The sequence below is a fragment of the Pinus tabuliformis genome, chromosome 3_2 (assembly GCF_031772625.1).
Source record: "Pinus tabuliformis cultivar Carrire ecotype Pingquan chromosome 3_2, CPIR1, whole genome shotgun sequence".
NCBI classification, from domain to species: domain Eukaryota; kingdom Viridiplantae; phylum Streptophyta; class Pinopsida; order Pinales; family Pinaceae; genus Pinus; species Pinus tabuliformis.
In genome coordinates, this window is record NC_142302.1 from 16,719,227 (window position 1) to 16,863,405 (window position 144,179).

The window sequence follows — 144,179 nt, forward strand, 5'->3', positions numbered from 1 at the left end:
TCTTTTTAATTAAGCTCAGAGCTAAGCTGCATGCATAAGTCATTGTGAGTGCAGCAAGAAGGCTCCATCCACATGCACAAACATCTTTCTGTCTGGTTGAAGCCGAAATTTCCTAGTTCCATGCATGCAACTACGAAACCCGTGCCACATTTTTAGGGCTAGCCTACAGGCCACTACCCATAACAACCTAAAAGTTTCTAGAATCAAGTTCAAGGTAATGACAAGTCTATATGATAAGTACTATGGCTAGAAATTGCTCAAAAATTTCCAAATCCATGAGAAAATTTCGTCAAACACATGGTAAACATAGCAAATATAGGTCATGAATGCATATTTGTTCAATGTCCCCGTAAATTCATCAAAGAATCATTAAGCAAGCATAATGCCTTCTCAAACTACCTGCAATAACACTTGTTAGCCCATGTATTCATATAACCATTCATTAACTGATCAAATCATAAGAAAGATCCATGGAAAGAGCATATCATTTAACCATGCATATAACAAGCATATAACCAGAATGAGTCCATGACAAACCAGTCATAAAACCAACACATGTGCTCATCAATCACAATAAGAAATTAGCTCATATTAACATATCCAAATTCCAACCAAGTTAGGGACTTGTACCACCCAACCATAGATTGGGCTGAACCCAAATCTCTCTTTCAGTCAATCATCCCCATGCCATATTCCAAGCATGAATTTGGGATCATATGAGTTAAACGAAAATAGAACCAACCAAGGCTTCTAGAGGCCAAACCTCCTCAACCCTCAACCACAATGATTTCACCTAACTACTCCAGAAATCACTAACACCAAACACGCTTGGATTTATCCAACTTTCTTCACCATAACCAGAGGAATTTTCCTATCTCCACCGATTTGTCAAGATTTCCAAGCGAAATCCCATCTCCACCCTTGACCCTTGGGAATTTCTTTAGATCACTTCACCGGGATCTAAAGTCTACTAGCCATCGAAATCTTAAACCAAAACAAGGAAGCCACAACACCATGACTATCCAAGAAATGGCAAGGCAAGGCTAAAACCAATTTCAATATAGGAAAATCCAATGCCATTGACAACAAATTAACCAAACAACCAAATGAATGTACCATGCATTCAAATCTCAACAATGAAATCACACATGCAACTTGTTACCTACAATGTATACCTGTTGCAATTGTTGTTCCAAGCTTCTCTTTGTGCTCCCTTGATTTCTTCTACTTCCTATCTTTTCCAAGTGCTTCGTCTCCCTTATCTTAGAGCTCTTTCTTTGAAAGTGATCAAAACTAGAACTTACAAAAGTTGGGAACTATTTCTTTGGTGCTTTTTTATCATTAATGTCTAGTCTCTTCCTTCCTTTTTTCTTTCATTTTCCCTTAATTTCTCTCTAATGTCCCTTGCATGTATATTTGTGTCTCTTTATCTCTCTTTTCTTCTATTTTCCTTTATTTCTCATATTAAATTTCCATTTATTTCCTTTTTCCTTTATTAATTCCTTTTCCAATTTCCATATCCATTAATTAACCATAAATGATGCCCATTATAATGTATTTTCCTCCATTCAGCTTGGAATATGTGTCCCATGACCTTGGTCTTACTTTATTTACATATAAAATCAACTCCGGGTTGTTACAACCCCCTCCTCCTTAGGGGAACACTGTCCTCGATGTTCGTTGACACTTATGATCAGCAAAATATATTTCTTATGGAGATTTATAACATAGATCGATGTATTATTTACAATGAAAACACACACACATACATACATACATACATAGATATAGATATATATCTATATATATATATATATATATATATATATATATATATATATATATATATATATATATATATATATATATATATATATATATATATATATATATATATATGAAAAAATCATTTTATTCAACTTGGAAATAAAGAAGGATATAATGCCCGTATTTGATTAACCATCTCCCATGTAGCTTCATCAGGTCCAAAGTGCTTCCACGACACTTTAACCTACTCTATTACTCTATTCTAGAGCATGAGTTGTTTCCACTGCAATATGAATTGTGGCTTTCGTGATAACTGTCCCTTTGGTTCCACCTCCAATAAAAACCAATCAATCACATGAAAACATCCTAAACATATCTCTTAAGTAATGAAACATAGAAAACATCATGGAATTTCATTATTGGCAACAATGCAAGTTTTTAGGCCATCGGTCCAATCCTCTCCAAGATTTCAAAAGGCCTACAATACTGAGGTGTTAACTTGGCGAATGACCCAATCCTCAAGGAGATCCTCTTAGGCTTGATGTTCAAGTACACATGCTCCCCACCTTGAAACTCCTTGAATACTCTATGATGATTTGCATAACTATTCTTCTTGTCTTGTTCTACCTTCAAATTCTTTCTAATAACCAACATCTCATGCTCCATCTCTTCCAACATATCAAGTCCAATCAGTACCATGTTCACTGGATCATTCCAACTGATAAGAGTATTAAACATTTTCCTATAGAGAGCCTCAAATGGACTCATCTTCAAGGATTCTTAATACCCATTATTTTAAACAAACTCCACCAATGGAAGATACTCTTCCCACTACCTGTGTCAATGCATAACATGCATCCTCAACATATCCTCAAGAATCTTATTAACCCTCTATGTCTAACCATCTTTCTGTGGACAATAAGTTCTACTAAAGGCTAAATCTATCGCCAATCCTACAAATAACTCCTTCTGAAACCTAGAAGTAAACTTGGCATCTCTGTGTGATATGATCTTCTTGGGAATTCCATGCAACCTCACTATCTCCCTAATGAAGATCTGGGCTACCTAACTATCTAAATTAGTAGAATTCACTTCAAAGAAGTGAGTTTCCATGCTCAACTTGTCAACCACAACCATGATGGAATTATGCTTCCACAATGTCTTAGAAAATCATGTAATGAAGTCCATGTAATTGATCTCACATTTCCATTCTGGAAGCATAATAGGTTGCAATAAACTAGCTAGATGCTTGCATTCAACTTTCACCTACTAATAGTTTGAGCACCTTGCAATGAACTCAACCACCTATTTCTTCAAATTCATCTAATAACAGAACTTCTTGATAGTTATCAAAGTCTTCTTGTACCCTAGGTGGTCTGAATATGGATTGACATGAAACTCTCTCAAGATAAGATTCTTCAATTTGCTGCTATCCAACACGTAAATCCTACTTTTGAACCTGATCAAGATATGTGTTGTGATGTGATACTCCTCATCCTAATCACCTTCACCCTATTGCTGAAATCTCTACTTTAGCTATTGGTACCTCTCATCATGTTTCCCTCCCTAAAAGTTTCATCCCTACAAATTTGTCCCATAAGAGCTCACAACTAAGATATGATTCTCCTACATCCTCCTACAAAGAACATTTACAACCCTCTTCTCCTTTCCCTTGATGTACCTGATCTCAAAATAAACATCACTAAGAGTAACAAACCATCTATATTTCCTTGCATTCAGACTAGGTCGTTCAACCAACTACCTCAGTCTACCATGATCACTCATCAAGATGAACCTCCTGCCAAGTAGATAATGTCTCTACATATTCAATGCATGAATGACAGATGCAAACTCAAGATCTTTAGTCACATAGTTCTACTTGTGCTCCTTCAAATTCCTTGATTCATAGAAAACCCCCTGTCCTTCCTACATCAAGACTCCACCAAGTCCTTCATTGCAAGCATTTGTACAAACCACAAACTCCTAATCAAGATCCACAATCTTTAGAACCAAAGCATTTGTAAGCAATTTATTCAACTACTCAAAACTAGATGCACACTCTTCAATCCATTCAAACTTCTTCCATTTCCTCTAGAAAGATGTAATATGATAGCCAATCTTAGATAAGTTAGTAATGAACATAATGTAATAACCTACTAGTCCCATGAATCATCTGAACTCATCCACATTCCTTGAAACTGACAACTCCATGATAGCTCTAATCTTTTCCAGGCCTACTCTTATCCCTTCCTTGGAAACAACATGTCTCAAGTAATGGATTTGAGTCTCAAAGAAATTGCACTTGCTGAGCTTGGCATACAATTGATTCTCTCTCAACAATCTCAACACCATTGCTAGGTGCTCTACATGCTTCTCCTCATTCTTTCAATATACAAATATGTCATCAAAAAATACTATCACAAACTTATCCAGGTAAGGGCACAACACACTCTTGATCAAACACATGAAGGTGGCTAGAGCACTGGTAAGACCAAAAGGAACCCCCACAAACCCATAGTGCCCATGCCTTGTACAAAATTTGGTCTTGTAGATGTCCTCTTCTTTGATGCACACCTGATGATATCCTCATCTCAAACCAATCTACAAAAGTATTGCAACGCCGTTTAGATGATAAAATAAATTATCAGTCTTAGGCAATGGGTACTTGTTCTTGATAGTCACCTTTTTAGCTGCCTGTAATCAATGCACAATCTGAGAGTGCCATCCTTCTTGTTTACGAAAAAAATTGATGCGCCCCAAGGAGTTACACTTGGCCTAATCTACTCCTTATCAAGAATTTCCTTAAGCTGCAACTTTAGTTCCACCAACTCTAAATTACTTATCTTCCACAGTGCCGTAGATGTTGGTGTTGCTCCTAGCATCAACTCAATAGAAAATTCCACCTCACTATGAGGTGAACACTTTGGAATATCTTAAGAAAACACATCTTGAAACTAATGCAAGATAAGATACTTCCTTAGGACTTCATTATCCTCAACATCCTTCCCTTTATCAATGTAAATAAGAACTACAAACAATACACATCCATTCATGTTGTTGCACTTGGTGTGCATAGCTGTAATCATTCCTACTGATGTATGATATTAGTTTCCTTGCAAGATTCCCTTTTCCTCATCATCATCCATACACTCAATGGCCTTGTCATAGTAGTATACCTTACTCCTGTGAATGAACAAGAAATCCATGCCCAAAAGCATGCTATATGATCCCAAAGTAAGGACATTTAGATGTGCTGATGTAAGCATGTCGTTAAGCTAAAATGAACAAACTCTCACACAATGGTGATCTCTTCTCTTGGTTCCTGCAGCCAACTGCACCAACCAAGATTTTGCATGCACTTATTTATTCAATCAGTATTGATCCACAAGTTCAGGGATAATATGTCTATAATTAGATCCAGGATCAATCAAAATAGAAACAACTTTATCAAAAAACTAACCTTCCATATCAATAATAGATTCTTAATGATCTGCATGCCTATTATCCATTGCTTCATAGATTCAGAGAATACTTTGGCCTACATCTCCAACTTTCTGCACCTCTAAAGCACTATAAATTTGATGCTTTCCAGCTTGATGTGGTGTAAAATCCCTCCTACAATGCTCTCCACCACATGTCCAACACCTCAAAGGTTTCATGCCATCACCTGTATTCTATTTCTCCTCAGAATAAGACCCTTGTAGTCTCTTAGTGACATTAAACTTCTTATGAGGTCTCACATTCTCCTTGTCACCTGCATCCTGAGAGTCAATTCTTAGGCCATTTTACTTTAGTCTTCTCATTACCTTTGGAGTCCCTCTCAAACTTAGACTTGCACTTTGACTGCTCATAACAATGCTTCATCTTCCCGATTTCTTGCTCGAGTGACCAATGCTCATCATGATCTTTGAATGCTAAGGGAAATCCATTGATGAACCTTTTTACCTTTATTTTTTCATCCTTGAAGTAGGGCACATACCTCAATACCTCTAGAAACTTAGTCTTATATTCCCTATCTATCATGGAACCCATCTTAAGCTCATATAATTCCTTAGCCTTCCTGTCATAACTAAAGAATTATTTCATCCCAAGTAGCCATGCTTCTTCATCTTTTGATTTCTTCATTTTTGTATAAAAGGTAGGAGGTTTGGCTTTATTGAACTATTCTCACAAGTACCCCCTCTCACTCCTCCTATAAGGATGTTGGTGCTAATGACGATGATGTCTCTAAGAACTAGAGCTATAATAAAATCCATGGGTGCTAGCCCTCTTATCAGGTGTATTCAAGGATCTACCACCTCTCACTGTATCATCCTTGTCCATCCTATAACCCTTTCGAGACTTTCTTCCATCTGCAGCATTTGTCTTTTCTTCCTGTCCATGATTGATCCCCAACTATCCCTGATTTTGCAAATCTATAAGGCTCTGAAGAATCACTGCATTAACCTCAACTTTATTTTCTTGAGCTTTGACAAGCATTTCCTACGCCCCAATCGACCTCTCATTGTTTTCCTTGCAATTCTCAATGTGTCTGCAAAACCAGGAGAATGTCCTTCTCCTTATTGCTCAAATAATCTCTCCCATCCTACCAATGTCTCATCTGGAATATACAGAGAGTCATATGAACTATAGTCAACTATTTTTCTCTTCATCTCTTGTGCTTCTATTTTTTGGAATATGTTATTATTAGCTATGTAAATCATAATAAAAAAACATACCTCAAGGTATCTTGGAGGAGGTTATTGCATCTACACAAGCCAATCTAGATTAACACGATACAACATCACAAGATTACTAGCTTATATATGGATATAATAACCATAACAATAAATAATTGGCATGCATGCATGATAAACACATAGACAACTAGCATGCATGCATAACAATCTACCTTTGCCCCGAGGTCCAATGTTTCAACCTCGCTTTGATACCACCCTGTAACCACCCCATCCCACATTTACCTACTTTTACAAGCTCTCCAAGTAAACATGAGCCAAGAGTTACTATGAAATGACCCATAATGAAAGCTCTAGCTATGGAAGTGGGGTCTAATAACCCGAAACATATTGAAACCTCTCAGGGACATCAGATCACCTAGGTGTTAGAGCACAACCCCTAATGCTCAGACCCTAGGTTGAAACTTGTTTTTAATTGAGCTCACAACCTAGCCACACGCATAAGCAGTTGTGAGTGGGGCTTGAAGGATCTAACCACATGGAAAAGCCTCTATCTATGTGGGTGTAGTCGTAATTTCCGAGTTCCATGCATGCAACTACAAAATCAATGCCACATTTTTAGGGCTAGCCTACAGGCCACTACCTTGAAAAACCTATAAATTTCTATAATCAAGTTCAAGGTAATGACAAGTATATATGATAAGTACTAAGGCGAGATGTTTCTCACAAAATTTTGAACACATGAGAACATTTAGTAAAACACATTGTAAATAGAGTAACTACAATTCATGAATGCATATCTATTCAATGTCTCCTTAACTTCATCAAAGAATCATCAAGAAGGCTCAATGCCCTCCCAAACTAGCTGCAGTAACATTTGTTAGCCCATGCATTCATATAACCATTCATTAACTAATCAAATCATAAGTAAGATCCATAGCAAGAGCATATCATTTAACCATGGATATAACCATTTTCATCATTTGGCTATTGGCGGATGGGTCCTAGAGTTAAGAGAGAGAGCCGTGGGTCATGTAAAGCATGTATTGAAGTGAGTCATGTTTGAGTGATGAGAGTTGTTAAAACCATTTTTGGGCTAGTATACGCCATGTGTTTCATCCATGTGTGAGCTTGGAGTCATTATTTTATCCATGTACTATCATGTTTTTCTTATGGGTCATTCCTTGAGACATATCAGTGATGTTCATGCATGAGATAAGAGTCATTTTTTGGCCATATATCAGCTTTTTATAGGCATTTTTCACCCATGATATATCATTCTAGTAGCCATGTAGTATTCTTATAAATCCCTGTACTTTCATTGTATATCATTGGGTCATTTTGGTTAAATTATTGGTCCATGAGGAGTAGTCTCTTGCAAGTGGAAAGGAGGCTTATTGCAACATGACATAAGTGTTTCTACAATATCATGGAGAGATGTTTGAAGCCTCATTACATGTTTAGGGGGAGCATGTTCAAACTAGTAGCAAAAGGAAGTAGATGATGTTGATATAGAGGCATGGTGTTGATTTGTTGGATTGTTGGCTTGTTGGCGAGAGTTGATCAAATTTTAATCCACATATCAATTGATATCAATAGTGTTCAACATGTGTTTCATCCATACTTTTTTTCCCTTTGTCATTGATTTGAAAGGCGGATTGTGACACAATCACTTGAATGAGATTGAGACCAGTGAGTTGGATATGTATTGAGACTAGCTTAGTGTTTTTGCTATAGCTTGAAATCAATGCTTAAGGGGGAGCATGTTGGCCTCATGGTGTTGGCATTGATGTCAACCTAGGATGTCCAACTAAGGAGTCAATTGTTGAGTCAATTGTTTTAAAATTGGTGTCAACTAGGTTGGAGGAATTGTCACGATCACAGAAAATTTTAGGGGCTAATATTCGGAGGTGGGATAATTTTCCATGCTTTTTCCAAAAAAAAAGATTCGTCAAAGTACATTTTCTTCTAAAATGTTTCGCCCAAATTTTATAGTACACCATTAATTTACCTTAAAAATCACCAAAATATTATATCTACTAATATAAAATAATTGGAAATCTAAATATTTCTACAAAAATATCACCAAATATTTTACAATTTGCATATTAGGGATTAGTAAGATTCACCAAGGTTTATAAAATTTTAGATAAACTTCCATACCTAAAATTTTCCCTCGTCATGATGATCAAAGGCTTGATTACATGTATATGATGTGTTTCTAGTATCTACAGATCCTCTACAGGTTTTGTAGATGCTTGCGGAGGAAGATGGACAAGTTTTGGAAGTGCTGGAGTAGGTTGACAAATATATTGGTAAAGCAAAAAAGTAACATGGGTGAATAAGAGGATAAACTATGTTATAACACAATATATATGACCAATCACCTAAGTTATAACACAATTTATGAGTCTGGAAGGTGCATTATAGCTCACAGAGTGGATTTTTTGAATTGTGTGCACATTCTAGTCAATTCCAAGGACATTTCCTATGGTTTTATTACATGGTATTTGGTGGTTAGATTCCACTTGAGTTGATCTTCATTATAGATGGTGATCAAGTCAAATATGATGAGGATTAGTAATGTGTATTCATTGCATCTTTCGTGATTGATAAAAATGTCGGAGTGTGCAATAGAAGGGTTTAGATAGAATGAGAGAGTAAGCTACCAGAATGTAGAGATAGAGTGTATAGTAGAGATTAGATTTGGAGCATATGTTAGAGGGTGATTGTTTTTTTGTGTATATTTATGTCTAATTTTATTCTCTTGTAGATTGTATTGATGCCAACTTCTAATGATATAGAGAACATAGTATTGTTTTAGCTATTGGAGTTGCATATCAAAGATCATATTGTTGATTATTTGTGTTGCAAGGGTTTTATTGGAGAGTTTAGTTTTATAACATCATTGTATGTGTTTTGTATGGATGGAAGAGTATGTTAGTGATGGTTGAGTATGATGTATATATTGTTGTTTTATGATGTTGTTTGGTTTGAGTTTTATGAGTAAATTGGTTGTGTGAGTTGGTGTATTGTTTGACTTTATATTGCAGATATTGTGTTGGAGGGAACTTATTCATAGTTTCATATATGAGAATACTGCTTATTTTAATTCTAGTATGAAAATGGATGAAATGTGGCTCACAAGTGTTTGATTGTAGAGAGTAATGGATCTGGTATGAAACATTATGAAACGAGGTCCACAAGAGGAGCTTGAATGTTGGGGCCTTCAATGAGGCAAGTGGTGGTTTGTGTGTTCAAGGCATAGAGACATCCTTCAAGTAGTGGCCTAAGAAATTTGGGATGGTGACTTCTATCCAATGAGGTATGGGTAGTCTAGAGGTGTCCAACAGTCCAAGCGAGACTTATTGGGAGTGGTGGCTTCTCGCGGGTGGTGGCTTGCAAAGTCGAGGGAGTGGTGGCCTCCATTAGATGGTGGGCTGCAAATTTCGTATAGGTAGTGGCTTGGAGAGAGTACCGGTTTATGTGATTGGAAATTTTTGGTTTTCACACTAGTGGTGGCTAGTGATCACATGTAATAGAATATTTGAAGATTAATATAAATATGAAGACAAAGACTACCTGCCAACAATGGTTTTTATCCTTTGGATTTCCATGTTATATCTTGTTCCCCCTTTTGTGATGATGTTCCTTTTTGTGTTGCTTCTCATGGTTATTTTCGTATGTTATAGTTTCTCATGTGATTTACTTGCTTATGTTTAGATCTTCTCATACACTATACTTCTAATGAATTAATAAATGAGGGTTTTAAGAAAGACAAAATTTGACAAAAATTAGTATAAGGATAAATAATGATTCACCCCTCTCAATATTTTCTAATGCTAGTGTATTAGAGTGTTAGACTTAATGTTAAATGTTACTTTAACATTGAAAATTAATTTATCTATAACAAATAAAGGCCATTTAAGTCTAAAGCATTGAAAAATAATAAAAATTAACTATTTTTCTGTTTTTTTTTTTTAAATAAGTTGATGGTGTTTTCTTTAATTTATTTTAAGATTTTACATAATCATTACATATAATACACATGGTCTCAATTTACCCAGTAAGAAATTAAGTCTGTTGACCATCCACATCCATTATATCAAGTCCAAAACTTGTAGATCTGTAATAATTTCAAAAATACTAAAATATTACTACAACATGAAAACTACCCTCACTACTTCTACTATATATTAAAGCTCTCGCCATAAAATTAAATGGATTATTCATCTCACAAATCCACTGGGGATGAGTTTCTAGCACTCCAGCCTAGTTGAGATGAAAACTAAATGCTTGGAATATGTGTTTCAATTTGCACCATTTGGTCGTCCAACTCGACCCTGAAAAATTCCCCTGTTGTGTTTTTTGCCTAGCTTTCAGTGATCCTTCTAGCAAACTTTTGAGTCACCAGTAGGGAAAGAGATTACGAGTATATAATGCTCTCTTCCCTATGGTATCTCGCGGGTCCATGAATAGATCCCCTAATTCACTGATAAGGCTTGCTTCCGTGGGACCCTTTTCATTACCTGTTATATCTTCCATCCATGTCCTCAGCCGATGTGGAATCATGGTAGTGGTGAGCTTCACAACCTTGGGTGGCAATTATGCGTTGGCCACTACCCTTGGGTCCATGGCTAAAACTAGCACCATGGCCTCTATGTGAGGGGGGACGAACCATGCTCTAGTACTAGGGGCTTGTAGACTGAGATAAGCTAACCACAAGGTTCAAGCAAGATGTTTGTAAGGAACTGTAACCCAAGCCAAGTTGATATTGTTGGGGCTGGAATATCTTGATAAAAGTCCATTTCCAAGAACCAAACTATGACCTGCATGCACTTTAATGCCAGAACCGATAATAAAAAATTTAGAATGGAATCTATTAATTTCCAATTGAACCACGGGATGAAATCTGACAAGGGTTTACTTTCATCCTGCTTGGAAATGAAATGGGTGTTTAAATCTATAGTGTCGGGAGATGGTTTGGTGCAACACACCATACCGAAAAGGTTGACCCCTTAATTCTTCCCAAATTTGACAAACCACTCTAGAATTAAACTCAGGAAATTAGCAGTTAAAACAAAGAATGCCCTCCCCTCCTAGTTATCCACGAGTAGAAGCACTCCATGGGTTCCACAAACAAAGATCATATAACTCACTTCTAGGAAGCATAAACTGATGCTACAAAATATAACCCTCTGCGTAATGGTTTTGATACCAACATGAAATATCACTGCGCCATATCATTTTAATTTATAACAACATTTTATTGTTTATAATATTGTATTACTTTCAAGCCTGAGAAAAGGTCTTGCATTCTATCCATCCACAGTTACTACTTTGCTACTCAAAATAACTTCATAGTTCAAATCTCCACAAAATTAAAACAATAAAAATTGATGGAATACAAATTACAATCAAAACATATATTATTATTACTTACAATCAAAACTGGTGAGATAATTATCTACATTGTTTTATAATTTTGAATGTTCAATTAATTCGATTTTGCATACTTCCGGGAACACTGAGGTTTGTTCCACAAAAAGGAGGTTTACACTCCTAGGTTTTCTCAGAAGATTTGTTGCCAGAAATCATTCAATAATTCTTTATATTTAGGGTTATTTGTAGAAATATTTTTACTATTCTTTACCCGGTACAAATTATTCATTAATTCTTTATATTTGGGATTGTTTGTAGAAATATTTTTACTATTCTTTACTTGCAGTTATACATATTACATTATGATATTCACATTTATTTTTTTCAATTATGTTTTTTATTTTTTATTTTGCAGAAATCCCTCAATGCAACCTTGAATGGTTCATGCAGGTGGATTCCGTTTATTAGATAAATGTATTTTATTTGAATTTATACAAAGAGAGATGCAGTTTTATGTGTGATTTTATATATATATATATATATATATATATATATATATATAAAACATATATGCATATTTGCATAATTATATATGTTTTTATATTAATTATGTATGTTGTTATATACATTAAAATGTATATATTATTTTATTTTTATGTAATTATATATGTGTTATTATGTTCTTATATAAATGCACAATTTCAATCAAAACTAGTGGGATATGTCTCTCAAAACTATAGTAGAAAAGCCTCATATGGTAAAATTCACATTAACAATTATAGTTGAATTTTAATGTAATATTATAGATTCAAATATATTATATATTCTAGCAAATTTAAAAGAGAGCAAAACTCCTCTAAAAATCAAGCCTTAAGGAGTATAGCAAACCCAAACACAATGAACCCAACTAATCCAACCAACACAAATCTTTTATGTGGCAGGTGTGTTGTATTTGTTCTATTAATTAATTTTTAGTTTTTTGTTTATATGATTATATTAATTAATTTTTAGTTTTTTTGTTTATATGATTATTTTCATTTTTGTTTGGGTCAACATTAATTTCTATTTAGTATTCTTTTTTCTTTTATAAGACACATGTGAACTCCATCTTGAACACTGACAAAATCATGGTTCACCTTTATACTAGGTTATAAAATGTCTCTTTGGGTGCAACAAATCAATTATAACTAAAAAAATAAATAGATATTAAATAATTAATGTTATTATAAAACAATAAAATAAACTTATAATATTTTGTTCCTTTTAATATTATTTTTTAAACAATGGATTAAATAATGATTTAGATATTTATTTGTAATTTTTTTCTAACTATTCATATATTTTATAAGAAAATTATTATATTCCCATAATTTTTAAAAGATATAATAAAATTAATATTCCAATTCAAGTTATTCATTTAAATTCTTCATATTTATTAAAATTTTATGCTTATAATGGGAAAAATTATATTTAGATGAATTGATAAATAAATGCAATCATCAATTTAGTTTATTATGCAATTTTTCAACATGATAATTATTAACTATTCCATATTTTTTTGTATTATTGTGTTATATTCAAATATTTTTGTGATTCACATTTATTATTTCTATAGTATGATTAGTAAATGAAATTGTTTTTTTCAAGTATGTCTTCTAGTTAATTTTAACTAAAATCCACTAGAATTCTTTTAAAACTTTAGTTTAAATTATTTAATGTATACAATTTGAGTGTCCCAAAATCTGTTCATGCATTCAAAAATGTATTTTAAAAAACAAAAAAACACAATCTTACTTGAAATTGTATAGTCATATTCGAACGAAAAATGGTCATATTCCTTTATTATCACTTATATTTATTATAGGAGATTCTCATTTTTTAATATTAATATTCTTTTCATATTTTTTTCCTTACCTTAACTAATCTATAGTGAATTTGGATTACTGACCTTTTCACATGGCATACATTAATAATACACATATTTACCATCCATCCAAAACTTGATAAACTATATTTTTTTAACTTGCTATATCTAATTGTGTAGTTCTTTTGAATTTAAATTATTCTCTAAATTTCTTTTACATTTCTTTCATATTATAATTTAGATAATTAATTGTTATTTTTTTTAATATAGTTTTTATATTTTTATATACTACTATTACCCAAACCCAATTATAAATTTCACATGGATTTCCTATATTTTAAACTTATCACCATTTTAAGTAATTTTAAAACAAAATTCACAATTTTTTTATTAAATTTCCTTTTTCTTTATAATCTCATTTTACATACACATGTATCATATATATCATGATCACATAAACTCAAATATAAATTTCACCTTTTCTTCTATTAATTTTTCTTTGAAATTCATTATTCTACATTTTTAATTTACTTAATATATATATATATATATATATATATATATATATATATATATATATATATATATATAATTTTTTCCTTATTTAAGATTTTTTCTTCTTTAATGCAATGTTGGAAAGAATCATCTAATTTCAAGCTAGGCTCTGAGATACCATATTTTGATTTAGGGATATTTCCTAAAAAATATTAGGCATAACCATTGACAGGGAGGGGGAATAACCCCCTCCTCTAGTGAGATTGTTTCAGAGTTCATAAGAATATTGGATTGGGTAGAAATATCCCTAAAACTCCTCATTATTAGTGTGATTTGAAATCTTAGCTCTAGGAAATGGATATTCTAGTCACTCAAAGAAATCATTATTTGGATTATTTTGGTAAAATAACATTTATGGATGTTGCCTACCAAATGTAGTGCAAGATCTAAAGTATGGGGTTAAGTCTAACAAGATTACAAAATACATCCAATATATGCAAGATCATGTTGTGATTTGCAAGTTCATTGGATTATGGCCCTTAAAAACCTCTTATTTTTTGGATACAAAATAAATGGAACCTCAAGGGATGATTCATAAAGTTTGGATATTCCACATGACAGTTTGTCACAACATATGAGATAAAAATTTATTTAAAAATCCAAAATATACACTATTAGGATTTTATTTCACTTTAGATTTAAGGGCATCTAGCATATTATTAGTTGCATATGCATGAAAGTTAAAACTATGTAGAAAATAGAGAAAAATGAAATAAAAACTCACAAACCATGGTTTAACACAAAACATGATGTGAGGAACCCTTTCCCGAGAAGATGTAACTAGAGGGTGAACCATGGTTTAACACAAAATATGACGTTTATGAGAGTTTTTTCGGCGTAAATCACAAGATATTTCATTTGTCGACGTGTTTCAAACCAACCAGTGTGGTTCATGGGTAGGACAATTTGAAAGAACAGATCATGCTTTGCATGTTAAATAAATATACCAGAACCTCCAACGGCTATATTCCTTGACCAGGTAACAGCTATATTGACAAAGACTAGATTTCACTAGTTAGTTAGGATAGGATTATGGGTATATTAATTAAATGAGTTACCCTAGTTAGTTAAATTCTTATTAAAGTAAATGGACCCTTTTTATCCACTTACAACTATAAATATATATTAAAAATAAATTATAACCTAAAATTAATAGTTAGTTATCAAAGTTATTATATCTAACTATTAGAGTAATTAATAGTTAGTTATAAAATTATTAAAAATATAAAATATTAGAGTAATATATAAATAGCTAGATATATTTTTATTAAAATAAAAGTCAAAGGGACTATTTCATACACTAATAAAGTTAATTATAAACTAAATTAATTTTAAATTAATAGTTATTTATAAAAGTTAAATATATAAATATTAGAGTGATTTAAGGATATGATAATAGCGTAATTTAAATTATAATTATGATATTATAAATATATATCTAAATAAATTTAAAAATAAATTAATATAAATTAATAGTATGTTATCAATAAATTAATATAAATTAATAGATCTATCTTATATTAGAGTAGTTAGTTATAAAAGTTATAAATATTAGAGTAATATATAAATAGTAAGTTATAATTTTATTAAAATGTAAGTTAAAGGGAATTATATAATAAAATAAATTAAATTAAAAATAAAGTAATTTTAATTCAAAAATTATTTATAAAAGTTAAATAAATATATAAATATTAGAGTAATGTAAGGGTTAGAAAGAATATTTTAATATTTAAAATTAATGGTTTATTTAAGTGTTAAACTTATCATAGATTAATTTCAAGATTATTTCCTTTATGTTATTAGCCTAAATAAGTGCTATTACAATACCTCCAACAAAATCAACCTCAAAGAACAAAGGCCACAAGAAACATGAAACCAGGGGAAAAATTTGTTAAAATACAACAAGAAGAAACAATAAATAGGGAGCGGAAGGCACTAAGACAACGCCTAGGAGGAGAGGGCTCGGACCCAACAACTACTAATCTTTGAGCCATCCTCTCTATTGAGATTGTTCGGCCTTTTTTCAATCTCAAGCGCTTCCCTAAAATTCTGGTGATGGAATTGGGAGGGGAAGGCAGGAAGACAACGCCTAGGAGGAGAGGCCTGGGACCCAGCAACTACTGATCTTCCAGCCATCGTCTCTATTGAGATTGTTCGGTCTTTTTCAATCTCAAGCCCTTCCCTAAATTTCCGGTGATGGAATTGGGACACTCTATTTATTGTTTTTTCTTGTTGTCTTTTAAGAAATTTTTCCCATGGTTTCATGTTTCTTGTGGCCTTTGTTCTTTGAGGTTGATTTTGTTGGAGGTATTGTAATAGCACTTATTTAGGCTAATAACATAAAGGAAATAATCTTGAAATTAATCTATGATAAGTTTAACACTTAAATAAACCATTATTTTAAATATTAAAATATTCTTTCTAACCATTAAATTACTCTAATATTTATATATTTATTTAACTTTTATAAATAACTTTTGAAGTAAAATTACTTTATTTTTAATTTATTTTATTATATAAGTCCCTTTAACTTACATTTTAATAAAACTATAACTTACTATTTATATATTACTCTAATATTTATAACTTTTATAACTAACTACTCTAATACAATATCTTGATAACTTACTATTAATTTATTATTTTATTTATTTACATATATATTTATAATATCATAATTATAATTTAAATTACTCTATTATCATACCCTTAAATCACTCTAATATTTATATATTTAACTTTTATAAATAACTATTAATTTAAAATTAATTTAGTTTATAATTAATTTTATTAATGTATGAAACAGTCCCTTTGACTTTTATTTTAATAAAAATTTATCTAGCTATTTATATATTACTCTAATATTTTATATTTTTAATAATTTTATAATTAACTATTAATTACTCTAATAGTTAGATATAATAACTTTGATAACTAACTATTAATTTTATGTTATAATTTATTTTTAATCTATATTTATAGTTGTAAGTGGATAAAAAGGGTCGGCTTACTTTAATAAGAATTTAACTAACCGGGTAACTCATTTAATTAATATACCCCTAATCCTGTCCTAACTAACCAGTCAAATCTAGCCGTTGTCAATATAGCCATTACGTGGTCAAGGAATATAGCCGTTGGAGGTTATGCCTATCTATTTAACATGCAAAGCATGATCTGTTCTTTCAACTTGTATTGACGATGAACCACACTAGTTGGTTGGAAACTCATCAACAAATGAAAAATCTCTCATAAGCTTAATATGGATAATAGAAGCCTCAATTCAACAACAAAATATGACTTGAGAAACCCTTTCTTGAGAAGACCCACCTCGATGGAGAAGACCCATCTAGAAGGTGAGTGTCACCATCTTCACTATTATTTTTTTTAAATCTATATTCGTCATCATTTTTTATCTCATTAGGTGATGATGCATATCTACTTGAAAATGCAATTTACTTATGAATGTGGAATAAACAATCGTCTTTGTTTTTCTCTAGATTTAGAGATCCAAAGGTATCCCACCCAAACTATCAAACTATAATTCATATATATATTACCCTATATACCCTTGGTTATATATTTGTAGGTGTTCATGTGATTTTCACAATGATCTTTTCTTCTACCAATACACCATAAGGTTGCACCGACATCATTTCAAACTTGTTCTTGTATCTCCTTGTGGACATGGTGCATATTATCATGTATAGGCCTCAATTATATTTTCCGCCTCCTGTGTGATAATTATAATGTAGAGTATAATAATTAACCACTCTCTCTATTACATTTTGAATACCACAACTAATTTCTAAAGATTTTATTCCATTGTCTCCAAATGACTATTGTCTTCCAACTTGGAGATGTATTATTAACGTACTTACATCAATATCAGTTCCATCGCTCCTTAGGAAAGCTTTAGGAGGATTATATAATCCCTTGTATTTTACACATGACAATCACTAGGTTAACATACTAACAAGGGATACACTTATGCCTAGGTGTTTTGTGACCTGTGTTGAATTCACTCTCGTTGCAGATTTGTTACAATGTACCGATTTGTACCACATGGTCATTTTATGTATTAATAAGAACACTTTAAGATTGCGCTCCATACCAACCCTCTATCATTTATAGGCTTACTTAAATGTTCAAGTGCGCATGGCAGCCATCCTAGAGAAATTCTCACGCAATCAGAACTTTCCACGACCTCCAGTTTCACATGGGTAGCATGTGAACACTGTTATAAGGTGGGGAAGGTGAGGATGGAGGTGGTGGAGATCAATAGACGAAATCGTTCATGAAACCCTAACCCTCTTTTAAACTCAAACTATTCAATCGTCCCAATTCCTTTGCCATCGTTTCATTTTCTTCCTCGAGCATCACCGCATTGTGTCCTGTCTTATTCCTAGCATTTGGCCTTGGTGTGCTTCCTGTGCTTAGGATATTAATAAAGCTTTGCAAGCTTGGACTCTTTGGCTCGCACGAAATTCCGTAGGTAACATCTCCATTTTTCACCAGTAATTGGAATTTTTTTATTATTTGATTTTGTTTCTTCTGTACTTTACGCGGTAAGATTTTCTCGCATTGGCATTTTTGGAGATGCAGGCGAGTGAGTGGATGCGTTTGTTTCTTCATGGTTACGCCTACAAATAATATGGTTAGGATTATTAGCTTAGTCCTTACAACAATAATTGTCTGGAACCCAATGTCTCACCGAATGCGCGTAGTCGGCCTCCGGCTTTTACTGAGGGCGTGAAGGTTACGACTCAGACAAAAACTGAGAATGGGTTCAACGTGCAACTGGCTTCTATTTCCAACAGTTTACTGAGAATTTCATTCATTTTCGCTCTTTCAGGTTTCCTTGAAGCGATTATAGGTAAAAATTGTGTTTTTATTTCTTAACTTCTTTTTATTTGGTCCATTGTGATTTATCAGTTATGTTCTTCATATTACAATTGATGACAAGACCTCTGTACATATTGTTTTAAGCAGTTAACATGGAGACTCCTCCCCCGGGTCAGGTATCCATTCCTTATAATTTTCCCCCTTCCAGGTGAGGGGTTATACATTTAGTTTACTCTTTGATTAACCTTAGCCAGTCCCTTGAGGGGTTATACCTTTAGTTTACTCCTTGATTAACCTTAGCCAGTCCCTTAATGGCACTGGTTTGTAATGGAAAGATATGGGAATCGACTTCTACTTCTAGCCACTTAGTGACTAGTTGGCCCCTAAATGGAATTCTTGGTATCGGGTATGCTCTAGATTTTTTTTTCCATAGAGGTAACAAAGACGCGTGATTTCGGCGGTGTGAAGGTTCCAGTCAACCCACTAGGTACTTATACTGTAGCTTGTTATATAACTTCGTAGCGCTGTGCCTATGTTTCAAGGGTTCTTTTTCCAGGACCTTATTGTGTGGCCACTCTCTAGGAGATTTTCCTACCTATTGTTTTACTCTGATTGTACATTCTTCGGTAATAGTATATATATTATGCACATATTTTATAGTTCGTATAGCATATTCCAATACCTATACTCCATTACTGACTATTTTTTCTTTTCCCAGGTTTGCATCACTAGCGAGAATAGGTCAGCACCTAAATCCCATGGGGCATATGTGTCGGGCATGATTGAAGGGAGTAGGATTTAATTGTTCAGGTAAGGTATATTCTACCTTTCCCTTGGTACTCTTTGCACGATTCTACACACTTTAGATTAATGTCTAAAGTATCTCATGCTTTAAATAATAACATAATCCTCTGGAAATTCCTTCCCTTCGCCAGCTTAATTCTAGAATCGTGTGCCCTTCTTTCGGCACAGCCTTCATAACCCGGTACCAATCAAATTTATCCACCTAGTTTGTTTTAAATTCTTCTATTTCGTTTCTATGCTAGAACAGTAATGTTCATTCTTGTGTGTTGTTTACAGATATGTCCTACTTCCCTACTATACTGTGCATTTCACCAAAACGTGTTTATTGATGTTAAGATGCTACCACATAGTTCCAAGTTGGTTCTGATTCATGCATTCTGGTTAAGTGGTCACAAATATACAGTTAGGTCACTTGACAGGTTCATTCAGGAGCATTCCTGGTAGTTATGAGGGCAGACCATATCTATGGTACTCTTCCATCGTCCCTTTGGAATATTGAAATCATTCATCATAAATTTTATGATCGAACTGTAATATTAACAGTTATGTAAATGTAATTACTACCATTTGCAATATGTTGTGGATTTTATAATGATACTAATCGTCTTATTCTATTATCTGAAGCATATGTATTTACAATACTTGTATATATGAATGTTGGGCTATTAATTGCTATGATATCAAAGTGAGTTGTCCCTTTAAGGGCCGAGTTGATGCCAATCACATGAATTTGTATCTTTCCTTTATTCATTATGTTGTCGCTACACATATTTGAGTAACTCCTTTTATTAATTTCTCTAATTTCTATACATTTGGGTATTAGTAATTAACCATAGAGAAAAGGGTTACTCCTTCCCTAACTCTGTTCCCTTTGTAGGGAAGAATAATAATATGGTTTTTCTCTGTGCATGTCGAATTATCAGATTGAAGGAATATATATTGTTAATATTTTTTTTCCTAGTAGATCCTTTTACTAGTGCTCTATTTAATTTAATATCTTTTGAAACATAGCTACTAAAGACACTTATCATCGGTAACATTCCACTTCCCACTACGAATATTTTTTTTTCAGAAAGAAAAAGCTTTATATTATATTGAGGGAATATATACAAAATGGATATGATAGATCTGAAAAGATCGATGGATGATCATCTGAAAGAGAGACAGACATAGAAGATCTGATGATCTGATGGATTTGTAGCATGGATCGCCTGAGAGAAAACTGATAATCAAAATATATAGCATCTGAGGATGAAGAAAGAGAACCAAAAGGGGCTGAGAGCAGAGCCAGCCATGATATAAACAAAAAATCCACAACGGATCAGCATCAGCGGTCATGGAGAAAAGAGAGCGAAGAAAAGAGACAGGACATATATGGAGGAGAAAGATGAGTCTTCAAAAAAATTTGTATTCCTCCATTTCCAGAGGCTCCATAAAGCGATGGGAAGGATAGGACGAAGGGAGGCAATTTGTCTTCCCCACCATGCAAAAGCTGCCTCAACTGAAATGAAACAAAGGTGCCGGAAAGAGAAGAGCTGAGCAAGTTCGGACTAGATTTGTTGGGAAACAGGACATTTGAAAAACAGGTGAAAATTGGTTTCCTCCTCCAGTTTGCAGAGGGCGCATCTACTAGGCTCATGCCGAGAGCACTTTCGCAAGGACTCCCAAGTCAGATTTTTGTTTGAGAACACCAACCACGTGAATAAGGTCACTTTGAGGGGGCAGCCTAGATTCCACCAGAGTGCTGGAAAACGCTTGCTGATCATTCTGTTTGAGAGTGCTATAAGATCCATGTAAATATCCTTGACAATTGCATGAGAGGAGGAAGGAGATAATGACCAGACCAAATGGTCATCATCCGCAGAACGCGCAAAACCGCCCTGGAGGAGAGAGGTTTTGAGAAAGTCCCATTGAGGGGATAGATCCAGAGGAATACCAACGTCGGGAGCATCCATGAGCACTGGAGAGGAGCCACTCCATTCTTTGATAACTCTGTCCCATGAAAACAGGCCAGCCCTGTGAAGATGGAAAAGGATAAAAGAAGGAACAGATGAAGAACCCCTGAAACCTGCAAAAGAATCTATGCCCAACAGAACCTTTCGGCCTGAGTGGATTTGCCATTTGAGGTTGCTGAGGAAGTAATGCTGGACCCTTCTGAAACTAAGCCATATGGCAGACCCGTGCTGCAATCCAATTGAGTGAAGCCTGAACCAGAACTCAATGCCGCGACCAAGTTGGTATTTCTGGCGGATGATATCGCTCCAGGGGGAGGTGCCGAAGATGCCTCTCCAGAGGGTCTTGCAAAGAAGAGCAGTCCCAAAGAGTTTTATATCTAACAGGCCCCAACCGCCTTGATTTTTTGGCCGAGTTAAGAGATCCAACCTTACGAGATGCATTTTACGCCTTTCAGCATTTGCTCCCCATATGAAGTTTGCTGTGATACTGTTAATGGCTTGGATGATGCGGGCCGGAAGGAGATAGAGGTGACCCCAGAAAACCGAAAGCTGTGATAACACTGATTTAACAAGCACAACCCTGCCGCCCAGAGAAAGTGATCTGAATTCCCACAGTGCAATCTTGCCGAAAAAATGGTCAATAAGCCAGCGCCAGTCGGAAGTCCTGTAGGCCTTTGCTTTGAGGCGAAAACCAAGGTACTTGAACCCATCAGACAGAAGTCTGGATGCGATTCCAAGGAGCAATCCACGATACCAATGCGTCATCCAAGCCGTTATGGAAGAGAAACGTTTTTGCTTTATTGATGGCCAGGCCCGAGGCTTTTTGAAAACGATCCAAGATTGACTTAATGCACAGCCATGTAGTCCTGGACAGCATAGCGAACAAGAGGATGTTGTCTACAAAGAGATTATGGGAGATATGGATATGTTTGCATACCATGACCTGAGAAAAGTCTTTTACGTCCACAGCATGGTTGATATGGAGACTTAAAGCATCGATGGCCAAGATAAAAAGGAGGGGCGATAGCGGGCAAACCTGCCGGAGGCCCCTTTCGGCCTGAAAGAACTGAGAAGGCCGTCGTTGATCAAAATGGCATAATTTACTGTTTGTACACAGCCCATAATCCATCGGATGGCAGCTGGATTCATCCCGATTTTAGCTAGAAGACAGTGTAGGTATCCCCAGTCTAAGACATCAAAGGCCCTCTGCAGGTCGATTTTCAGAATGGCCGCCCTGGAGTTGCGCATAGACATTGAGTGCAGACATTCTTGCGCACAGGCCACTGCATCGTGGATATTTCGGCCCTTTAAAAAGGCGTGTTGATTTGAAGAGAGATGAGTAGCCAGAGTGCTTTTAATCCTAGCCGCGATGATTTTAGTGATGATCTTGAAGAAGATATTGCAGAGGGAGATCGGGCGGAAATCCTGGAAGGATTCAGGCTCGTCCTGCTTGGGGATAAGGGTGATCAAAGTGGACGAAAGGTGGCTGTGAATCCAAAATTTCAATAGCCCATTAATTAGTGAGGCATATTTTAGCAGAAAGTTCCCAATATTTGTGGCTCTCTTAATTTAATTGTAGAACGTATTTACTACTGTTGATCCCCTTACCCATTAATGATCGATGTTAACACCTCATAGTACTCTAACAACCAATACTTTCAAGACTCGGTAATTTCAATTACAACGTGACTATTATCACTAAAAATTCTCCTACTCTTTCGATAATTCTTTTTGTACAGGTTTCTGCTCGTTGTTCGATACAATGTCCACCCTATGAGTTTTATATTAATCCGTGTCTGACAAAATAATGCTGACCCCAGTAACAAGAACCCGACACACCACACTTGGTAACCACATTCTACCTATGAATTTGTTTTGTTTTTCCCATTTCCAGTGAGCTAATTCACTAATTCTACCCATAAATGATAATTAGATGCATTTCGGTCAAACTTTAATGCGGTTAAAATACTACGTATATATGGTTACTACGATAACGAGGGGTACTCCCAATACAATTTACATGTAGTTAGTTCTTATATTAACCATATATACCCATTTATATGTGGGAGATAAATAAAAACATCCTAAGCATTACAAATAACAGTAAAGCTAATGTACATCACAATAATTTCATTGACCATCCATAATCAAACATGTTCTAATATTTGCATGCATCAAAGAAAATAATCTCACTTAACTTTCTAAAGTATAGATTTCCTCACCATAGTTCATTATGGGAATTGGTACTTATTGAGCACACCTACCATGAAATGCACTTCCACTTTTCCTTGAGCCTAGAGTACTTACCAAGGAGAAGATAAATCCCTCATTGATCCCTTTAATAATTATTTAATATCTTCTTTTCATGATAAAGTTTCTTTTACTAGAGCCCATCTTTTGTGGATCTAGGATTTTCCATAAAATCTCACCTTTCTCTCTGAGGATGCCTTGATGCGTATCCGAGCTTAGCATCTTTCTCCAGCTAAGAAACCTAATTTATTTTTCTCTCCCATCTAATAATTTTATCTATAATTTCTTCTAGAATTCTTCTCATGAAAGAATATTCCAGTCTCGTTTTCTATTGAGATTTTTGTTTATCCTTCTTTGGTAAGAATCTTTTTTTCGAAGTGTCTCATTCCCAATACTTAAGTTCCATTTATTAATTTAATGAAATATATATTCCAATATTTTTCATGGCTTTTCTCCCAATATTTCCATTGTCATACAATTGAGCCATAATCCCAATACTTAAGTTCCATTTTTCAATTTAATGAAATATATATTCAGATATTTTTCATGGCTTTTCTCCCAATATTTCCATCTTCATACAATCTAGCCATAACAAAGTTACCATAATGGAGGGATATTACATTCTCCTTCCCCTCTATACATAACCTCATGGGTGTTCGCTGTTAATTTGTTTTTTCCTAAATTATGGCTCGATACTCTTTTCTTCTTTGCATATTCTTGCTTCCATGTATTCTTGTACTTTTATCGTGAGTAATAGCTAGATTCCACAACTAGATCTCTTTATGGTTGAAGATACAACATAGTGTCCCTTGACTATACATGCATCATTTTCATTCAATCACATTCAAATTATCATGTACTTATCTCTTGAGTACAAGACATGAAACACTAATTCTTTTAATATGACTGAGAAACACTAATTGATTACTATGGTTCTCATTCTTTTGATTGTGTACGGTTTTAGAACTAAGTGAAACTCTGTGTTGTTTGAGAGATTTCATCTTTTCGAAAGGAAAATACTTCTCGTCTTTCATGTTTACAATCTGAACGTTATTTCATCTCGTGAGATGACTCATCTTTGAAGAAGGAAAATTCTTCCATTTATATTTTGTTCCTCTTCTAGCATCTTTGTATACATACTGAATAGGTGCTCCTTAATTTTCACATGCACTAATGAGAAGTTTTATCCACCCACATTCATCCAACATGATTAGTGCATTAGTATAGTATTGTAGCAATACAAGGGTTCTTTGATGTATTTATTCATAACTACTCCTACTTATTTTAAACTGTAAGATATTGATTCCATAGTATAATTTGGAACCATTAGCTGCCCAATTATTTTTGTATCCATTACACAAGGGTAATATCAATTAATGTAGCATTTGCAACATTCAATTTAATGTTGTTATTTTTATATCATTGTATCAATTATGCATTTATTATGTATACATAAATGTAGGAAAATCTGTTGTCTCTGCCACTCTCATGATGGTTATATGATTCTTAATCCTTCTCCTAAGTGAATTAGTCAAGCCTACTCTGATTTGTTTCACTCTAGTTCACAAGTATGAGGAAATTGAGAGGAAATTGTTTACAATATCAACATAGATTGTTAGGGCTATCATAACATATCTAAATTCTTATCCAAAAAAATTATTCTACACAATCTACAACCTTGTTTTCCCGTGACCATCTCATCCACTATTTTCTTTAGGTTTACACATTAAGTTTTTCAATATGAACAATATCACATGTTCTTTGGGGAATATTATGAACAACTTAATCTTGTGTATAATTGATCAATCTTCTTCCTTTACATTTTTAGGTGCGTTGTTTGTTTGAACACACCCATGTGTTTATATATCTTGAAATCATCAATAGAATTTCATATGAATTGTTTGCTTCTATTCTTGGTGATGAACCCTACCTGGTTGGTCAATTATATAAAGTTAATATCTAATAATTAGGTTCTACATTTTACTCTACATAACCATCTTCAACTTCACTAGGTTTGTTCAAAACCCAGCATTCATCCTTCATTAAATGTTTTCCTGAACTTAGACATTGTTTAACGAATCTCTGAAAATATGTGGTCATAATAAAATTGGAGGGAATTGTATTGAATGAAATTTATATCCTCCATTTAATTCTTATCTCTCAATGTATATTTTTAGTATCTCATGAGTACATTCTTGGTAGGGTATATCAATGGATGTTGGTAGGTTCACATTACTTTTCATTGAACCATACCCTATAGGGAACATGATTCTGATGCCTCTATGTATATATATTTAATATTTTATTTTGGTATGACAAAAATTTAGATTATTTCTTATCTATCTTTAGATACATTATAATGACTTATATTTTATAGACAATTACACGCTTCTTCCTTCCTAACCACAATACTTTTCTCAATTGTTTATAACAATACTTGGTACTTTCAACTTCTAATTCTAGTTCTTACCTTTCTACTTTATTCCTCTCGGAAAACCTATAGTGATCTCCATGTATTACCCTTAATCATAATTGTGAAGGGTTACTAATTTTCTTTACCACTTATTATCCTAACTCAGGTTCTTGGTGTTGATTACCATTATTCTTTTCCTCCTCTATCCTTAATGAATGATAATTCATATCTTTGATAGAATTGTTTATGCATCCAAGGCATATCCAAACCTTCTTTCCTCTTGTAGAAGCATTTCTGGAACCCTTTACCCTTTAAGGTGCATATTTTCTGCAAAACATCACTAATTTAAGTGAATTTCTATGCTTTTCAGCTTTATATATCTTACTTTACTTGTCCCAAATGATCACCTCAACAACATTCAGAATTGTAGGCATTAATAACTTGGTATGGGGAATACACCTTTAATCAATTTAGATTAAAATATAGTAATTTATGTGTACATATAAATATTTAAAATAGTAATACATCACTCCCTTAACCCTAGTACAACTATAATGCTATCTAAACCATTGCTCAAATCCACTCTTACTCTCATAAAAGGTAATTAGACACAATCCTTAGTCTAAAAAATAATAGTAGTTATCACCTTCAGATTTTTATAGAAGAAGACGAAGAGTGCTATGTTCAACATGCCCACTTATGTTATAATTTGTCACTTGTTTGATTCTGATTTTTGTTAAATCCAACTTGTATTTCTCTTTTTGATTGTAAGTAATTTCATATAATTTTAAATTTATCTCTCTGATCCTCCGATAAAAGATTACATCTATATGTCTCCATTAAACTATTGAGCTAACATCCAACTCATTACCCCTAATATTTCTTGGATCTTAGTTGCCCTTTTTCTTCTAATATTTTCATGCAACGTCCAATTGATAGAGAGGAGATCAATACTCTTATACATTCTCAGATAATTACCCTAAACTAAGCTTTGCTCAAAGGAATTTCCACGATATATTTTTGCCAAATTCCTTTAATTTTTCCCAAAGTGTTCGTCAAAGGTTATTAAAGAAGATTAGTTATAGTTCTTCATATGTGCATGTTTTATCAATTTAAGGAGCTAAGTTGATTGTTATTTTTAGCATTCCCAATGAAAAACATTATTTCCTCAGCTCCTCATTACACATATATTTCAAATAAGTTACTTATGTCATAATTGACTCCACATGATTACTTTCCACTAATTTGATCTAATATATTGGTGCAATTTTTGTGATATAGATTTCTACTCCAACTGACTTTCTATTTACATTTACTAGTGACAATAAGAAATAATTCTCAGAAACAACATCCATAAACCTAGTTTACTGAAAGTATAATAGATCCGTATCTTATTCTAAAATATCTATTCGCTGAATAATATTGAATATCCTTTTTGTTAACCATATAGAGTATTTAACCGTTCATTCTAAATAAGAATCACTTTGTGCACAATTTAATTTACACACAAGTTAGCGTTGTTGTAGACCGTTTTATGTACTATCATAGTACTTCATCTTTACCTTGGGCCTGTTAGGTCCAAGAGTTGAGCTTATGCTCTGATACCATTTGTCACACGCCTCGTCAATCCTCACTATTTTTTTTTAAATCTATATCCATCATAAACTATTATCTCTTTAGGTGATGATGCATATTTAGCTGAAATTGGAATTTACTTATGAAGGTGGAATAAATAATAGTCTTTTCTTTTCGTTGGATTTACAAATCTAAAGGTATCCCACCCAAACTATCCAACCATAATTCCAATATATATATGGACTACCATATATACCCTTGGTTGTATAGTTGTATGTGTTTGTGCGATATTCATTATGATCTTTTCTGCTACCAATACACCATAAGGTTGCACGATAACATTTTAAAATTGTTTTTGCATCTCCTAGTGCCCTTGGAGCATATTATCATGTAAAGGCATCAATTATATTTTCCACCTCTTGTTCAATAGTTATAATGTAAAGTATAATAATAATAAACCACTCTATGTATTACATTTTGAATACCACAACTAATTTCTAAGGATTTTAATCCTATGTCTCCAAATGTCTATTTTCTTCCAACCTAGAGATGTATTATTAACGTACTTACAACAATATCACTTCCATGTCTCCTTAGGAAACCTTTGGGAGGATTTTGTAATCCTTTATATTTTACACATGGCAATCACTAGGGTCACATACTACCGAGGAAGACACTTATGCCTAGTTGTTTTGTGACATGTGTTGAATGCACTCTCTTTGCAGATTCGTGACATGTACCAATTTGTACCACATGGTCAGTTTATGTGTTAATAACACCATTTTAATATTGCATTCCTTCTCAACCATCTGTCATTTATAGACTTACTTAAATGTTTAAGTGTGTATGGCAGCCATCCTAAAGAAATGCTCATGTAATCAGAACTTACCATGACCTGTGGTTTCACATGGTTAGGATGTGAACACTGTTGCAAGGTTGGGATGGCCAGGATGAAAGTGGCGAAGATCAACAAATGAAATCATTCATGAAACCCTAACCCTCCTTTAATCTCGAACATTTCAATCAGCCCAATTCCTTCACCATCGTTTCATCTTCCTCTTGGAGCATCACCGAACTATGTCCTCGCTTATTTTTAGCATCTGGCCTTGGGGTGATTACTATTCTTGGGCTATTAATTGAGCTTGGCCCTTTTGGCTTGCATGACATTCCATAGGTAACATCTCCATTTTTCTCTAGTAACCAGATTTTATTTTATTTTTAATTTGTTTCTTGTGTCCTTTAATCGATAAGATTTTATTGCATTGGCATTTTTTGAGACGCGGGGGTGTTAGTGGATGTGTTTGTTTCTTCGTGGTGACACCTAAAAATCATATCCTTATGATAATGTGTTGGGATTACTAGCTTAGTCCTTACAACAATAATTGTCTGGAATCCAATGCCTCAACGACTCCTCGTCGTCAGCCTCTCGCTTTTACTGAGCATATGAAGGCTACCACTTAGACAAAATTTGTGAATGGGTTCAACCTACAATTAGCTTCTATTTCTAACAGTTCACTCAGAATTTTATTCATGTTTTCTATTTTAGGGTTTCTTGTAGTGATTAAAGATAAAAATTGTGATTTTATTTGTTGACTTCTTTTTATTTGGTCCATTGTGATTTATTAGTGATGTTTTTCATATTACAATTGATGAAAATAGATTTGTACATCTTGTTTTAAGTAGTTAACATGGAGACTCCTCCTCTAGGTCAGGTATTCGTTCCTTATAAGTTTACCCCTTCCAAGTGAGGGTTTATACCTTTGGTTTACTCCTTGATTAACCCTAGTCAGTCCCTTAATGACACTCGTTTGTAATGGACATATATGGGAATTGACTTCTACTTCTAGTCACTTAGTGGCTAGTTGATCCGAACTTAAACATGAATGCAACAAATTACATATATAACCATAAATATAGAAATGAAGTAGAAATAACACTTCATTTCATTAATATAGAATAGTGAAATAAGCTTACAAACATAATGGAAATAAACTAGCTCGCGTGATGGTAGTTTATATCTGAGAAGAGATGTGGTGGCTAAATGCCTCTGAACTATGTTTCAATGAAGCTCCAAGGCCTATTTATTATTGAGAAATAATGGAAAACCCTAAACATGCAAAAATCTAACCCTAGGAGATGAAGTGCTAAAATTGTGGGCCCCATTTGGGTAAATTGGTATGTCAATTTCCTGGGGTCATAAATTTGGCATACGATCTCCATTTGGCTATCATAACACCTCGTTTTGAAGATATCAAAGAGGAGGCTAAAAAAAATAGGAAAAACCATTTGGGACTTTTTTGGTCTCATCGAGCAGATACTCTTAAGGCAAAATCCTTTTAAGGTAAAAGTTAATTTCAATATTCCCATATTTGAGGGCCAAATAGACACAGATGCTATAGATAAATGGTTGAATCTATTGGAAATATATTTTTTAGTTCATGACCTTTCCAATTGGGAAAATATTACTTTTTCGCTTCTCAAAGCCACCCCACACATCAACGACTAGTGGGAAACCTACTCTAAAAAAAAGGACGAGAAGGATTCCTCATTGTTTTCAACTGCACCCACTTGGGATTATTTATGAAATGCCATTAAGGAACAATATTACCCTGTCAAGACCTAAGAAGATAAATACATAATGTAGACCACATGGCAGTAGGGAAGGGACCAAGTTTAGTAAAAGTTTTCCCATGTCATGGAGGCAGTCAACAGAATGGGGACCACTGCTTATTAATGGGGGAGGACTGCTCAAGGTGGATATTGGAGGCCACCCTCCTATTCCACTTGGATCATTAGTTGGCGCCAAAATGGAATTCCTGGTATGAGATAGTCCTCTATGTTGGAAATAATACTGAGGGGGGGGGGGGGTGAATCAGTGTTATCAAATCAATAAAACTTTTCCATTTCCATATTAAGATTCATATACGCTACTTCAGTTAATGGAACCCATGTGTATACGCAACTATGTCTAATGCAACTAGTGTATATCCAGAATACTTATGATTCAGTTAATCCATTAAATGTTGATCTTTAGTTAGTGCATCAGAACTTCATTATCCATATGAACAGTAAGCAAGTGCAGTAAAACAGAACAGATCATCACACACAAGAAGCACACATGAACACCATGATATAAGGTGGAAACCCAATGTGGGTGAAAACCACCTGCTGCAATATGTCTCTATCTTCTTTCAATTAGAAACTTCCTTTTACAATGATTATGTACTAGTGCAGTCCTTTACCAGTACACAGGCTACAACCTGTAGAAGGCTACAACCTTCTCTCATTCTCCAGACTCTCCTGGAAGGGAGCTACAACCCCCTTAGCTCTTGTACTAGCCGATCCATTTACTAGTACGTAGGTGCCGACCTACTGAAATGCTCCAACCTTTACTCGTTTTCCAGCTGCTACTGGAAGGGAGCTACCACCCCCTTAGCTCTTGTACTAGCTGATGTACTAGTATGTAGGTGCCGACCTACAGAAGGCTACAACCTTCTCTTTCTTCCTCCAGGTACCATGTTTCATAAATTTTCAGATTGGACACTCCTGAAGCACAGCACAATAATCTGAAGGCCACGTTTCATCCAATTTTCATATTGGACCCATCAATATCATTGGAGCACAAAATCAATCAATACTAGCATCACCAATCTCTGAATCAGTGAAACACTGAAACCTTGTCAACAACACAATCACCAGAACATAGAGCGGACAACAAACTTTGCAATAACAATCAGACCCAACTGCAACTTCAAAATCATACTTCATAATGTATACACTACTACGATGAAACAAACCCGCGTACATACACACTTTTACCAAAGCTAACCCACGTACACATCTGCAAATATTAACTCAGAGCTTTGCAGCTGTTCCAGACATCAGTCATACCCAAAACATAACATTTATAGACCATTACATGCATCAGTATACAGATCTAGACTGAACAAGATCAAACCGAATAGAGATGATTCATTCCAAGCCATTAGATATTGATCTATCCTTAGATCTTGTTCTCCATCAAACGGTGAGATTCCTCCTTAGCTCAAATCAAGCAATGCATCATAAACCCATAACCTGCATACTGGATCTCATACTTCATCAGATATTCAAGACTTTCTCAATGCATTTGCCTAATGATCTTCTTCTCCTTTTATAGTCTTAGGCCTTACTCAATACCATGGTCCAAAACCATTGAGAACCAATACTAGGGACCCAATACCTAGGTTCAACACTTCAGACACAATACCAAGTACCAAAACCATAGGTCTAAATACCACGGACCCAAAAATAAGCTTTCCCACATGTACACGTTTTTCTGTGCATGAAAGTGCGTGCATACGCATACGCGACTTTTGATGAACAATCCCATGTGTATACGCATCTTTGTATATAGAGAACCTGCGTGTATACCCTACTTGGTATATAGCGAACCTGTGTATATACGTGACTTGGTACATAGTGAACCTGTGTATAATCTGCCTATCTACACAACTTGGTATATAGTGAACCTACGTATATACTCATCTTTCTTCATTCTTTGTAGTCTGATCATCAATTCTTTGCTACTGACCTGCTACACTATAATCTGTCATCTTGCCATCAAGGACAACACTTGTATCATAATGCCAACAATCTCCCCCTTTGGATTTGATGGCAACAACACCAAATCACTCTCCCCCTTTGACATCAAGGGCAAAGGGCGGACCAAGATATTCTCTTTCCTTGATAAACATTCTACTGTCCATACTCCCCTTGAGTACCTGCTGAAATCTCTGAATGTGCTTCCCCTTTGTATATGCCAAAGTGTACGAATCTGACCATGCTCCCTCTGAGTACATGCTGAAAGCTCTGCTCTTGTTGAAGTGTGTTGTTCATGCTCCCCCTGACTGTAAGCAAGGTCTGCAAAAAGATGTTCTACAAGAAGAACATGACTCTATACATCATAAATGACCTACCTATCACCAAAGACTCATACACACATCCATCTCTCAACCAAGTGGGGATATACCAGAATTTTACATATGAAAAATAAGTACATTACATTATTCATCCCAGGCATGGTGGGGAAACCAACATAGGCCGTTACATGACCTTGATAAGAAAAGATATACATGAAATAGAGACGAAATATTTAAAACAATTCTATGAGAGTCATCAGTAGCATCTGTCAGTCATCATTCAGATCAACAACCATGTTCTCCTTCTGCACCTGTTCCTCCTGAAATCAAACCAACATATACGCGACTGTATCCACAGAAACAGGCGTATATACACGGATGTTCTTCATAAAACTCGCGTACAAGCACTTCCAGATCAGCAACCTGTAAATGTCCTGTAATAAGGTATGTCTGCATATCAACTTATCATAACACCATAGTCATCTCATCAAGATCTACAAAAATGCAACTCCATGTATCCAACATATTGTATATAGCACTATGTATCTAGAGCTCAAGATCTTTTGATATCAACAACAACAATCCTCATCCATGTGAGTGCCAAGAACTATAGGAATCATGCATCATAAATATATTATATGATTTTTATGCATATGACGACAACAACATATGAGTGACTCATCATCAATTGTATTCAAGCTTTGCACTTCTCCGCACCATCAAAGAATCAATCCACAAATATGATCTGAACATCAACTACATAACCCCAAGAATCATATGAGATTTTGTCATGGACAAGTCATAACCATATCATAGCAAGATGTATCATTTAGCCATATAATCATTATCATCAAGGACTACTAACCATAATGCCAACAATGCATTATTAGGTCATATGCTCCCCGTGAACCTGTGCCATCTTGATTAATGACAGATATGATCATGCATATATCAGCGAGAAGTATCAAGGCATCATCATCATTAATTTAGGATCAAAACACTTTAAGACATCTTACAAGTGTCAAGGCATTTCCACACATCATCAGCAGATTGTAACCATTATCAAACAGAGCAAATGATGGACTGAATCATATCAGAGCCTTTTTCTTAACCTATCCCACTGCTTTTCTTCAAACTGACATATACGTGACTGTGCACTGACTAACTTGCGTATATACGCGACTTCCCTTTATGAAACTTGCGTATGAGATTTAGGACACTGAAGTTTTATACTTTCAGCTCCCTCTGAGTCTGTTATGTCTGTATATTGTGTTGTGCCACATCTTTCTGACTGTACTTCCTTCTTCTTCCATATCTTCAAGTGTGATGATGTTTTCTCCTTTCGGTATGGTGCCCGTACTTTGTTCCTGCATTCCTTAGCTATATGTCCAAGCTTGTTACATGCATAACATCTCACATGTTTCATATTTCTTCTGTAGCAATCAACAGCTCTGTGACCAAACATATTGCAAGCAAAGCAATATCCCTTAAAGTACCTGGAACGTGATGTTCTTTCTGTGTGATGGTCTTGAACCATTCTACTTCAGCATATGGCTTCAACATGTCCAAGATTATGACATACATAACATTCAACATTATTCATCGGAGGAGTAAAAGATTTTCTTTAAGGAATTTCTTTCCTTGGTTGTTGATGGGGTTTTCCTCTCATCTCCTTGTTGATTATTTTAGATTTTACATTAGAGTTCCTTACCTCTCCTTGTGAGATAGATTCATCTTCAACAGATTCATAAAAACCAAGACTAGCTTTGATAGCAGGAGATCTTTGACTACTAAGAATATCATCCAAGATCTTAGTACTATCTTGAAATCATAAGAGCTTATATTTTTCTTCTAATTTATCTTTTAGAATATTTACCTCAACCTGATGTTGCTCTTCCTTTTCAAGATACTGCTTCCTCATGTTTTCTTCAACATTTCTTCCTTCTTCCAACTGATGTCTTAGATCAAGAACTTCATTTTCTTGCTTTTCATGAGCTTGGAGTAGTTCTTTATTCTGCTTCTTTGATTCTTCAAGATCTTCCTTTAGCGAGAGGACTGTAGCTTCAAGCCTTTCATAGTAACTGGATCTATCTCCGAGTTTCTTTATTGTTGTGCTTCTTTCATTTCTTAATGATGTCACTACATCCTGCAACTTTTGATATTTTTCCTTGAATAGCTTCCTCACCTTGTTACCTTCCTCTAGTTAAGCTTTTATTTTGGTAGCTACTTCCTTGAAGGCACATTCCCTTTTGTTCAATAGATCTTGTTGATCTCTAATTTTGTCTGTTAGCCTTTTAAATTCTGCCTCTATTTGATATCTTTCTTGCTCACCCATAAGAGTAAATTCAGTTGCTTTGCTATCACTTTCAATATCTTCACATGGATGGATACCAGAGGATAACAAATTCATACATGATAGATCTTGTTCATCTTCATTCTGAAGTGATTCTGAATTTGAAGTGCTTCTTCCACATATTCCCCAATCAATGCTCCCACTGTCATAGTTCTTCTGAGATGTATTCTTCTTCTTAGGTGCTTTCTTCTTAAGCTTCTTTCCAATTGTTCTACGGATCTCCTTCAAGCGATCAAGCTTCTACAAAAAGACCTGCTCTGAAACCAATTGTTAGGAATAACACTAAGAGGGGGGGGGGGGGTGAATCCGTATTATCAAATCAATAAAACTTTTCCATTTCCATATTAAGATTCATATACGCTACTTCAGTTAATGGGACCTGCGTGTATACGCAACTGTGTCTAATGCAACTAGCATATATCCAAAAAACTTATGATTCAGTTAATCCATTAAATGTTGATCTTTAGTTAGTGCATCAGAACTTCATTATCCATATGAATAGTAAGAAATTGTAGTAAAACATAACAGATCATCAAACACAAGAAGCACACATGAACACCATGATATAAGGTGGAAACCCAATGAGGGTGAAAACCACCTGCTGCAATATGTCTCTATCTTCTTTCAATTAGAAACTTCTTTTTACAATGATTCTGTACTGGTGTAGTCCTTTACCAGTACACAGGCTACAACTTGCAGAAGGCTACAACCTTCTCTCATTCTCCAGACTCTCCTGGAAGGGAGCTACAACCCCCTTAGCTCTTGTAGTAGCTGACCCATTTACTAGTACGTAGGTGCCGGCCTACTGAAATGCTCCAATCTTTACTCGTTTTCCAGCTGCTACTAGAAGGGAGCTACCACCCCCTTAGCTCTTGTACTAGCTGATGTACTATTACGTAGGTGCCGACCTATAGAAGGATACAACCTTCTCTTTCTTCCTCCAGGTACCAAGTTTCATAAATTTTCAGACTGGATACTCCTGAAGCACAACACAATAATCTGAAGGCCACGTTTCATCCAATTTTCATACTGGACCCATCAATATCATTGGAGCACAAAATCAATCAATACTAGAATCATTAATCTCTGAATCACTGAAACACTGAAACCTTGTCAACAACACAGTCACCAGAACATAGAGCAGACAACAGACTCTGCAATAACAATCAGACCCAACTGCAACTTCAAATATCATACTTCATAATGTATGCGCTACTATGATGAAAAAACCCGCGTACATACGCGCTTTTACCAAAGCTAACCCGCATACACATCTGCAAATATTAACTCAGAGCTTTGCAGCTATTCCAGACATCAGTCATACCCAAAACATAACATTCACAGAACATTACATGCATCAGTATACAGATCTAGACTAAACAAGATCAAACCGAATAGAGATGATTCATTCCAAGCCATTAGATCCTGATCTATCCTTAGATCTTGTTCTCCATCAAACGGTGAGATTCCTCCTTAGCTCAGATCAAGCAATGCATCATAAACTCATAACTTTCATACTGGATTTCATACTTCATCAGATATTCAAGACTTTCTCAATGCATTTGCCTAATGATCTTCTTCTCCTTTTATAGTCTTAGGCCTTACTCAATACCATGGTCCAAAACCATTGAGAACCAATACTAGGGACCCAATACCTGGGTTCAACACTTTGGACGCAATACCAAGGACCAAAACCATAGGTCTAAATACCACAGACCAAAAAATAAGCTTTCCCACATGTATGCGCTTTTCCGTGCATGAAAGTGCATGCATACGCATACGCGACTTTTGATCAGCAATCCCGCGTGTATATGCATCTTTGTATATATAGAACCTGCGTGTATAACCTGCGTGTATACCCTACTTGGTATATAGCAAACCTGCGTATATACGCGACTTGGTACATAGTGAACTTGCGTATAACCTGCCTATGTACACGACTTGGTATATAGTGAACCTGCGTATATACTCATCTTTCTTCATTCTTTGTAGTCTGATCATCAATTCTTTGCTACTGACCTGTTGCACTATAATCTGTCATCTTGCCATCAAGGACAACACTTGTATCATAATGCCAACACTCTAGGTTTTTTTTCTCATAGAGGTAATGAAGACATGACATTTTAGCTGTGTTAAGGTTTGAGTTAACACACTGGCCACTTATACCGTGCAAACCATGTAATGCATTGGGCTGACCTTGTTAGATAACTTCGTAGCACTGTGACAATGTTTCATGGGTGTCCTTTTCCAAGAACTTATTGTGTGGCCACTCCTTAGGATATTTTCCTACCCATTGTTTTACTCTAGTTGTACATTCTTCAATAATAGTATATTTGTTACATGCACATATTTTATAGTTCGTATGGCATATTCAACTACCCATACTCCATTATTGACTATTTTACTTTGCCCGAGTTTGTGTCACTCCGAGAAGTTACCGAGTAGAGGTCAGCACCTAAATACCTTGGTGTGTATGTGTCGGGCATGATCTAAGGGAGTAGGATTTAATCGTTCAGGTAAGCTATAGTCTAACTTGTCCTTGGTACTCTTTGCACGATTTTACATAGTTTCAAGTAAGGTCCAAAGTACCTCATGGTGTAAATAATAACATAATCACAATTCCATTTTCACAATGAATTTATTTTGTTCGCCCATTTAATTCTGGAATCGTGCGCCCTCCTTTCCGCACTTCCTTCATAACCAATTACTAATTAAATTTATCTACCTAGTTCTTTTTTTTTTGAAATTCCTCCTGTTTCTTTTCTATGCTAGCACATTGATGTTCATTCTCGTGTGTTGTTTGCAGATATGTCCTAGTTCCCTACTATACTGTGGATTTCACCAAAATGATTTTATTGATGTTTAGATGTTGCCACATAGTTTCACGTTGGTTCTAATTCATGCATTATGGTTATGTGGTCACAAATCTATAGTTACGTCACTTTCCAAGTTCATTCACGAGTGTTCTTGGTAGTTATGAGGGAAAACCATAATTATGGCACTCTTCCATCATTGGTCTCGAATATCAAGATCGTTCATCATAAATTTTTTGATCGAACTGTAATATGAACAGTTATGTAAATATAATTACTACCATTTGCAACATATTGTGGATTTTATAATGATAGTAATCGTCTTATTCTACGATCTGAAGAATATGCATTTACAATACTTGTATATATGAATGTTGGGGAATTAGTTCCTATGATATCAAAGTGAGGTTGTCCCTTTAAGGGCCAAGTCGATGCTAGTCATAGGAATTGGTATCTTTATTCTATTGTTTATTTTGTTGCTACACATATTTGAGTAACTCCTTGTATTAATTTTTGTAATATATATACATTTGGGTCTTAGTAGCTAACCATATATAAAATGGTTATTCCTTTTCTCACTCCCTTCCCTTTGTAGGGATGAATAATAATATGGTTTTCCTCTATGCATGTTGAATTATTAGATTAAAGGAATATATACTATTAATATATTATTTTTCTATTAGATCCTTTTACTAGTGCTCTATTTAATTTTATATTTTTTCAAACATAGCTTCTAAAGAGACTTATCACCGATAACATTCCACTTTCGACTACCAATGTACTCAGTCCCAAATTTCAATAGCCCTACAATTAGTAAGGGAGATTTTGGTGGAATATTCCCAATATCCACATCTCTATTAGTTTAATTACAAAACATATTTACTACTCTTGATGCCCTTACCTGTTAACGATCGATGTCAACCATACCTCACAGTACTATGACAACCAATACTTTCAAGACTTGATAATTTCAATTTCAACATGATTGTTATCACTAAAAATTCTCCCGCTTTTTTGATAATTCACTTCGCACAAGTTTCCCCTCCTTGCTAGACAAAATGTCCACCCTAAGAGGCATGTTTTATATTGATTTGTATCTAAAGAAATAATTCTAACTTGAGCTAACCCCAGTAACAAGACCCCAACACACCATGTTTGGTAACAACACTCTACCTATAATTTTGTTTTGTTTTTCCCATTTCCACTCAGCTAATTCACCGAATCTACCCATAAATTATAATTATACACATTTTGGTCAAACTTTAATGTGGTTAAAATACTATGTATATATGGTTACTGCGATAACTAGGGGTACTCCCAATACCATTTATGTGTATATAGTTCTTATATTGACCATATATACCCATTTATATTTGCTAGATAAATAAAAACATCCTAAGCATTGGAAATAACAATAAATCTTATGTACATCACAAAAATTTCGTAGACCATCCACAAACAAACCAGTTCCAATATTTGTACACATCAAACAAAATTATATCAGACTTAACTTTCGAAAGAATTATATACAAATTTCCTCACGAGAGTTCGTTGTACGAACTGATTCTTATTGAGCACACCTACCAACCAACCATGAACTACACTTCTAGTTTCCTCCAAGCTGAGAGGAATTTCCATGGAGAAGATCAATCCTCCATTGATCCCTTCAATAGGTATTAATACCTTTCTCTCATGATAAAGTTTCTTTTAGTGATGTCCTTCTTTTGTGGATGTTTTTATCCCCTTGCCTAGGCATTTCCATAAAAGCTCGTATTTCTCTCATGCGACACTTTTATGCTTATCCAAGATTAACATCTTTCTCTAGCTAAGAAACTTAATGTATTTTTCTCTCCCATCCAATAATTTTATCTCTAATTTCTTCTAGAATTCTTCCTATGAAAAATATCCGAATCTCATTTTCTAATGAGATTTTTGTTTATCCTTCTTTGGCAAGAATCTCACTTTCCAGGTGTCTCAATCCCAGTACTTACGTTCCATTTATTAATTTAATAAAATACATATTCTTATATTTTTGATGGATTTTCTGACAATATTTCCATCGACACTCAATCTAGCCATAACAAGGTTACAAGAATGGAGGGATATTACATTCTCCTCCCCTTTTATCAACACTATCCTCGGTGTTCGTTTTTGAGATTTTTTCCCCTCATTCTGTCGATTATGTACAATTTTATTACTTCACAAAACTCTTCGTATTGTCTGAGAGATTTCATCTTTTTGAAAGGATAATGCTTCCTATCTTTCACATTTACAATCCGCACTTTATTTCATCTTGTGAGATGACTCATCTCTGAAGCAAGCACATTATTGCATTTATATCTTGTTCCTCTTGTAGCACCTTTGTATAAATATTGAATAGGTGCTTCTTAATTTTCACATGCATACAATAGACATTTTATCCACCCACATGCATCCAATATGATCAATACATTAGTATAGTATTATAGAAATAAAAGGGTTTTTTGATATATTTATTCATAACTATGCCACTGGTATGGACTCTTACTTATTTTAAATTGTAATATATTGGTTCCCCAACATAATTTGGAATAGCTAGCTACCCAATTCTTTTTATATCCCTTACACAAGGGTAATAAAAATTAATGTAACATTTGCAACATTCAATTTGATGTCGTTATTTTGATATCATTGTATCAATTATGCATTTATTATGTATACATAAATGCAAGAAAATCTACTGTCTCTATCACTCTCATGATGGTTATATGATTATTAATCCTTCTTGTAAGTGAATTAGTCAATCGTACTTTGACTTTTTTCACATGATTCCACAAGTATGAGGAAACCCAGATGAAATAGTTTACAATACCAAAATAGATTGTTAGGGTTATCCTAACATATCTAAATTCTTATCCAACAAAATGTTTCTACACAATATACAACCTCATTTTCCTGAGACCCTCTTGTCCACAGTTTTCTTTAGGTTTACTCGTTAAGTTTTTCAATATTAAGAGTATTGTATGCTATTTTGAGAAGGTTATGAACAACTTAATCTTGTATATAAATGAGAAATCTTATTCCTTTGCATTTCTATGTTCATTGTTTGTTTGAACACACACATGTGTTTATATATCTTGAAAACATCCATAAAAGTTGTTATAAATTGTTTTTTTCTATTTTGGCCGATGAATGCTACGTGGTTGCTTAATTATATAAAGTTAATATCTAATCATTTGATTCTACATTTTACTCTATAGAACCATCTTCAACTTCACCAAGTTTGTTCAACCCCTAGAATTCACCCTTCATCATATCACACTTGACCCATATGTTTGGACAATATCATTTTTATAGTTTTCTAGAATACTGAAATGTCAATATCTCTGCATCTATATCACCCTCTTTGTAGATCCTTCGCCTATGTGATTGTTCATACCTTTCCAAGTTGCTTTCTTTCCCATATATATATATATATATATATGAAGAGGATGCTAGCGATAATGTTTTATCCTGTAGGTGTGAATAGATTTTCCTTATAGAATGATGGCTATTTACTTAAGTAATGTTTTCTTATGTGACCAATTGAGATACTATACCCTTGATATTTATTGTCTTATCCTCAATTTTTCATCTTTTATATGCTTTTAGTCTAAAGTTTTAATATTTTATATGCTCACCTTGAAGCATATTATTGGTGCCAAAGTTCAATTATCTTTAACTGTTTTCATGAGCTTAGAGATTGTTCAATGAATCACCGAAACTATGTGGTCATAATCAAATTGGAGGCACTTGTATTGAATGACACTTATATCATCCATTTAATTCTTATCTCTCATTGTGTATTTTTAATATCTCATGAGTATATTCTTGGTAGGGTATCTCAATTGATGTTGGTAGGTTCACATTACTTTCCATTGAACCATGGATTATAGAGAAAATGATTCTGATGTCAATATCTATATCTATACTATATCTATATATATATATATATATATATATATAATTGTTATTTTGGTGTGACAAAATTTATATTATTTCTTATCTATCTCTAGATACATTATAATGACTTATATTTTGTAGAAAATTGCACAATTCTTCCTTCCTAACCACAATAAATTTCTCAGTTGTTTATAACAATACTTGATACTTTTTTACTTCTAATTCCAGTTCTTACCTTTGTACTTTATTCCACTGGGAAAACCTATAGTGAGCTTCACATATTACCCTTAATCATAATTGTAAACGGTTACTAATTTCCTTTACCACTTATTATCTTACCTCACATTCTTGGTATTGATTACCATTGTTCTTAACCACCTCTATCATTAATGAATGATAATTGATATCTTTGATAAAATTTATTATGCATCCAAGGCGTATTCCCACCTTATTTCCTCTTGTAGAAGTGTTTTTGGCACCCTTTCCCCTTTAAGGTGCATATTTTCTGTATAACGCATTGATTTAAGTGTCTTTCTCTGCTTTTTAGTTTTATATATCTCACTTTACTTGTCCCAACTGATCATATCAACACCGCTCACAGCTGTAGGTATTAATAACTTGGCATAGCACATACACTTTTTATCAATTTAGATTGAAATTTAGAAATTTATAGATAATTATATATATTTAAAATAGTAATACACCACTCGCTTAGACCTAGTACAATTGCAATATTGTCTCAGCCATTTCCCAAATCCACTCTTACTCTCATAAAAGGTAATCAAACAGAATCCTTAGTCTCAGAAATAATAGTGGTTATCACCTTAAGATTTGTATAGAAGAAGACCAGAAGTGGTATGTGCAACATTCCCACTTATGTTATAATTTGTCACCTATTTGATTCTGCTTTTGTTTGAATCCAACTTATATTTCTCTTTTTGATTGTAAGTAATTTCATATAATTTTAAATTTATCTCTGTGATCCTCCAACAAAAACTTCCATCTATAGGCCTTCATTAAACTATTGAGCTAATATCCAACTGATTACCCCTAATATTTTTTAGATCTTAGTTGCCCTCTTTTCTTCTAATATTGTCGTGCAACATTCAATTGATAGGGAGGAGATCAAAACTCTTATACATTCTAGGACGAGAACCCTAAATTGAGCTTTCTTGTAAGGAATTTCCTTGATATATTTCTTCCAAATTCCTTCAATTTTTTATACATTGTGCTTCAAATAATATTAAAGAAGATTAGTTACAGTCCTTCATATGTGCATCTTTTATCAATTTAAGGAGCTAAGTTGATTGTTATTTTTAGCATTCCCAACGAAAAACATTGTAGGATGTAAATTTTGTTAATTGTCATCATTATTTCCCAAACTCCTCTTTACACACATAATTCAAATAAGTTACTTATGTTATCATTGTTTCCCAATGATTACTTTCCACTGAATCGGTCTAATATATTGGTACAATTGTTGTGATATAACTTTCTACTGTCACCTACTTCCTAGTGACATTTCCTACTGACAATAAGCAATAATTCTCAGAAACAATGTCCATAAACTTACTTTTTTGAAAGTATAATAGATCACTATCTAATTCTGAAATCTTTGTTACCTTGGTAATACTGAACATCCTTTTGATTAACTGTATAAAGTACTTAATTGTTTGTTCTAAATAAGAATAACTTTGTACACAATTTGATTTACACATAAGTAAGCTTTCTTGCAGACCCATTTATGTACTATCATAGCACTTCATATTTTCCCTGGGCCCCTTAGGTCCAAGAGTTGAGCTTATGCTCTGATACCATTTTTCACGAACCTTGTCAGTCCTGACTTATTTTTTTTTTAAATTTATATCCGTCAAAAACTGTTATCTCCTTAGGTGATGATGCATATTTACCTGAAACTACAATTTAATCATGAAGCTGGAATAAACAATCGTCTTTATTTTGGTTTGGATTTACAAATCCAAAGGTATCCCACCCAAAATATCCTACCGTAATTCCAATATATATATATGGACTACCCTATATACCCTTTGTTATATAGTTTTTTATGTTTGTGTGATCTTCACTATGATGTTTTCCGCTACCAATACACCATAAGGTTACATGATAGCATTTTAAACTTGTTCTTGTATCTCCTTGTCGTCTTAGATCATATTGTCATGTACAGGTATCAATTATATTTTCCACCTCCCATGTGATAATTATCATGTAAAGTATAATAATAAACCACTCTCCCTATTGCATTTTAAATACCACAAATAATTTATAAGGATATTAATCCTATGTCTCAAAATGACTATTGTCTTCCAACTTAGAGATGTATTATTAACATACATGCAGAAATATCACTTTCGGTACTCCTTAGGAAACCTTTCGAATGAATTTATAGTCCTTTATGTTTTACACATGTCAGTCACTAGGCTAACATACTACTGAGCGAGACACTTATGCCTAGGTGTTTTGTGACCTGTGTTGAATGTGCTCTCTTTGCATATTTGTGACATGTACCACTTTGTACCACATGGTCAGTTTATGTGTTAATAAAACCACTTTAATCTTGTGCTTCGTAGCAACCATCTATCATTTATAGTGTTACATAAATGTTCATGGAATCATAACTTCCCACAGCCTCCATTTTCACATGGGTAGCATGTGAACATTGTTGCAATGTTGGGATGGTCAAGATGGAAGTGATGGAGATCAATAGATGAAATCGTTCATGAAACCATAACCCTATTTTAATCTATTTCTGGCTGCGTAGGGCCTAACCCAGGTTCAACATTAGTTAGCCAAACAAATTCCTACACTACTGGCCCTTTCAGCATCATCCCACAGAGTGTGGACCGAAGTCTCACATGAAGGAATATCGGGCGATGCCGGAACCAAGTTTTCACACCTTGAGATGGTCATGATGTCGGTTTATTCCTTTTATTCTTGCTTTCGCACAGGTTGTTAAGTTATAGGGCTCTGTCAGTCTAGCCCTTTATTCTTCCCTTCAGTACCTTCCCGAAGGAGCACAATTGACATTTACAAAGCCCTAACCTATGGTTCAAGTACTTCTGCGCTACTGTGATGACATATTGAATAGGTTTCCAAGTTATCTTTAAGTGTTTTACTTATCTTACTAAACAATAAAAGTTAGCACCACGTAATCTAATATTCTTACTTGCATTCAATTAACCAGCATAATTACATACATTCATGCCCCGCATAAGCATTGTAAATGAAATACACACAATATAACCAAATTCATTAACACGAAATAGGGACATAGAATTTGTAGAATGCTTCTCTTTATTGATATCTCCAGATTATTAAAGACTCTTTCCACCCTACACACACAGTTGTAGGGGTCCACGCACCCAGCTGTGGACTTCTATCCTAGCCCTCTGCACACTCAGCTATAAAGCCTCTACCTACGCTAACACCCGAAACACTTAGACTTTGCTATGAAGACCCTTCACTCCATTCTTTTCTAAAAAATTTGTAACTACTTAGAGCTTACTTACTTAAATCTTTTTATACAATCCCATGGCCCGCAGACCATGGGTGGATCTTTACAACCGACTTTTCAGTTTACAAAATAAGGGTGGAAAACCCTTTATGACTCATGACACCTTTGCGCACCGCGACCATAAAATGCGGAGACTTTAAAACTTTATTACAAAACTTGACTCAAAACATGGGCTTTTAACCCCAAAACTGTTCTTGGGGGATCCCGTTCCCAACAGGCCCCCAACACAAACATCGTGACTCGCCCTTGAGTCACTCAGTGGACGCGGAGATCTTAGCGTGAACATCTCCCAGCTCAACCTGTATCACCGCAACCTTGGTAGTGCAATGTGTGGCTACTTGCTTTGCTTCTTCAACCATTTGCTCGGTCATTGCTTTTGAACTGTCGGCCTGAAACTTTTGTTGAGTTTCCTGTAGAGTCGCAAATTTTCCTTCAATAGAGGTTGTAACCGCATAAGCCTCATCTAGCCAGGGCTTCAGTCGCACCTTCAACACTGCTTCCTTGTGCTGCACTGCATCCACCTGTTCTTTCAACTACTTGGTCTCCTACAGCTTTTCCAGTCTCTGTGTGAGCATGATGGTTCACGCTGTGCCTTTGACCTCATCATAGCATTGTTGCAGTTCTTGCGCTTTTGTCTCCAGTTGTTGTACATTAGGGTCCTCCTGCAATCTTGTCAGGACCTCGAATGACTGCTCAAAAAGTTATGTGAAGTCTGCTACTGCACTACTGACCGTCACTATCGCTTATGTGACAGTGGTTGCACGCTGCTCCTTTACTTCTGGTAGGGTTGAAGGCTGGGACTTCAACTACAATTCGGTAATCTGAAGATTCAACTCCAACTGAACCCGAGCCATCTCTGTGCGAGCGTCGTGCACCCCTGTATCCAGCTTGCAGATGCGCACCTTGACTAGTTCTTCCTTAGGAATGGCCAACTTTGGGACCATTCATCATGCCTCCTCTACAACCTAAATTATTCATTCATTTTGTGTGGTTACCTCAGTCATGGTGGGAATGACAGAGCCTCATTGTAGTGCCATCTGCTCATTTTTAATCTGCCGCTCGTTGATCACCTATAGGGTGCGGTGCTCATGGGCCCTTAACTCCGCAATCACTCCATCCTACAATAGGTGGAGTGTCTCGCCAGGCAGTACTACCAGATTCCACCCTACTCCCTTGAGGGTGCTGACAGTGGGCCTATTAGCTTCATCCTCTGTGGTCAATGCTCCATCAAGTAGCACTATCGCGCTGGAGACCTTTGCGTGCATCATCTCGGTAGCTTCTGAAGTGCCAATAGCAAGGCTAGTGGAAATCGTGCCAGCCTGTGACGCCCAGGTATGTAGCTCCTGCAGACCTGTTCGGATAGCCCCTAATATTAATTGATGCTACTGCTAAAACTATTGTAAGACGTCTGCGGTGACATCCTGCACCGTGTTGCCGATGTCTTGCAAATCGCCCTCTATGAGGGTGATTGGGTCTAGCAATGTCTTAGTGGCCTTGGATTTCTTCCTAGACCCTCCTTTCTCCTGATCCCTTGGATGCTTGATGTGGGTGGACATCGCCTATGGGTCTTGTGGTGAAGTAAAATTATAAGTGTAGACACAAATGAATTCCTCTAGCCTGATAATGGGTCTAGCCACAACAAATAGATTCTATGGGAGATTTCCTTAGGTTATAATCAATCAAGAGGGCCTACCTCTTGGTTACTTATCCTGCTTGATGATGTCCTTGCTGACTCACTCCAACAATCACTCGCTTCCTTCTTCAAACTCATGAAACAAGTAAACAACAACAACACACAAACATAATAATAGACAAATTGCAATTCAACCTATGTAATGAGTCAAGAAGCATTAATACATGAATATGTAGTATTACAAAACATGTAGGAAATCAATCGATAGTTGCATATATTACTGTTCAAAGAGAGATTACAACCATTCGTCCTGACATCGTAGACTTCCTCTGACAAGACCAAGTTCCCACACACTTCTGCTAGTAGTTCATGATGGCTTCAAACAACAATAGTTTAAAGACTCTTTGTAAGGTCCCACCTTACCAACCATCAGTATTATACTAACGCTAACTCAAAATGCGCTTTAAGTTTAAAAAGTTAATGCAAGGTTATATATCTATATTTTATTTTTATTTTTTTTATTGGTATTCTTTACACTACATACTAATTTCTACTAACTAACTAACCCATGGTAATATTAAACTTCTCCTTAAGGCTACTGGGCCATGGTTCTTCAAGATCCAAAACATACAAACATAAGTCTTAAAAGCACATTTAAATGATAGAGTCTCTAGTGGGATAAATAATATCAATATTTACAAACCACAATTTCCAATAAGCTAATTGTTCATTTTATTGCAATTAAGAGTGTTTAAGGGTGACTAATTTGATTTTGTTCTAGATAATATTCCTATGAATTCTTTGGTAAAACAAGGGAAGAAAAACAAGATAATTCAACTTCTAAAGGAGTGGTTTCCAATTATTATGAATTCATATGTGAGCTAACAATTACAACATTTCACCTAACCAATTTGACTTCCATGAATTTCTAATTCAATGGAATCATCATGCTTACTCTTTGAGATATTTCCAGAAACACCTTCATTGCAAATCCTAAATTTACTTAGTCATTTTTATAGACAATTCATAGATGTAATTAGCTACAACCATTGAAGCATTATGTCAAACAGTTTGCAAGAATTAAATGTACAACCATTGAGGTATTTTTTCAAACACTTACAACCATAACCCTTAAGGTGATTTCACCAAAATTAACTAACATGAATCTAATATTACATAATCTATTTTTTGTTGTCACTAATTCCAAGAAGTGATCCTAATACATAAGTAGAACTGTCATCCATCTAGATTGCTGCATATACAAAAATTAGGCACATAATGACTATAAATATTTAAGAATTTTTACAAATAGCTCGCAACAATGTAGCTATAGCCATTGGGAAATTTGAACAATGATTAGCAGTCACAAAACAAACTGCTAGCTGTTAAACTATCAAACAAGCGGTCACAAGTTTATTAAACTATCAATGTATTAACCATTAATACTTTAAAATAATAATTCCAAGTTTATATAACAGACTGGTTTCATAAAAAGAGATAGGTAAATTACAGCTACAGAAAAAAGCAGCAAGACAAACCATGAGGCAGCAACAACAAATTTGTAAAATATAGAAGTTTACAGAACCGGGTTCTGAAACTCTGTTTTTTGAAATCAAAGTTGGGCTGGCATGGCCATTTGGTACCGATACCCCTAGAAGTTGAAATAAATCGAAACAGAAATTCCCAGAAATGTGATTATTTGAAACCACAACCCAAAACAAATTCATACTATCTCATTTATCCCTTTTGTCAAACATATACCGTGCAAACTTATCTATAGCTGTAAAAAGAGAAGGAAATACCAAATTTATGCTATTAACATGTTTTCATAAAAATCATGGTAGCCTGAATGCTTCAGCCATTAAGACATGATGTAAATCAACTTGCAATGAAATTGTACAAAAAAAACTTACATAAAATAAACTACAGTTATTGCAAAATTCCTTCAACATTTAGTGTGCAGCATTTGATATACATCTAAGTTTCAGTCAACAATCAAATAAGAAAAACCATGTAATGAACTACAAAAAGAAACACAATATAATGTTGTCAACATACCTGGCAGTGAATTTATACAACTCAAAAAAATGGGAGTATGCTCCAGCTCCAATATCCTTACCAACTCATTGTGAACCACCCGGTTTTCCTCCCAACCATATCCATGAAGAACTTCTCCCCCTAGAACCCCCGAGCTGCAAAAGCTCACAAACAGTACCAAAAGACAACAGTAGAGAGATTTGCAAGGCAAACTAAGGAAGAAAATTTTCACTTCCTCTCAATAGCACTCATGTCCAACCTCAATAGCTAGAGATCTTAGGATTTTAACAATAATTTCAATTTTATTATGGAAGTAAATGGCTACTCTCCATATCTATCCCTCTCACTATTTTTCTCAAGTCTCTTCCACTCTTGGCCTCCTCATCCCCCAAGTGAGAATATATGAGACTCATATATAGGAGGAGCAACCAATTCTTTCCATAAAGGAGGAGTAATGTGAATGCATTGGATTCCATATAGAGGAGTGTAACTTATGCCATTAAGGAGAGGTATGCATTAAAGAGAGCATAAGAGGAATATTTTATGACATATTTTTAATGAGTGAAAAGGAATATGCCATTCTTAGATGAGTTCATAAAATAGAGTGTAATGAATTATTTAAGAGAGAGAGAGAGAGAGAGAGAGAGAGAGAGAGAGAGCCATGAGAGTCATGAAGAAGATGTGTGAATTAATTGAGGAGATAAAATTGACTTATAATTCATTTTTAATAATAAGATAATAATAATATTAATAATATTGAGGATTCAATCAAGATTGAACTATTAGGATTGATTAATGATAAGTTAATTCGTTTTTCTTCAACTCCGCTTGATAACCAATTTATGTAAAGTGATTTACTATATTTGGAAAGTCGTGCTTGACATGCTCAACATGACTTTCTATTTTTAGAAAGTCATTCCAACATTGTGAGAATGAAATTTTATTTAAGGAAGTTCAGCCATGAGTGGTATTTTCATTTTGGAGAATACGGATTCCGCACCCCTATTTCATGTGTCTCCCTACCTTAGTAGATTGAGGACTCTGCGCCCTCATCTACTCGAAAGATCTAAGATTCCATAACTTGTTATTTTTAAATATTCAGGACTCCACACCCTAAATATAGACGACTCCACGTCTTTATCTTTCTTGGATTTAGGACTCCATGTCCTAATTTCGACACCCTCTCATCTACTGTGCTTTGAAACTTTTTGTTTCTCCTTATGGTACTGATTGTGAGATTTTACCCATCTGATGGTTCCCTAGTAAGGCCTTGTTCAAAGACTTGCACACATTACAATCTCATAGATCAAAGGAATCAAATGAATTTGATAATGAGATTAACTTAATCACATTTTACCGAGAATGATGCATGACTTCCATAGTCATTCATAATTGAACATCCTTGATGGAAAATGACTAGGTACTCTACCACATCCTGCTTAGTACAATATTAGACATATATAATCACACAAATCATGTACCATCCATAAATCATAATTAACAGTCTATTTCGCATAACCATGAGAATCCATGGGTATATGTGTCTCAATCTTGGATCACCATCCATGTCATACACCTGCTTCATAAATCAGATACAGACAGAAAAACATATGCATAACATTTTACTTAATCAAAACCATATAATACAGATAATCAATGATGCCACATATAAGAGGAAATATAACTACATAAAACATTATTCCCCAATCTAGTGATTAATCTGTCATACATAAACATAAAAGGAAATATAACTATGTATGTAAAACATTATTCCTCAATCAAGTGATCAACCTATCATATCTATATATAACCCTTGATAGGAGTGACAAAACTATACTAGAAAAATAGGACACTACATACTCCCCCTCTTGGAGTAAACTTGGCCCGACGTTTAACTAAACAAAAAAGGAAACTCAAGATGCATAGAAGATGCATCTTCAAAAGTGGTGGAACTAGGACTGTATGGGTCCCATTGGACCTTTACTTGGTCCACCATGTGATGCCTGAGCTATTGAGTGCAATGGTACAAAATGCAAACTGGCTCTGCCTTAAGATTCCCTTCATCCGTCACCTGTAATTGATGCCAATCTAAAATGTGAGAAGCATCATGAACATACTTATGTAGTACCGAAATATGAAATACATCATGCATACGATGAAAAACTAGTGGTAAAGCAAGACGATGTGCCACAGGTCCAACCGTTTCAGTGATCTCAAAAGGCCCAACAAATTGAGGAGAGAGCTTAGATCCTTTCCCAAACCTAATAGAGCTTTTCTGAGGTTTTACTCGAAGAAAAACAAAGTCACCTTCTTTAAAACTACGATCCACCCTATGCATATCAGCATAGGTCTTCTATTTATCATTTGCCTCCTTTCATCTTTGCCTTATACGACACACTTGTTCTTCCATTTCTTGAAGCATTTCAGGACCTATCAAGATTCTATCCTCTAATCGATCCCAACTTAAAGGTGTTCTGCATGGTCTTCCATGCAATAACTCATAAGGTTCCATACCAAGGGAGTGGTGATAACTGTTATTGTAAGCAAACTCCACTAGAGGAAGATAATATTCCCACTTATATTGTTGATCCATTATGTACATTCTAAGCATGTCCTCTAACACTTGATTTACTCTTTCAATTTGGCCATTAGTCTCCAGATGGTAAGTTGTACTGAAATTTAATTGTGGCTGAAGGGCTCCCTGGAAACTAGTCCAAAATCTTCTTGTAAATATAGAGGCCCTATCTCATATGATTTTCTTAGGAAAACCATGAAGTCTAACCACCTCCTTGATAAATACTTGTGCTATTTCAGATGCTTTGTAAGTATCCCTAACAGGTATAAAATGGGCACTCTTAGTAAGTTTATTTGCCACCACCAAAATGGAGTTATGCCTTTTGGTTGTTTCAGGTAATTCAACAATAAAGTCCATGGATATTTCTTCCCATTTGGACTCAGGAATGTTATGCGGCTACAATAATCCTGGTGGATGACCATGTTCTGATTTAAGTCACTGACATTCTAAACATTTTGCCACAAAATTTGCTACATCCTTCTTCTTGCCTGTCCAAAAGAAAATTTTCTTTAAATCAGCATACATCTTCTGGACTCCTAGGTGAGCCATATATGTTGCACGGTGAGCTTCTTTCAAATGAACTTAGAAAGCCCATCTTGATCTGGAGCTACAATATTTTGCATGAATCTCAACATACCGTCATCATCACAAGAATACCCTTCTACTTTGTTTCTCTTAGCCCCCTCCCCAGAAAGAGAAACTTTAACTTCCATACACCATTCATCTACATCTTGTGCCCTCAAGATGTGCTCCCATAAATCAATATTCATTGGAATAACCAAAAATATTTGTGGTCTTCGATTGAGTGCATCAGCTACTTTGTTCAATGTACCCTTGATGCAAGTTATGTCAAAATCATATTCACTTAAGAGTTCTGACCACCTTCTTTGCCTAGCATTTAGATCACTTTGAGTAAATATATGTTGCAAACCTCTATGATTTGTTTTCAATTCAAATTTCTTTCCTACCAGATAATGTCGTCAAAGTCGTAAGGCATGAACTATAGCTGCTAGTTCTAGATCATGGGTTGCATGGTTTTATTCATGTGTCCTTAACTTCCTAGAGGCATATGCAATCACCCTACCATCTTGTGATAATATTGCACCCAATCCATCTTTTGATGCATCGGTACATACTATGAATGGTCCATCCATATCTAGAACCTTAAGTATCAGAGCTGTAGTCAAACATTGTCTGAGTTTGGAAAATGCTTGCTCACACTCATTTGTCCAATTAAATCATACTCCCTTCCTAAGAAATGAAGTGATAGGGCTGGCTATTTTTGAAAACCCCTCCACAAATCTCCGATAGTATCCTGCCATACCCATGAAGCTATGCACTTCATGCACATTAGAGGGTGTTGGCCATTCTAAAATTGCATCGATCTTTGCTGAGTCAACAACAATGCCTTCACTGGAGATAATGTGTCCAAGATAATGGATTTTTGATTGGAAAAAAAGAACATTTGGACATTTTTGCATAAATTTTATTTTCTCTTAAGCATTGTAACACCAATCTCAAGTGTTTCTCATGCTCTTCTGGGGACTTTGAATAGATTAGGATGTCATCGAGGAACACTTGTACAAATTTGTCTAAGTAATTCCTAAATACACCATTCATCAGACTCATAAACACTCCTGGGGCATTAGATAACCCAAAAGGAACAACCATGAACTCATAATGACCAAAACAAGTTTGAAAAGCAGTTTTGGAAATATCCTCTTCTTTAACTTTGAGCTGATGATATCCAGATCGAAGATCGATCTTGGAGAATATGGTGGCTCCCTTCATTTGATCAAATAGATCATCAATGCGAGGAAAAGGTTAATGATTTCTAATAGTTACTCGATTCAATTGCCTGTAGTCAACACAGAGCTGAAGGGATCCATCCTTCTTCTTTACAAATATCACTGGAGCTCCCCAAGGTGAAACACTAGGTCTAGTCATATCCTTGTCCAATAACTCTTGAAGTTTCACTTGCAACTCATGAAGCTCAAAAATAGACATCTGGTAGGGAGCTTTGGATATATGTTCGGTACTAGGCTTTAGCTCTATGGAGAAGTCAATCTCCCCCTTTAGAGGAAAACCAGGCAACTCCTCTGGAAAGACATCAAATAATTCTGAAAGGAAAGGATATTGTTCAAAGGATGAAATATCTCCCTCATTTAAAGTCATTACAGCATACATTTAACATCATTTCCTAAGACTTCTCTTCATTTGAAAGAATGCGATAAGTCTTAAAGAAATAAGTCTCCTTTCCCCATGGATAACCATAGATTGGCCCTCATCACTCAAAAAGAGAAGAGTTTTGCTTCGACAACTAAGCACAGCCCAATGGGCTTCAAGCCATTCCATCCCAATTATCATATCATAGTGGCCAAGTGGAGTCACATAAAGATTCAAATTTGTGACACAAATTCCCAAGTCTAAAGGGCACTCTTTCACTAAGCATTCAACCTTTTGAGATCACCCTAAGGCCATCTGAACCTGATCAAAATCATTTTTATCTATCGCCACCAATTTACATTTCAATAAAGCATTAGGATAAATAAAACTTTTAGTTGCGTGAGTATCAATCAAAATAGTAACAACCATACCATTTAGCTTACTTGATGCTTCAAGCACTATAGATTGATGCTCGTCCTAGAGATTTTGCACACTTGCATGAACCCTATGGGCTCTACCAACATCTCTAATAGTGGCTTGTTCCTGTTGTGATTGTGCTTCAGTATTCTTTTCAGGGCAATCTCACTCACAATGAGGTCCTCCACAAGTCCAACATCCATTAGTTGGAGCAGTTTTCATAAATTTGACCCTTTTATTAGGTGATTCTTGAGTGCGAGCATTACTTTGTTGAAGATGTTGCCTTGGGTTATTTCTTTGGTTCTTAAGAGTATGATTCTTTTGAAATCCCTGATGATGTGAACCACCTGACTTATGTCTTACATATTGTCCTCCCCTTCGAGGAGGTTTCCCATGAAATGATAGATTTGGGGTTTTATCCGCCCTTTGTTGCCCAATAATTCTTTGTCGGCTATAATTTCTTGGTGCACTACCTCATGCAACGTAGTAGGCCTCAAAATGCACACCTTTTCCTTAATAATAGGATTCAATCCATACAAAAACTTGTTTACCTTGAGGGATTCAGTATTTAGATGAGTAGCATATCTAAGCCACTCCATGAATCATGCTTCATATTCAAGGATTGTCTTAGTTCCTTGCTTAATATCATGGAACTCATTCAATTTCCTCTCCAAGTATTCAGCAGAAAGGTACTTTGCTTGAAATTCCTCTTCAAAGTATTCCCATGTCAAGGTAGACATGGAGTATCCCAATTGGGATTCAAAGTTCCTCCACCATAATAGTGCACTCTCCTTAAGTTGGTATATAGCCAACTTTTCCTTTTGGTTGCTAGAATAATTCCACAACTCAAAACATAGGCACACGTTTTCCAACCAAGCTTCTGCTACCTCCCCTTTTGTGGTACCCTTAAAGATAGGAAGCTTAACTTTTTCCAACTCTCTATGTACATCTCCATCAGATGGTATTTCTTGCCTCTCTAATTGAGATGAAGAACCAGACATTGAAGGATTTCCCCAAACCCTACTAATCAAGACTTCAGTCATCTTTTGGAAAGATAACATCATATCCCTTACTTCCATGATGGATATTTTCTTAGATTCTCTATCTTGGGGAGGTGGAGATGAGACTTCCTTCCTCCTCCTTGATGTTCTCTCCATGATTACTTAACCTGGCCAAGGAAAAATTTAGGTAAGTAAATAAATATTAGTAGGCAAGCCCTAGGTCCTAGAGTTTTAACTTGGCTTTGATACCATATGTAAGGTCGCACCTTACCAACCATCAATATTATAATAAGGCTGACTCAAAATGCACTTTAAGTTTAAAAAGTTAATGCAAGGTTATATATCTATATTTTTATTTTTATTTTTTTGTTGGTATTATTTACACTAGATACTAATTTCTACTAACCAACTAACCCATGGTAATATTAAACTTCTTATTAAGGCTACCGGGTCATGGTTCCTCAAGATCCAAAACTTACAACCATAAGTCTTAAAATCACATTTAAATGATAGAGTCTCTAGTGGGATAAATAATATCAATATTTACAAACCACAATTTCCAATAAGCTAATTGTTCATTTTATTACAATTAAGAGTGTTTAAGAGTGATTAATTTGATTTTGTTCTAGATAATATCCCTATGAATTCTTTGGTAAAACAAGGGAAGAAAGACAAGATAATTCAACTTCTAAAGGAGTGGTTTCCAATTATTATGAATTCATATGTGAGCTAACAATTACAAAATTTCACCTAACCAATTTGCCTTCCATTGATTTTTAATTCAATGGAATCATCATGCTTATTCTTTGAGATATTTCCATAAACACCTTGGTTGCAAATCCTAAATTTACTTAGTAATTTTTATAGACAATTCATAGATGTAATTAGCTACAACCATTGAAGCATTATGCCAAACAATTTGCAAGAATGAAATGCACAACCATTGAGGCATTCTGTCAAACACTTACAACCATAACCCTTAAGGCGATTTCATCAAAATTAACTAACATGAATCTAATATTACATAATTTATTTTTCTTTTTCACTAATGCCAAGAAGTGAGCCTAATACATAAGTAGAACTATTATCCATCTAGATTGCTGCATATACAAAAATTAGGCACATAATGACTATAAATATTTAAGAGTTTTTACAAATAGCTCGCAGCGTTGTAGCTTTAGCCATTGGGAAATTTGAACAATGGTTAGCAGTCATAAAAAAAACTGCTAGCTATTAAACTATCAAACAAGCAGTCACAAGTTTATTAAGCTATCAATGTATTAACTATTGATACTTTAAAATAATAATTCCAAGTTTATATAACAGACTGGTTTCATAAAAACAGATTACCAGGTAAATTACAGCTAGAAAAAAATCATGAAGACAAACCACGAGGCAATAGTATCAAATCTATAAAATATAGAAGTTTATAGAACCGAGTATTAAACTCTATTTTTTGAAATCAAAGTTGGGCCGACATGGCCATAAGGTACTGATACCCCATGAAGTTGAAATGAATCGAAACAGAAATGCCCATAAATGCGATTATTTAAAACCACAACCCAAAACAAATTCATACTATCTCATTTATCCCTTTTGTCAAACATATAGTGTGCAAACTTATCTATAGCTGTAAAAAGAGAAGGAAAGACCAAATTTATGCTATTAACATGATTTCATAAAAATCATGGTAGCCTGAATGCTTCATCCATTAATATATGATGTAAATCCACTTGCAATGAAACTGTACAAAAAAACTTACATAAAATAAACTACAGTTATTGCAAAATTCCTTCAACATTTATTGTGTAGCATTTGATATACATCTAAGTTTCAATCAACAATCAAATAAGCAAAACCATGTAATGAACTACAAAAAGAAACACAATATAATGTTGTCAACATACCTGGTAGTGAATTTATATAACTCAATAAAATGGGAGTATGCTCTAGCTCCAATGAGAGTATGCTCCAGCTCCAATATCCTTACCAACTCATTGTGAACCACCTGGTTTTCCTCTGAACCATATCTAGGAAGAACTTCTCCCCCTAGAATCCCGGAGCTGCGAAAGCTCACAAACAATACCAAAAGACTATAGTAGAGAGATTTGCAAGGCAAATTAATGAAGAAAATTTTCACTTCCTCTCAATGCCACCCATGGCCAACCTCACTAGCTAGAGATCTTAGGATTTTAACAATAATTTCATATTTATTATGGAAGCAAATGGCTACTCTCCATATCTCTCCCTCTCACTATTTTCCTCAAGTCTCTTCCACTCTTGGCCTCCTCATCCCCCAAGTGAGAATACATGAGACTCATATATAGGAGGAGCAACAAATTCTTGCCATAAAGGAGGAGTAATGTGAATGCATTGGATTCCATTTAGAGGAGTGTAACTTATTCCATTAAGGAGAGGTATGCATTAAAGAGAGCGTAAGAGGAATATTTTATGACATATTTTTAATGAGTAAAAAGGAATGTGTCATTCTTTGATGAGTGCATAAAATAGAGTATAATGAATTATTTAAAAGAGAGAGAGAGAGAGAGAGAGTTACATAGAGCCATGACAGTCATGAAGGAGATGTGTGAATTAATTGAGGAGATAAAACTGACTTGTAATTCCTTTTTAATAATAAGATAATAATAATATTAATAAGATTAAGGATACAATCAAGATTGAACTATTAGGATTGATTAATGATAATTTAATTCGTTTTTCTTCAACTCCGCTTGATTACCAATTTATGTAAAGTGATTTACTATTTTGGAAAGTCGTGCTTGAGATGCTCGACATGACTTTTTATTTTTAGAAATTCATTCCAGAATTGTGAGAATGAAATTTTATTTAAGGAAATTCATCCATGAGTAGTATTTTCATTTTGGATAATATGGATTCCACACCCCTTTCATGCATCTCCCTGTCTTAGTAGATTGAGGACTCTATGCCCTCATCTACTCCAAAGATCTAAGATTCCACAACATGATATTTTTAGATATTCAGGACTCTGCACCCTAAATATACAAGACTCCATGTCTTTATCTTTCTTGGATTTAGGACTCCACACTCTAATTTCCATGCCCTCTCATCTACTGTGCTTTGAAACTTTGTGTTTCTCCTTATGGTACTGATTGTGAGCTTTTACCCATCTGATGGTTCCCTGGTAAGGCCTTGTTCAAAGACCTGCACACATTACAATCTCATAGATCAAAGGAATCAAATGAATTTCATAATGAAATTAACTTAATCACATTTTACTGAGAATGATGCATGACTTCCATAGTCATTCATAATTGAACATCCTTGTTGGAAAATGACCATGTACTCTACCACATCCTACTTAGTACAATATTAGACATATATAATCACACAAATCATGTATCATCCATAAATCATAATTAACCATCTATTCCACATAACCATGAGAATCCATGTGTACATGTGTCTCAATCTTGGATCACCATCCATGTCATACACCTACTTCATAAATCAGACACAAACAGAAAAACATATGTATAACATTTTACTTAATCAAAACCATCTAATACAGATAATCAATGATGCCACATATAAGAGGAAATATAACTATATAAAACATTGTTCCCCAATCAAGTGATCAATCTGTCATACATAAACATAAAAGTAAATATAACTATGTATGTAAGACATTATTCCTCAATCAAGTGATCAACCTATCATATATATATATATATATATATATATATATATAACCCTTGATAGGAGTGAAAAAACTATACTAGAAAAATAGGACACTACACTCTTCCCTTTAGGCTTCACTCCAAACCAAACACACTTCTCCCTCACACAACTAGATGGCTACAACTAGTAATAGCTTGCTTGTCTAGTATATTTACACTCAGCCAAAACTCTAACTCTGATTTTCACACTAGTCACTAGTTTGTGCTTGGGAAGAAGGAAGGTTTATATAGGAAAGATGGATGGGAGATGGATCCTCTTCTCATGGGAGAAGGACTTATCCCTTGAGGTAGTTTCATCATTATACGTGAAAGGAGCCCAAATTTTCATCCTCGACCCCATCCGCCCAAACCATTTACCAGACTTCTGTTACAGAGCTTCTAGAGATGGAAGCTTCAACTCTAATTTAATAAACTTTCCATATGCGACTGGAACACAACTCAGTGACATCGATCAGCACAAGGAATAGTGCTAATATTTGCACATTGGTGTGGGGAAGACAAAGGTCATTATTGTCGGTCTTGTAAATTTGGAAAAACAGAAGTTTCAAGGGAAATGGTTCAAAAGGGAAATGATTTGCTCATGAAGAGGGACAAAATGGGAGTTTCTCCATGAAGGAAAAGAATGCGAGGTTCACTGTAGAGTTTCTCCAGGATCAAGGAACGGGGAGCACAAGGATAGTGACAAAATGTTGTATAATAGATGCCCCCTAAAGCATGAAGGCCAAGTTGGAGTGAAGGATGAAATGCTTTATAAATCAGTGCGGGGAATCGGTCTACCGTCAAAAAACCTACAAGCAAGTACAGATACATATACATAAACTGAGATCTCTATCAAACGATACATCAATCGTGGCACGGGCGCAACCATCCAGAGAATGATCATGTAAATGGATCCAGGTATGGGTGTAGCCATCTATCAAAGAGGATCATAATGGGACCAAGATATGGTCGCAACCATCCGATGACGAGAAGGTTCACATATGATAACTCATGGTCTAGTCACAGCCAACCATCTAAAAGAGACATGCATATCATCATAACCATGTCACACCACTTCGCAACTTGGAATTTTTGTAGTCTGAGTTCAGGGTCTTACACTCCAACACAACCTCATCAAAGTACATATTCTAACATACGAATAGATGTGTTGACATTGAACATGCTAGAAAGTTGCTTGATTACCAGTCAATGATGTAAATTGTTAACAAGCGCAAGAGAAACCACCAATAATGACAATGGACCTTGAGGTACTATCATAACAATTCATGGAATGTGAATACAAGAACTGAAGCTGACGCCCGTTAAATCACTCGATCGAAATCCAATGATGTGAACTTGTTGTCGAGTGTGAAGAACTTGCCATTAAGGCAGGCAAGCTCTAAGGTACTGGAAGGGAGTCTCTTGATCAACTTCCCAGATAATGAGTTGATGTCGATGGAAAGGGACCATGTCGAAGGAGGGCCATAATGAATCCCACATCATTGACGTGAGATGAGAGGATGCAAAATGATTTTTTATGATACAGAGAAACATAGGTTAGTGTAACTGTAGAAGGACAACTCTTGAATATATCAGCAACACAACTAGAAGTTTGGCAGCTTTGGATCCACGAGATTGGTGGTCATCATGACGTAGTAGAGTTCAGATGGAAGTAAAAAATGAACGGCCCAAACCCATGATGTTCAATGATACAAAGGAGGATATTTCAACCCCACATGAAGAAAAGAGTGTCATGTTCAAGAGTGAGCTGCCGACATGACTCGATAGATTTCCAATTTTTCCCTTGCCATCTCTAGAGAGTACCCCAATTATTTTTTGATCACAAGCTTGAAGGGATAACATATGCTTGCACTGTAAGTTCATCCTTCGAATGAATCCAACCTAGTAAGTTGAAAGAGCCCTAGGAAGGAGAAGCTCGTGTTCGTGGTGACGAATCCAATGTTGTTTAATAGTTTAACGAGTCTGAAAAAGACACATAAAAGAAAATTCCACATGGTCCCTTTTTGTAAATTTGTGTCTCTCGAGCCTGAAAAGGTAGAAAACAACACTCGAGAGAACCGATTGACCATTTTAGTCAAGGAGTTCCTTTCTCATAAACAGTGCCTCCCAGCCCGAAAAATGGGTAAACTTATACGGGGTGCACGACGTTTCGCATCCATTAATGAGTTTGAAATGACAAGGGCTTGGCCATATTTTCATTTTTAAAGGGTCAGAAGAGAGCTAAAAGTGGACCCCCCATTTTTATTTTCTTTAATGAGTCAAAAAGGAAAAATACTTGTCAATATTTTCACATGAGTTTAACAAGCTGAGAAAAGAGCTGAAATGTGACTCATCGGCATCGTCGAACATCCATCACCTGTTGCTGCACAAGCAAGGCAAAGTCTATTAACGAGTCCTTGAGGAAAAATAGGTCAAAAATATTTACAAAACCTGATATTTTCATGAAAAAATGAATAAAAGGGGGAAAAGTAGATATATTTATACCATTTACCATTTTACCTTTGCAGTGAAGACTTTTTACGCACTTTTGCCCTAGTTTTTTCGGAGCAGATTACGGGAGAGCCGGGAGGTTAATCGACGAGCCGTCAGTTTCAGGTAACAGTCGAAGCCCTGAGCTCCATTTTCATGCCATTTGTTTATGCTTTTATCCATTTTTTAGGAATTTTAGGGAGGTTTTTGAAAAACAAATTCACCCTCAGTCGGTGCGATTTCAGGCATGGGATCGCGTTGGCCAAGGGTTATTTGCATGATCATCCATGCTGACCGATGTGAATGTTTCTAAAACAGGTGCACCCACATTGACCAGTGAAAATGTTTCTAAAATAGGTGCACCCATGTTGTGTATAGGGAAAAAACATTTTTTTTTCAAGAATTGACCATTAAAACTTGATTTTTTGTGTCAAAATTGATGATTGACTCAAATAAATGGCTTTTGCAGGAGAGAAATCGCCGAAAATGGTGGATTGGAAGGAAAGAGAACATGAAGATGTGGACACCCAGGCAATGAATGATCCAAATTTCCTATATGCTTTGAGGTCTTGTAGGCTCTTCGAATTTTTCCTTATACCAGGGATGTGGGCCTAGCTCGAATTACTTCGGTACTTGATAAGCCTTTGGGACATCAATCATGAGATTTTTGTCATTGGGGGCCAGGAGCTGGAGTTTACAACTTCAAACATCTACTTCATCACTAGGCTATCTCATAGAGGTGAGCCAATGAAATTGTATGGGTCACGTCCAATCGAGGTAAGGATGTCTTCCCTGCTTGCCACACATTGTCCTCGGCCCTGAAACATTGTCCTCGGCCCTGAAATCCAAAAGTGGGAAGATCAAGATTTCTGGTGTGTGGGATTAGACACCGAGGGTGCTTCTTTTGACCATCAATAGAGTGGTGGGGTCCCAGGAAGAACATGAGACTAATAAGTTGAAGTTCCTTTACGCTATTGACTGCATAGCTCCTATGATATTCAATTTGGCAGAGGCCATGAAGATGAACATCAAGCAACAGTTTTCTAAGGCCAAGGTAGGAAATCTGAAGAAATTTGGCTTCAGATCAGTACTTGTGAATTTTTTTCCTGGAACAAGTGCCATTTTTCCAGTATCAATTGACTGAGGTTGATCCTCCCATGCCACGCGCTTCGCGGATGGCCCGTTGGAGTCATTTGATGCCCATGATCACTGGGGGTCAACAGATGTCCTACCAACCAACATTATTTTTGTGGCTACGATGACAAAAAATCATCATGGAGGATTGGCCGTACAGCGACACTAGTTTCCGTGGAGACCCAGATATGCCATTGCCAGATAGGGAGGACTTTGATGATGAAGGTAAAAACCAAACCAAAATTTTGATTTTGATGTTTTTTAATTGTTTTTAGTATATGCATGCTTATAACATTTCTCTTGTGTATGTAGATGTTGGACTAGAGCAGCCAGCCAAGATGTCCCTGATAGCTAGGCACTATCCCTGTCTTAGTGATTTTGTCGCCCCCTTATCAGGAATGGAGCAATAACGAGGAGGAAATTGCGAGGAACCTCGAGGGGTTGACTCATGGCATCCTTTAGTATGCTTGAATAGGAGACATGCCTCGGTGGTACTAGAGGCATATAGTGGGAGTCTCAGATTGGATCAACTGATTTTTGATTCACGTAGTATGAGCCATCTCGTGCTATCATGACCACCATGCTGAGTAGTTCCTAGGTCCAGTACTTACATATTTTTTGAGGCCTATGTGCCACGGATGTGCGAGGTCTGTGAGCCGCCAATGTTATTATGTACATACATATTATTTTTTGGGGTTTTGATGTATCAAACATTCTCACATATGTATATATGTTATATTTTCTTGTCTATTATGGTACAAATGGTTTGCCTTATCTTTTACATGTCTCTCAAATGTCTATCCAACACGTAATTAACTAATGCATCTGTTAATATATTCATGTGTCTAGGAATATGATGATATGTAATATAATCAAAATGCCTTTCCAATAAACAGATACGAAGATACATTCGTAATATTTGAGGGTTCATGATGGAATATTTCCCGTTGAGTTGAAGGACAATAAGCTATGAATCCAGGTTGACAACCAATTCTCTGATGCCTAGAGCGATGGCTTCTAATAACAGTTCGATGACCACATTGTATTCATCAATGTTGTTGGTTGTACTACCCAGGCAGATACCTTGAAGGTCAAACAACTCATTGTTAGGGTTGTAGATAGCCCATGCCGTAGATGATAGGTTCCGCGTACTTCGGCAAGCACCATCAGCGAAACCGACGTGAGGAGCTGCAGACATTTGCAAAGCAAGGAAAGCATATATAAGAAACAAGAGGGTTTTTTGAAAACTTTCACACAAAACCACGCTGTACAAAAATGAATCGCACACTAGTGTACATAAGTAACCATGAAATATGACCTAAGCATAGTACTTTTTGAGGTAAAGCCCGTTTCAGGGCTTATCGAGATGATTTCCTTCATAATCAATAAGTTCATAGGCTCCTTTCTACAAAACACGTTTTACAATATAGGGCCCGTGCCACATAGGTTCGAACTTGCCTACCCCCAGCTTATCATTAGCTTGGTCGTATAGCAGGACCAAATCACCCTCAGAGAAAGCGCGAGGGGAGATCAACTGGTCGAAATTGGATTTGACCCGTTTCTTTTGTGCTTCGATGACCAAGGTAGCGAGACAACGAGTCTCGTCCAGTCATTCTAAATATAAGAGGCATTCCTCTTGAGGTGATGTTTCAGGGAGGAGTTCAACAGCTAACTTAAGTGAAGGAATCTCACATTCGATCGGCAATGTTGCTTCCAAACCATAGACCAACTGGAATGGTGTGAAACTAGTGGAATCTTTGGTTGAAGTTCGGTAGGCCCACAGAGCTGAAAAAAGGATGAATTTGACTTGTGCATCCCAATAATATGTTGAAGCATGGAGACCAAGACTTTGTTCACGGCTTCAGCTTGGGCATTGGGATGAGGGTAATATTGTTGGGTTGTGTTATATTCTTTCCACGACTAACCTACATAGTGAACCGGGGGGTTAGAGGGGCATCAGAGCCCCCCCTTTGTTGCGTCGATTGTGCAGCGGGGGGTCACATGGGGGGTGGGTAGGCTCCCTCTATGGGGTCAGGGGCAGCGCCCCGGGAAATTTTTTTTTTGGACCCTATATTAGGTTGGGCGAACCTACCTATGGTTTTCGGTCCATGGTTTTGGACGCGATGGTTTTCAGTCCATGGTTTTGGACACGATGGTTTTCGGTCCATGGTATTGGATGCTTCGGCATGTATAAATATGTATTGTAACATTGAAAGGAATATAATGAAAAATCAAGCTGGTAGTCCCGGTTTTGGGATCCAGGGGAAAATCTCTGTGTATATGTGTTTTATGTGTTATGCTCTCACATTGTTTATTTTTCTGTGATTTAGAATTCATATGCAGGTAATTCTGTATGGGGTTAAAACCTACATTTGGTATCAGAGCTGTTTTGGCTTCAAGCGGATGCCTTTGTTGTTGAGGGGTTTCGCTTGGGCCTGTGGTAGACCCTGTTCAGTGGGAGATATGTGAGATCGATTCTGGTGGTGAAAGAAGATGGTGAGCAGCGGAAAGATAGAGATCGAGAAGTTCAATGGTCAGAGTTTTGAGTTGTGGAAACTCAAGATGGAGGATCTGTTGGTGGATAAAGATCAATGGATTGGGGTAGATCCAGGTACTAAACCAACGGGAGTGACCGATGAAGAATGGAAGAAGTTGGATCAGAAGGCAAAGAGCACATTACGATTGTGTGTCTCAGATTCAGTATTGCTGAATGTATCAGGGGAAGCTACGACGAAGCCTTTGTGGGACAAGTTAGGGACTTTGTACCAATCTAGGTCTCTGGTGAATAAACTGTTCCTGTGAAAAAAGCTATATAACCTGAGGATGAAATATGGAGACTCGGTGACAGAGCATCTGAATGCATTTAATATTGTGGTAAGTCAGTTAGCTTCTGTTGATATCAAAATTTCAGATGAAGATAAGTGCATCAGTTTGTTGTGTTCTCTACCAAATTCATGGGATAGTCTGGTTATTGCAATAGGTAGCAATGCAACTGCTTTGCAGTTTGATGAAATAGTCTCAGCCTTGCTGACGGAGGAGATGAGACGGAAAAATATGGAGAGCCATAATGGTGATGCCTTGTCTGTACGAGGGCGGTCCCAGAATAGAAACAAAAATAAGTCATTGAGTGGGAGATCTAAATCTAGAGGGAGATCTAAATCTCCAGGAAAACCTGTAAAGGTGCTGTGCTGGAAATGCGGAAAAGAAGGGCACTTCAAAAGGGGCTATAAATCTAAAGCTCCTGATAAAGGAAAAGGATCTGATGATGCTCCTTCTGTAGAGGCGAAAACCACCTCAGATGAAGGTGGGGATGTGTACTTGGCTTCTTCAAGTACACATGTAGATCATGAGGCATGGTTGATTGACTCAGGTGCATCCTTTCACTTCACTCCCCATAGAGAGTGGTTCTGCGAGTATGAGAAATACGATGGTGGTGATGTCTTCTTAGGAGATGATAGGAAGGCTAGAATCATTGTTCACGGAAAAGTAAAGTTGAAGTTGCAAGGTGGAAGGGTTAGAACACTTCTGGGTGTTCTACATATTCCTGCATTGGCCAGAAATCTGATTTCTGTAAGCAAGTTGGATGATGCAGGTGTAAAAACAGTGTTCGAGAAGGATACTTGCAAGATGGTTCAGAGAGCACTGGTATTGATGCGGGGAGTTCGGACTGGAACTCTGTACAAGCTGCAAGGTAGCACTATTGTTGATGGGTGCAATAGTTATGTGGTTCCTGAAAGTGGAGCTGAAAATCTAATGGTCTCTGGATAAAAGACCATGTTGTGGCATCAAAGGCTTGGACATATTGGAGAGAAGGGCCTTCGAATACTTCATGGTACAGGTATGGTAGAAGGTATGAGTAATAGCTCTCTAGATTTTGATTTCTGTGAAAATTGTGTATATGGGAAGCAGAATCGAGTGAGTTTCCCCTCTGGTGCTAAGAGGGAAAATCAGATATTAGAGCTTGTGCATAGTGATGTGTTTGGACCTGTGAAGGTTCCATCACTGGGTAAGTCTTTGTACTATGTATCATTTATAGATGACTTCTCAAGGAATACATGGATATATTTCCTTAAGAAGAAATCTGAAGTCTTTGATAGGTTTAAAGAATTTAAGGCTCTCGTGGAAAATCAGACAAAGAAGAAGATAAAGGTGTTGAGGACAGATAATGGTGGAGACTTTTGCAGCAAGGAATTTGAAGAATTCTGTAAGAAGTGTGGTATAGCACGATAGAAGACTACTTCATATACACCTTAGCAAAATGGAGTCATAGAAGGAATGAACGAGATGTTGATGGAAAGGGCAAGAAGCGTGCTCAGTGATGCCGGGTTAGGACAGGAATTCTGGGCAGAGGCGGTGGATACTGCATGTTACTTGGTCAACAGGTCACCTTCATCAGCGTTGGAGGATAAGACTCCACAAGAAGTATGGACTGGTAAGAAACCCTCTCTTTCACATCTGAGGGTATTTGGATGTGATGCATATGTACATGTTCGAAAGGAGAAACGAACCAAGTTGGATAGTAAATCTGAAAAGTGCATCTTTATTGGGTATAAGGATGGTTTAAAGGGTTATAAGCTTTGGAATCCAGTCACACAGAAGGTTGTGTACAGCTGAGATGTGGTGTTCAGAGAGGTAAAAGATTTTATTAAACATGAAGTCCAACCAAAGGAACCTAAGAAGATAGAGTTTGAGCTAAAGGAGGAAGAATCAGACTCTGTAGCAGAGGAGGAATCAGAAGATGAAGAGCCACAAACTCTGGCTATGAGAAGATCAGTTCGAGAAAGAAGGCAACCAGAAAGGTATAGTCCTTCTACTTTCTATTCAAATTTTTCTTTGTCTATTACTGATGATGATCCCAGAACTGTAAAGGAAGTAGTAGATTCAGAGGATGGAAAACTCTTGAAAGAGGCCATGGTTGATGAAATGGCATCTTTGCACAAAAATGAGGCTTGGGATCTGGTGGAGTTTCTAGCTGGAAGGAAACCCATTGGCAACAAATGGGTGTTCAAAAAGAAAACAAATGCAGAAGGGAAGGTGGAGAATTACAAAGCTCGGTTGGTAGCAAAAGGTTATTCCCAGGTGCCGGGAATTGATTTTGGTGATATTTTTTCTCCTATTGCTAAGGTAACTTCTATTAGGTTACTTTTATCTGTTGTTGCTGCTTTTGATTTTGAGCTAGAACAGATGGATGTGAAGACAACATTTATTCACGGGGATTTGGAAGAGGAAATCTACATGAAGCAACCTGAAGGCTTTGCGGTGAAGGGTAAGAAAGAACTGGTATGCAAGTTAAATAAGTCTCTGTATGGGTTAAAACAGTCACCAAGGATGTGGTATCAGAAATTTGATACATTTATACAGGGACTTGGCTTCACCAGAAGCAAAGCAGATCACTGTGTGTATTTTAAATTAATTGGTGACCGTGTTATTTATCTAGTCTTGTATGTGGATGATATGTTGCTGGTTGGAAATGACAAAGAAATTATCCTGGATTTGAAGACCCAATTGTCCAAATTCGACATGAAAGATCTTGGTGCTGCAAACTATATTTTGGGCATGGAAATTAAAAGAGATCGGGCAAAGAGGAAGCTCTGGTTAAACCAGAGGAAGTATGTCGAGACAATACTGTAGAGGTTTTATATGCAGGATAGTAAACCGGTGAAGGTTCCTATTCTTGTAGGTGTGAGGTTATCTGCTGAACAGTGTCCCAAGACACAAGAAGAGGAAGAGGACATGTCCCATGTTCCATATGTGAGTGCAGTCGGTAGCCTGATGCATGAAATGGTCTATACTAGACTAGACATTGCACATGCAGTGGGAGTATTGAGCAGGTTTATGTCAAAACCAGGGAAGGAGCACTGGACAACAGTGAAGCGGGTTTTCAGGTATTTTCGTTGCACTAGTGATTATGGTTTGTGCTACCAAGGAAGACCAGATTAGACAGGGTGTTGGATATTCATGGCTTTGTTGATGCAGACTGGGCTAGAGATCTGGATCAGAGAAGATGTACAAGTGGGTATGTGTTTAACCTATTTGGAGGTGCAGTCAGTTGGATGAGTAAGAAACAATCTGTAGTGGCACTATCAACTACAGAGGCAGAATACATGGCAGCCACTCATGCAAGCAAGGAAGCAGTTTGGTTGTAGAGATTGTGTTCAAGTATGGGGTTAGTACAGGGAGCTATAAGAATAGATTGTGCTTATCATTCAAAGACAAAGCACATTGATGTTCAGTATCACTTTGTGAGGGATATGATAGAACACAAAAAGGTGTTGCTGGTAAAGGTGGACACTTTGAAGAATACTACAGATGCATTGACAAAATCTGTGAGCTCTGAGAAGTTCTCTTGGTGTAGAGAAACAATGGGCATTTTAGGGCTCGAAAAATGACTAAGCTCTCCTGTGGCCCCTTGTGGAAAGAAAACAACAAGTGGGAGATTCTTGGGTTGTGTTATATTCTTTCCATGACTAACCTACGTAGTGAACCAGGGGGTTAGAGGGGGGGTGGATCCCCCCCTTCGTTGCGCCGATTGTGTAGCGGGGGGCGGGTAGCCCCCCTCTACGAGGTCCAGGACAGCGCCCCAGGAAATTTTTTTTTTGGACCCTATATTAGGTTGGCGAACCTACCTATGGTTTTCGGTCCATGGTTTTGGACGCGATGGTTTTTGGTCCATGGTTTTGGACACGATGGTTTTCGGTCCATGGTATTGGATGCTTTGGCATGTATAAATATGTATTGTAACATTGAAAGGAATATAATGAAAAATCAAGCTGGTAGTCCCAATTTTGGGATCCAGGGGAAAATCTCTGTGTATATGTGTTTTATGTGTTATGCTCTCGCATTGTTTATTTTTTTGTGATTTAGAATTTGTATGTAGGTAATTTCTGTATGGGGTTAAAACCTACAAATATGGGGTTGAGCCATCGTGGTGCAAGCCTAGTGTGGATGTCAATTATGCCATGATGTAATCTCTGAAATGGGAGCCATGATCTGTGGAAATGGCTTGGGGTACGTTGAACTTGAAAATAACATGGTTAAAAAGGAATTGAGCCTCCATCTTACAATTTGTCGAATACGTAGGCATCGCTTTGGCCCATTTGGTGAGGTAATCCACCACAACGATAATGTAGCCATGCCCCCCAGCCGAATGAGGTGTACATGTCATATAATCGATGCCCCATTTGGCAAAGGGACCAACAATAATGACGGGGTGTAGGTGAGCGGGTGGGGCATGCATCTTGCATTGGTAGATTTGGCATTCGTGACACTTGCAGATAGCAAGAATGTAGTCTTTGAAGATGGATGGCCAGAAATAACCAACGCGAAGAATTTTTAGAGTTGTAGCATAACTAGACATATGACCACCACTTGCCCCAGAGTGGCAATCATTGACAACTCTTTCAACTTCCTCAATTGTGAGGCATCAGCGAAGAATAGAATCGACACCGACATGGTATAAATTATCACAAATAATATAGTAGGGTTGAGAATGATGTTGAATACTTCGATGATCATCTTTGGTCAACACGGACTGAAACGTGGAGGTTTAGAGATGCACGATGATATCACCGCACCATGGATCAAGGGTGATAATCAAGAAAAGGGTCTCATCTGGGAGTTGTTCATCTGCACCAGTAGGGAGAGCTTTGGAGGGAAGGGAACAAATCAATTCTGCAAAAACAAGTGAATTCTTCGATTTGGCCGTAGTGAAGACAAATCAAATTCTTGTAGGATAATGATCCATTTAGAATACTTACCCCCCAGCAACTGACGAGTCAGGATGTAGGTCATACTGTTGCATTCATAAATCACTGTAGTCGTTCATAAGAGAACATAACGCCGACAACATTGTACATCCTGGATGGCAGCCAAAGCCAACTTCTTGACATGTGCATAACACGTTTCAGTGTCGAGGAGATTCTGACTTAGGTAGTAGATCATGTGCTTAGTGCCTTCCTCATCATCTTGAACCAACACCATAGCTGTGGTGCTAGGGGCTACAGCTAAGTAAAGGAAGTAATCTTGATAATAGTCCAGTGAATGCAACAAAGGAGCATTTATGAGGACAGCCTTAAGATCATCAAAATATTTTTTGGCTATCTCGTCCCATGCAAAGGGTGTTCCTTGATTGAGCAACTAGGTAAATCTTGTAGCTAGCCTAATGTAGTTGGGTATAAAACGATGAAGAAAATTGGCCTTTCCTTGGAGGCTTTGGAGTTGGTGCAGTGAATATGGATGGGCTAAGTTTACAATGGCCTCGACTTTTAGTGGATCCAAGAGAATCTTGTCCTTGCAAACGATGAAGTTGAGGAGTCGTCCCAATTCCATGCAGAAAACAAATTTGTGTGGATTTAACTGGATGTTATAGTGTCTGCAGTGTAAAACAATATGTCGAAGGTGGTTTGGGTGATCTCGTTGCTTACGAGAATGGGCAGGATGGTCATCCAAGTAAGGCTAGACAATGTTGCGAGTATTATGAAACGCATATGACATTTCCCATTGAAATGTGGCCCCATCCTTTTTTAGGCTGAAAGGGAGCTTCTTGTATGTGAACGTACCCCATGGGCAGATAAAGGCTGTCTTCTCTTAGGCAGTGCGATATTGATCTGGTTATAACCAAAAAAACTATCCATAAAGGAAAATATCTCTCTCCCAGCACATTCATCAATGATTTTATCAATGAAGGGAGTAGGATAGTTGTCTTTAGGATAGGCACGATTAAGATCTTGATAATCCATGCAAACGCGGATTGTGACTTGTTTTTTATTCACAGGGACAATATTGGACACCCATCTGTAAGGGGAATGGGATAAATGAACCCAGCTTTGAGAATATTTTCGACTTCGCCCTTAATAGAAGTGACCTTTCTATGGTGCACCAGACAAAGTCGTTGGGGAATGAGTTTCATATTCGGATACATTGGTATTTCATGCACCACAATGCTAGGATCAATACCAGGCATTTCTTCGTAAGACCATGCAAACACATCACAAAATTCCTGAAAAATACAAATATATGTCTTGATCTCATATGGAGAACAAGATACCTCGATATGAATGTGTTCAATGACACCGGGTTTGCTAGAAAGGTCAATTGGCATCATTTTGGTAATATTACCCAAATTTCCTTCCGACCATACTTCATGAGTAATAGTTGGTGGTGGAAATGGAGAAGAGGACTCCTCAAAAGAGGTAGGCATGACCGCTTGGCAAGGTAGGAATGAGGAGTGATGATGAGTATCGATCCATGGTGGTTCCTCGAGGGACATGATTTCCATGATACCTTCATCAGTGAGGAAGGTTTTGGCTAAGGGATCGGATGATTCCAAAGTGCCAAGCCAGGGGGGTTGAGAATACATATTGAAAGAGGTCTTTGAGATATGAGAATCAAAGGATGCAGAGTTCGTAGCCGAAAAAATTTCCACGTAATTGACTTCAGCGGGACTAAGCAGCATGACGTCACCCAAAGCATCAACTAGATCTGGCATAGGTATGACCTCGGGGTCAGATTTGACTGAGATGATGTTGACGAAGGCAACATGAGGAGGTGGGAGTGGAAAACTTCCCATTAAGGCAAAGTCTTTAAAGAGGCCTTCCCCCACACTCCCAAAGGGAGCACCAGAGTGCTTGACATACAAAATGTTGTCATCAAATGACGAAGAGGCAAAGAAATACAATTGATCAATAGTGACAATCCTCCCTTGATGGGGAAAACGGATAAAAAGAAACAAAGAGGAGGCCATGACATGCATGGAATGGATCTAGCTTTGGCCGACTAGAATATTATAATTGAGATTGGCGTCAACAATCTCTACTTCGACTTGCACTATCTTGCCTTCCAGGGTGATGGTAAGGTTGGGTAAGACACCGAAGGGTCACGAATCACACCCGTCGAAAGATTCCAATGTGTTCGGAGACTCGTTCAGTGTAGGGGAACCAATAGCCTTCTAGCACGCAGTTGACATGATGCAGGTAGAAGCACCTTCATTGATGATAGTCTGGTGGATGGTCTTTTCATTAATGATTACCTAAATAAGAAAGGCAATATGATGAGGGAGTCTCGGAACATGGTTCTCTAGATTGAAATAGATCAAATTAGAATCAGTGGGATCAATGTCCTCGATAGTTGACAACAAAGATTTCCACTGCGATGGACAACTTCGGAGTACCTCGAGAGCCGACATGGCTGATAGTGCCTGAGCCAAATATTCAACAATATTATAATGTTGAGCCGCTCGGGCATTGGGATTATATGAGGATTTCTATAGCACACCTCAAGAGGGTGGCTGTGTAGTAGAATCATGGTTAGGGAACTCGATTTACAGAGGGCTAGAACTCGGGGTAGAAGAAGAAGTTGGAGCTTCTTTTTCTTTCCCTAATGTGGGAGTTGAAGTTTGATAATATTTCGATTGGGTAGCCACATTAATGGGCATGCTCATCATGAACACTTGAGATCTAGAGGAAGCATATTGAGGTTGGTCTACCATCTGAATCTGCTGAGACAGAAAAGGCTCTTTGAGGACAGTAGGGGTCCCTTTGAGCAAACGACTAACTTTAGATCATCATGGACAATCCTTAGTATGGTGATCCTCCTTGCAAATGTGGCAGGGATACTTAGGTTTTCGTTGCGAAGATTCGCAAGCAAACAATTTGGGAGGACCTTGTTTCGGGGCATCGACTTTAGCTTTGCCTCTGCCTTTCTTTTTTTTGTTCGAGGATTTGTCTACTGCAGTAGATTAGACAGCGTGGACCTCTGAGGTTTTACCAGGACCTGGAGGGTTTTGGGATGAACTGTTGGGAGTAGTATTTGAGACCGACTTTTGTTTGGAAGAAGTTTTGGCAGGGGCCTGGGATACTAAACCAATAACTCCATCAATGGGAGGAATAGCAGTTTACTTTGATGTCACGAGACTAGATGATGGTCGCGGAGCATTCGGTAACAATTCTTATAAGGTGCCACACTGAGAGTAGATCAGGTTCAAGTATTGAGCACGAGCGATGGCTTGCTCTTCAGTGACACATCCACCCATGGCTATATCATGAGAAATTCGGGCTATGAACGATTTGGTAAACCATTGAGTGAGCAACTGATCAATTATCTCAAACTTGATTAGTTGACGTCTACATCTCCATTCATGGATATGACCAGAGATGTGCGTCACAGTTTCTTGCTTAAGCAATGTGAGTAGATAGGTGCCCATTTCATAATGAACCGGCAACTGAAAATGTGTGAGAAAGGCCATGGCTAATGAATTGAAGTCATGAAAAGTACTTCGAAGTAGCTCGATGTACCAATTTGCTACAGCACCCATGAGGGTTCGTTGGAAAAGACGAAGATGAATGGAATCATCCATGTATGAGTTTGACGAGCACCAGAGGTGATATGTCATCCCATGGGCCTAAAGATCTTCTTTAGCTTTCCCATTGAACTTTGGGCAATCACTTGGTATCTTGGATGGCATCGGAGGTGAGTACGATGAATGAAGAATTGGATCATTCGTAAGATGTGATACATCCGACAACTCAAGTGTAGCCAAGAAATGCTATTGAGTGTTAAAAGGCATGGGAAGTCGATAGGCAGACCCATAAGGAGGAGCCCATCCTTGCTGGTAAGTATTTTGACCCCAAAGTGGGGGATTTTGGCCATATAGCATCTAACAGTGTCCCCATTGTAGATTACCTTGACCAAAGGGAGGATTCGAACCTTGAATAACTTGAAGCTTTCCATGCACATGTTGCTGATAGGAAAGTATGGGTTAAAAGGTTGCTTAGCCTATTGACCTTGGACATATGGGTATGGGACTTGATGTCCTGGAACATAGGCCTATTGGGCCTATTGTCCCTGAACAAGAGGGTTTTGGACCTATAGTCCTTGTGCATAAGGTTGATATTCTTGTTTCCCTTGGACGTAGGGATTCTGTACCTGGTGCCCTTGGCTCGTAGGATTATGAACCTGTTGGCCCTGGACAAGAGGATTCTGCAACTGCTGCTGCAGGAATTGACCTTGAACCTATCCCTATAGCGGTTGCCCTTATTGATAGGTATACAAGGGTTGTTGTTGCCCTGGTTGGTTTTGTTGTTGCAAGGGCTAACCTTGTGGTTGCAAAATTTGTCCCTTCGGTTGCAGAGGTTGGCCTTGCGAGGGTATGGGTTGAGACGTATGCAGATCATATTACATATGCTGCTGCACGACCTGCTGCAATTGTTGAAAGGACTAACCTTGCGGTTGTTGCAGGTGACCTTGTTGCGGGATAATCTGCCCTTGCTTTTGTGGGGAAAGCCCTTGTTGTAACAAAGGTTTCCCTTGTGGTAACAAAAGTTTCCCCGGTTGTTTCAAAAGCTATCCTTGTTGTTGCAAGGGTACTTGAACAGTGCATGGGAAATTACCAAACTGAATCTGGTCGTAGCCAGGATGGATGTACTACCCAAATGGGATGGTGGAAGGTTGATTAACCAATCCTTGAGAATCGTATGGAACGTAAGGATTTTGGTATTGGACCTGAGACCCATAAGGCTATTGACACTGAACATTGCTCGATCCAGATGGACCACCAGGGTTTTGGACCTGTTGATACTAGACGTTTCTTGATCCAATAGGGTCAGCAGGGTTGTAGATAATACTAGAAGAGGGTTGATTTATACCAAGCATGTGAGGTTATGAGTAGCTTACATTCATGGCACCTGACACCATAGAGACATTCAGGTTCGACCCCCCCTGCAGTGGCACAATCTGGCCACTGACTAATGGGACAAAAGAACTGGTTGCGACTGACGCATAATTGGGATCAATGATACAAGAGTGTTCAGGAGGGTGGGCTACACTAGAACTGAAGTAAAAACTGGTTGGGAAGTCGTGTTCATGATGAACGGACCTGACGTAGGCCTGACGCCTAATGCCCAAACAGATTTATGGTAAAGTGATGAGGCACTAGGTGTGCCTGAAACTAAGTGCCCTAAAGACACATAGCTAGATGGCAAGCTGGCAGGAATACCTTCTGAATAAGGGAAACCCTCGGGAGGGAGCTGCAACTACAATTCTTCCCCCTCAACAGTGTGTGGAGTTGAGACTTCAAACTCATCTGGAGAAGTGACTGGAGCATCTCGTTTGGGTTCCATGTCTGGAAAGAAATGATGGTGAATAACTGAATGTGCACTGGGGGATAGTTCCAAAGGAACACTCGGTTGATCATACGGACTATAAGGGCACTGTCGTGATATCTCAACAACGTCAAATAGAGGGCTCGAACGATAGACAACCAGTCCAAGTTGACCGTTGGTGGTTGGCGAGTTCTCTGGATTTCAAATGGGATTATCCAGATATTCCAGGTGAAGACTAGCAGACGACCCTGAATCAAAAGTAGGCGGAGGACGAGATGATAATAGTTGAACACTGAAAACAATTACAAGTTCAACATTTTTGTCCTTAAATGGCTCTGATAACTCAGGAAGTGGCTCCTCGGACAATACTTTACATGGATGAGAGGAAGAGGAAATGGGCGAACCAGATGGTTCAGCCATGATGACCTTGTCTTAGTCGACAAAACAAATAACTTCAAGGCTTTAAAATGTCCTTTTAATGGAACTCACAATTTGGTAAAAAATTTAACAGGATGTTTTGGATCATGGGCAATCAATTATTTAAGACATGTAACAGACTGATGTTCTTTCATTTTTTAAGAGTCAAGAAAGAAACAAAGATGACTCTATCACTTTCGGTTGGAAACGAGCTCGAAAGGACAAGTGCTCAGATGATATTTTAAGTTTAATGAGTCAAAAATATCAAATGAATACTCTGGATGATCTAGGTAAACACGATTACTAGGAAACCATGAATTGTAGAATACCTCCTAGCCAACCAAGAAGTGTGAGTAGGCAATCTCCCCGAACACTGTGTTCGAGTGTATCATGTTCACAAGGTTGCCGACTCAGCTTCCTAAGGATAAAAGGACTGTAACCTAGTGGGGTCTCCTGTTATATATGTGATGGAATGGGGAGCACAAATCCGTGCTAGCTCTGTCTAATGCCAAAGCTAATGACAACTGCTAGGTTTACAGATGCCGGAACACGTCTCTAGCCTAGACCTTCTAGATGTGATCGTTAATGTCAAATGCACCTTAGGTAAATTGAATTCATTTAAGAGTTGATATTAGGTTAAGTTTCATTTTTCAAGTCTTAGCGATGCTACTTGAAAAACTTAAAATTCAACTAAATGGGACAAGACCCTTTCGATTCAATGAAATTCCTACACTAGAGAGGGTAGAAACTACTCAACCAAATGCAAATAATTAAGCAACTGAAAACGAAATGACTTTTCACTACATTTTTTCAAAAAATGAAATAATGAAAAATGCATTCCAATTCCTAATTTCCTGACAAGCACTTATCCATCAGTCCTTTAGAAATGAAAAAATTTCTCTTCCTTTTCAAATGCTGATGCAATTCTAGTTTTTAATACATGTGAATCATAATGATGCAACAAGCTAGAATTTCACACTTTCTCATGAAACATGAAACGAACTTTTCCATACAATCTTTCAATGAAAAAAATTTCGAGACTATGAGCTCTTTAAGCAGATGAAAACATGAAAAGAGAATTTCATTCAGATCGATGAAACATCAACTTTTCCAAACACAAGACCGACAATGTAATCTATGCCAGAAAAAGACGTTCAAACTAGTAAACAAAACTTTTTCAAACTTGTGCAAAAAGATGTCAATGTCATAAGAGGGACCAAAAAGAAATGCAAGGAGAAAACACACCCATAACCCGACTCAATGAGTCCACAAGCTGCTGAATGGAAGACTAGCTAGATGTCCTAGTGTCATTGGCCACTCAATGATTCAATCAATCAAATAGTAAGATGCCAAGCATACAAGCAATAAAAACCAGATGAAAAGTAGCTTTCTAATCAGGGAGAAAACAGTCAAAAGGCTCATAAGGTCAAAAACACAAGAGCAGAACACACTGGCCAAGATTGGGGTATAGCCCTAATCTTCACTTATAGGGATTGGTGTGACTACCTAACTAACAACAAGTGCCAGAGGCGGGTCAGTGCAACTGTTCCTCTATAATTCATGCTGATCTATGTGACTGTTAGCGGATTAAACACGTTGTTCGAGGGAACTAAGAAAAATTAAAAAAAATTCAAAACAGGGACTAGATCTGCTACTATGGATTTTAGACTTAAGCCAGTAAGTAGGAGAAAAGAAACAAAATAAAATGGAAAACGTGAAACTAGCAAAGCTCTCATGAAATCATGAAATCATGAAATCCAAAAAAAACAAAAGGATGGGATCTCCCCAACGGAGTTGCCAATTTGTGGTGAAGTAAAATTATAAGTGCGGACACGAACGAATTCCTCTAGCACGATAATGGGTCTAGCCACAATAGATACATTCTATGGAAGATTTACTTACGTTAGAATCAATCAAGAGGGCCTACCTCTTGGTCACTTATCCTTCTTGATGATGTCCTCGCTTGCTCACTCCGGTAATCTCTCGCTTCCTTCTTCAAACTCCCGAGACAAGTAAACAAAAATAACACACAAACATAATAATAGACAAATTGCAATTAAACCTACTTAATGAGTCAAGAAGCATAAAGACACGAATATGTAATATTACAAAACATGTATGAAATCAATCGATAGTTGCATATATTCATATTCAAAGAGAGATTACAACCATTCGTCTTGACGTCGTATTCTTCCTCTAACAAGACCAGGTTCCCACACACTTTTGCTAGCACTTCATGATGGCTTCAAACAACAATAGTTTAAAGACTCTTCCATTCAGGCTTCACTCCAAACCAAACACACTTCTCCCTCACACAACTAGTAATAGCTTGCTTGTCTAGTATATTTATACTCATCCAAAGCTCTAACTCTTATTTTCACACTAGTCACTAGTTTGTGCCTGGGAAGAAGGAAGGTTTATATAGGAAAGATGGATGGGAGATGGATCCTCTTCTCATGGGAGAAGGAATTATCCCTTGAGGTAGTTCCATCATTATAGGGGAAAGGAGCCCAAATTATCATCCTTGACCCCATCTGGCCAAACCAATTACCAGACTCTGTTACGGATCTTCTAGAGATGGAAGCTTCAAATCTAATTTAAATAACTTTCCATAACAGGACTGACACAACTAGAACATAGCTCAGTTGCACCAATCAGCATGGGGAATAGTGCTAATCTCTGCACATCAGCATGGGAAAGACAAAGGTCATTAGCGTCAGTATTGCAAATTGGGAAAAACAAAAGTTTCAGGGGAAATGGTGCAAAAGGGAAATGATCTACTCATGAAGAGAGACATAATGGGAGTTTCTCCATGAAGGCAAAGCATGTGGGGTTCATTGTAGAGGTTCTTCAGGATCAAGGAATGGGAGTACAAGGACAGTGACAAAATGTTATGTAACAGCTCCGCGCTGTGCTACTCTGTTTGTTCATCTGTCTCTTCCTTTGTCTCAGGTGAAGGTGACCTCACGCGTTTGTTAGAGCCTCGCTCTGTTCCACCTATTTTCTTCTTTTCCTGCTAAGTAGCATCTCACTCTGCATGCTTGTGAGTGGCCTCATTCTTTCTCTTTTCAGCCAGCTGCATCATCTTGAGCTTGGCCTCATCCGTCTTGCGCTACGCAGAAGACTTGCTCCCCCCCACTGCCAAGTCTGTTGTAGTGCACCATTCTGCCGGCCAGTGATGAAGTACTGCATCAATGTCATCATCTGTTTCTAGGTAAGGCAAGTCATACCATGTCTGTGCAGTGTCCTTCCATGCCCTGATAGACACATGGTGAAAATATTCCTTAAACTCTACGTAGCCCTACAGGTTGGCAAACATCGTAGGTGACAACCACGGTTTGCGATTGATGGCCATTCGGATGTTCATCTCCATGAAGATCAAGAAGATATTGTTATCCTTGAAGCACTGCGCATCCTTTGTCGCCCACAACAAAGTGTACTTTGCTACTTCTGGTAGGTCCGGCGTGACCGAGGGGAATTGATTGTCCTCTCGCAGCTCCCATGCTACCAGCATAATAGACAGTAAGAGCCACGTGTAGTGGAATGTCTTGTTGAGCTCTTGTGCCTCGCAACAGTTCGTAAGGAACTCACCGCAGAGATAGTGCACCCAATTGAACTGGACTCCTTCGGCACACTGGGCTACTAGCACGATGACAGCCATCAGCGCCTCATTGACGCAACACTTCCTCATCACCTTCCCTGCCAAAATTTGAGTGGCCACTTTTACGACAGGTTCACTGATACTGGATATGGCATATCCGCATGACTTCTTCACCAGCTTAAACTTATCCTTCATGGCCTCTACAGGGGCCTACTCACCACCTTTTCTGCCAAACATCATGGCCATATTTTCTCCTATGTAGGGAAACCGTGTGATCCTATGGATCAATCTGTCAGTGATGGATATTGGCTCCTCCAGCCACAGACACCCATCATGCACCAAGCATAGCAACTGCTTGATGACCAAGACTGTAATCGATGTATGGTGCGAAGCCTATAGCATGTTAAGAAGACCTGCATTGTCTACTCCTCTGAGCCACTTCCACGGCTCCAATGAAATCATCCTCGTGGTTGCGTCGATAATGTGGTGCATCAGTTGCTCGATTGCCAAGTGCAGGAACTTTTCATGGTCATCTAAGTCCTAGTCTTTGAGTTTTAATAGAGGAACCCTCCCCAAGCACGGTCCTTTGAAGACAATCTCATCCAGCAATAGAGGGGTTTGCAAGGGGACCTTTCTCTCATCAATATCTTTTGGCACCATAGTCTTGCCCTTGCACGGAGGGACATACTCAGGCAATCGAGTGAGAGGATCAACACCCTGGGCTTCCACTTCCTCCACATCTATCCCTAAGTCTTCGTCATCCAACGGGATGTCGTCGATTTCCTTCTCCTGTGGCTCCATATTGATGGCTTAGCCATTTTCTTGTGTGGTGGGCTTCTCCTTTGGTGGATTTCTTTTCAGCGATGCACGCACTGATATTGCAGGCACTTGCCCTTTTTATTCTTCGTGCTCTCCTTGGTTGGGGTTGGCTTTGGTCTCGGTGTTCGTGGTGATTTGGGGACTTCCGCTATTACTTCGACAACCTCTAAAGCAACTTCTTCTCCCTCCCGAACCACTTTCGGCATATCCTCCTCAGTTGTCACTACTTCGGTGTCTATAACTATTGCAAGCGTCGTTATAACACTATTCAACAATGCTCGTGTTGTCTCTGGTAATTTCTCAAACGCTGGACTCACTATCAAAGCCTAGAAAAATTCTCAGTTCATGTGAGCCTTAGAGTTCAGTAGCTTAATTCTCAAAATGCCAAGTGTTTTTCACTCGGTAGCCACCTATAATTTATAGGGAATTTTGAATTCAAATCTGACCGTTCCCCCCACATTCGCTTCATTAATGTCGGATTGGCAGCAATAGATTTTTCAAGGATTTGATCCATAAATTCCATCTTAAATGCCAGCCGCCCGCTCCATTTGGCCACATTTCTACTGTCAAATCATGAATAATGACTTTAACAGTCCATTTCTGGCTGACCTGCACGATTTCTCCCTAGGTAGCGCAGCTCCCTTCGTGTTGTCGTGAACCTTGTCACACTTCCTTCTTCGCACAATCCTCCAATTGCGCAGCTCCCCAACTAGGAAATGTAGTTTATAGTGCCATGCCTCCTTTTAGCTGGTTTGAGTGCTAAGATTGTGCTACCTTCATATAGTCACATGGCTAGACCACCTGTGTATGGCTTCAATCGGCTACCATTCACCTTTCTTGGGAAGGGATCTCCATTCAATTTAAGCAGCTGAACTGCTCCAATGTCGGTAATTTCCTTAATGACATAGGGCCCTAACCAGTGCATTATGAATTTCCCTAGAAATTTATCAAACTTACTGTCATATAACAAAACCAGTTCATTTACCTTAAAGGTGTGCAGCTTAATCTGCCGATCATTCCATGCTTTTTCATGTTGCTTTTGGACCTGTTGGTGAAATCTAGCTAGAAATATTTCTTCCTCAAGCTCAGCCAATTGTGCAAACCCTTCCTTCAGTGCTCTGTGATCCATCATACCCATGAGTGCCTCTATGCATAGACTAGGCACATTTTATTCCATGGGCATCATTGCTTCAACACCATATACAAGCCAAAAGGGTGTCTATCCAGTGAACTTCTTGCATGTCATCCAATAGGTCCATACTACTGCGAGTATACACAGGTTGCAATCGCTTCGCTAAGCATTGCAAACCTTGGTCAGCATGTTCTCCAACACTTTATTGAATGCTTCCACCATCCAGTTAGCCTGCGGGTGATAAGGCGTGCTTTTCTGGTGATATACATGAAATTCTTCCCTGAGTGCGCTGAACGTCTCGTTTAGAAAGTGCGTACCACGATCACTCATTAAAATATTTGGACACCCAAATCATGTCAGTACATACTCAAAGAGGAACTTTGCAGTAATTGCACCTATGCAATCCTTCATAGGTTGTGCCTCCACCCATCGAGTCAAATACTGCGTCATGGTGATAATGTACCGTGTTCTCGTCTTCTTCCCTTGGGGCTGAATGGGTCCCACAAAATCTATTGCCCATTTCTCAAAGGGTTGTAACATCATTTGTGGATTCAGAGGTAGCTCATCCCTTTGCGATGGCATGCCCTTCCTTTGACATACATCACATGCCCTGCAGTAAGCTTTTGTATCCCGATGGAGGGTTGACCACCACAACCCGGCACGTAGAATCTTCTGCACAGTCGCTCTTCCTACATAATGACCTCCCGCGGCACCCCCATGAGCTCCACAAGGATACTGATCCTTTTAAACTATGGTACATATCGTCACAATATTTTATCAGACCCCATTTTGTATAGGTTCCCAGGAATGACAGAAAAGTTTGTCACGCGTACCACTAAGTCCTTTTGTTTGACAGTGTAACCTTTCGTGGAAGTTCATGTCGTTAGGAAGCGTATGATGTCTTCAAAGTGACCATCCATGACACGCACAACAAATATTTGTGTTTCAGTCAGTCCCTCCTCCAAACTAGTGGGCTCTTCCCCTCTTTCGATGCACGACAAATGGTCTAGTCCCGCGTTCAGTCATCTAGGTTTCACAATGACTTCAAAATCATACTCCTGGAACAATAACAACCACCTGTAGATTCTCCTCCCCAACATAGGCTTATTGACCATGTATTTCAATGCGGAATGTTTCATATACATCTCAAAATGGACACCTAGCAAATAGTCTCTAAACTTTTGGAGTGCATATACCATAGCTAACCCTTCATGCTGAGTGGTGGAATAGCTCTTCTCCTCCTTGGATAACTTTCTGCTTGCGAATGTTATAGGATGGTCCAGTTCTCCTCCGCCGACCTCTGCCAGTACTCCTCCTAGTGCTATACATGACGCGTTGACATGTACATGAAACTCCTTCTTCCAATCCGGGAAGACTAAAGTCGGTGCAGTGACCATATTTTCTTTCAATACATCCAAGATTTTCTTACAGTCCTCATTCCAACAGAACGTGACATCATTTTTCAACAACCTTCCCATAGGTGTGGTGATCTGGGCTTAGCCCTTGATAAACATTCTATAATATCCACTATGTCCTAAGGTGGCGTGCAGTTGCTTCACACTCCTCGGTGCTTCCATCTTAAGTATCACCACGATCTTCACAGGATCTACCATTAGTCCCTGTCTACAAACCACATGACCTAGCAGGTTCCCAAAAGGAACACAAAATGGGAACTTCTTCAGATTGAGCACGATCTGTTACCTTCGACAGGTATCTAGCATTAGGCGTAAACTTGAGACATAGAATTTCATCAGCCCAAACATAGTCAAGTCGTCAAAGTACACCAACAAAAACTTATGAGTAAATTTCTTGAACTCAGGAATGACTACGTGCGAAAAAATTGTAGGCGGATTCTTTAATTCGAAAGGTGTTACAGTGTACTGAAAACAACCCCAATTTGTTGTGAAGGTCATCTTACTTCTATCCTCTGGTGTGATTTTGATCTGATGGTACCTAGAGAACCCATCAGTGAAGGAATACACTTCTTGGCCACCTACATTATCCAAAACCTCATCAATGAATGGAGTCGAGAAAGGATCATGTATGCAAGCATCATTCAAATTCCTTAGATCTACGCATATCCTTATTTCATCCTTTTTCTTATTTTCCTGTACTGCCATTGGGCTTACCCAATCAGATTCTTCTACGGGATCAATGATGTGTGTTGCCAGCATCTTGCCTAGCTCTAAGAGGACCTTCTCCTTATACTTCAGATTGAGACGGTAAGGTCTTTGCTTAACTGGCTTTGCGTCGAGCTTCAACGTGATCTTCATAATACCCAGGTCTCCTATTATCCCTTTTAGATCTATAAACTTGGTAGGGAACAAATCGTAGTATTCGTGGAGCAATTCAGCAACCTTATCCACCGTCGCGTCATGCCAGTAATCTCCAATCTTCGCGATTTTGGGCTCTACCTTCATACCAATATTTACCTGTTTTCTTTTCAATGGCGCAGTTATATCAGGATCCTCAATCTGCGATCCCTTAACCTCATGATGACCCTCTATTTCAGGGATGTTAATCTTTCACGGATCCTCATATTCTTCTTCAGCAGTCACGTTATAGAATTCTAACGCGTGACTCAACTGAGTGGTCCAATCGGGTTGAATCAGATCCAATGTATCCTGCAGTATCCTAAAGTTTGCTTCTTTCACCTCTTGTAGCACTTCGTCAATATAGTTAAACCCATCTTCAAATGTGAACGTCATTATGAATCCTTCGCACAGAATATCCCATTCACTTGTACCATGGTGAAGCTCTATTTCCAAGTACCAGTTCATCGAGATGACATCCAAGGTATGATAGAACAAGTGCACCCATTATTCCGGTTGGGGCTTCGCTCTATAAGTCTGAGCCCATTTGGCCAAGTGTGCGAGCGGATCATCCTTCCTGCCATATTTTTTTGTTATTCATGCCTTCAGCTTCCCAAAGTGTTTCCTCATCATCCTCCTACACTCGCACAAATCATCAAAGCTACCCTTGTGCATACCCCACCATCTAGCATACGTAGCGCGCAGTGCCTAGTCCAAAGCTTGGAAGTGCCGCTTTTCTGGTACTTCCCTCTCAAATGCATCCAAAAATACATCTAGATCATTCAAGCCATCATAACTAGGTAGATTACTTACATTCACCGACACACAATGCAGCAACCAGGTCATCATGTTACAGCTCAGTGTGGTTACTTCATGCAAGTGATTCTTTGAGCACTCTAATTCTTCATTAGAGTCCGAGGTGCATGAATTGTCATGATCCCATGCAATTCATCCATCTGGTGTTGGATTCACCCAATCTTGGTCTTGCACTATTATCTTATAGATACAGGCCAAATCGTCATTACTCTCATAATCATGGACTGGTTCAGTATAGCACGATCCTTCAGTAGGATCTAGGGGTACTATTACATGGAGCGATTTCTTCTCAAATATCAGCTTTCACTTCTTTAGGTTGATTACCCCGTTCATATTAGTAGCCCAATCGATGCCAAGGATCATAGGGTAGGGGTTGTTGTCATCCACAATTTCTATTACCTTAAAGTCTGCCAGCGCACTCACGCCTTCAATATCTATAGTCACCTCTTGCAGCTGCCCCACGGGGATGATCTTTTGTTGATTTTCCATCCTTAACTGAATCAGAGACCACTACAATGTGGGTCTTCCCATCTGCTCCCAAGTCTGATTTGGTAGGACATTCGCGTCTGAACCCATATCCAAAATAACCTTATCCATTTCATACTCTCCTATATACACGGTCAGTCTAATCTCTCGTCCTGTCCTTGTTTTCTGCTTACCAATCTTTCATACCACACGCGGTTCACCTGGAGTGTTTCCGGCGCATCTATTTATAAGCTCCTGTAATCCCTTCATGGCTTTTCTATCGCGTAGCAGCTTCATGTAGGTCTTTAGGAAGGTTGTAAGCATAGAAGGGTCCATTTTTTGATCTAACTTATCCTTTCTCCCTGAGGTGGATGCCTCAGCAAAGATCTTATTTGAATCCATGAACATTTCACATGTGCGCTCCAAATTAAATTCAACCTCCTTCGTCGGAACTTTGCGAACCCATGCGCTGTCTTCAAGCTATTTCCCCTTATCATCCCTTGTCGCAAATCCACTTCAAAGCACTATATTCACATTCAGATCCTCTTCATGAGGCTCAGACCTCATCATCTGCAGGTTCTGAGTTGGCTGAGGTGGTAGCGCCCTATTGTCTCGTATTCTTGCTATCAGAGTAGGACAATCTTCTGTCTCATGATCAAACTAAGTGAAATATTTGCATGATGGTTGCATAGGACTAGTGAATTCATGGGCATAGTGTCCTAGTCCTTTGCAATTGTAGAAAATTAGTTGTCCCCAACCTCTGCCAGTTCCTCCTCCATCTCGACCTCATTTACGCCCCTAAAAGCCTATTCGCGCCATCCCCGTGCTCTGGTTAGGGAGCCGTGTTCCTGCCTGAACCCTATAAGTGGGTGTTTTGTTCATCACCAATTCATAACTTCTCCAGTTGTGCTCATCATGCCCTACCAACCTACAGAAGTTGTAGAACAGTTGTTACGATGTTTGTACAAACTTCTACAGCAAATGACAATTATCCATCGTATGTTTTCCTACTAGTTGACATATAGAGCACCACAATGTAGGCCCTGCACTTGGTCCTTCTTGGGCCTCTAGCATCAAAGGCATTGGACCCCCTCTAGTAATTTAGTTCACAAAGACTAGGAAATGGTCTTTGTCATGCCCCTGACCCTTGTATTTTAGGCACCATACCTCTTCCCATACCTCGAGTCAAACTGTCCTGTCCTACTTCAAACTTTGCATTTCAAGGCAAAGATTTTGCAACTTTAAATGGATCTGTTCAACCCCCAGATTCAGATCTTACATGAATTTTTCATGGAGTCTCATTGCAATCTCCAAGGCCTCTGACTGAGTCGTAATATTTTGTTGTAATAGCGCAACCATTGGTGTGGCAGGAGCGAAGCCACGAACCACTCGCGGTGTTGTCCATCTATTAAGTTCATATTGTCTTTGCGGATTTTACACTTTAATCTCTGATCCAATTCCCAAGGTGTCTCACCTTGTTTCATCGTGATTTCCTTAAACCCCACAATCAATTGTGCTTCAGATTTAGGCCTACTGAGTTCTTTATTAAACGTGGTCTGGATGTCTGCCATTTAAGTGTTTTACTTATCTTACTAAATAATCACAATTAGCGCTATGTAATCTGATATTCTTACTTGTGTTCAATTAACCAACATAATTACATACATTCGCACCCTGCATAGGCATTGTAAATGAAATACACACAATATAACCAGATGCATTAACAGGAAATAGGGACACAAAATTTGTATAATGCTTCTCTTTATTGATATCTCCAAATTATTATAGACTCTTTCCGCCCTGCGCACATAGCTGCAGGGGTCCACGCACCCAGCTATGGACTTCTACTGTAGGCCTCTGCACACTCAGCTATAAAGCCTCTACCTACGCTAAGACCAAAAACACTTAGACTTCAATATGAATAGCATTCACTCCATTCCTCACTAAAAACTTCTTAACTACTTAGAGCTTACTTACTTAGCTCCTTTTATACAATCCTATGGTCCGTGAACCATGGGTGGATCTTTACAACCCACTTTTCACTTTACAAAATAAGGGCGGACAACCCTTTATGATTCATGACACCTTCGTGTTTTGAGACAAAAAAACGTGGAGACTTTACAGCTTTATTTCAAAACTTGACCCAAAACATGGGCTTTTAGCCCGAAAACTGTCCTTGGGAGATCCCATTCCGAACATCTATAAACGTTTAATCGAGCCAATTCGTTCACCATCATTTCATTTTCTGCTAGAGCATCAACACACTATGTCGTAACTTATTATTAGCATTTGGCCTTGGTGCGCTCACTGTGCTTGGGATATTAATAATGATTTGTAAGATTGGCCTTTTTGTCTCGCACCATATTCCATAGGTAACATCTCCATTCTGCACCAATAAATAGATTTTATTTATTTATTTTATTTTGTTTCTTCGTTCTTTACGCAGTAATATTTTCTTGCGTTAGCGATTTTGGAGATGTATGGGAGTGTGTGGATGTGTTTGTTTCATCATGGTGACGCCTACAAAGCATGTCCTTATGCTAATTTGATGGGATTATTAGCTTAGTCCTTATAGAAATAATCATCTCGAACCCAATGTCTCGTTGACTTCCTGTCCTCAATCTCTAGTTTTTACTCAATATATGAAGGGTACGACTCAAACAAAAAATGTGAATGGGTTCAACGTGAAACTGGCTTCTGTTTCCAGTAGTCTACTAAGAATTTGATTCATGTTCGCTCTTTCGGGTTTCGTCGCACTGATTAAAGGTAGAAATTATGTTTTTATTTCTTAACTTATTTTTGTTTGGTCCATTGTGATTTATCAGTGATGTTCTTAATATTTCAATTGATGACAACAACTCTATACATCCTATTTAAAGCAGTTAACGTGGAGACCACTCCTCTAGGTCAGGTATCGATTCCTTATAAGTTTATCCCTTCGTGGTGAGGGTTTATAAATTTTGTTTACTCCTTGATTAACCCTAGTTAGTCCCTTAATGGCACTGGTTTGTAATGGATAGATATGGGAATCAAATTCTACTTCTAGGCACTCAGTGACTAGTGGGCACCCAAATGGTACTTCTCTAGGTTTTATTTTTCCATAGAGGTAACAAAGACACGTCATTTCAGTTGTGTCGAGGTTCTAGTTAACCAACCGGCCACTTATACTATCCAAACCATGGAACATGTTTGGCTAAGCTTCTTAGATACATATGTAGTTCTATGAGAGTTTTTTTGGGTGTCTTTTTAGGAACTTATTATGTGGCCACTCCTCAAGATATTTGCTTGCCCATTGTTTTACATTGGTTGTACATTCTTCGGTAATAGTATATATGTTACATGCACATATTTTACAGTTCATATGGCATATTCAACTACCTATACTCCATTATGGACTATTTTTCTTTACCCAGGTTTGCATCACTCCGAGAAGTTACCGAACAAAGGTCAGCTCCTAAATCCCATGGGGCGCATGTGTCAGGCATGATCCAAGGGAGTAGGATTTAATCATTCAAGTAAGGTATATTCTAACTTTCCCTTGGTACTCTTTGCACGATTCTACACACTTTTGGTTAAGGTTTGAAGTACCTCATGGTTTAAATAATAACGTAATCATGTGTCCATTATCATAGGAAATTGCTTCCCTTCACCGCTTGATTCTAGAATAACGCGTGCTTCTTTTGGCACCGCCTTCATAAACATGTACCAATTAAATTTATCCACATATATATATATATTTTTTAATTCCTTCTATTTATTTTATATGTTAGCACAGTAATGGTCATTCTCGTGTGTTTCTGCAAATCTTTCCTAGTTCCCTATTGTACTGCGCATTTCACCAAAATTCCTTTATTGATGTTAAAATGTTGCCACATAGTTCTAGGTTGGTTTTGATTCTTGCATTCTAGTTACGTGGTCACATATCTACAATTATGTCACTTTCTAGGTTCATTGAGGAGTGTTCCTCGTAGTTATGAGGGTAGACCATATCTATGGTAGTCTTCCAACATCGGTCTAGAATATCAAAGTCATTCATCATAAATATTATGCTCGAACTGTAATGTGAACAATTATGTAAATGTAATTACTACCATTTGCAATATATTCTGGATTTTATAATGATAGTAATTGTCTTATTTTATTATCTGAAGCATATGCATTTACAGTACTTGTATATATGACTGTTGGGGTATTAGTTCCTCTGATATCAAAATGAGGATGTCCCTTTAAGGGATAATTCGATGCCAGTCACAGGAATTGGTATCTTTACTTTATTATTTATGTTCGCACTACACTTACTTGACTAAGTCCTTATATTAATTTTTGTAATTTATATACATTTGGGTCTTAGTAGTTAACAATAGAGAAAAGGGTTATTCCTTCACTCACTCCCTTCCCTTTCTAGATATGAATAATAATATGTTTGTCCTCTATGCATGTTGAATTATTAGATTGAAGGAATATATATTGCTAATATTATTTTTTCTAGTAGATCCTTTTACTAGTGCTATATTTAATATAATACATTTTCAAACATAGATCCTAAAGAGACTTATCACCAATAAAATTCCACTTGCGACTACCAATGTATTTAGTCCCAAATTTCAATAATGCTATAATTGTTATACAACAAAATGACCCCCTGATCAGCTCAAAGGGGATAGACATGATATCTAAAGCAAAGACCAAGATCACAAGCCTTGTTTCCACACTAACGCTATCTATACACTGACAATATGCTTTATAAAGCTTCTCTGTAAGCCTAAGGGAGTGTTAGTGACCCTACTAACTCTACTTGTTGGTTTGGGGACAACGTTAGTGGATCCTAATGAGAATATAGAGGTCAAAGCAGTGACTTAACTCATAAATATATGATATTCCCTCCTAAATCTACTCAGAAAAGCAAGGAAACATCTAAAGTTCGACCTATTTGTGGGATTTCTAATATTAATGAAGGAGGAAAATGGGAAAAAGCTCAAAAGCATGGCAAAATCATTTGATTTTACCTTAAGAGACTCATGGAGGAACTTGGCAACCCTAACTCAATTGCTACATAAGCAAAGCTAGGGCTATTGTGATAGAGGTCAGATCATTTGAAAGGATAGTTTACTTGATTGTTGAGCATAGTCTCAAATCTAAGCATAAGAAGTTGGTAAGAAGGTAGAGAGAGAGAGGAGCTGGAAGGGTAAGGGAAGGATGATGCAAAAGATGGTTGTAATCACTCTTCCGACATTAATATAGAACTATAGTTGTATTGTCTACTCTGTGGGGTTGGTACTATGATTCCTTCAGTTGTTTGTCCAATACCTTTTAGCATGAGTAGCTTATATATGTGTAACTAGATGTCTTTTATATATTCATGTATTAGTTATCAAGGTTGTATGTTGTGATTATGCTTGTCTCTTCTATGTGCGGGAATTGATCTAGAGCCAGCTCGAGGAACTTCCACCTAGCTACATAGTGCTCTCCAACAAATCTACACAGAGGTTTGAGGCAATGAATCTATCTTTCTTTTATAGTTATTTATTGTTTATGGACATGCATGTAACTTTGTGACAACTATAGATAATCTTACAGTCTGCCAAGGGTCCCAGGAAGGTCCTTGAGGGTATCTCCATTATCCATACACCATGCATTTTATCCTATAACAATAATTAGTGAGGAAGATTTTGGAGGAATGTTTCCAATATCGATGGTTGTCTTAGTTAAATTGTAGAAATTATTTACTACTATTGATTCCCTTACCTGTTAATTATCGATTTCAACCATATCTCACAGTGTTGTGACAACCAACACTTTCAAGACTCGGTAAGTTCAATTCCAATGTGGCCGTTCTCACAAAAAATTCTCCCTCTCTTTCGATAATTATTTTCACACATGTTTCTGCTCCTTGATGGACACCATCTCCACCCTATGAGGCATGTTGTATACTAATCTGTATATGACAAAGTAATGTTAACCTAAGCTAACCCTAGTAACAAGAACCCAGCACACCACGTTTGGTAACAACACTCTACCTATACTTTTGTTTTGGTTTTCCCGTTTCCAGTGAGCTAATTCACTTAATCTACCCATAAATCATAATTATATGCATTTTGGTCAAACTTTAATGCGGTTAAAATATTATCTATGTATGGTTAGTGTGATAACTAGGGGTACTCCAAATACCATTTACATGTAGATAGTTCTTATATTGATCTATATACCCATTTATATGTGCTAGATAAATTAAAACATCCAAAGAATTAGAAATAATGGTAAATCTTATGTACATCACAATAATTTCATAGGCCATCCACAAAAAAAACCATTTCCAATATTTGTGTGCATCAAACAAAATTATATCATACTTAACTTTCAAAATAATTGTGTAGATATTTCGTCACTAGAGTTCACTGTAGGCATTGGTACTTATTATGCACACCTACCACCCAAACATGAACTGCACTTCAACTTTCCCCCAAGCTAAGAGTACTTTCCAAGGAGAAGATCAATCCCCCATTGATCTCTTCAATAGGTATTTAATACCTTTCTTTCATGATACATTTTATTTTAGCGATGTCCCGCTTTTGTAGATCTTTTTATCCACTTGCCTAGGCTTTTCCATAAAATTTCGCCTTTCTCTCCCATGACACTTTTATGCTTATCCAAGCTTAAAATCTTTCTCTAGCTAAGAAAACTAATGTATTTTTCTTTCCCATGCAATAATTTTATCTGGAATTTCTTCTAGGATTCCTCTCATGAAAGAATATTCCAATCTCATTTTCTAATGATATTTTTTTTTATCCTTCTTTGGAAAGAATCTCATTTTCTAGGTGTCTAATTTCCAGTACTTACACTACATTTATTAATTTAATAAAATTAATATTCCAATATTTTTCATGGCTTTTCTTCCAATCTTTCCATCGTCACTCAATCTTGCATAACAAGCTTACAACAATGGAGGGATATTACAGTGAGGTCGCTCTACTCTATTTCTCTAACTAGAAATTTATTGCAAGTAGAAAGAAGTATGTATTAAGGCCCATGGGCTACTACAATGCACAAATCATTTTTATGTTTTCTATCTCCTATACCTATTAGCTATTTTTTCTCATCTATGGAGTGAATGCACTCGAAAGAATGTAAACCCCTTTCCTCCTAGTGGCTCGGTTATAACACACCCTGATAGCCTACTAGTGGTTAGGTTTGAATACCTCAAATATTAACCAAATTTATAACATGCACTATTCTAGAGAATTATTCATCATAATCACATGGATGGCCCCATTTCCATCACTAATTTGGTTGATGTGGCATCCTCTCAAATTATGGTGGTGAAAATAGGAAAGGCAACTTTTGAGTGGCATAACTTTTGCATAAATATTTTGATTAACACATTTCTTGCATTGTTGGAAAGGTCTGTATATGTATACTATGAAAAAATGGTGCAACACTAAAGAGGGAAATATCTTCCCTAAAAAAGAATCATTTGATGCCTCAAAATTATCTTAGAAGGTTTCATACTCCAATTTTCCAAACTAGGTTTCGCTGGTAAAAATAGTCATGTGAGTTGATTCCTCCATTTTTTCCACTCTAAAATCATCGAGATGGATTAAAAACAATATAAAGATCAAATATATATCATTTTTCCCCATTTTGGGAGGATTTTGGTCCTCAAAATAATCTATTGAATGATGTGAGGAAATTTTCCCTCCACCTTCTCCTAGGTGTACCATTTAGCTTTTCCTAGAAGTTGTCCTTTCAACCCAATATTTCAAAGGTCATCCTACCCTAATTTCATAGTTTTGGATCTCTTTTGAAAAATGGTATATTTTGTCAACTTTGTGTGAGCCTCTAGTTCCAAATCCTTGTTGACACCTAATCTTCATGATTGGGGAATTTGTAAATAAATAAATTAGGAATGTGAACAGTCATCGGGAGATGAACTGAACAATCACTCCTATTGTATATAACAATAACCTACCTATGGAATAATAGACGAATCAGTTTTATTGCCTTTGGAGAGTTACTGCCTGGCCTGACATGGTATCAGAGCCAACTCTTTTTAGCCTTTGTGTCCCTTGTAACTCCCTGTCTGCTCTCCATATAGCTGAGCAGGTTCTTCATAAAATTAGCTGCCCCACTCCCTGACTGTTCATAAACGTTTCAACAAACAAAAAAAAAGGGGCATCATTGCACCTGCGCCTCCATTGCATGAATTGCATTCACCTTATTACTCTGTCCTATCTGACTGTTATGCTCTCTGACTAATTTATAAACGTTTCCGACATGGTAGCTGTGACTGACATGGTAGCTACGACTGTTCGACCTGCCGTATTCTGGTGAGTTGGTGCGTCTACCGGGAGTTGTGGACACTTCTCTGGCGAAGCGGAAGCGTGGTGCAGCTGTTGTGGCGCAGCGGAAGGGCTCTCTGGCGAACCGAGACCTCGTTCTATTCCAAAGTCTGGTATCACATTCCGAATTAATTCTTTTCCTTTTGCCGTTGCTGAGGTCTGAATAATACAGTAATTGTGGGATGCGTTACTCCACGATTAAATTGAAGGTCGTGGCTGTGTGTTGAACGTTTTGGAGGATTGAACGCTGTTAAATGCTGCATATTGATATGAACTGTGGGTTTTGGCTCCGTGAACACTAATTTTGAGACACGGTGAACACTACCTGAAGCGAAATTCTATTCACATTATATGAATAGCGTTTGGATGGTCTTAATGCACTTTGTATATAATGTTCTTTAGAGCAGTGGAATTCTGATAGTATATGAATAGAGTTTGTATGGTGGTAAAATTTAAAACAGTGTACGTGTTGATTAATCTGCTACCCACATACGTGTCGAAGCTGCCCAGGATGTGGGACTGGCACCAGTCTCATCTCTTACACCGTCCAAAATGTTAAGCATAGTTTGATAAGTAGGCAACGCTTCCTCTGTAATCAAATCTCCCACTAGACAAACTAGGTAGTCATCTAGTAATTCAAGCGACTGCTCCTGCAATTCTTTGACTTCATCAATGAAGCCCTCGGAAGAAGAATCAGGCAAGAAGTCTTGTGGCTGCCAAGACTTCTCAACAGACATTAAGTGAATCAATATATTGTTTTTTGCCTAGTCCACAAGCGACTTAAAGATCTCAACCTTCTTAGGTGGCATGGAATGAGTCACCGTTCATGAACTTCACGAGGTTGGAAATGGATTTTTGTCTTTCCACTTTCCTGCGTTTAAAACAGTATATGCGCTGATTAATATCTGCTGCGTTGAAGAAGGATATTCGAAAGTTTTTTTTGGATGATATATATATATATATATATATATGAGTGAGAAAGCCACTATTGAAGATTGAACGTTGTGCTTTCCCATCTGACAACAAACTTTTATCTTGGGATAATATCATTATCACTGGCATATACTCTGAAGTTTTTGTGGTATATACTTGAAGATTTTTTAACTCTGTTTAACACATGAAATTGTATTGAGCCCCTTATTTTTGGTACGCTGACTGCATGGTATTGGCGTCCATATTGGTATATAAGGAAGAGATTTGAAATCTTTTGAGAATGCCTTTTTGAGTACAATTTCACTGTATATCAGCAGAAGTTTTTTTCTATCAGTAGAAGTTTTTTTTTACAGAATGAATTCAATCATCTCTATGGTAGGAATAGTTCTCACTGGCAAGGAGAACTATCCTGAATGGTCCCGGATGATAAAACACACCCTCATCTTCAATGAGTTGTGGAAAGGAGTGTGTGTCGGAGAAGGAGACAATGACCCAGTGCAACCTACATCAGACAAAGAGCTCGTCATTTTGGAAAACAAGAACAACAAAGCCTATGAATTAATCGCAGCATCTATAAATGAAGAGGTGAGTCACCATATTTCATCATATTCAACTGCCTTTGAAGCTTTACAAAAGCTGAAAGAACTCTATGACTCACATTCTGCACTTGAAGTTGTTCAGCTCATGATTAAACTCTTCACTCTTGAACTGAACAATAATGATCCTCTTGCTCTTGCATCTGAAGTAAAGTCTATAATGCATGATATCAAATCCACTAAGGTTGAGCTGGATATCCCTCTTATTGCTTTTCTCAAGGCACTCTATCCTACCTACTCCAATTATCTTGAGTCTTTACAAGCAAATGGAAATCTTAAAGATATAACCTTTGACTCTCTTGTGAAAAAGTTTGCTGAAAGAGAGAAAGCCTTTGGAAAGAAGACATCCCCTGAATCTTCTGAAGAGACTGTGTGCCTTGCTCATAAAGAAAAGCATCTTGCTCAAGATTCTACAAGAGGAAGAGGTGGATGAAGAGGAAGAGGAAGATACTTCAGAGGCAGGGGGGGGCAGACATTCTCAAGGAGAAAAGGTAGATCTACATTGCAGTCGCTACAAACAAAATGGATCACATGATGCTTCTACATGCAAGCTACCATGGGACAAAATTGAGCAGAAAAGAAACCAACAGAAAGGTAAAACTGATGATACAGATAGAGGTAAAAAACTTGAATCCGCTCACTATATTGAGGCACAATGTAACATTGGAGTAAATGAAGATTTGTTTAATGCTTCACCTGCTTCTTCAAAAAATGATTGGTTGCTTGATTCAGGAGCAACCTGTCACATGACTCATAGAAAAGATTTTTTTGAAGATTTCACTGACAATGTTGATGGAGCAGTATATTTTGCAGATCAGTCAAAAATCAAGCCATCAGGGCTTGGCACAATCAGGCTTCAACTGCTTGGTCTTCCAGACTTTCTTCTGGATCATGTTCTATATCTCCCACAGCTCAAGAGAAACTTGTTGTCCTTGGTCCACATCCACCAGCAAGGTCACTCCATTCATATGTTTGATGGCAAGCTTGAGGTAAGAAAAGCTTCTGACCACTCACTTGTCATGAGGGGAATAGAAGAAGAAAGGCTTCTCAAACTGCAAGGAACCTCTGCTCATGCACAACATTTCTCATATATTTCTCATCATGAAGAAGGTACACTTCCATCAAGTTTATTATGGCATGCTAGATTTGGACATTTAAACTATGACAGTCTCCACTTATTGAAGAAAAATGGTGTTGCTGGTTTGCCTACAATTCCTAGGAAACATAAGCATTGTGATGCTTGCATTCTAGGAAAGCATAGCAAACAGTCTTTTCATGATTCACATTGAAGAGCACATAGGAAGCTTGAACTCATTCATTCAGATTTATGTGGTCCAATGCCTGTTCCTTCTGCAAATGGAAATAAATATATCATGACATTTATTGATGATTACACCAGAATGTGTTGGGTTTATTTATTGAAGAAAAAATCTGATGCCTTTCAAACATTCAAGAATTTTCATAAATGGATTGAAAATGATGCACAATCTCATATTGGGTCTATTCGCGCTGATAATGGAAAAGAATATACATCAAATGAATTTGAAAACTATCTTCGCCAACATGGGATCAAACATCAAACAACTGTGCCTTATAATCCCCAACAGAATGGTGTAGCTGAAAGAATGAATAGAACAATCTTGAATATGGTACGATCCATGCTTTTCTTCAAAAATGTAAAGATAATGTTTTGGGTTGATGTTGTTCTATGTGTTGCATATATAAAGAATAGATCTCCATCTAATGCTATAAGAAACAAGACTCCTTATGAATTGTGGTATGGACATGTTCCTTCGGTAAAACATCTCAGGATCTTTGGTTCCACCTGTTATGCTTTGATACCAAAGGTACATAGAAACAAACTTGGTGCTAGAAGTTGTAAGTGTATCTTCCTGGGGTATTCAAACACCTCCAAAGCATACCGCCTCTATGATGAAGTAAATAAAAAGTTTGTTGTATCTAGAGATGTAATTTTTCTTGAATCATCCAAATCTGACAATGTTGTTGAGCGGCAACTTCATTGCTTGGATAGATTCGCAAAAACGAAATCATTTCAAGAATTTGATAATCAGATTCCACATCTTGAAGGGGGGATTCCTATACTAGATCAACATGTGGAATCTTCTTCTAAAGAACAATCTCCTCTGCATGAAACTCCAGAAACGGATGATGCTTTAAGTGATGTAATTGATAGAATTGGGAGACTCAATCTTGATTTAGTCCCAACTCAATCTACACAGCAGCCTGGACCATCTCAGAAAGGTCCCCAAAAGTGGCTGACAAAGACACTTGAAAGTGTTCATCCAGATGAAATTGGAAAAACAGGAACTAGAAATTCAAACTGACAAAATGGAGGTGATGTAGATGACTCTAATTCACCTGTTGATATGAATGTTACTTATGATTGTGAATTGAACTTGTCTACAGATTTTGAACCAACTTCCTTCAAAGAAGTTGATTCTCATTATGAATGGAAAGAAGCGATGCAAAAGGAGTATGATGCCCTCATAAAGAATGGCACTTGGAAGCTGGCTGATCCTCCATTTGGAACCAAACAAATAGGCTGCAAGTGGGTCTACAAGAACAAGTACAAAGCTGATGGCTCACTTGACAAGCACAAAGCTAGGCTTGTGGAAAAAGGTTTTGCACAGAAGGAAGGGGTCGATTATGAGGAAACTTTTGCCCCCATAGCAAAATGGGCCACCATCCGGACACTCTTTGCACTAGCAGCTCAGAATGGTTGGAAAGTCCATCAAATGGATGTAAAAACTGCATTCTTGAATGGAGATCTAAAAGAGAATGTTTTTATGTCCCAGCCTGAAGGATTTGTTGTGAAAGGACATGAACATAAAGTATGCAAAATTGTGAAGTCCTTGTATGGCCTCAAACAAGCACCGCGAGCCTGGTATGAAAAACTAACTGAGCATCTTCTGAAACTCAACTTCAATCATTTCGACCTTGATGATGCAACTTTATTTGTCAAGAAAGTTGGAAAAACAATTGTGTATCTTGTGGTATATGTAGATGATCTTTTAATGACAGGGAACAATGAAAGCTACATTGCATCCATAAAGAAGGAATTGGGGAAAAGTTTTGAAATGACTGATTTGGGCTATGTTCATTAATATCTTGGCATTGAAGTAACCCAACATCCAAAATCCATATTTCTTTCTCAAAAGAAATACATTGGAGATTTGTTAAACAGATTTGGCATGACAGAGTGCAATCCTCTTTCTATTCCAATGGAACAAAACTTAAAGCTCACATCTATTGAAGGAAAGGAATTTGAGGATGCAACAAAGTATAGACAGCTTGTAGGAAGTCTCATCTACCTCACTACTACTAGACCAGACATTTCATTTACTGTTGGAATCCTCTCCAGGTTTATGCAAAAGCCTTGTGAGGGACATTGGTCTACTGCAAAAAGAGTTATAAGGTACTTGAAGGGAACTTAAGACCTTGGAATCAAGTATACACAGGTGGACGACTTCAGCTTGATTGGATACTCTGATTCAGACTTCGATGGAGACAAAGAAACTAGGGTATCCACTTCAGGATATTCTATGAGTCTTCGATCAGGAGCTGTATCCTGGAGATCATGCAAACAACCAGTTCCAGCAGATTCCACAACAGAAGCAGAATACGTAGCAGCAGTTGAAGCAGTAGGTAAAACAAGTACAATCAACTCCACTCATGATTGATAACACCTCTGCAATAAATTTGGCCAAGAACCCAAAGTTCCATGATCGAACAAAGCATATCAATACTAAATATCATCTGATTCGACATCATGTTGGGGCCAAAACAATCCATCTCCGTCATTGTTCCACAAATGAGCAAATTGCAGACATCTTCACCAAAGCACTTGGAAAGGAAAAGCTTGAACGATTCAGAATGATGCTTGGACTCACCAACATCCCTTCAGATTAAGGGGGGTAATGTTGACACCTAATCTTCATGATTGGGGAATTTGTAAACAAATAAATTACGAATGTGAACAGTCATCGGGAGATGAACTGAACAATCACTCTTATTGTATATAACAATAACCTACCTATGGAATAATAGACGAATCAGTTTTACTGCCTTTTCGAGAGTTACTGCCTAGCCTGACAATCCTCCACAAAAGGTAGGACCTATTCCTCTTCTTTATCCAGCATGAAAGGCTCATAGAGTTTTAGATTCTCTATGTTCACAACTAAGTAAATGTGGATCTATGGTGGTTCTTTCAATAGATAGTCATTATTTCCCACCTTTTCTAGTATCTCAAAGGGACCATAATGTAGAACCTTAGTTTTCTTACTAGGAAAATGCACCGTCTCCTTATTCAACTGTAGCCATACTCTATCTCCCACCTTGAACGCTTTCTCTTTTTTGTGTTTATCATTCCTGGCCTTATATTTTCCCTATAACATTTGCAGTGTCTCTTGTACCCATACATAGATATGTATATTTTTCTCTACAAGTTTTTTATCCCTTAAGGAATCCGTTGTAATATCCTCCCTCATTGCTCCTTATTATGTATTGTAGCTCCTAGAGACAACCCTTGGGTTGAGGAAAGGGTAAGTGCTTAAGACATCTTAGAGGAGTCCTCCAAGGATTTGCTGAGATTTTTGTTGAACTTCGTATTGAATATAATTGGAAATAGATTGATTCATAACTTAATTCAATCACCCTTCATCAAGGTAGAATTAAACATATACACACATATATATATATATGTATGCAGATATCACTCATCCCAAGGATAAATGTCGTGATATGGTGGCCGAAACATAGTAAAATGAAATTTAATATTTGTCGTTATAGTAAAAATGGGGAGAGAGAAAGTAAGGAAAGAATTCAATGCAGAGGGCTGGATAACACAAAATACTAAGCAATGAATGCCAACAAAATTATGGAAGAATAAGTAGATGAAAGTGCAGAAATTGTGGTGTGCCTTTTAAGGTTTCTACCTCTATATTCTCATGGGTACATTCTATCACGAAATAGCATTAGTAAATATGTGATCTCACAGGTACTATTGGTTACAATATAACATTAGTAAATCTGTAATTGCATAGGTACCATTGCTACCCTATAACATAAGTAAATCCATAATTTGAAAGTGAAACCAACAACTTCTTTACACAATTTCAGAGGAAGATATGCATACATGAAATGACAAATAGAGGGGAACACATAATACATATTACTCCACTTGGAATCACCACATCTTCTTCATTAATCTTTGAAAATGGATCCCATATCATAGGTCCAACGCAGTTCACATTTGTATAAGCATTAGCACCTCATGAACAAGTCATTGAACCAAGAGTTGGAACCTCTTTCTGTACACAGAACTCAAAGCACCTGCGAAAATAGATTACGGACCTCTGGGAACAAGAATTCAAAACCTTTAAAATGAGTTTCTTCCCCCTATTTATGGGGGGGCAGGTCTTTGAATAACAATTACAAAATATCTTAGCGATGCTCTAGTTGTCTGAACTACCAACTATATGAGCATGACATATTCAAATGATTACATAATAGATTGATTCATTCTTTAAAATGCAAGAAATTAAAAAATAAAAAACATGGGAAAAATGAATGATGGGCACAAAAAAATATCTCCATGCTAATTCCAGTGATCACCTTTGATCAGGCTACATCTCTGCCATGGTGTTCCTCTTCACTTATCAGCCGATATTCCTATCACTTTCTCTCCTTAACTACTTGAATTCCCCTTTCTTGAACTAGACATGATCAACTACAGTGTTATTAGTGGTGTATGAGCTTACATGTGAACAAAACAACTTACAGATATAATCATAAACACAAAGATGCAGTAGAAAAACACTTCATTTCATTAATGGAAAAATACTGAACTATGCTTACAAACAGAATAGAAATAAGATAGCTCGGGCGATGGTAGCTTATCTCTAGGAAGAGATGTGGTGGCTACATGCCTTCGAACTATGTTACAATAAGGCCGAAGGGCCTATTTATTATTGGAGACATGATAAAACCCTAAATGACCAAAACCCTAACCCCAGGAGATGTTACACCTAGAGTTTGTGGGCCATGTTGGGGTTAGTTAGGCAACCAAATTCTTGGGGTCATAACTTGGTCATGTTATCTCTGTTCGGTGCATATGATTCCTTGTTGGAAAGGTCTTGCTGAGTACTAAAATTTTTTCCACAAGGCCGTACCTACTGCGAACACCAAAAAATGCCGTTTAGAGGGTCAAAACAGCTCGGGATTTTCAAGACCCAAAAAGCTGCAAAAAATAGTAAATGCTGAAATGAACAACGAAACAGATGAAACTGACTCAAGGATCTAGGTGGAATAAGCGGGTGCCACCAATATCCACCTAGATCATTCTTTCCCCCTTAGGAAGCCATGGTCGCTATTACGTGCAAAGCCTCCGTGAGGTGAGGAAATTTCTGTTGAAACTGGTCCCTGGTGAACTACTTACCCTTGTGAAGGAGTTGGCCTTCTTTGAAACCTCAATATAGCTGTATCCTCTATTGGCGAGTGTTCTTGATACATGTGTCCATGATCTGATCAGTTGTGTCTTGTTCCATGCATTCTAGGTTGAGCTCTATTGGTGTGAGTTGTTCTACAATGTCAGATGTTAGAAACGATGGTGGAAAGTATGGCTGAAGGTGAGCTACATTGAACATTGGGTGAAAACCAAGGAACAATAGGATGTTGAGATCAAAGGCATTGTCACCGACAACCTTGGTGATGGTGTATGACCTGTATCGGAGCATGTGAAGCTTGCAGTTGGGTTCAACAAGGCACTCCTTTTGCAAATGTATCCAAACTTTGTCGCCCACCTAGAACAGCTATGTCCAATATTTCATCGACCTATTGGTGGATGACTTGAATGCACTCAATGAATTTTTTAGCCAGCTTTGGATTAAGCATGAGTCGAATCTACCTGAGTGGCTACAAATGGTATGGCCACATCAATGGACCATAATGGTTGAAATTCGAGCCCTACCTGAAAGGGGCTATGGCATGTTGAGATGTGGAGAGTTCTGTTGTAGCTATGTTGGACATAGTGGTTAATTTCATCCCACATGTGTGGATTCTTCGAGTTGTACATGCATAGAATGTGTACGATCATCCTGTGGACAATCTCTCTTTGGCCATTATTTTGGGGATGGAAACTCATGGAATTGGTAAGTTTTGTATCCAGCATCGACCAAAGACTTGACCAAAATGCACTCATGAATCTGTTGTCCTTGTTATCACTCAGGTTGTACTTAAGCTCCGGAAAAGGATACGACCGAGGTAACCACAGACCAACTTTGGACTGCAGGTTCTAGCCAACCTGTAATCAGAGAGGGCTCTCTCTTTTAGATTTAGCTTTGTTTTTTAAAAAGGATTTCAGGCTAGGTCTCGAATTTAGAGGGTTTTTTGGTTTTTTTTTTTTGTGGGAAAATTGATGTTTTCAGACAGGGAGGCAAGGCATAGTCTGGAAGTTTCAAACCATTGGGCGTGGAGTCAAGGAGTGGGACTGCTGGTGCGTTTTCTTGGTCACAAGAGAAATAAGGAGCAAGGTAGCTGCTCATGAAACAACACTTAAAGCTTAAAAGGATGGAATGAGGAATAAGGAATGAGAGGCAACAAATAATCTCTCACTATGCTTAAAGGGGGAAAGTGAATGAGCTCTATCTAGGAGCAGTTAAGAATTCCTAGACAACTGTCAAAGATGAATGGATTACGGGAAATATGAGCTGAAGGGAATTCATATTCATGACTGATCCAGTGGAAAACATAAAGAAACAACAGAAATTGAGCATAGAGAGTATTTAAACTAATTCTAAGCTATTCTTTCTTCCTGCTATTTAGACGGTATATCAATGGAAAAAACAGAGATAGGAAAACTTATTGAGTCATGTTGCAGCACATGAATTCCAAATACACTTCTTGAAACCATTAAACACAGAGCAGACAGTCTTTCCTCCAAGCTTTTCAGCAGTCTTTGATTACGGAAAACATATCAGGTATACAGTGCGAGTCTCCACTGAAAAACTATCAACCAACCAACCCTTAAAACAATACAGAGGGTGGTATATATAGGGAAGATTTATCCAAAATTATCTATTAAAACCGACCTAACAGGTCCGACAGAAAATTAATTACTTTAACCTAATCCTATCCAGAAATAAATGCCAGAAAATATCCTTGAGCTATGCTGGGGGCAGCTATATCAAAATGAGTTAATATCTGTCCAGGTGGCTCTGTGCTTTTCATCTGTCATAACTGTGCATTGGTCCTTGCACCATTGCTGTTCGACGGTATTGAATGCTTTTGACTGTGATTTGAGAGCTAGGATGGGCTTACTCCTCTTAATTTGACTTTTTGGGGGGCTCATCAATGTTCAAGTGCTTCGAGCCCCTAAAAAATCTTCGGCGGATACTCTTTGGCTCTCCTTCCTACTCTGATACTCTTTGGCAATAAATTGCTGCTGTTCTGCCATGCTGTGGGTCTTATTGACAATTTAATGGCCGTTGTTCGGCCTCTGTTTCCTTTAAAACTGTTTTCTGCTCCTTCCGGCAAGATTCGCGAAGAAAAATGGGTCATTCGGCGCCTTTCGGGCTTGCTGGGGGCCACAGAATAAAAAGATTCCCTGAAGATTCCCCATTTAGGCCCAAAAATCTAGCGATGAGCGATTTGCGCCAGGCACAAATCGCTCATCAAAAACTGCCTCAGAATCGGATTCCGGGGCTCCGAAGTGCGATTTTCGCGCCTTTGCACCCAAAAAGTGCTGATGACATCAGCATGATGTCAGCATGATGTGACATTGTACGGCGGGTGATGTCAACATGACGTCAGCAGGACGACGTGGCGAGATGACGTCAGCATGACATCATCATGTACGGACAATGATGTGGCGGGGACACGTTGCAGTGATGTGGCAGGAGGCCACGCAAGCAGGTGACTCGACATGGTGACTGGGCAAAAGGGGGTGACGTAAGCGGTGACTGGGCAGAGGGTGACGTGGGATGTGACGTCATGGGCGGTAAGCGGTTTTGTGGTGCACCGCTTTTTGAGGATGGTGGTTTCGTGATGGACGCTAAAGCTCGGGTGGTTCGGGGGTGGGGCAGCCCGCCCACCGTTGATCTGCGGGGCGAGCGATCCAACGGTTGGCGATAGATGCGAGGCGGCGGCGGGTTAGCAGGCGGGGATATTCGCGGGAATATTCCCATTTAAATATAGCGTGCGGTGGGTTTAGACTTAGGAAATGGCGGGTTTATGGGTTTTTTGAGCGCGGGTTAGCAATTTATGCCCAAAACTTGGGGTAAAGGGATAAAAAGTGGGTTTCTGAGGGTTTTTGAGTTAAGGAAGAGGTTATTAGTCTGACCAGGTGTCAGATTAATCCCTGTTGTGACTCGGATGGGCTAAAAACAGCCCCAGATGGACCATTTTTTCCCGGACTTTATAAAAATATGGCTATATTGCCAGGGAGGGAATATTTACATAGGGGAGTTTTATATGCATAGTTTAATAGGGGAATGGGAAAACTGATAGGGATTTATATAATACTGTTAGTAGTTAATATGAAGGTGACCAGCAAGCGCTAAGGTCAGGGGCCTTAGGCTAAATTTGGGAAAAAGGACTTGTAGAGAACTGAGATCCTTGGGTGAAGCAGATCTTCACCAAGGCAACTGATATGGAGTATGATGAGACTAAGAGGCAAGCAGATCTTGACCTCTTTGGGAAGTTAGTAAGTGGCTTTGGGGAGTTTAGAAGAAAGGGGAGTTAGTGATGTTCACCTTTGAGCCCTTTTGCATAAAATTGCCTGCACTGTGATCTGAAAAGATAAAACACTTTGTACCACAAAACTGATCACACATTATCATTCTGCAACCACACAGCTACCTACCCAGCCTACTTTTCTAATTTTTTTTTTTTTTTATGGGTGGGTGCATTTAGACTTGCAGACCCAGCTTTACAATTTTTTCTTTTTTTTTTCAATTTTTCCTATCTAAATCTACACTTATTTCTGCCAGGGCCCAGATTAAACAGTTGGGTCCCTTTGATTCTCTACTTATCTACTAATCTGCCAAGATTTAGCTGTTTGGGCAGATACATTCTCTATATTCTACAACAGGAAATTGAAATCTGGGGAGACCAAGATTTAGCTGTTTGGTCTTCCCTTAACTGAAAAAACTCATCACAAATAGAATACAGCAGTGGCATTTGGACCAGCACACTTTCATTGCTTATTGTGGAAATATGGAACACTGCAGCTTGCAGAGTATGACATATTTGGCATGTAAAAATGTCAATCATGAAAAATGAATACCTGCTGCAGCAGGAGGCTAACAGTCCTGATCTGAGACAATGGAATGTGGGATCCCAAATTGTACCCACAATCACTCAAAGAAGAGCTTAGTAGTCACCTATGCTGTGGTACTCTTCTTTTAGGTCACCATGATGTCCATCTTAGAGAATCTGTTGACCACCACAGAAATGCAATCATTGTTGTGCTTAGAGAAGGAAGGCTCGACATATAATCCATGGAGATAGATTCGCAAGACTAGCTAGGAGTAGGTATAGGAGTATATTGACCTTTCTTCTTGATGGTTGGTTTGGTAATGGTGTAGGTAGTGCAGGATCTAATGTACTTCCCAACATCTTGATGAATTTTCGGCCAATAAAAATATGTCTGCAACACCTCCATTGTTTTATCTACTCCAAAATGACTAGTGACCCGACTGTAGTGCGCCTCCCAAATAATTTTGCCACACTCACTTTAAGGAACACAAATGTGTCTCAGGTGGCATAATAATGCATCCTAAAGGTGAAAATTTGGAACTTGCTTCCCTTCCAGGAGTGTCTGGTATATGCTGTCAAATTCTAGATCGCTATTGTAAAGGTGCGACCACCTTGATGTCTCATGCCCACATGAGTCGAGTAGAGTGATCAGCACCATGACTGGTGGTCGGCTGAGGCAATTAGTGACATTATTGGTGCTTCCCTTATTATACTTAATGCTCAAATGGAACTGTTGCAGATAGGTGGACCATTTATAATGGTCATCGTTCTGCAACTTCCCTTGTGTTTGTATGAACTATAGAGGTCGATGGTCTATGTGGATGACTGTTTCCTTCCCCAGAATGTAATGCTTCCATTGATGACAGGTATACACAATGGAATACATTTCTTTGTCATAAGTGGGGTACTTTCAGACTATGCCTGAAAGTGCCTCATTATGGTAAGCCACTGGATGCCCATGCTGATTAAGAACCACACCAATAACATAGTCAGAGGCATCTGTCTCAATCTCAAATGGTTGTTGCAGGTCTGGTAATGTGAGCACTAGTGCAGAATAGAGGCGATTCTTCAACTCAGAGAACGATTTTTGTTGGGTTTCTGAACAAAAAAAAATAATATTTTTCTCTGCCCTTGGTGACTTGACTTAAAGACCAAGTGATATGAGAGAATCCCAACATGAACCTATGGTAGAAATTGGCAAGACCCAAAAAATTGCGAAGCTCTGTTAGAGTAGTTAGGGCTAGCCAATCCTGAATCACTTGTATCTTGGATGGGTCCACATGTACACCCTGCTCATCAATGATGTATCCTAGATATTGAACCGAGCTCAAGCCAAAGGTGCATTTCTCAAAGTTAGCACACATCTTGTGTTATCACAGGGTTTGAAGGACCTGTCAGATATGCTGGAGTTTCTCTTCCCAACTCTGGCTGAAGATCAAGATGTCATCTAAATACACCACCATGAATGCATTAGTGAAGGGTCACAAGATGTTATCCATTAGACTCATGAAGGTTGCAGGGGTGTTCGTCAATCCGAATGGCATGGGAAACCATTCAAAAGGCCCTTCTTGGATTTGAAGGCAATCTTCCACGCATCGGAAAGTTCGATAGGAACTTGGTGATAAATTGACTTCAAGTCAATCTTGTTGAAATATTTGGATCCTGTGAGCTAGTCCAGAAGGTCATCAATCGACAGGATTGGTTACCTATTCTAAAGAGTGATCTTGTTCAGTGCCCAATAGTCAATACAGAGCCTCCAGATCCCACCCTTTTTCTGTACCAATATAATTTGGCTCCCACAAGGTGATGAGATTGGCCTGATGTGCCCTTTCTGCAATAGTTCATGAAACTCCCTCTTGTTCTCATCATTTTCTAGAACAGAGCGTTGATAAATCAGTCCATTGGGAAGCATCATGCCTGGGGTCAGATTGATGGAGTGCTTTATCTGACAGTGTAGTGTTAACCCCATGGGTGAGGTGAAAATATCCCTGTACTCCTACACGACCTTGTCCATCTGTTGCTTTTGTGCAGAGGAGACCTGCCTACAAGTCATGGCGAAAAACTTGTTCTTTCCCTAGCAGCGAATTATAAGGAAAACAGATTTCCTAGTCTAGGAAATGTTATTAGTTCATTGCTTTGTGGTGATCAAAGAGATGGTGGTAGGCGGGGCTACCTTCGGTATCCTATACAACTTATTAGCCAAAGTAATAATCACAGAGCGAGGTCTAGAATCATATACAACATGTCACTTCCACAAGTATGGTTTCCCTAACAATGCATCAAAAACTTTAAGAGGAGAAATGTCACACAATACCTCATCTGTGAAGGGCTTGATGTTGTATGGAAGGCGACAATACTAGCTAACATGAAGATCTCATCCTTGGTGAAGCCACCCGATGGTGTATGGTTGTGGATGTGCGGTAGTATTTAGGCCCATCCACTTCATGACCTTTACTGAAATGACGTCCTTTTGGATCCTACTGTCAACAATGAACTGCAACAGAGAACCCTTCATCCACATCTATGAGTGGAGGAGGCGTTCCCCCTCTTATGGATCTTCAGGCTCAATATTCTAGATCTTGGTGTTGGCCACAGTGGCATTGGGCTCTGCATCAGATCTTCTTCCCTTTCTTTGTTGATTCAGATTCGGAACTTGCGTCTAATTTGAAAGCCTTCAGCTCAGCCACTAGTGACTTCTTGGCCCGACACTCACTTGTATTGTGAGTGGATCTCTTACTCAACATTTTTCCATGTCCTTCTTTGTCTTCATGGTGTTGTTATTTTCTTGTGGCTTTAGCGGGCTATCATGGGTAGCCCCGCCTTGGTTTGGTGCTTTGTTCTGTGGTTTAGGGGTGCCTCTTCCTTGCTTTGGATTTGCATATCCAAAGTCTCACTTCTGTTTAAATTTCTTCTCAATCTTGACAGCGCACTAATACATCATGTCGAGCGAGGATATGTCCAAGAACTCCATCTCATCATGGATGTACTTGTGTAGGCAACTACAGTACTTGAACACTAAATTTTGCTCAGTATCCTTGATAGCCAGCTTCATGCGAAGGGTATGAAAAATATTTGTGAACTCTAGCACAACTGGGTCCCTTCCCTTCCATAGCGTGGTCCACTTTATGTATTTGTCTTCATAGCTCCCAATAGGGTAATATTGTTCCTTGTTGGTGTCTTAGAAAGAATTCCAAGTGGGTGCAATTGATATCAACAAGGGTTCACTCTCATCCTTTTGTTCACAGTAGGTTTCCCACCAGTCCTTGATGTGTGGGGGGCTTTGAGAAGTGAAAAAGTAATATTTTCTCGATTGGAAAAGTCATGAACTCAAAAGTATCCTTCCAATAGATTTAACCATTTATCTACAATCTCTCCATCTATCAGGCCTTTGAATATGGGAATATCAAAGTTAACTTGTACCTTCAAAGGAGTGGCACCTCCAGAGTGGCTACTAGATGAAGATGCATCACCTGTGGATAATCCTCGAAGGATTTGGGCAAAGTTATCTATCATCATGTCCCTCTGTCACTTGAGGACTTTCTCGAGCAACATTTTGAAAGGTTCTCCTCCCCCCTCAAATTTATTTTCTTCTACCATGGGAGGTCGTCGGGTTTTGTGAGGATGATCTTGCAATGGTTCAACCAAATTGAGTCCTAACTCCTTATGCCTTGACCTCATTGGGGACATCCAAAGAAAAACAAAGAAAGAGTAGACCACTCTGATACCACTGATCCAAAATTAAAAAGGAAAGCAACAAATTAAATATATCATCATAAATAGAGAGATGCAATAGAAAAACACTTCATTTTATTAATAGAAAAATATTGAACTATGCTTACAAACAAAATGGAAATAAGATAGCTCAGGCGATGGTAGCTTATCTCTCAGAAGAGATGTGGCGGCTACATGCCTATGAACTATGTCACAATGAGGATCAAGGGCCTATTTATTATTGGAAAACATGAGAAAACCCTAAACAACCAAAACACTAACCCCAAGAGATGTAACACAAAGAGGTTGTCAGCCCCGTTGGGGTTAGTTGGGCAGCCAACTTCCCAGGGTCGTAACTTGTTCATATTATCTCTGTTTGGCACGTACAATACCTTGTTGGAAAGGTCTCCCCAAGGACTATAGGTTTTATTATAGTCCCTTTCCTACAACTATGGGCCTCTGACGGACCCTAATATTTTTATTTTTATTTTGTTTAGGGGGTCAAAACTGCTCTCGAAGTTGAGGACTCGAAAAAATGCTAAAAATAGTAAATCATGAAATGAACAAGGAAACAGATGAAACTGACTAGGGGGTTTAGGTGGAATAGGTGGGTGCGACCAATATCCACCTGGATCAATATATAACATAGTTGTTGACCCATCTATGTGCATACAGTCTAGGCTATACTATCAGAACCCCATATATCTTGTAACTCTTATAAAAGATCATTATGAAAACACAAAGTTATGATCGCCCTTGGTTACTCTTACTTAAGATCCTTTATCACTTATCAACTGTCGGACCACTACTTATGACCAAAGGCTTAATGAATAGGGTATATAATATCGGAGCCTTCTATCCTCATAATCTCATTTGAAATAAAATTCAAAAAACATAAAGTTTTGATGCCTTTCAAGCTCCTCTTCCATTGAACCTCTTCGTGTCTATCCCATGGGACCACGTGTTCATGGCCTCAGATGCAGCGTAGGCATGCTGAAGCCTTTGGACTCCTGTTGGGGGCCTATCTCCTTTTGTGATTCATTCTCCACCTTTGGTTCTTTGGATGGCCATGACCAAGCACCACCACATATCAGAGCCCTCTTCATTGAAAGTTTTCAAATTAAGAATCAACCTTGGAGTTATGTGAACTCCCACTTCCAATGGGCTCATATCTCTCGGTGATCAGCCCCATCTCTACACCTTTGTTTCTCTTGAGTCTTCGTGAGAAACTTACACATGATTTCAAAGCTCCTTCGATTGGAGGTTCTCCCAATAATAATTAAACTAAAGTTCTCACGGGCCTTCCCTCCGAAATGGTTTATAACGCTTGGGTGCTTGGCCTGGGTCTGAGCCCTTGATTCTCTTATGTATTTGTGACCAAGTCCCAGCATATATCAAAGCCCCTCTCATCAGAAGATTTTTCAAATGCTAATTAAAACAGAGTTACGATCGCCTCTTCCTCTGAAGTGACATCAAGTTGACGTCCTCATCTCCATGTAGTGCCTCTTGGGTAGTGACATGGGTCACCCATATTTTCCCCTTTAATCTCTTAAAAATGAAAAAACCTACTTCCATGCTGCTAAGTCATGCTGGAGTCATCAACCATGTCTTCTTTTAAGGACCAAACACGAGTTTCTAGGTGTCTTCTTCAGAGGAGAGAGAAAATGTCCCTGGTGTCTTTAGTTTTTGAAAGGTCTCCTTTGTATTGATTGCGGGGCTTTGTAAAAAGTTGTATTTATTAAGGAGTTTTGAAACCCAAATGTTTTGATGGCATATGCTCCGAGGTACCACCTTTTTCTGTGTCCTTTGGTCGTTTGGAATGCTTGTCGGCTGAGTGCTAGCCTAAATCGGAGCCCCTCTTCATTGTAACTTTTTCAAAAAGGAATTAAACATATTTCTGATGCTTTCAATCTTCCAAAGAACTAACCTTCGATATGCCTTCCTACCAGCCTTCTCGATATCAGGATCTGATTTGATTGGGTCTCGAATTTTGACACTCTTTAGATTTCTGCTTTCTCCTTTTGGCTTTGAGACTTGGGCTTTTGATTTTATCCTCTGATATTTTCTCTCCTCTTTGACCTGTTTTCACTTAGGCTCTCCCTTTTTGTCCACCATTTGATAGAATTTGACACAATTGTAAAAGAGGTGTAATAGGTGACAACATTATCTCCAACTTGGGAGAGTGCCTTTCTAACAAGTTGTTGAGAACCTACAGACTAGTAGCCTTCTATCCATTGGGCATGGAGTCATTTTATTCAAGTATATGAAAACAAAAGCACAAAAACATCAAAAAATTAAACCATTACTGGTATATACAATGGCTCACTGGTATGTATAGTGGGTGAAAATGGACCTCTTTAGTGTTGAAAGAAAAGCTTGAGAAAATGCCCATTCACAGGTAGCTCAAACACTTCACCATCCAATTTTTCAAGAAATAAATTATTGTTCCCATTTGCCTCATCAATATTGAATGGTCCAAACCATAAGGGATCAAATTTTCCATGTTTTCCTTTATCTTCTCATCTAACATCCTACAGAGCCTTCATCTTTTCCTGATATTGAATCAAATTTTGAGTCACTTCCCCCCTGATTTCTTGAAGTTCTACCAACTGATTAATCCTCTTGGTTAGAGAGTTTGGCTCTTCATCAACATCCTAATAATGGACAAATTTCAACATCCTAATTTCCCATACACTAATTCAACAAGAGATTTCCCAGTCAACCTCTTGGTAGTAACTCTATTGGCACATAAAGAAAACTCCAGTTGTGAGTCCCAGTTTTTTTGATGTTTTGATATTGTCTTCTTAAGAACCTTTAACAAGGTTTTATTTGATAATTCAACCACTACATTTCCCTGTGGATAGTAGCTAATGGAGTGACCCACAATGATGTTATACTTCTAGAATAAGATCGAAAACCTTGCAGATATAAAAAATTGAGCATTACCAGTGAAAATCTTCCTTGGGCAACCGAACCTGGCAAGGATATTTTCCTCCATGAATTTGATAACCATGAAATCAGTTGCATTTTTAGCTGGGACTACTTCCACCCACTTAGTGAAGTAATAAGTGGCCGTAAGAATCCATTTGTGTTGACTGCTAGAGGGTGGGTACACTTCCCCATTTAAGTCAAACCCCCACTGTTTAAAAGCTTCTTCAACAAAAAAGGATTAAAACATAGTTATTGATCAAACGGGAATTATTACCTCAAAACGGGTACTCTAGCCCAAAAACCCCAAAAAAACATGAAAAAGCAACCCAAAAATGAAATTTGTTTATGCCACAATGATGTTTTTTTGGGGTAAATTTTCAACATTTTTTTAAAATGGAAGTAAAAACCTTTTTTTTTTTAAATGGATGAAAAAAACACCCTAAAAAAAGTGTTTATTATGGAATAACAAGGAATAAAAATTAGGTTACAATTTTTACATCTTTTAGCAATGGAGTTAAAGATTAAATATCCAGACTTTGAAAAACTGTAAAATTCCAACAATTCTCATACATCATGTTAAAGATAAAATATCATGTCTCGAATCCCAATAATTCCAACTATTTCCATCCATGTTGTTAAAGATAAAATATCTTGACTCTAAAAAACCTTGAAATTGTAATTGTTTTCAACCATAGCATTAAAGATAAAATATCATAATTCAGAAACACCCTAACATTTTGACAAATTTTCAACCTTGTAATTAAAAACCTTAAGTTTGTAACACATTTCAACCATGAAACTATGGACAAATTATATGACTAATTTTTTTTTTTAAACGAACAAGTAAATGAAAGATTTGTTATTCCAAGAGTAATTTTTATTTCAAAGGCTAAAAGTATAGCTCTTTACAAATTTTAGCCTAAGACAACTTATCCTATTGTAAGAAAAACCCAAAAATCAACCATCAAAATGAAGTTTTCTTTTTAATGAGGCATTTAAATTTCAACAATTTTAAAACTATCTTATATTGAATGATAACAATAAATAATATCATGGAAATATTTATATATATATGTTAAAAAATCAACATTAATTTCTGATATTTATTTACTTTTAATCAAAATATCAACTTTCGTAGATTGAATATCACATACATTAAAGAATATAATCCAAAAAACATAGAAATGACCCATAACTTCATGTAAGGTCATATGGAAGTCAAAAATATTTTTCCAAGTTACCATGCAAACATCTCTAAAGACATGGATTTGTTTTAATTAAAAAATTAAATCCAACAAACATAGAAATGACTCATAACTTCATGTAAGATCATATGGAAGTCAAAATATTTATTTCAAGTTACCAGGCAAACTTCATTTACATAAAATGTTTTAGACATTTATTCAAAATCATCCATAGGATTTGGCACACCATCAGAATATACATCTTCAGATGAATGACTAGATGCAGATGAATATGAAGATGACCCATATTCTTGTCTTTCATAAACTAGAGCCCCATCTAAGTCAACATGCATGCCCACCATTTCAGGTTTCAAAAGTCTTCTAGATCTACAACTAGGTTCAACAAACTCCCATCTCAACATTGTTCCTTCTGGTAGCAAATTCTTCAAAATATCTATGGTCTTGAAGTGAAGAGTTCTGCTCTTTGTTAAATTGAAGTCATAGACAAGTATGTCAACATCCTCCAGTTTTAATAGGTCTGTGCAGCGGCGATTTATATTTGTACCCTTTCTTTTTCTCTTTCTGCGATTGTGTTTATCAACTACCATCTATGGCTTCTACACACCATTGAATGGGTGGGTATTTGTGGTATATCAATGTACCTCAAGATAGCCAAGTGGATCTCCATCGTCTAATACTGTTATCATGCAACCATCCTTAACATCATGCACACAACCCCTGTAAAGGTCTTCGTTGGCTTCACGTTGTGCACACGATCTTCTAGAATCAATATAGATTTCTCTTTCTTCTTCCTATTGAGAATTAGTAATGCCTTGAGATTGTTGTTGTTCAACAATGTGTCTTTCCTCCTCTTCATTTGGCATATTTTGAGGCCAAATAAATGGAGTCTTCAAAAGTGTATATTCATTTCCTGGTATTGAGATGGTATCACATTGATCATTGAAAAAAGACTCCCACCAAACTGAATCAACAACATCAAAGTAGTCATATGTATCTCTAATACTTTTTTTATATTTCTTCTAGACATTTAGAATAATTTATCTCTCTCTTATGCCTTCGTTCATTATTGATTTCAGAAATTGATTGTAATAATATTATATTTGATGAAAATATTGGATGGTTTGGAATGAACTTCAAAAATGCTAAACCTGATGACGACCCCCATTTGGCAATAGTTGAATACTTCTTGCCACATAGAGGTCTTTTTCCATCAATTTTTTGGTATGAAATTGATGCGATAAAGTAATGTCATTAAGTTGTTCAATGCATTTATCCTCATCATGCGATCCAAAAATAAACCTTTGCATGTCAATAGTTTCTTCCAGCACATGAATAACAGGCTCTGGAATATATGATTTCTTAATACATTCAATTAATGATGGAAGGCTCCCAACATTCTTCCTCCTCAATGTTATTGAAAAATGACTAAACATCTTAACAATATGGTCCTGAGTGTGCCCAACAAGAAGGAAACCAACCTTTACCTTTTCAAAAATTCCCAATTGAACAAGCATGTTTAGATATCTAAAAAGAACTTGATTTTTATTTTTACGGCTTGTGTTGTCCAATTTCAGATACAAAACTCCAGGAAGAATACCAGACCAACGAGAAAGCACATCATGGATTATAGTTATGGTAAGGTTTGCATCATTATGAATATTTGGAGTTGTGAATTAAACCCTTGGCAAAATCTTCCCATTAAAGACCATACATCCAACCAAGTGAAACTGAATAAAAATTTCTTCCTGTAAATTTTTTGGTGTGCTGACAAAATGTGACAGAAGTGTTTTCTTTTGGTCCATACCATCAATTATCAAACCCAAATATTTATTCGGATTATCATAACACATTTTTCTATGTTTATACAATTTTTGTCTTTCACTTGTTTGTTGATTGTGATGCTCTTGAAGTGCTTGGACAATGGAATCTGCACATAAAATAAAAGAAATCTATTAATAAATATATTTTCATAGTTGATAACTATCCATTTTTAAAAAATGATGTTATGAATGCATACCTCTTTCTTCCCCTTGAAATTTATCTATTTTTGATTTAAGAGAAGCACATGTACTACAAATGCCCATCCTTGTCTTCTGAGGAATACGAACATTGTTGAATTTGTTCCTCCATATCCTTGTAAAATATGAATATGTAATAAAATTACCATCTCCTTTAGCACCTTCTGCATATTCTCTGTATAAGTTGTAGATTTCTCGTCTTGAGAAATTATCTGGAATATGTATTGTGTCTTTATTTGGCATACACTCTCCATGCTTTGAAAAGAAGTCTTTCATCCATGAAATTGCAGTAATTGTTGATGGTCCAACCTCTCTTTTATAACATACTTCTAAATAATATGTAGGGTCTTTTTCCAATCTGTCTTGTATTCTTGACAAACGGAAATTACCAACTGAATTCGACATTTTGAAAGCCTTTCTATAGATCAAAACATTCCCAATATGATAATCATAACATGCCAATGTAGATTACATGCAACCCACTAAAAATGAATTTTGCATCCTTTTATTCATTGACAAATATTTCTTCCTCTTCTCCAAAGAAAAATTGAAATCCATATGTTTCAAGCAATCCTTTCGACAACATTCACTTGAAATCAAATCACCGACATAACTTCTACTTGTGAGATATTCTGTCCTAACCCTTGCATGACTGGAATATTTTGGATTGATATGGAAAGGCCTCGTCGTACTCCTAGATGCAATATTCACTTGCAATGTCTTCCTCATTTCACTATTATTTGCAGAATCATTTTCATCATCAGTAGGAGGAATATTATAATGACAAATATAGTTAGATAATTCATCACCATCATTGCTTGGAAAATATTCATTACCATCCTCACATGAAGGAAATTCTTCACTACCAACATCTACGCATTTGAAATCCTGACTCAAACGAAATTCTTCACCATCTTTATCCCTGCTTTTAAAAACCTCCCTTGGAGGATTCAATTCACCATCACCACAACTACCTTTGAAAAACTGACTTAGAGAAAATGCATTATTGACATTTGTGCCTCTAAAATTATCATTTGCAAGAAACTATTCATCCTCCCCTTCATCACTGGTACTTGCATAATGCTTAGGATTATGATGAAGTGGAAAATATGACTCTCTATTCATAGTCAAATTATCATTTGCAATAAATTCTTCATCCTCCCCTTCATTAGTGGTGGTTTCATAATCCTTGGCATTAGGAGCAAGTGGAAACTTTGAATTTCTATTTAACGGAAATTCTTCATCCTCCCCCGCGTCAGTGGTTCTCTCATAATCCTTAGGATTACGAATAAGTGGAAACTTTGAATCTCTATTTATTGGAAATTGTTCATCCTCGCCCTCCCCTTAATCAATGGTGCTCTCATAATCCTTAGGATTAGGAATATGTGGAAACTTTGACTTTACAAATTCTTCATCGCCCCCTTCATCATTGGTGCTCTCATAATCCTTAGGATTAGGAATATGTGGAAACTTTGACTCTACAAATTATTCATCTCCCCCTTCATCAACGTTTCTCTCATAATTCTTAGGATTAATACTATGTCGAAAATTTGAATTTGCAAATTCTTCATCCCGTCCTTCATTATTGTTGCTCTCATAATCCTTAGGATTAGGACTATGTGGAAACTTTGAATTTTAAAATTCTTCATCCTCACCTTCATCAGTGGTGTTCTCACAATCCTTAGGATTAGGAGGAAGTGGAAACTTTAACTCTGCAAATTCTTTATCCCCCTCTTCATCAATGGTGCTCTCATAATCCTTAGGATTAGGACTATGTCGAAACTTTGACTTTGCAAATCCTTCATCACCCCTTCATCAATGGTGCTTTGATAATCCTTATGATTAGGAGGAAGTGGAAACTTTGACTCGGGAAATTCTTCATCACCCCCTTCATCAATGTTGCTCTCATAATCTTTAGGATTAGGACTATGTGGAAACTTTGACTCTAGAAATTCTTCATCCCCCCTTCATTAGTGGTGCTCTTATAATCCTTAAGATTAGGAGGAAGTGGAAAAATTGACTCTCTATTCACAGGAAATTATTTTTTGCTTCCCTTCATCAATGTTTCTCTCATCATCCTTAGGATTAAGACCAAGTGGAAAATGTGCCTCTCTATTCATAATGAAAGAATTCATATTACATTCATCAAAATGAATAGAGTTGTTGCATGACAAAGATGTCGATACTAAAGAAAGAAAGACTTCACTATCAGAAGAAAATCCATGACCTTCAGCCAGAAGATGTGAATGATACAAATGCACTCTCTCTGAATGACAATATATAACTTAGAGATTGAGAGTTTCCCTCTAAAGTTTCCCCCCCAAAATTTTTTGCTGAAAATTTTCCCTCCAAAGTTTGCCCCCAAAAACTTTTGCTGAAAATTCTCCCTCCAAAAATTTTGTTTTTAAATATTTCCCTCCAAAAATTTCATCTATAATTTACTTGAAAACATATTATTAAACTTTTGGTTTTGAAAAATTTCACCCTAGTTTCTATTGAAAATATTGATAGAAACTCAAAATAATTTTTCTATTTAAATTGTTTAACATTGACAATGTAAGTAAATTAATTTTTATCATTAATATTTTTTTATCCCATAATGAATGAAAACTAACCTAAAGCTATATTATTAAGTATAATTTCTTTTTTTAATTTTAAGTTTAATCCCACATTCAAGAAACAATAAATCAATCCCACCAGCATTGCTATAAAATAAAATCCATCATTTCTATTCATCACATCACATGAAGTCTTATGGGTCTTGTGAAAAGTTTGGAGCGATTTTGCGAAGGAGATGCATTGTCATAGATAGCACATTCAACGGGAGTTTTACGAATTTTAAAGGTTAGCCTTCTTTCTATCTTGACTATTTACAGATGGGTTTGGGGAAATTTTGTGTTTATACAGGAAAAGCCACATAAAAAACTATTTTTAATTTATTTTATTATATAAGTCCCTTTAACTTATATTTTAATAAAATTTTAACATTAATTTATATTAATTTATTTTTTAATATATATTTATAACTGTAAGTGGATAAAAAGGGTCGATTTACTTTAATAAGAATTTAACTAACCAGAGTACTTATTTAATTAATATACCCCTAATCCTGTCCTAACTAACCAGTCAAATCTAGCCATTGTCAATATAGTCGTTACCTGGTCAAGGAATATAGCTGTTGGAGGTTCTGCTCTATCTATTTAATATGCAAAGCATGATCTGTTCTTTCAACTTGTCCTGACGATGAACCACACTAGTTGGTTTGAAATGCGTCGACAAATGAAATATCTTGTGATTTACGCCAAAAAATCTTTCATAAACTATTCTTTTATATATATTTTTATAGGGACGAAAAGGAAAAAAAAAACACAAATTTGTAGAATTTTTAGGAGAAAAATTAACAATTTTTCTTAATTTTTATGCTTTTGAAATGAAAAATGGGTTCTATTTTTATTCTTTATTTTTTTATTTTTATTTCGTTTGGGGAGCATTAAAATTCTTGCATGGCAAAAAAAAATTGTTCATTTAGAAAAAAAAAAATACATTTATTCTTTTTGTCATATATTTGTAATTTTTTTTATTTTTATTTTTTTGTTATTTTAAATTGACTTTTTTAAAATAAAATATATATGTTTGAAAATATTCAAAAATTTTAATTTTAATTTACAAAAAAAAAATTAAAAAAACATTAGGCCCTTTGGCTACTGGCTGAGGGCCTGGGTGGGCGGAGTGGCACTGCAGGCAACCTCCTCCTCCCGCTTAGGCCCCCGACTAATGGCCAAAGGGCCGCAAGCCAATTCGTGCAGCGCCCGTCCGCCCGCTCGGGCACTCGGCCAACGGCCAAAGGGCCACAAGAAGATAATGGGAATCAGCCTACTGCCCTTTGGCTACTGGTCGGGGGCCCGAGAAGGTGGAGAGGGTTGCATGCAACACCCCTTGACTCGCCCAGGCCCCCGGGTAGCGGCCAAAGGGCCCATATTATTTTTTTTTAATTAAAATTTTAATTTTAATTAAAAATTAAAATTAAAATTAAATTTTAATAATAAAATTTTACTGTAATTTTAAAATAATAATAAAAAAATTATATATAAAATTTTAATAATACCTTTTTTTATATAATTAAAAAAAAATATTATATATAAAATTTTAAAAATCTAAAAAATGTTTTTAATTGTTATCTATATATATATATAGTTTTGTTATGTAATTTAAATAAAAATGGATATACAATTTTTTTTCACATATAATATTTACAAATATATTATATATATAATTGTTGATTTTAATAATTTAAAATTGAATATCTATTTTTTTCCTATATATAATTGGTTAATTTTAATAATTTAAAATTTTATATATAATTATAATTTTATAAAAATGTACATATAAATCATCTATATATATATATATATATATAAATATAATAATTTCAACATTATTTGTATACAATAATTTCTTTATAAATTTGTCGATATAAATTTTATAACAATTTTTAAAAATTACACATAATTTAACTTATTTTTATATTTAAATAAGAATTATAGTGTCATTTTTTTATTATTATTTTTCTTAATTTTTAGGTAATATATATGGGTTTTTGATTAACTAATTCATATATGTGTGTGTGTGTGTGTGTGTTTTTCAGGAAGAATGCATCAAGGAAGGTCTTTGTGAATATGTCTCGAACAAAGGCAATAATTCCATCATCTAAAGTTCCAGGTGGACAAGCTTTGAAGACTGCCGAATATACCGGAACTAAGAAACATCGTAAAAGTCGACCAACTGACCCATAAAGTACACTAAAGATTATTTTTGCATGGATGAATTTACGAGAGATAAATAAAACAAATAATACATGGCATGTTAAAGATGTTGAATCTAAAGATAGTACACATCTCTATCTATACTGTGGTATGATTTATATGGGTGAATTGTATGAGGTGATAGGCAGAGTACGAGACATATGTTTGGTGTCGAATTCAAACATAGTTTATGTTCTTGTAAAATTGCCCAAGTCATATGAAAAGGTTAGATATTGTCTCCCAAAGAACAAGTATGACACAGATGAAGAATAGACACCATTGTGTGAAGAAATCTCATCCAACATTTCAAATAACATTGTAAATATGCTTATTTATATTTATGTGTATTGTATTATTGTAATGATCATTAAATTTTTTATAAATGATTGATCATTGACATATTGTATTTTCTTTCATAGAATTTTGCTGAGAGTCTTTCAATGATGTTGGAGGGTATTTATTGCGTGGAACCAAATATTATGAATGTGATCAACAGCCTCCATGTAGAGTCAGAACAAGAAAAGAGAATGAAGTAAAAATCAACAATCCATGACACTACAATGGTACATATAGGGGATCAACAAAGAATCCATATGGTGGGTCAATTTAACAAAGGTAAACATGTTTCTTCTGAAGATGTGGTAGTTGTAGCTCAAGATGAATCTCAAAAATATGTTTCCATTAATAAGGAGGAGGTTCGAACTTTTGTTGAAAAGGAGAAGATAAATAAATCACCGAAAAGAAAAATGCACATGGATGTCGCTCTTCCACTTGATGATGAGGAGATTATTTCTGTAGAAGAAGATATGTCAACTAGAAAGGAGAAGAAATAAAAAATTGGCAAATCTATTAAAAGCATAAGAAACAGTGAATAACAAAGTGAAAGCTCTAAAGAAAGCAAAGAAATCATAACAGCAGGTGCTGATATAGATGATGGCATTATGAAAACAAACAAAATTCCATTTAGAATCACTTGAATAAGAATAAATTAATTAATGGTGACAAAACATTTGAGCTTAATGTCACCCAATTCTATAGGTCAGATGAACAACAATCTTAATATCAAATTAGAAAGGCACATCACCTACACGTCCATAATTTGAAAACATTGTTCAGGTACAATACACATGCACATGTTGTGGATTATGTGGTTCTTGTTGATCCAATTCAAGTTCCCAATAAGGAGGAATTTGATAGGACACAATGTTTTGACTGCAGATATTATGTAAATGGAGGGAACCATTCAGCAGAGGGCAAAAGAAAATTGATCCGGGAATATCGTGTAAACTATATTTTTGAAACAATGAAATGCATTATTTATGTTGGTTTAACAGAAACAGAGACAAAGTTATTGGCATGGGATCATAATGCAGATAATGAGTATATAATGTCTATGACTTTCATCCAAAGGGTTAGATTTATTCATAATGTTTTTTTAGAAAAATGTGGTGGGGATAAGACAAAGGCTAGTTTAAGCTTTCGAAAGGAATGTTGTATGGAAACAGGTTATCAAATTGAGGACAAAATAAAATCAAAATGTGGAAAAGTAAATTCAAAACTATTCAGAGACATAGATAACATTTTCCAGTTGGCATTTAGAACCGGGGAGATATGGGAATTGATTGACGACATTTTCAAAATGTGGGAGAATATTTCCATAAAAAATCAGAGGGTTAAAAGGTCTAAACCCATAATATGTACCAACAGTAAGACAAATCCTGAAAGGAATCAACTTCCAGATGATATGACTACGACACCTTGGAGAACATTGCAAGGTGTGAAAGATGACAAACTAGTCAAATGAATATTATATCGTGTGAAGTGAGGTGAATTGTCATTGGAGGAAATGTGTTCAAAATTTCAAAATAAGTTTGTTGAATTACTTTTACTTTTCCTTGGATATTATAAGTTTTTTTTAAATATAACATATTGTTGTTGGTATTATTTGTTATACATATCACTATATTAACAATTTTTACTTTATTTATTCCATCATAATATATACATGAAAATACAAGAACATATGGTTAAAATGTTGAATGACGAGAGTTGGAATGATGTTGTACTCAACTACCTAGAATCAAGTTTTACAGAAACACTTAAAGATTTTTATCTTGCATTCAAAAAGGTATCTTTATTTTTACATTCATTTTATTCATATAATTTTTTATTTTATTATATTACTTATACCAAATACTTTCAAAAGTTTCATTGAAAAAATTAAGTTGGAAAGTCTCATAAAGCAACGTCTTAGGAATATTGAACTTGATCCTACTCTTACTCATTTCATTTGGAATGGGATGGACACTATCCAATATCAAATAATACAAGGTGACTGTGAGGACACTGCAAAACTCATACCTAGAAGGGAATATGCCCTGGTTATTGTAGACATTCCTCATGGTTTCAATTTCCCAGACATTGGATATGATAGTGAGCCTTACACTTATCAAGCTTTTAATAAAGTGGTTACGGGCTTTCAAGAAGTATCAAGATCACTAGATTGGAGATTTGTGACATTTCATTTAGACACACAATTTGTAATTTTATTAACAAGCTTCAAGGGAAAATCAAACTCAATGATGCAACTTACATGGTAAGACATTGAAATTGTATGTTTGATTAATGTATTTTTTTCTTATGTATAAGTAGATTGAACTTTTACGATGTCGTGTTACAAGAAAAAGTCAAATATTCTTTCTTCTAGAGATTATCCAATTACAACTAACTGTGAATCCATCCATGTTAAATGTTGGGAAAAATATGATAGCTATATGTGATGCAGGAAATTGTTCCCTCTGCGGATAGAGGCAACCCCTCTAGCCCTAGAGTGGGTCTAGTCACAGCAAGGACAAATCAATAATAGATTTCCTTAAACAGTCATAGTTGGAGGCCTACCTCAACTGGTGGTTGATGGAGTTCCATTGCGCTGCTCCAGCTTCTGCTTCCTTCTCCTTGATGAGTGATCAACCTGAAACAATGCAAAGGAAATACAACAAAGCACGTAACCGGAAAACAACAACGATCTATTTACTCTCAAAGTCAAGAAGTCATGAGATATCAAGTAAATTACATACAAGACATAGGAAAACATCATTGATTGTATTAATAATGAAATGAGAGCAAGCTTACAACCAAAGTCTTAACGTCGCAAGCCTTCTCAGAGGGTCTAACCAGTGTATTTCTCAAGCATTCACTCTTTGGGAATGCTCTCACTGGGCAGTTTTGCATTAGAAAACACTTATATAGACTAGGCCTCCATGTACCTTTGGGTATATATGGGAGGAAAACACTAGGTTTCTATCCATCCTTAGGTAATCGAGTCAGCCGCCTTGTACACTGTGATACATCAAACACAACATTCAGGGAGATTTCTTGCCCGTACTTCTTGGTTCGCCAGGAGGTATTTTGCAGTTCACAGTTGCTTGGTAAACCTTTTGCCTAGATTATCCTTTTTTGTTTTGTTATGTTGATTTGATTAAAATAAATTTAATTGATTACGGATAACATCCTCCACACTCACTTCTTAGTTGATATTAGGTTGAGACATATGGCGACAAATCCAGAGTCCACCGATCAAGGAATTCCTTTTGATGGGAATCCTAGTCTTTTTCCTCCTTTTGGAAATATTGGTGCTCCATATATGGCTACATTGTCCCTTCCGGGACTTACCATTGGCTTGCCATTATGGTTGATTTCAACCTCTTTGGTTCAAAATGTCATGATTTATCCGTAATCAATTACTTCTCCAACTCGAAAAAATCAACTTCCAGTTGATCCTAAGGTTGACCCTTTGCCTTCTTCCTTGATTGTTTCTTCCTCCCCTTCTTCCTCTTCACCTGGTGAAAGCATTGGTACTAACACCTAGGTGGATAAGAAGAAGAAGAAAGGGAAGAAGAAGAAGAAGAAGAAGCAAATTTAGCAGAGGGGTAACCAAGAAACCATTTCTTTGAATGAAACATTAGATGAGAAACTGTCCATCAAGCCTCACAAAGTTTGATATCCATGCAAACGTTGTGCAGGAGCTAATCTTCTTCGAAATTGTTCTGGTATTCCTCAGATCTTAGAAGAATGGTCTTCTCGTTCACGCCATCCCGTGTCATCAACTTCTGGAGATCATGTTGGTGACACACCATCAACTAGTGCTAGTAAAGTTCATGGAAAGAAGGGTAAAGTTAAGTTTCCATGTAGGTTATGTGAAGGGAATCACCCCATTCACCTTTGTCCCTATCTGGACGAAGCCAAAAAGGTGTTGGATAACCATCTTGCTTCACCACAACGACTTCCATCTGGTTACAGGGGACTCTCCCTTAATCCTTCATTAGTTGATGAATTGACTAACTCAAATCAATCGTCGGTCAAACCCACTCTCTCTGAAAGTGAATCCTATGAGTCTATAACTGACCCAAATCAACAGGTCGAGGAAACAGTTGACCCAATTTCACCTTCAGTTAATCGTACCTTTCCTGAAGAGAGTGAATACGATACTACTAAGGTTCTTTTCATTTATTCAGATTCAAATGAGCTTCGAGGAAATCCTCCTATTCCATCAAGACAGGAGGAAAATCCTCCCACTCTAGTAACTCAAGGGGATAATTCTCTCATTCTTACGGTACCCCCTCCATGTAGTCTAGTCACTTCCTTTGATTAGAATTGACTGACAGGATTCTGCCTTTCTTCTTATGTGCCTTTCCAGATCATAGTACATGGTAGTAATATGATTGTATCAGACACTATTATAGATGAAGGTGCATCTATGAGTATCTTTCCTCAACTACTTGGCAAGCGCTTAGTTCGCCGACACTTGTGCCTGTTACCCAGAATCTATTGGCTTTTAACAGAGGAACCATTCAACCATTAGGGATACTCCCTTATCTACCTATTACTTTGGGAGGAAAAATCGTTTCTTTGAATGTGATGGTAGTCCCAGGCCCTTTAGATTACAATTTACTTCTTCGACATGACTATGTTTATGACATGGGAGCTATTGTTTCAACACTCTTTTGAGTGATTTGTTTCCCGCATGAAGGAAGAATTGTCACCATTGACTAGCTTTCATTTCCCGGTCCAAATATGGTTTCCAATCAACCATCTTCCCTAAGTGGTCCTTTTGTACCAATGGTATCTTCCTTGCCACGGGTTAATTATGTGGCAACCCGTTCCATGCCTACATCAACTGACAATCAATTTTGTGATATTGTACATTATGTACTGGGGGCATTGGAACCAAATCTCTCCTTCAAGAGAAATGTTCTCCCATCTGATGAGAACCTCTTGGAAGTCATGACCTCTTATGAGTTGTGAACAAATGAATATGAGGATAGTTCCTTATCTTATGTCAACCTTGTTAAAAAATGAAACTAGGGATATGAGGATAGCAGAGTTCCTTGTCTTGTGTCAAGCTCGTTAAAAAATGAAACAAGGAGTATGAGCATAGTTCCTTGTCTTGTGTCAAGATAATTAAAAATGAAATGAGGTCCCCTGGAGAAAATTTCCAAGTCGAGTCTTTGATTAGATCTCGTAAATTCCCAGTTGAGTCTTTCACTTGATCTCATAAAAGAACCTTCATTCCATCCATCTGATGGCCACGAGTAGTGTTATGAAACCAGCTCACAAAAAGATAGAAAATATAGTTGAACGCCTTAGAATTCAACCTCTTCAAGGGGGCAACCTCCTTTACATTACACAAATGAAAAATTCTTGGATGATTTAAATGACAAAACCTCCTTTCTATATATAGGATTCTAAGGAGTCACAATATAACCCAGCCGACCTAACAATAATAATATATAGCCACAAAAATAACAATTGAGGGAGTCTATGGGGCACAATAATAAAAATATGGGGACAGTAGGGGCGCAACAATATTAATAAGGGATACAACTACAATAGTAATGGGGTAATCACTAGTATTATAGGGACCTAACATGCCCCTCTCCTTCAAAAAAGTGTTGTCCTCAATGCTTGAGTAGTTATAGATGCTTCTGTATAAAATTCTCATCCTCCCATGTGGAATCTTCAGTGAATAAGTTCTTCCACTTGATGAGATACTCCGAAATTGATCGATTTCGTAGCTGTCAAGTTCTTGTTTCTGTGACTGCTTCCGGTTCCAATATAATTTTTCCTTCCTCGTCAAGTTCTAGCAATATTGTTTGAACTGGGAGCTTGTCGCCTATAACCTTCTTTAAACATGAAACATGGAAAACTGGGTGCACTCAAGACGCTGCAGGAAGCTCCAAATTGTATTCCATAGTACCAATCTTTTGCAACACCTTGTATGGACCATAATACTTTGGTGATAATTTATCATCCTTCTTAGCTTGCTTGAGGGACATTTGTTTATATGGTTGTAACCGTAGGAATACCCAATCACCTACATCAAAACTTCTTTCGCTGCGATGTTGATCTGCCTGTTGTTTCATTCTATTCTGTGCCAACACGAGGTTATCCTTTAAGTGTTGCAGGACTTGTTGTTGATGTTCGATGTGATGTTCCACTACTTGAACCTTAGAATTTTCTCTTAAATATGATGTGATGGATGGTGGCTAATATCCATAAAGTGCCATAAATGGGGTCATTTTTGTTGCTGTATGGAAGGAAGTGTTATACCACCATTCAGCCAAAGGCAACCATTTGACCCATTGTGTCTGTTTATCAGATACAAAGTAACGAAGATATCCTTCCAAACATTTGTTTACTATCTCAGTTTGCCCATCAGATTGAGGATGATAAGATGAGCTATGAGCTAACTGAGTACCAAGACAAGAAAATAACTATGTCCAAAAATTCTAGTGAAAATGGGATCTCTGTCACTTACAATAATCTTTGGGTTTCCATGTAGCTTTTGAATTGTTTCCATAAATGCAGTAGAAACTGTACTGGCTTTAAATGGATGTGATAATGCACAAAAGTGTGCATACTTGGTAAGTCTGTCAACTACCACCATGATGACACTTTTTCCCTCAGACTTGGTTAAACATGTGATAAAATCCATTGAAACCTCCTCCCAACATTGGATTGGAATGGATAAAGGTTGTAATAGACCCGGGGTCTTAGTTGTTTCAACTTTACTTTCTTGGCAAACCAAAAATTCCGCCACAAACTTTTGAATATACAATTTAAGGCCATCCCAAAAAAATTCCTTCTTAACCCTGTGGTAAGTTTTTAAAAATCCTGAGTGCCCTCCTAAGGGAGAAGTGTGCAATTCCATAAGAATCTTTTGTCTGAGTTGCGAATTCTTACAAAGATATAAGTGATCTTTGTACCATAACGAATCATTTTTCAGCTAAATGTATCAGATGTACTGGAATATTGTTGTAACTTTCGAATAAGTGCCCACACTTCTTCATCATTCTTCCATTCCTCCCTTGCTTCGTTTATCCAATCTGGTTGGATAATAGAAATGGCGCACGAAAATGCTTCCACATCCTCATCCTTTCTTGAGAGTGCATCTGCCACCACATTTTGCTTCCCTTTTTTGTAGATGATTTCAAATTCATAACCCAACATCTTTGTGACCCACTTTTGTTGCTCTTCAGAGGATAATCTTTGTTCTAAAAAGTATTTAAGGCTATCATGATCCGTTTTTACTTTGAAGTGTCTTCCCATTAGGTAGGGTTGCCATTTCTTAAGTGCATGTAGTATTGCCAACATTTCCTTCTCATAAATAGCTTTGTGTAAAAACTTTCCCTTTCTTGGATGACTTTCAAAAGCAATGGGTCTTTCATCTTGCATTAAAACAACACTAATTCCATTTCCTAAAGAATCACATTCCACAATAAAGGTTTTTGTGAAGTCTGGTGTAGCTAAGACTGGTGCTTGGCACATTGCCTCTTTAAGATGTTCGAAGGCCTTTGTTGCTTCTGGAGTCCATGAAAATACATCTTTCTTCAATAATGTTGTTATAAGTGCCACTATTCTCCCATAATTCTCAACAAACTTGCGACAATACCCTGTCAACCCGAGAAATCCTCGCAGATGTGTTGGCTGGATAAATCGTTCTTGCGGACAAGACCGATCTCCCTAGTATCAACAGATATCTAGCAACAAGCAGGACAAGCAAATTTACCTTTCTCTAAATATATTGCGATTCATTAATAAAAACTAAGAGGTGTTTTAGACCCAACCTTAAGTCCAACACTAGTTTGTGGCAGCCATACTTCGATCGTCTGAAAGAGTTTCCTTTTTAGAACCTGCAATCACAAACAAGCACACATCAAATAACACATGCATAGCTAATATAATAAATCATATTCATCATGGTGATCAAGGAATCCATGAAATAAATCATAAAACACAGCTTATTGAGAAAAATAAACTTGATTTTATTAACTTTGAAAATAGAAGAACTTTACAACCATTGGTGCCTTGATGTTGTACAAGCTCCTCCCAGGGTCCGGAACAGGAATCTCCTCTACTTTGAAAAGCCTCACACTCTTCCAAATGAGATCAACAAGGCATGTAATCTTTCCTCACAAAATCTCAATTAGGAAGACTAAGTTCCAGTAGCATTTCTCCTCAAAAATCTTTAGCTTTCAACCCCCCCAAGTAACCAGCCCAATGCTTCATTTTATAGTGCAAAGGAAGGAGGTTACAGGTCCACCTATGAAGGGATAGAGTCCTCCTTCAAAGGTATAAGCTCCTCACATCAAGGGATTAGCTCCTTAAGGTATGGGATGAATGAACCTTAAAGGAGCGAACTTGCCACCTCAAGATTCCTTCTAAAAGCTTCTAGAAATGACTCAAAATGAGTTTTTAAGAATGTACTTGCACCTTTTTGACTTTTACAGGGGTCCGAACCAATTACAAAAAGACAAAACGGTCAGATACATAGAGGACATGACCATTAGGTGTGGGACCGCAGGTAATGCTAAGAGAAAGTGCGAAACTAGAGTTTTAGAGACTTTTAAGGGCTTTCTCTTATTTTCAGGGCTTGACATGAAGAACTGAGTTTTAAGACTTGCAAAGGAGGAATGTGATAGACTCACTCCGATTGCAGAATGTCATGGTGAAAATATTTTGTGCAACAAGATGCTTTATGGATGCGGGGATTTTCCATTCCTTGATGGCTTTAATTTTGCTAGGGTCTACCTTAACTCCTTCATGAGATACAATATGATCCAGATATTCCACCTCTTGTACTCCAAAGAAACATTTGGATCTATTTGCATATAATTGTTTTTCCTCCAATAGTTGTAGCACCTGTCAACATGTTAAACATGATCCTTCCAAGACTTGCTGTAGATTAGTATATCATCAAAAAATAATAACAAAAATTTTCAAAGGAAGGGTTTGAAAATGGAATTGATCAAACCTTCAAATGTAGAAGGTGCATTGGTAAGGACAAAAGGCATGACCAAAAATTCTTATCGACCCTCATGAGTTCTAAATTATGTTTTCATAATGTCTTCAGTCTTCATTCTGATTTGATGATATCTTAAACGAAGATCCAACTTGGTGAAGTAAATTGATCCATGCAATTCATCCAGTAATTAATTAATGACAGGAATGGGAAAATTATCTTTAATAGTGAGCTTGTTGAGCTCCCTATAATCCGGACACATGTGCCATGATCCATCCTTCTTTTGCACCAATACTACTGGAGCAGAGAAAGAACTTTGACTAGGTTGAATTATACCAGCCTCTAGCATTTCTACAACCATACATTCAATTTCACTCTTTTGGGCATAGGGATATCTTTACGGCCTGATGTTTGGAGGAAAACTTCCTGGAATCAGATGAATAGCATGATCATGATCACGAATAGGTGGGAGACCTTTGGGAGTCTCAAATACCTTAGAATGATTGTCCAAGGCTTTTTGGAGATCTGGAGAAATAGATGATTCTGATGTGGAAACATCTAGCGAACATAATTGTGCAATTACACCTCTTTGTTCCTTTTTTAGAAGCTTTGTCATACCGCTAGAGATGATTATCTTTCCCAGTTTGCCTGCAATGCCCCTTAATTCAACTTCCTTTCCTTCCGCAAAACATTTCATGAAAAGTTCTTGAAAATTAAAAGCTATTGTACCCAAGGACTATAGCCATTGGACTCCTAGTACAACATCAGCACCTCCCATTGGAATGGAAAGCATTGGGCTCGTCAATACATATTCTCCCATGGATAGCTTGATATTATGGAACTTTCCAGAGCAATTTATCGTTCCTCCATTTGCAACCATCACTTGACACTCTAGTGCTGGATATAGGAAGCAATTCAATTCTTTTGCTACCTTACAATGAATAAAATTATGGGTACTTCCTGAATCTATCAACACTATTACCTTTTTCTTCTTGATTTGTCCTTCTATGTTAATGGTTTGAGGAGTGGTAATTCCAGCCAATGCATTACAATATATGGTCGGATTCATTTCTTCTTTATCTAGGCTTTGTTCCTGGAGTATATCCTTTTCTTTTGACCTTTCTTGCTCCTTTTCTTCTTCCTCTTCACAATCTATGTAGAATAATTTCTTCTCAACACACTTATGACCTTTAGTGTATTTGCTATCACAACTGTAACAAAGCCCTTTTTGCTCTTTTTTCTTCCAATTGTTGTGGTGTCAACCTTATAGGTTGTGGAAGGCTAGGGGTAACAACACTTCCATCTTTATAGTTGTGACTGGTATGCTTCCTGGTTGCCATAATTTTGCTTTCCATTTTTCTTGCTAACCTGAATGCCTTCTCTAATGAATCAGGTTCCCATAGGCGAACATCATGTTGGATATTATCCTTTAAAGTCCCTATGAACACATCAATCCTATGCTCCTCTGGAATATTTTTACTGTTACGTTCAATTTTTGGATCTCCTCAATGTGCTCCATTATTGAACCCTTTTGTTTGAGACTTATCAATTGGCTAAAAAAAGTGTTGCTTTTTGTGTCCTCATAATGTGCTGTCAATTCTTCTGTAACAATTTCCCAAGTGATAATTTGTTTACTAGATCAAAGTCATTGATACCATACAAACTGATTTGGTTACAAATATAAAGTTGCAATACGTACCTTTTGTGTGTTTTTCACATTATTGAGATCGAAAAATTGCTCCATCTGTAATATCCATGTTGCGGGGTCCTTGCCATCAAACTTCCTCATATCGATTTTTGGAATATGGTGGGTCTTCAATCCAACATTAGAGTCTATGGAATCATGATTAACATTTCTTTTGTTCTCATCATGAGTTTCCTTTACTACCCTTTCACCATCAGTGACCATTTCTTGTAGCAACTTATTCATATTTATCTTCAATTCTTCCATGTCTATCTTCAAATCATCCATCTTAGCTTCCATTCCATTCATATTAGCTTCCATGCCCTTTATCTTATATTCCATGCCATTTATCTTAGATTCTATTAGCTTTTGTGAGAGTGACATTTGTTGCACTTGGTCTTGTAATTTTGATATATCATGTAGCATTTCTTCCTCTTCTTCATGAGTCATGCTAGCGCTTTCAGGTTGCTTACTAGGTGTTTGCATTTTCTTTCCTTAGGGAATCAGTTACTGATAATAATGCTCTACTATGCCTTTTGAATTCTTCAAAATAATTTTTCAAACCAAGCTTACGAAAATTTTCTAAAAAATCTACACACCTTTCTTCACTTTGAAGGAGCTTGATATTGCCTCTTATGTATCTCTGTAATTTTGGATCATCCAGTTTTGAAATTGTGACCTGCAGTAGCCCACTGTGTCCTCTTTCCAATGCCACCAGTCTGATCCAAATTGGATTCTCCAAGGAAGAGTTATGCCAAATCTCCCACAGTGACCTAATTATAGACTAGTTCAGTAGAGTGAACTTGTACGACATGCCACGTGTCCCTGTTTCGACCTTTGTCTCTGAATTTTTTTTACAAGAAACTAGAGTCTGTCCTCTTTCTGTAGCTTCTTACGAAACTTCAATCCGATGCTCAGAGAGAAAGTTATGACGATTTTCCTTAGGTCACCTGTTTGGAATGTAATTCAGGAGTCTGCAAAAAGACCAACTTCCTCAAATCATATCTCCGCAAATATAGCACGAAAAGATCTGAAATTTGGACCCGAGGTTCAGTACGATTTCTTCTCAAATGGGTTTTCTTTCATTTTTCAAACATCACAGAAAACAATTTATAGCGAAAATGCCACGATGACCTATTTGGAGCAGCGAAACCCTAGAATCCAATGTTCTGATACCAAATGTTATGAAACCAACTCACAAAAAGTTAGAAAAGATAGTTGAACGTCTTAGAATTTAGCCTCTTCAAGGGGGAAACCTCCTTTACATTACACAAATGAACAATTCTTGGATGATTCAAATGACAAAACCTCCTTTCTATATATAAGAGTCTAAGGAGTCACAATATAACCCATTTGACCTAACAATAATAATATAAAGCCACAAAAATAACAATTGAGGGATTCTATGGGGCACAAAAATAAAAATATGGGGACAATAAGCGTGCAAAAATATTAATAAGGGATACAACTACAACGGTAATGGGGTAATCACTAGTATTATTGGGACCTAACAAGTAGTCAACTTAGGTGAATGTACCGAAGCTTGGGGGGCATGCCCCTAATGGTAAGGTTAAGCTTCCCTGTAGGTTATGTGAAGGGAATCACCCCATTCACCTTTGTCCCTATCTTGACGAAGCCAAAAAAAGTGTTGGATAACTATCCTGCTTCACTGTAGCGACTTCCATTTGGTTACAGGAGACTCTCCCCTTTCATCATGGGGGGGGGGGCATGTAAACTAATATCAAGCATAGTTCTTCGTTTCAAGCTTGTGTAAAAATGAAACTAAATCCAAACATAGTTTGTCATTTCAAGCTTGTGTAAACATGAAACTAAATCCAAGAATAGTTCCATATGGTTCAATCTTCTGTAAAAACGAACCCATCACCATTTTAACCCTCATGATCTCCATTCTATCAGCCTCTTCCGTCATATGAGCCTTGGTGTTTCTCCTTCCATCATTACTATCTGCTTGGCCGATCATATGCTTCCACTTGGTTGTTTTACCCTTTTTTGAGGAACGGTTGCAATGAGTGGTCTTATTAGCGAGTCTCTTCACATAAATCAACATGTTTTGACAAGTTCCAACATCACCGGAACTAGTTTCTATCCTAGACACCACTCGTTCCTCAAAGTGGAGTCCGCTTTAATCTCTTTCCAGACTCTCAAAAATTGAAAATATTGTCGAGCACTTGTCCTTTTCAGCTCATTAACGGATTGGAAATGGAATCTACTTAGTATAAGTTTAACCCTTTTCGGGCTGAGATAGATTAACTACAAAAAAGGAATATGTTGATCAAACATGGTCAATAGGTTCTCTCTCATATTGTTTAATGCTTTTTCGGGCTTGAGAGACAAATCAAAGAAAAAGAACTTGTGGAGTTTTCTTTTTGTCTGTTTTCAAAATCTCTAAAAATGAAAAGGACCAAGTTATCTTTGTCGTTAAACTCATTAAAACATCAAATAGCGACAAACTGGTCCATCTAGACAAGGCTGAGTTTCACCTTTGCTAGACTCATTAGAACATCACATAGTGATGGATTCACCCGAAGGGTGGAATTATACAGCAAGCATATGTTATCCTCCTCAAGCTTGATAGAAATAAAGAGGTATTGGTCAGCAATGACTGGGGAAAATGGGAAAAAGGGGAAAACCACTTTATGGTAGCAAGTCACTCTTGAACATGAAACTTTCACTCCATCACCGTGACTATTTGGGTTGGGTTATTAGCTTGATGGTTATCATGCCATCGGTCTATCATACCATCCATCACTTTGTTTTGGGTCAATGCTACCAATTCATTATAGTGTCATTGACATGTTCAAGAGAAGTCATTCAATCAAAATTCATCCTTTGCAATACCATAAACCTTCATTTTCATGGCCGCCATTCCTGAACCTTGTGTCGTCAGTCAAAATCCATCTCCAAAATCACTACACTCGTTTCATGTCATTGATGTGGGATACATGAAGGCCCTCCTGCGACGAGTCTCTTCTTGCTGACATCAGCTCATTATCCAAGAAGTTGACTTAGAAACACCATTCGAGTACCTTGAGGCTTGCATACATCAATGGCAAGTTTTTCACTTCCGGTGATAGGTTGACATCAATGGCCTTCAACCGAAAGACTTTGTATGGTATTCAAAATCAAATCATCCATTAACACTATCCAAAATGTACTGGAGTACACTGAGGATCATTATCATTATCATTGATTTCTCTCGCATCTGTTAACAACTTACATCATTGGCTGGTAATCAGAAGGTGTCTTCCCATGTTCAACTTCAGATCACATATTCACATGGTTAGACTCATACTTGAGCGAACGATTGAATGAGATAGAAGACCCCAGATCTAGTTTCATCCATCCAGGCTGCGATTGTAGGAGTACTAAATCATATGTACAATGGCTTTACATTGATAGTCATTCCAATCATGGGTCTATATCTGTAAACGACTATTTATGTACATGTAATGAAAGTTTATAAGATAAGCATGGGTATGCCTTCCCTCAACAATTCATTTAAAATCAAATATCATTATATATGTATTGTAATTGATGCAGGTCACCTTCCACTTCGATACCTCCTCATCACATCGTAAAGCATTTCATTCGACATTCGCATTTTTCCGACTTCATACTTTAGTGGGTAGCTGTTACAGATCCATTTGGGCACATCAATCCCATCATTGAGATCAGTGTTTTAGGGCTCATCAAACCCTAATTTCGGTTGCTACATGCCTTAAACAAGTCACCCCTTTGAATGCCTCCTTCCCAAATAGTTTCATGACTTGAAGACATCTAGAAATAGCCTCTAGAGGGACCAACGCAGGTAGGCCCATGTAAGGGTTCACTACAGAGTAGTTAAGTCCATGACAGGGTGCTCTTGAGAGCACTTAGGCTTCCTTTCACTTGCGTTGGGTGAGATTGAGTGAAATTCACATAGGGTTTGGGGAATATTCTTATCTTTTGGATTCATATTGAAGGTTCTCTTACTTATCAACTCCTATGAGCTCAAAAATGGATGAGGAATGAGTTAAGGTGCATCCTATCCTCTCATCCCTTCCTCCATGGAACTAATTCTAATTATGGAAGGCCATTCAATGCCACCATTTATAACAAAACCTCCTTCATCTTCCTATAAATTGACCACTCATCTAAGTGATCAAGCGCTGGATTTTGTTGAATTGTAAGGAGATAATGTTGCTATGAGATTTGGCTTTGAAGCAAGTATTGTAATGGTACAACTTTGTCATGCTTTTGATGTGATGTGGATGGGATCCAAGCTGGAGGAATGGCTTCAAATCAGAAACCAATGGTTGTAATTCCTTCTTCTATTCGATAAAGTGTTTGGACCTTTCTCCCATATGTTTGTATTGTTTTATAATGCTTGTATGTGTGAATTGTATCTGATTCCATTCACTTATATTCAATATATCTTTTTCTTTGATCGATTCTTTGTTTTCTGTTGTGTTTACAGGTACTTCTCAAGCGTATTAAGTACGGGAAGGAGCAGTGGGATAAATGCAAAGGAGATGAGAGGAAAGCAGAACTACAATTAGGTCTTCTCATCTTATCATCTTATCTATTGCTTATAGGAAAAGACTAAAACACTTTAAGCTGTTGTTCTGGATATGCCTACTTATCTAGGGAATTAGAATTTATCAGTAGATACTAAACTCTCCAAAACAAATATGCACCTAATGGTAAAGTTAAGTTTCCCTGTAGATTATGTGAATGAAATCACCCTATTCACCTTTGTCCCTATCCGGACGAAGCCAAAAAGGTGTTAGATAAACATCCTGCTTCACTGCAACAACTTCCATATGGTTACAGGAGACTCTCCCTTTCATCATTCCATGGGCATGTAAACTAATCTTAAGCATAGTTCTTTGTTCCAATCTTGTGTAAAAATGAAATTGAATCCAAGCATAGTTTGTCATTTCAAGCTTGTGTAAACATGAAACTGAATCCAAGAATAGTTCCCTATGGTTCAAGCTTGTGTAAAAATGAACCCATCTCCATTTTAACCCTCGTGATTGCCATTCTATCAGCCTTCTCCATCAGATGAGCCTTGATTTCCCTCCTTCCATCGTTATTATCTTCTTGGTCGATCATATGCTTTCACTTGGTTTTTTTACCCTTTTTTGAGGAATAGTTGCATTGAGTGGTCTTATTAGCCAGTTTGCTCACATTAATCAACATGTTTTGAGAAGTTCCAACATCACTGGAACTAGTCGCTATCCTAGACACCACTCGTTCCTCAAAGTGGAGTCTACTTTAAGCTCTTCTCAGACTCTCAAAAATGGAAAAGATTGCCAATCGCTTGTCCTTTTCAGCTCGTTAACAGATTGGAAACGATATCTACTCAGTATAAGTTTAATCCTTTTTTGGGATGAGATAGATAACTACGAAAAAGGAATACATTGACCGAATATGGTCAATAGGTTCTCTCTTGTATTGTTTTATGCTTTTTCGGCTTGAGAGACAAATCAACGAAAAAGAACTTGTGGAGTTTTCTTTTTGTCCCTTTTCAAACACTCTAAACATGAAAAGGACCGAGTTATCTTTGTCATTAAACTTGTTAAAACATAAAATAGCGACAAACTTGTCCATTTATACAAGACCGAGTTTCACCTTCGCTAGACTCATTAAAACATCACATAGCAATGGATTCACCCGAAGGGTGGAATTATACAACAAGCATATGTTATCCTCCTCAAGCTTGATAGAAATAAAGAGGTATTGGTCAGCAATGACTAGAGAAAATGGGAAAAATGGGAAAGCCACTTTATGGTAGCAGGTTTCTCTTGAACATGACACTTTCACTCCATCATCGTGACTATTTGGATTGTGTTATTAGCTTGATGGTTATCACACCATTGGTCTATCATACCATCCATCACCTTGTTTCGGGTCAATGCTACCAATTCATTTTAGTGTCTCCAACATGTTCAAGAGAAGTCATTCAGTTAAAATTCATCCTTCGCAATACCATAAACCTTCATTTTCATGACTGCCATTCCTAAACCTTGTGTCATTAGTCAAATTCTATCTCCAAAATTACTAGACTTGTTTTGTGTCGTTGATGTGGGATACATCAAGTCCCTCCTGCGACTAGTCGCTTCATGTCGACATCAGCTCATTATCCAAGAAGTTGACTTAGAAACACCCTTCCAGTACCTTGAAGCTTGCATACATAAATTGTAGGTTTCTCGCTTTCGACGATAGGTTGACATCAATGGCCTTTGACCGAAATACTTTGTATGGTGTTCAACATCAAATCATCCATTCATACCATGTAGAATGTACTGCAGTACCTTGAGGATCATTATCATTATCATTGATTTCTCTCACATCTGTTAATAGATTACATCATTGGCTGGTAATCAGATGGTGTCTTCCCATGTTCGACTTTAGATCACATATTCACATGGTTAGATTCGTACTTAATCGAATGATTGAACAATATATAAGACCCCGGATCTAGTTTCATCCATCCGGGCTGCGATTTCAGGAGTACTAAATCATATGTACAATGGATTTACATTGATAGTCATTCCAATCATGGGTCTATATCTGTAGATGACTATTTATGTACATGTAATGAAAGTTTATAAGCTGAGTATGGGTATGCCTTCCCTCAGCAATTCATGTAAAATAAAATATCATGGTATACGTATTGTAATTGATATAGGTCACCTTCCACTTCAATACCTCCTCATCACATCGTAAAGCATTTCATTCGACATTTTCATTTTTTTGACTTCATGCTTTAGGGGGGAAGCTATTACAGATCCATTTAGGCACATCAATCCCATCATCCAAATCAGTGTTTTAGGGCTCATAAAACCCTAATTTCAGTTGCTACATGCCCTAAACAAGTCACCCCTTTGAATTCTTGTTTCCTAGACAATTTCATGACTTGAAGACATCCAAAGATAGCCTCTAGAGGGACCAACGTAGGTAGGCCCATGTAAGGGTGCACTGCAAAGTAGCTAAGTCCATGCCAGGGTGCTCTGAAGAGCACTTAGGCTTCCTTTCACCTGCGCTGGGTGAGATTGAGCAAAATTCACATAGGGTTTGGTGAATATTCTTATCTTTTGGAGTCATCTAGAAGGTTCCCTCACTTATCAACTCTTATGAGCTCGAAAATGGATGAGGAATGAGTTAATGTGCATCCTATCCTCTCATCCCTTCCTCCATGGAACTAATTCTAATTATGGAAGGCCATTCAATGCCACCATTTATGACAAAATCTCCTTCATCTTCCTATAAATTGATCACTCATCTAAGTGATCAAGGGTTGGATTATGTTGAATTGTAAGGAGATAATGTTGCTATGAGATTTGGCTTTGAAGCAAGCATTGTAATGGTACAAGTTTTTCACGCTTTTGATGTGATGTGGATGGGATCCAAGCTGGGGGAATGGCTTTGAATCAGACACCAATGGTTGTAGTTCCTTCTTCTATTCAATAAATTGTTTGAACCTTTCTCCCATATGTTTGTATTGTTTTATAATGCTTATATTTGTGAATTGTATTTGATTCGATTCACTTATATTCAATAGATCTTTTGCTTTGATCGATTCTTTTTTGTTGTTGTTGTGTTTATAGGTACTTCTCAAGCATATTAAGTACGGGAAGGAGCGATGAGATTGATACAAAGGAGATGAGAGGAAATCGGAACTACAAGTAGGTCTTCTCATATTCTCATCTTATCTATTGCTTATAGGAAAAGACTAAAACACTTTAAACTGTTGTTGTAGATATGGCTACTTATATAGGGAATTATTATTTATCCGTAGATACTAAATTCTCCAAAACAAATAGGGGCAGAACAATAACAATAAGGGATAGAATGACAAGTAATGGGGGAATCACTAGTATTATAGGGAACCTAGCATACCCATCTCCTTAAAAAAAGTGTTTTCCTTAACGCTTGAGTAGTTATAGATGCTTCTATATAAAATTCTCATGCTCCCATGTGGAATCTTCAGTGGGCAAGTTCTTCCACTTGATGACATACTCTGAAATTGATCAATTTCTTAGTTGTCGAGTTATCTTTTCTTTGACTGCTTCAGGTTCCAATATGATTTTTCCTTCCTCATCAAGTTCTGGCAATATTTTTTGAACTAGGAGCTTGTCATCTATAGCCTTCTTTTTATCTTTTCTCTTTCAATTTTTGTGGGGTCAACCTTGTAGGTTGTGGATCACTAGGGGCAACATAACTTCCATATTTATGATTTTGAGTGGTAGGCTTCCTTGTTTCCATAATTTTGCTTTCCATTTTTCTTGCCAACCTAAATGCCTTCTCCAATGAATCAAGTTCCCAAAGACGAACCTCATGTTGGGTGTTATCCTTTAATGTCCCTATGAACACATCAATCCTATGCTCCTCTAGAATATCTTTTATCCTTATATTCAATTTTTGGAAGTCCTCAATGTTCTCCATCATTGAACCCTTTTGTTTGAGATTTATCAATTGGCTAAAAAAAGTGTTGCTTAAATTTGTATCCTCGTAATGTGCTATCATTTCATCCATAAAAATAGCCCAAGTGACAATTTGTTTACGAGAGCAAAGCCATTGATACCATACAAACTGATTTGGTTCAAAATATAAAGTTGCAATGCATATCTTTTATGTGTTTTGCACATTATGGAGATCGAAAAATGGCTCCATCTATAGTATCCGTGTTACACGATCCTTGCCATCAAACTTCCTCATATCGATCTCTGGAACATGGTGGGTCTTCGATCCAATGTTAGAGTCAATGAAGTCATGATTAAGATTTATTTTGTTCTCATCATGAGTTTCCTTTACTATCCTTTCGCCACTAGTAAGCATTTATTGTAGAAACGTTGTCAAATCTGTCTTCAAATCTTCCATCTTAGCTTCCATCCCTTTCTTTAAATTATCCATCTTAGCTTCCACACTTTTCTTTAAATTATCCATCGTAGCTTACACGCCATCCATTTTAGATTCCACATCATTCATCTTAGCTTCTACGCCTTTCTTTAAACCATCCATCTTAGCTTCCACACCATAAATATTAGCTTCTACGTCTTTCTTTAAACCATCCATATTAGCTTCTGTTATTTTTTGTGAGAGTGAATTTTGTTGCACTTGGTCTCGTAATTTTGATATATCATGTTGCATTTCTTCCTCCTCATGAGTCATGCTAGAGCTTTCAGGTTGCTTATTAGGTGTTTCCATTTTCTTTCTTCGGGGCATCAATTAATGTTAATAATTCTTCTCTATGCCCTTTGAATTCCTTCAAACTAATTTTTCAAGCCAAACTTATGCAAAAATTTAAAAAAAAACTACAAACCTTTTTACTTTGTAGGAGCTCGATATTGAATCTGATATATCTCTATAGTTTCGAATCTCCAAGTTCTAAAATTGCTCCCTACAGTAGCCCTCTGAGTCCTCTTTCTAACCCCCCAAGTATGATCAAGATTGGATTATCCAATGAAGAGTTATGAAAAATATCCCATGATGACCTGATTATAGACCATTTCAGTAGAGAGAGCTTGTATGAAGTGCCACATGTCCCCGTTTTGACCTTAGGACCTGAATTTGATACAAAGAAAACTACAGGTCATCCTATTTCTATAACGTCTTATGAAATTCATTTTGATGCTAAGAAAACAAGTTATGACTATTTTCCCTAGGTAACCTGTTTGAGATATAATTCAGGATCCTGCACAAACCCTAACTTCGTTGGGTCATATCTCCAAAAATATAGAGAAAACATATTTGAAATTTGGACCTGTGGTTCAAAGAGATTTCGGGTCAAATGTTTTTTTCTTAGCTTCTGAAACGTCGCAGAAAAAAGTGATGGTGAAAATGCCACGATGACCTGTTTGGAGCACTGAAACCCTAGAATCCAAGCGCTGATACCAAATGTTATGAAACCGGCTCACAAAAAGATAGAAAAGATAGATCAATGACTTAGAAATCAACCTCTTCTACGGGGCAACCTCCTTTACATTACACAAATGAAAAATTCTTGGATGATACAAATGAAAAAACCTCCTTTCTATATATATGAGTCTAAGGGATCACAATATAACCCAAGCCAACCTAACAGTAATAATATGAAGGCACAAAAATAACAATAGTGGGTTTCTATGGGGCATAATAATAACAATATAGGGACAATAGTGGCACAACAATAACAATAAGGGATACAATGACAATAGTAATGGGGGAATCACTAGTATTATAGGGACCTAACATTCCCCTCTCTTTCAAAAATTGTTGCCTTGATGCTTTAGTAGTTTTGGATGCTTCTGTATAAAATTATCATCCTCCCATGTGTAATCTTCAGCGGGTAAGTTCTTCCACTTGATGAGACACTATGAAAATAATCGATTTCGTAGTTGTCAAGTTCTCTTTTCTTTGACTGCTTCAGGTTCCAATATGATTTTTCCTTCCTCATCAAGTTCTGGCAATATTGCTTGAACTGGGAGCTTGTCACCTATAACCTTCTTTAAGCATGAAACATGGAAAAATGGGTGCACTTGGGAAGCTGCAGGAAGATCCAATTTGTATGCCTTAGTACGTATCTTTTGCAACACCTTGTATGGACCATAATATTTTGGTGATAATTTATTATCCTTCTTAGTTTGCTTGAGGGACATTTGTGTATATGGTTGTAGCCATAGGAATACCCAATCACCTACATAAAAACTTCTTTCATTGCAATGTTGATCTACCTACTATTTCATTCTATTCTGCATCAAGGTGAGGTTATCCTTTAAGTGTTGGAGAACTTGTTGTTGATACGCGATGTGATCTTCCACTGCTTGAACCTTATAATTTTCTCTTAAATATGATGTGATGGATGGTGGATGATATCCATAAAGTTCCATAAATGGGGTCATTTTTGTTGCAGTCTCGAAGGAAGTGTTATACCACCATTCAGCCAGAGGCAACCATTTGATCCATTGTGTTTGTTTATCGTAACAATGCAATGAATATATCCTTCCAAACATTTGTTTACTATCTTAGTTTGCCCATCAGATTGAGGATGAAAAGATGAGCTATCAGCTAACTGAGTACGAAGACAAGAAAATAATTATGTCCAAAGCTTTCCAGTGAAAATGGGATCTCTGTCACTTACAATAATTTTTGGGTTTTTGTGTAGCTTTTGAATTGTTTCCATAAATGCAGTAGAAACTATACTCACGTTAAATGGATGAGATAATGCACAAAAGTGTGCATACCTAGTTTCTCTATCAACTACCACCATGATAACACTCTTTCCTTCGGACTTGGGTAAACCTGTAATAAAATCTATTGAAACCTCCTCCCAATGTTTGATTGGAATGGATAAAGGTTGTAATAGACCTGGGGTCTTAATAGTCTCAACTTTATTTTGTGAAGTTTGGTGTAGCTAATACTGGTTCTTGGCAAATTGCCTCTCTAAGATGTTCAAAGGCCTTTGTTGCTTATGGAGTCCATGAAAATGCATATTTCTTCCATAATGTTGTTAGAGGTGCTGCTATTCTCCCATAATTCTTAGCAAACATGTGATAATACCCCGTCAACCCAAGAAATCCTCACATATGCTTTATGGATGTGGGTATTTTACATTCCTTAATGGTTTTAATTTTTCTAGGGTCTACCTTAACACCTTCATGAGATACAATATGACCCAAATATTCCACTTCTTGTACACCAAATAAACATTTGGAAATTTTTGCATATAATTGTTTCTCCTCCAATAGTTTGAGCACCCTGTCAACATGTTCAACATGATCCTTCCAATACTTGTTGTAGATTAGTATATCATCAAAAAATACTAACACAATTTTTCTAAGGAAGGGTTTGAAAATGGAATTCACAAAACCTTGAAATGTAGAAGGTGCATTGGTAAGGCTAAAAGACATGACCAAAAATTCATAATGACCCTCATGAGTTCTAAATGTTGTTTTTAGAATGTCTTCAATCTTCATTCTGATTTGATGATATCCTAAACAAAGATCCAACTTGGTGAAGTAAATAGATTCATGCCATTCATCGAATAATTCATCAATGACAAGAATGGGAAATTTATCTCTAATAGTGAGCTTGTTGAGCTCCCTATAATCTTGACACATGCACCATGCTCCATCCTTCTTGTGAACCAATACTATTGAAGCAGAGAAAGAACTTTGACTAGGTTGAATTATACCAACCTTTAGCATTTCTACAACCATACGTTTAATTTCACTCTTTTGGGCCTGTTGATGCCCTAAAAATCATTGTATCAACATTGGGGGATAACCACCCGGTCCAGACCTTAATACAGCTCCTTTTCCGTTTGGAATGGTGGCTCCGACTGGGGATAATGGGACCAGTTTTCCAGTAATGAATAAACGGGATGGATGAATGATTGATTGTCTAATCTAATGATAGGCGAATAACTTAATCTATCTGTAAAATAAAAGAAATACTACTAATCCCGGGAACTATTGTACTTTGAAGTATAGCGTTTGATGATCTATGTTTATTGACAGGCATATAGATGACTCCATCTAATAGACATGGACATTTATTCATTCAAGGATTACTTTGCTTAAATAGTTAAACAAAGTGATTAACGCAATATTGCTACACTTATCATTTATATCATTGATACATATATGATCAAAAGAAAAGCATTACCATAAACATCCAATAGTGGAGGGAATAAAGAAATGTTGTTAAAACACATACATATATTCGATAATAGCAAAGGCGATCAAACGACAATTCATATAAAAGGAATGAATTCAGACATAGATAATAGTACTATATGAGCTGCTAGTCACTCCCAATATCAATCGCTATTTGAGATTCTTCTTCCAAAGCAGAAATACTTTCAAGCAAAGACAGTAGTGCACATTTGCATAAAAGCTTCCTTGCCAAAATTAGAATAATTGGTCCAGTTTTATAAAAGAATATGCCTGAAGTATAGTAGTGCAACTTCAGGCTTTAAGTCAAGTACA

General features: G+C 37.0%; 1 protein-coding gene across 1 annotated transcript; it reads right to left on the reverse strand.

The window, feature by feature from the left end:
• Positions 1 to 21,440: 21,440 nt before the first annotated feature.
• LOC149179579 (uncharacterized) lies at positions 21,441 to 85,437 on the reverse strand. The gene is made up of 5 exons (XM_089413588.1): positions 85,273 to 85,437; positions 80,844 to 81,014; positions 80,558 to 80,658; positions 22,882 to 23,331; positions 21,441 to 22,689 (listed from the first exon to the last, which is right to left on the reverse strand). The coding sequence occupies exons 1-5, from the start codon at positions 85,435 to 85,437 to the stop codon at positions 21,441 to 21,443; spliced, it is 2,136 nt and encodes a 711-aa protein (XP_089269714.1).
• Positions 85,438 to 144,179: the final 58,742 nt, after the last annotated feature.

Bases quoted from the DNA above. Each gene is read 5' to 3' on its own strand.
- LOC149179579 (XM_089413588.1), bottom strand. From the start codon at position 85,437: ATGGAAAATCAACAAAAGATCATCCCCGTGGGGCAGCTGCAAGAGGTG. The intron at 81,015-85,272 runs GTAATCAACCTA...GAATTTTTCTAG, and splicing joins GGGCTACTAATATGAACGGG to GCTTTGATAGTGAGTCCAGC. The intron at 80,659-80,843 runs GTAATAGCGGAA...ATGGAGCCACAG, and splicing joins TTGCTTTAGAGGTTGTCGAA to GAGAAGGAAATCGACGACAT.